General features: G+C 45.8%; 1 protein-coding gene and 1 long non-coding RNA gene across 2 annotated transcripts in view; one reads left to right on the top strand and one right to left on the bottom strand.

The window, feature by feature from the left end:
• Positions 1-15,370: 15,370 nt before the first annotated feature.
• Positions 15,371-112,351, bottom strand: LOC137503783 (uncharacterized). The gene is made up of 2 exons (XR_011019329.1): positions 111,945-112,351; positions 15,371-16,058 (listed from the first exon to the last, which is right to left on the bottom strand). It is a non-coding gene; the product is annotated as an uncharacterized lncRNA (long non-coding RNA).
• Positions 112,352-134,089: 21,738 nt separating this feature from the next.
• FOXO3 (forkhead box O3) overlaps positions 134,090-144,179 on the top strand; it is a 91,416-nt gene continuing 81,326 nt past the window's right edge. Inside the window, exon 1 of the mRNA XM_068231265.1 lies at positions 134,090-135,477. Within this exon, the coding sequence (XP_068087366.1) occupies positions 134,914-135,477 (564 nt within the window). The 5' untranslated portion in view covers positions 134,090-134,913. The remainder of the gene's footprint in view (positions 135,478-144,179) is intronic.

Genomic DNA, 144,179 nt, shown 5'->3' on the forward strand with positions numbered 1-144,179 from the left:
TGCCCCTCTTTGTCAAGCTCTTCACTGCCTGCCAATTAACTAAAGGATCCAGTTCAAATGCCTAACCCTAACCTACAAAGCTCTCCACAATCTCTCTCCCCGATACACATCCTCACTAATTTCCAGATACAAACCCAATGGCAATCTCAGATTTGCACATGATCTTCTGTTGTCCTCCTCTAGAATTACCTCCTCACATTCACGTTTACAAGATTTTGCACGCGCTTCACCCCTCCTCTGGAATGCCCTCCCACAACACATCCGTCACTCGCCAGCCTTTGTTACCTTTAAACGCTCTCTAAAAACGAATTTGTTCCGACAAGCATATGCGCTACCTTAGGCCTCTTCCCTTTGTCCTAAGGCCAAATTGCACTCCTACTAGGTATCCTAAAACACACTGCCTCTATATATTTGTTGTATACTACCCCTCCTCTTGTTTCCCCCCCATTCCCTTTAGATTGTAAGCTCGCAAGGGCAGGGCTCTCTCCCCCTTTTGTGTTACTTTTATCACTGTCATTATTAATGCTGTATTTTGTATTCTGTATTATTTTTTTGTATTTTGTCACTAATTATGTATCTTGTATATTGGTGTACACTATTGTCTGTATTCTTATGTACCCTATGTTCGTTTATTACTTTGTACATTGCCACGGAATAGGTTGGCGCTTTATAAATAATATCAAGTATAAGTCCACTCCGACTCATTATACACTGAAATGCCCTAAGTGCCAGTTTCAAGATGCTGATTTGGACTTCCGGTTCCGGCGCCCTGGAGGGAGGAAGCTAGACTCGGAGCTCCCGCATCTGATCCCGTGCTGCGCAGCTTCTACCCCAACTAAAGCGCCACTTTATTCAAAAGGGCTGAAGCCTGCGGACAGGAGAGACGGAGAGACAACCGCAATCCCAGATGGATCGCTATCTCACACGATCCGAAGCCAGAGAAAACGCCGCCGCTACCCCTGCCAAGATGGCGCCGAAGGGAAGAGGGAAGGACTCCCGCCGACAGTCACCCGCTCGTAAGCGCACTACAGCAGGCGCAACAGACTGGTCAGAAACCACCAGTGCACAAGGGTGGGACTCAGACTCGGACGAGGCATCAGAGCGGGGTGAGTCAAATACACAATACGCAAAAATAGCCAAGGCAGTAGTTAGACAGCTCAGGCCTGACCTGGAAACCATGATTCAGACTGCGATCACGCAGTCACTGAAAAAAGTACACAAAGACTTACAAATACATACTACACGCATAACCCAGGCTGAGAAAAGAGTCTCTGTACTGGAAGACGATCAGGCAGAGCAATCAGTATCCATCAAATCACTTTTAAAAGATAATAAAGAAATGCATGATAAACTCCAAGACCTAGAAAACAGATCAAGGCGCAGCAACCTAAGGATAGTGGGATTACCAGAATCGTATACAGCCACAACCCTACATAAGATCTGTGCTGAAAATATCCCTGAACTGCTGGGCCTGGAAGGTCCCTACAAAGTCGAGCGAGCTCACAGGGTGGGACCCCCGCAAGCTGCAGAAAACAAGAAAGGCCCAAGGATAGTAATGGTAAAATACCTAGACTATGCCGAGAAAACAGCTATACTTAGAGCCTTCCGCCAAAATGGCCAACTATTAGAATACGAGGGACACAGGATTAGACTCTTTAATGATTTCTCGCTGGAGGTTTCTAAGATGCGACAAAAGTTCAATGCGGCCTGCTCAGAATGTGTAAGGCGCCAGTGGAAATTTACCCTGCTATACCCAGCAATCTTAAAGGCTACTGACGAAAATGGAGAGACTCATACTTTTAAAACTGCACGCGAAGCCGATGATTATTTTATGAAACTAGCAAACCCTGAAATCCCATCCCAGGCAGATGAGACGGAAACACAGGGAGACACCTGATCGCTACAGACTGCAACCAGGCTCTATACTTAAGGCGCTGCACAACAGTTACATTACCGCCATACCGTTAAACCAATGGCAAACCGTATTTTGATATGTTAGCTAGCTTTATCCCATACAACGAAGCTGAGGCAATGCACGAGACTTGGATCCTGGACTGATTTTTCTGAGCTCCATGCCTTCCACTAGGGGAAGAAGTGAAGTTACTTTGTTTTTTTTTCTGTTCCTTAAAGTTAAGATATTAGTGTGGTTACTACTAAATTTATGTCTTGAACAACATAAACGAGATGTTATAAGGTACAGATTAAGGGGTTGTTACATCTGCACAGTTTGCGGATGCAAGGGGAAGTCACCGTCCTATGGGGATTACAGACTGTATGTTAAAATATGCCTACCTACCATGTTACGAACTCTTATCACCTCTGGCCTACATATTATAAATACTCCAGATGGGACTACATTTTTGTAGCTGGAATGTGAGGGGACTCCGCTCCCCCCACAAGAGAAATATGGTATTGCGGCATCTTAAGAAATTAAAAGTCGAAGTGGCTATGCTGCAAGAAACGCACCTCACAGAGGCACAGTTTACCTTCCTGAAAAAACATTGGGTTGGACAGGCCCTAGGATCGCCTTCTCCTGATAGAAAGGCTGGGGTTATGATGCTCTTCCACAAAAATTTTAAAGGCACAATAATGAACCATCAATCAGACACTAAGGGTAGATGGATAAGAGTTCGTATACAATTGGGTAATGAAATTATAAATGTCTTGAACATATATAGCCCAAATGAAGATAATGACGCATTTTTATCGGAAATCACCACTCTTATTGCAAGTGATGTGTCTACAAATTGGATAGTAGGAGGTGACTTCAATACCATTATGAACATAAGAGAAGATAGATCAGGCACCAGACAACTATCCAATGCTTATCAAAAGAAATCAGTTAGACTAAACTCATTTCTACAGGACGCACATCTGACAGATTCCTGGCGTTTGAACCATCCCTTTGATAGATCTTATACTTTTTTCTCTGCTCCACATGATGTCTGGACTAGATTGGACATGTTCTTAATTTCTAATAGGATTGCCCAGAGATTAATAGACACGGACATTGAAGACATGGTCATCTCAGACCATAGCCCAATAACATTGACTTTAAAAGAGACGGTCCCACGGGGTTCAGACATCATCTGGAGATTTCCAACCCAGCTATATCAAGACGAGAAATTCATAAATCTCCTACAACAATGGTGGCTAGACTTCCAGGAAAATAACAAAGAACACACTGAGCAACCGGCACTATACTGGGAAACAGCTAAGGTAGTCTTAAGGGGAAGAATAATCGCATATATGTCAGGTCAGAGGAAAGAAGCAAATGATAAATATTTCAAGGCAGTTAAAGGAGCCAGAGAAGCCTTGATGAGCTTCCAGGCTCAACCTAACCCAGACAGTAAAATTCAATGGGTTAAAAAGAAGCTGGAGGCTGATCAATGGCTTAAGAACAAAGAAAGACTCAACGGAACCTACAAAGAAATTAGATTTCGGAGATATGGTAATAAGATGAGTAAAATGTTGAGCAATATTGTTAAGGGCTCTAAACCACCAACCAATATCCTTTCCATATTAGACGAAGACGGAACTAGGCAAACAGACCCACAAAAAATTAACGAAAGATTCCAGAGATACTACGCCCACCTATATGGTGAAACAGACAACAAACCGTTGGCCACAAAATATGAATCAATGATTAAACAAGCAAAGCTGCCTTCAATAGCTGAAGCTGATCTAATAACCCTCAACTCAGAAATAACCCAAGCAGAAATAATCGATACTATTAAAAACTTGAAAAACTATAAGGCTCCTGGACCCGATGGGTTTACAGCAGAATTTTTCAAAATGCTAAAACCAGAAATAGTTCCCCCCTTACAAAATATGTTCAATGAGGTTCTTAAAAATGGTAAGATGCCAACATCAGCTAAAATGGCCCATATCAAGCTGATTCCAAAGCAAGGTAGGGACCAATCAGACCCGGCAGCATATAGGCCAATATCTCTTATAAACCAGGACATTAAACTCCTAACCAAGATTATGGCGGATAGGCTGGCGAGTCTGATGCATAAGCTTGTTAGCGCATCTCAAGCGGGATTCATTAGGAATCGTTCAGCTGTTATGAACATACGCAAGGTGGTTACGGTTCTTGATTATGCCAAAGCCTACCCAAACACAGCCAAGAGATTCGCTATTCTACTACTTGACGCAGAAAAAGCGTTTGATAATGTTCGGTGGCCATGGCTAAATCAGGTCCTAAAGCAAATGAAAATTACTGGCCCCTTTCTTAATTTGATTAACGCACTCCATAATGAGCCAACAGCTCAAGTATACACCCCTGGCTTCCTGTCTAAAAAAATACAGTTACAAAAGGGCACCCGCCAAGGCTGCCCTTTATCGCCCCTGTTATTTAATTTAGCCCTGGAACCCATGCTACGCATTCTGAAAACTCAAATCACTGGCATCTCAATAGGCAATACAATAGTCTCACAAGCCATCTTTGCAGATGACATGCTATTATTCATGTCTAAGCCACATGAACAATTAAAAGAAGCCTTGAATACCATTAAAGAGATAGGTAACGGCAGTGGTTTCAAAGTAAATCTAGACAAAAGTGAACTGCTATATTTATCTACTCGCTCTGATCTACCTACTCTCCTACCCATAACCCCAGTCCCAGTTAGACAACAAGTCAAATATCTAGGCATTAAAATATCAAATGACCCACACTCCCTCTATGATCTTAATTATAAACCACTGATCAAAGATATAGTCCAATTCTTACAGCGATGGGAAAACCTCCCTTTAAACTTGATGGGCAGGGCAACAGTTATCAAGTCAGTTTGCTTTGGCAAACTGCTGTTCCCTCTTCAAACGATACCACTGTTACTCAAACACAGTGATATCAAAATGGTGGAAAGAGCCTTTAATAAATTTCTCTGGAAAGGCCGCAAGGTCAGAATAGCATACGCGAAATTACAACTACCCAAAGATCAAGGAGGCCTGAGTCTCCCAAATATACGCTCATATAACTTGGCATGTCTATTTCGACATGTCAGAGATTGGGAATGTCAAACAAGCTTTTACTCTAATTACGATCTTGAGAAATCATTCATGGAACCTTGGACCCCAATGGCAGTTTTGCACACTACGTATAACCAGATTCCGTTGAAGCTTAAAAATAGTAGGATGGTTAGAGACACATGGGCAACATGGAAAGCACTACGAATAAGTTTCAAACAACCCATTACAGCTTCGAAATATATGCCCCTTTGGGGACACCCAGGTTTCCCACCTAGCATACTACACAAAGGATTCCTTGAATGGGAAAGCAAAGGCATAACAAAAATAGGTAACCTTTGGTACTTTAGAAAGAACAGATGGTATACATTTCTAGAATTGAGAGCGATATATGGAATCCCTAAAACACATTTTTTGTACTATGCACAACTAAAATCATACTTAGGAAAACTTGTAGATGACATGGCTGGAGTAATGAACCTGAATGACTTTGATCATTTTCTCAACCCACACAGACTTAAAATATCCCTCTCAGAAATTCAACAAAACATAACCAATAGAAACATAGAAGGTAAAGCAAAGGCCAATTTCACCCCATGGCTCAAAGATATACCCATAGAAAACCTGAGCAAAAACATCATAGAAGGTAACATGATATTTCGTTCTTTAATCATAGATGAGACTTGGCGGGAATCACATTTCAAAATGATACACAGGGCTAAGTATGCCTTCAATATCAAATACAAAGAAAAACCTCCCCATTACCAACCACATTGCCCCAAGTGCTCTCTACCAAATGCCTCTATGTATCATTGCCTATGGGAATGCCCACCCATTAAAATTTATTGGGGTAAGGTCCAGAGATATATCTTCTCTCTTTGTAGACAGGACATCGCTTTGGACCCACAATTATGCCTCTTCAATTATAATCCACAAACCGATCTCCCGCAGGAAGGGCAAAGATATATTATCAACCAAATCCCACACCTGGCTCATATGGTCTTAATAGCTTCCCGGAAAGTCATATACAATAAATGGATCTACGCAAGTTTGCCCTCTCTGTGGGACGTCAAACAAGAACTCCTGCATATATTTCACTTAGACAATATGGAAACCCTAATGCACAAAGAGAAATCCACTTCAAGATTTTTCAAAACCTGGAAAAGCTTCATTCTACATTTCTTTAAGAGGTCTGAGATAGTGGATTTAATGAAACCCTATCAATATACTGAATGGTATGCTAAGAAAGATTTATTGGGGGAACTGGGGCAGTTGAAAATATAGATACGTACATGACCAGGAAACTATATACAGCCAGACAACTCAAGCAGGCAGCAGAGTTAGGAGGTAAAAACACTCTAAAGCATTAGGACGGTGACGGAGGGGGGAGGGAGGGGAGGGGTGAAGTATGGGGTGGAGGAGGGGTTGGAGAAGGGTGGGAGGGAGTGCTCAGGGAGGGGGGAGGAGGAGAGGAGTATTCCTTCTGAAAGGAGCCAAATGACTTTCTAATTATCTGTGGCTCTGTGAGCAAAGTTAATACTTGTGCAAACGATATTTTTGGACTCCAAAAGGAGGAATGTTAAACTGGAAAATTAATAAAATTTATTATAAAAAAAAAAAAAGATGCTGATTTGTATCATTGTTTGTGGGAATGCAAGGTCATTAAGGAATTCTGGAAGAAAGTTCAGCGTTATATTTTACATATTTGCGATATTACTATTGATTTAACTCGCGGTGTCTACTGACGATACTATTGTAAATGCTCCAAATAGAAAGACCAACCAGCCTTCGAGGCTATCTCACCTTATACTCATCAGAGCGCGGGGAGTGATTTATAACAAATGGATCTACCCCAGCAAACCTACGGTGTGGGATGTTAAAGAGGAACTGCTACATCTTTTCAATCACGACAATCTAGAATCCAAACTACACAAAGAACGATCCACCCCAAACTTTTTTTCAATCTAGGAACACTTTATTAAAGCAACCTTTTCAAATTAGGAAATACGTAATTTGATGGATCCTTACAAGTATACCTCCTGGTATGCAGTTAAAGACCTACAGGGCACCTTGGGTAAACTCAAAGTTTAAGATATAATGCATCGAGTTAGCGACTGAGGAGATCTGCAGTTCTTAAAAAGTCGGTGATCTTATTGTTTTTCTTCTCTAAGCCAGGTTAAAGGTTTTATCAGGAGAAACAGTGGCTGGGGAAGGGGGGGGGGGGGGAGGGGTTAGTATGGTCTTGTGGGAAGGGGGGAGGGCTAGTTGAATGAGGTGTTTGTGTTCACATTTGAGAGTCTTTAAGCGAATTCCAAGTGTCAGATGCTGATTTGTATTCTGATTTTGAATAATGGTGTAATCACTTTGTTCAATGTTTGGGAGAAAATATTGTAAAATCAATAAAACATTTTTCAAAATAAAAGATGTAAGAAATCTTTTAGAGCAAAGTAGAAATGCTGACTTTCAGACCACTTTAAAGTTTAACTTTTTAAAGGATGCAAAGAATCACTGCAATCAAAAAGAGCAACGGCCCTATGTGAGCGTCCTAGCGTTAATTATTGTTTTATCAAACAATGACTAAAGGTGCGTACACACATGCGACTATAGTCGTTTGAAACGATTGTTACCCGATCGTTTCAAACGACGATCGTTTAAAAAAAAGCAGCCAAAGACCATTAAGTCTAACGACAGACGAGCTAGATCGTTAAAAACGAACGATCTAGCTTGGCGGATTTTTTCCAACGACGATCGTTTGCAAAAGTAGTACATCGTTGGAAACGGTTGTTCGTACTAGGCTTGACATGCGCATTTCACTATTTCTCCATGGAAGTTTTCATTTTTATGCGCAGGCGCAATAGTTGCTTTTACGTGATGTAACGTTCGTTCTAACGATCAGATCGTTACACACCTTTTAAAACTAACTTTACTTAGGTCGTTCTTTCATCAATTAAAAGTTCGTTCGTCGTTGACAACGAACGATCGTTGTCGCATGTGTGTACGTAGCTTAAGGCTGTGTGAAATAAATGTCAATGGTTGGACAAATTGATTTTTTTTTTATAACCACTTGAGGACCACAGTGTTAAACCCCCTAAAGACCAGACTTTTTTTTTGTAAAATTGGCCACAGCAGCTTTAAGGTGATTCTCCCCCCCCCCCCCCCCCCCCCCTCTGTTGGTGGGGTCTGATTGCACCCCAGATGTGGTTTTTTTATAAATATTTGTTATCAAAATCGTGTATTTTTTTTTATTTTCCCTGCAGCGGCCACTCCCTCCCCCCGCCAGTCTATCACTGTGATCGGCTGTCATAGGCTTCAGCCTATGACAGCCTATCACTTCTGGGCCAATGGAGGGGAGAGCCGTGTCACACAGCTGTCCCCAGTACAGCGCTGCACCAGATCGCAGCGCTGTACAAGCTTTATAGACAGCGATTTCGCTGTCTAACAGTCTCCTGAATGGCGATTGCCGCTCAGAGACTGAAGGCGGGATGGAGATCCACCCCCCAAGCAGGAGATGCGCGCGCGATCTCCTGCATTAGCTGGCCCCAAGACTTCATGCCGATCGGCATTAGGCGGTCCTGGGGCTGCCGCCGCAGCCACGCCCATCGGTGTGATGCGGTCGGCAGGAGGTTAAAGAATGCAAAGAACTGCTGCAATCAAAAACGTGAGGGCTTAATGTGACAGGAACACGTCAGCCTGTGTCATTGTTTGCACTGACAAAACAATTATTAACACTTTGACTGACCTGCACACTCAATACAGGCAACTGCACGTAGATATAGCTGGCTTCAATGTATGGGAATATGCACAGTGTTAATTCAGGGCCGGGCCAAGGCATAGGCTGGAGAGGCTCCAGCCTCAGGGCGCAGTGTAGGAGGGGGCGCACAATTCATTCAGCTGTCATTCCTAATTGTGTTTGAAGCAGAAAGAAATAAGAAAAGGGGATACATAGCAGTGACTGCAAGCCAGATAACTAGATATTAACCCATTCAGGTTCCGTCGTTTTCACGTGAGAAATGTTAACCTCCCATTCATTAGCCTATAACTTTATCATTACTTATCACAATGCACTGATCTATATCTTGTTTTTTCCGCCACCAATTAGGCTTTCTTTGGGGGGTACATTTTGCTAAGAGCCACTTTACTGTAAATGCATTTAAACAGGAAGAATAAGAAAAAAATGGAAAAATTCATTATTTCTCAGTTTTCAGCCATTATAGTTTTAAAATGATACATGCCTCCATAATTAAAACTCACGTATTGTATTTGCCCATATGTCCCGGTTATTACACCGTTAAAATTATGTCCCTATCACAATGTATGGCGACAATATTTTATTTGGAAATAAAGGTGCATTTTTTCCATTTTGCATCTATCACTATTTACAAGTTTAAAATAAAAAAAAATATATAAATATTTCATCTTTACATTGATATTTAAAAAGTTTAGACCCTTAGGTAAATATTTACATGTTTTTTTTTATTATTGTAATGGATTTTTTTTTTATAGTAAACATTTTGTTTGGGTACTTTTGGGAGGGTGGGAGGTAAACAATAGATGTATAATGTAAATGTGTGTTAATTCTTTTTTTTTTTTTTTTTTTCAGGTGTAGTATTACTTTTTGGCCACAAGATGGCGGCCATGAGTTTGTTTACATGACGTCACTCTAAGCGTAGCACGCACTTAGAGTGACACATCGGGAAGGGAACGGCCAGAAAAGGCGCAGCTTCCGAGAGAAGCTGTCGCTTTTTCAGCGGGGGAGAGGAATCAGTGATCAGGCTCCATAGCCCGATACATTGATTCCTTGGCTACCGAATCCGCGGCCGGGAGTGCGCGTGCACGCGCACGATCGGCCGCGGGAGCGCGCATGGTTCCTGGACGTAGAAACTACGTCCAGGAACCAAAATAGGTTAAGGTGTTGGGGAGGTTGTGGGCCCTGTGGCACCTCTTAGTCTAATAGCAATCAGTGTGTGGCGGCTGGGTGGCAGGGATGGAGGGGCGCACTTTGGTGTCTTAGCCTTGGGTGCTGGAGGACCTTGTCCCGCCTCTGAGTGTTATGGATGAACCGTAAAGAATGCAATCACAATCTGTTTTCTGCACTGATTGTGATTCATGTTACAATTCAGATTATATGTGTAGGGGGCAAAAGGCCTGGCTATTGAAGCTAGATAACAAAGATTCTATTCTAAGAAGCAATGTGGCATTGCTATTCTGGGAGATAGCGTCCCCCCAGCTAACAACTAGGTGTGAGCAAGCCATTTGGTGAAGTTACAATGCTGCTATCAAGCCTGGGTCCCAGCTGAGAGGAGCCACCCAGATCTGGCTATGAACAAATTGAAAATAACTGTACTTTTTTATTTTGCCTTTTTAATAGATGCTGTACTTGTAACCTATATGAAAAATGTATCGTTTGATTGCTAGTAACTTGATGAACATTTTCATATCTCTTTGCAGCCTCGTTTATTCCTCTTCTCAGTAACAGAATGTTCTACACTGTCCATGATTGGTATTAATATGACATATTCTTTGGAGAGAATTTGCTATTATTATTTGGGTACAGTGAATATTGCCTGAGATATAGACAATTCCTATATTTGGGGCTTAATTTTCCCCCAAAAAGTAAGGGAATGCCCAGCATTCAACAGCAGGAAAGAGCCTGAGTTCTGCCCTCAAAACAGGATCCTACATAAGGAACTGGCTGAAAATTAATCTCAGTACTCCATTTTCTTTGTAACATCACTGAAGCTAGTGAGAGAACCCAAGGCTAGCTTCCATTTTGACTGAATTCTGAAACAAAGGAATGCACATTCCCTCCTGGCCTGTCTGCCCAATTCCAGCAGTTTCGGCGCATTCATTGCATCCTCAAGATTAGAGGGTCTGTGGGTTGAAGTAGATTTGGTAGCATTGAACGGTCTGGCCAGCAGGAGGCATGTGACACACAGCAATGTCAGTGCAATAAATCCAATTTGCCTTAATATTAGAAAAGCCAGTTCTTAGTGGTAGTAGGCGTAGGCAGGCACAGTCTGTCAGCGAAGGCAATGTGTAATCAATCAGTAACACAAGCACATCGGCTAAAAGTTCAATTGTGCAAATATCCCTACTGTCAAAACACAAACAATTGCACAATCACTTCTACCTATACAATAACCCTAACCTTCGCTAACTGCCCCTGCAATATTATGGAATAAGAATTGAGAGCAGGCAGTTTGCTCTCACCTTAATGAGAGGGACCAGATCTTGCAAATTTTACCAAAAGGTAGAAGATGAGGTGATAAAAGTTGATTCTGGATGTGACTTGGCTAAATGCATAGGATTCTCCATATCCTAGGGGTTCGACCAGCAAGGATGATCTACCTACACTTCTATAAGGCCTTGTTCTTATTATAAATCACCAGTGCAATTGCTACAGCTGATCGCTTTTGTGAGCGCTTTTTAAAGCGCTTTTCCCTGCATTTTTAGAGCGACTTGCGCTTTAAGCGCCTTTCAAAGCGCTTTTGTCCAGCGATTTTCTTTTTTTTTTTTTTTTCTTTTGTTCCTGATGACACTGAGGAAGTGAACTCTTTGACCTGGAACAGAATAAATACAATGTATTTATTCTTAAAAGTGCTGGGGAAATAATTTTCCAAAATGCTTCTTCAAGCGCTTTGCGATTGCCCTATACTTTGTATTGAAGCGTAAACTCTCAGGAAATGGTGCAGGAGCCGCGGTTGTGATTGTAAAGAAAGCTCATCGCTCATGTGAGAATACTCACATAGAGCAACATTGCAGAAGCGCTTTTAAAGCGATTTTTGAAATCGCCAGCGCTTAAAAGACATTGAAAACTCTCAGTGTAAACGAGCCCTTAAAGGATCCCTGAAGTGACATGTGACATGATGAGATAGACATGTGTATGTACAGTGCCAAGCATAGAAATAACTATGTTGTGTTCCTTTTTTTCTTTCTCTGTCTGAAAGAGTTAAATATCAGGTGGGTAAGTGGTTGACTCAGTCCTGACGCAGACAGGAAGTGACTACAGTGTGACCCTCAATGATAAGAAATTCCCCTTTTTATCTCTTTCTTGCCGTCAGAAGCCATTTTCTGCTAGGAAAATGTTTTATAGTTGGAATTTCTCATCAGTGAGGGTCACACTGTAGTAACTTCCTGTCAGGACTGAGTCAGCCACTTACATACCTGATATTTAACTCTTTCAGACAGAGAAAGAAAAAAAGGAACACAGCATAGTTATTTGTGTGCTAGGCACTGTACATACACATGTCTGTCTCATCATGTCACATGTCACTTCGGTATTCTTTTAATGTTAATGCTTTTGTATTTGTGCTGCTTCTTTTTATTGTCTATGGATTCCACTTTGAGATGACCACATTTAGCACTGTGCACGTCAGTATAAGCTGGCAGATGGCATGGGCATCTTTATATGTTGTGTACATGTTATTTCTGAGCTTTGTGGCCAGGCCCGTTTCTTGGGCCATGCGGGGCGTGCCGCCGCCCGGGGCGCTGTTGGGAGGGGGTGCTATGATGGAGGGGGGAGCCAGAGCCGCGGGGAGGGCAGCCCGACCTCTCCCTTCCTCTCCTCTCCCGGGCCGCCCTCCGTGCTCCCCCCTCAGATGCAGAGTAATGCGTAGGGAGCGCTGTATACAACATACCTCCCTGCGTTCCAAGCGCTGCTCTCTCGCTGCCGGTCTCTTCCTCTCTGCCTATACGATGATATACACGCTGCTTCCTGCTAAACAGGAAGCAGTGTGTATATCATCGTATAGGCAGAGAGAGGAAGAGACCAGCGGCGAGAGAGCAGCGCTTGGAACGCAGGGAGGTATGTTGTATACAGCGCTCCCTGCGCATTACTCTGCATCTGAGGTGGGAGCACGGAGGGCGGCCCGGGAGAGGAGAGGAGAGGGAGAGGTCGGGCTGCCCTCCCCGCAGCTCCGGCTCCCCCCTCCATTATAGGGGGGCAGCTACCTATCTAACCTATGCTGGGGGGCACCTACCTAATCTAAATTACGCTGGGGGGGGCAGCTACCTAATCTAAGCTAAGCTGGGGGGCAGCTACCTAATCTAACCTACGCTGGGGGGCAGCTACCTATCTAACCTACACTGGGGGGCACCTACCTAATCTAACCTACGCTGGAGGGCACCTACCTAATCTAACCTACGCTGGAGGGCACCTACCTAATCTAACCTACGCTGGGGGGCAGCTACCTATCTAACCTACGCTGGGGGGCACCTACCTAATCTAACCTACGCTGGGGGGCAGCTACCTATCTAACCTACGCTGGGGGGCACCTACCTAATCTAACCTACGCTGGGGGCAGCTACCTATCTAACCTACGCTGGGGGGCACCTACCTAATCTAACCTACGCTGGGGGGCAGCTACCTATCTAACCTATGCTGGGGGGCAGCTACCTATCTAACATATGCTGGGGGGCAGCTACCTAATCTAACCTATACTGGGGGGCACCTACCTAATCTAACCTACACTGGGGGGCAGCTACCTATCTAACCTATACTGGGGGGCAGCTACCTATCTAACCTATACTGGGTGGCAGCTACCTATCTAACCTATACTGGGGGCACTTATCTTACCTGTATTGGGGGCACCTACCTAATCTAACCTACACTGGGGGGCAGCTATCTATCTAACCTATACTGGGGGCACTTATCTTACCTGTATTGGGGGCACCTACCTAATCTAACCTACACTGGGGGGCAGCTACCTATCTAACCTATACTGGGGGGCAGCTACCTATCTAACCTATACTGGGTGGCAGCTACCTATCTAACCTATACTGGGGGCACTTATCTTACCTGTATTGGGGGCACCTACCTAGCTAGCCTATACAGGTGGCAACTATACTGGCTACCTATATTGCAGGCACCTACTTAAATAACCTATACTGGGGGCACCTACCTATCTAACCTATGCTGGGGGCTACTATTCTGGCTACCTATATTAGAGGCACCCACCTAGCTAACCTGTACTGGGGCACCTACCTATCTAACTTATACCGGGGGCGCCTGCCTATCTAACCTATACTGGGGGCAACTATACTGGCTACCTATACTGGAGGCACCTACCTGGCTGACCTATAGCGGGGGCAACTATACTGGCTCACCTATGCCTGGCTACCTATACTGGGGTACCTATTCTTGGCTACCTATACTGGGGGGACCTATACTAAGTGCAACTAGACCTGGCTAACCTATACTGCGGGCACCCATACCTTGCTCGGGGGGGGGGGGCAATTTTTACACCCTCGCCCTGGGTGCATTTTAACCTAGAAACTGCACTGTTTGTGGCCCTTCTCGTCTTTATACTCATTGGCCCAGGGAATACATATCATGCAATAGTACAAAAAAAAAGAAAGGAAATGAGTATTGAATCATTTCCTTTCTTTTTTTTTTGGTGCAGTTTTACATTTTGTTTCCCTCCTGCTTGCTTGTTGTTACTGTGAAACACAGGCCATGTAAGAGCATGCTATAGGATCTCCAGTCACTAGGAGACCTGTTGGTGTTCAGGTACTGCAATGTGGTTTGTAAGGTAAGTTCTGATTCTCCAAGCGCCTATGGTTATAGCATGAGCAGCTGCACACAGGGATTCACAGAAAGGAAGTAATGCATTGGGAGGCTTGTGCCATTGTACTGGATTTTGTGGCTGATCTAGCTTCATTAAGCCTTGATGAGCTGGTTCCTAGAGGATGATTTCAAATTAAGTTTTGCATGAATATTTAAATGAATGAGGGGGTATCCTAGAGGTGAAATATGCAATGAGGTGCCTGAAGTTCCCTATCAGTTCCATGCGTCTTAGCTACTGGTGATATTATTTACAGTACAGTTATCCTGTCAGTGGTGATCTAATGTGCACAACATTCTTCTGCTTACAATCTCCTGGAGGCAGATGTATGTGTTTGTGTTACCAATGGTAAACAGTCTTGTTAACATTGCCCCAGAATGCCTGCATCAGTCGACGGGGGCTTGTTACGAATGGTCAACAAGATTGGATAAGTTCTGTGTTAATGCAGGATTATGCAAATTTTTTCGCAATTGGAAAATGGATCAGTTGGCTTTCACCTTGGCTTTTGGCTTATTTTCAAGCTGCATAGAAAATCTGCATAGTATTAGAACTAATGAGCATCCCTAGTGCATATGTTATTGTCCAGCGCTGGAAAATCTTTGTGCTGGATAAGGCTGAGAGGGCAATCCTCACTGATTAGGTTGAGCAGTGAAGCAATCTCTGTTGTTAAAGGGACCGTCAGCAGACACAGTGGGTATGTATATAAGTATACCCACGAAACAGTATGTAGCAAGCACCTATGGAGGACCGAGGACAACTTGAGACGTGCTCTCCACTCCAGTCACCTGTGCACTGCAGGTATCTTCTCAAGTAGACGTTTCCAATGAGTCAGCACCGTCTTCCATAAAAAAGCTCTTTATTGGTATCAAAGCATAAAAGCAAGGAGATCAAGCAATCAGCGACAGCTCCGCTGTTTCGGGCAATCTGCCCTTTCTCAAGCTGTTAAAGCATGTACTCCACGCCTAAAGATGACCTGGTGTTCATTTATATAACACTCCAAAAGAGTCAGGTGACCATGTTGCGACCAATCCCTCGCGTGGGGCCACCGGCGGACCTGATGGGAAACTGTCAGCCTAATATTTAAATTACATACTCTCCCCACCCCTAATGGTATCAATATTCAGGTTGCCGCCCCCCGCTATATCTCAGCGAATCAAAAACAGCAGCCGCTTACGCTGCCATCGGCGCCATGGAAGGGCGGGCGCAGTGAGTCTCTCCGTCCCCCTCCTACTTACCAATAACAACACACGTGACCTACCACGCGTACTGTGACGCGACGCCGCTTGCCTCCACTCACAGCGGCAGTCGCGTCATCCTGTCTCTAGGCAACCGGACGCTCCGCTCTAGCAGGGAATATACACCCGGCCCACCTGCAGAACTCCGGCTGTCAGATAATAGTAATAATATAGGCAGAGGGACATTGAGTCACTCCCCGCACTCACCCACCACAGCATCGATAGACAGCGGTCCCAGGGACAAGGGGATTATGCCAGAGATCCCACACGCCAGATCATCGCACATGTCCACCTGTAATTACACAAATAGACATATATGTCTATATCACGAGAATAACAACAATGCATCTAGATACACGGTAGCAGGTCATATTCTTTGTTTAGACCCCCCTCCCCATCGTACCCAATTTTTTAATCCACATAGCCTCCTTTTTAAGGAGTAATTTATGCCGGTCCCCCCTACGCAAGCGCAGAGGTGCATGGTCAATTACCTGCACCTTCAACTGTGAAACGCCATGTCTGCATTCCTTAAAGTGACAGGCCACAGATTGATCCCTACTCTCACCCCTAATGGACGACTTATGTGAAGAAATTCTATCCCTGAGGGGCTGCGTGGTCTTTCCCACGTACCCTAACCCACAGGGACACTTAATAGAATATACAACATACGTGGAGTCACACGAGAAGTGACCTTTAATTTGAAACCTACGTCCACTAGAGGGATGTGTAAAGGTGTCCCCCCTTTTCACACTATTACACATGTGACAATGTTCCATTCCTACCAACCACCATATTTTCCTTTCCATAGGTATAGACAACTTTATCCCTGATGGTCGGGGGCCTGCGAAAAGACAAAACGGCGGGTATCTAAATTCCTGTACCTGAGGAAAAGATTCAGCAAGAATCCTCCAATGTTTACGTATAATTTGGCCAATTTGTTGGCTCTGACTATTATAGGTACTCACAAACGGGATTCTAGGTCCACTAATTTTCTTACTAGGAAGATTCCCCTTGCTTCTCTTTCTCTCTAGTAATCTCTCGGGGTACCCTCTTTTCTTGAATTTAATTCTCATCTGTTCTACCCTTTGTTCACACATTAGGGGATCAGCCACTATTCTCTCTACCCTCGCTTCCTGCCCAGAAGGGATGTTATCTTTGATATGTTGCGGATGGAAACTCTTAAACTCCAAAATCGAATTACGGTCAGTTGGCTTGGTGTACAGGTCTGTGAGCAAACGCTCCCCAGACCTGTACACCATGGTATCCAAAAATGGGACTCTCACAGGATCAACATGGGCCGTCAGCACAATAACCGGACACTTGTCTCTCAGTTCCTGAATGAACGCATATAATGCCGAACGTGGCCCCGCCCATATGCAAAAGATATCTATATAACGAAACCAGCATTTTGCATGCTGGTGAAAAAGGGCACTAGTATAAACAAAACTCTCCTTATACTGTCCCATAAATAAATTTGCATAGGACGGGGCCACGTTCGATCCCATAGCTGTTCCCCTTCGCTGCGCATAGAAGCGTCCTTCAAATAAGAAGTAATTTTTATGTAGAATAATCTGTAAAAGTGAGATAACAAATTTTCTCTGTGGGATGGTCAAGTCAGAATAAACCATAAGAAACCAGTCTACAGCCTCTACACCCCCATCGTGTGGGATGGAGGTGTAGAGGCTCTCAACATCCAAAGTAACCAACAGACAATCTGGCTCCAATGCTGGCAAACCCTTTAATTTTTCTAAGAATACATTAGTGTCTCGTAGGTAAGAGCCCAAAGAATGAACCAGGGGTTGTAGTATTCTATCAACAAACTGGGCCAGCGGGACAAACACTGAGTCTACCCCAGAAACGATAGGCCTCCCTGGGGATGCCTCTAAGCTTTTGTGGATTTTCGGTAGCGTATACAGGATGGGGGTTACAGGATGCTGTTTTGTAAGAAATCTACTACACTCTTCATCTATGATTTTCCTCTCCAAGGCATCATCAACAACTTTCTTAATAATTCCCTGAATATCAAACAGGGGATCCCTATCCAATCTAGTGTAAACTTTCTCATTAGATAATTGTTGTAGGATTTCTGAACGGTAGTAGTTGCTATTTAACACCACCACTGCTCCCCCCTTATCCGCTGGACGGATTGTAATCTCATCATTTCCCTGGAGAGTCTTGAGTGCTTCCCTCTCCCCCTTAGAAAGATTTGAAGTTATCTGAGGAGAGTCTCTTGAGCATCTGTCCTCCAGATGAAATAAGTCCTCCTTCATGGAGCGTCCGGTTGCCTAGAGACAGGATGACGCGACTGCCGCTGTGAGTGGAGGCAAGCGGCGTCGCGTCACAGTACGCGTGGTAGGTCACGTGTGTTGTTATTGGTAAGTAGGAGGGGGACGGAGAGACTCACTGCGCCCGCCCTTCCATGGCGCCGATGGCAGCGTAAGCGGCTGCTGTTTTTGATTCGCTGAGATATAGCGGGGGGCGGCAACCTGAATATTGATACCATTAGGGGTGGGGAGAGTATGTAATTTAAATATTAGGCTGACAGTTTCCCATCAGGTCCGCCGGTGGCCCCACGCGAGGGATTGGTCGCAACATGGTCACCTGACTCTTTTGGAGTGTTATATAAATGAACACCAGGTCATCTTTAGGTGTGGAGTACATGCTTTAACAGCTTGAGAAAGGGCAGATTGCCCGAAACAGCGGAGCTGTCGCTGATTGCTTGATCTCCTTGCTTTTATGCTTTGATACCAATAAAGAGCTTTTTTATGGAAGACGGTGCTGACTCATTGGAAACGTCTATAAGTATACCCACGTCTATTCGGTAAGAGGAATCTGTGGAATATGAAGCCTGTGGATCCTCTCTGTACATGCGCAGGCTTCTTCCTCCCCTCCACGCGTGAACTGCAATATAACCCTCTACAGAGGGAGGGGAGAGAAGCCGTGAAGACTGCGCATGCACAGATGACCCGCCGGCTTCCTATTCTGGGTCACAGCTTGACTTTGTCAAAGTCACCGATCCAATGTAATTGATAGTGGCCAGCAGTGGTATCCTCTGTGGTATCCTCCCATGAACTCTATTCTTCTTTAGTGTTTTACATATCGTAGATTAGCTAACATGGATGTTAGCATATGCCAGAGACTTTTGTCTTTAGCTGACACTCAAGGATTCTTCTTCACCTCATTGAGCATTCTGCGCTGTGCTCTTGCAGTCATCTTTACAGGACGGCCACTCCTAGGGAGAGTAGCAGCAGTGCTGAACTTCCTCCATGTATAGACAATTTGTCTTACCATAGACTGATGAACTGCAAGGATTTTGGAGATACTTTTATAACCCTTTCCAGATTTAAGCAAGTCAAAAATTCTTAATTGTAGAACTTCTGAGAGCTTTTTTTGTGGGAGGCATCATTCACAACAGTCAATGCTTCTTGGGAAAAGCAAACCCAAAACTGGCGTGTGTTTTTTATAGAGCAGGGCAGCTGTAACCAACACCTCCAATCTCATCTCATTGATTGGACTCCAGCTGGCTGACATCTCACTCCTATTAGCTCTTGAAGATGCAATTAGTCTAGGGGTTCACACACTTTTCCACCTGCACTGTGAATGGTTACATGGTGTGTTCAATAAAAACATGGAAACATTTAATTATTTGTGTGTTATTAGTTTAAGCAGACTATGCTTGACTATTGTTGTGACTTAGATGAAGATCAGATTACATTTTATGACCAATATGTGCAGAAATCCATATAATTTCAAAGGGTTCACATACTTTTTCTTGCTATTGTATATACATAGCCGCGGTGTCTGCTCGGGGTCTCTTTAAAGGATATCTGAAGTTAGATTTAAAAAAACAAAATATAGATGCCTTAGAGAGGGAAGCCTGTAGCTAATCTTCTTCCATCCCTCTGTTCCTGCACTGAGACCCACAGGCTAGGAGCACACTAGGCAGAATTGTTAGCACTGCAGAAAACACATGCATTTTTGCCCATAGTTCAAGTCCATGGGCCTCATAAAAACGCATATACCTGCATTATACAATGTGCATTTTTAAAAACGCACAACTAGCTGTATATTTCTCAAAAATGCATGTAAAACGCTCATAAGGTATTTTAATAGAGACACAGAGAACAGCATTTTTATTATTGGGCATTTCCCAGCTGCACCGCTACAATGTAACTTTTTACATGTAAAAATAATATTTTTTTTCCCCCTGCCTTCACACACCGACTTTTTCACTGGGTTTTCTACAATAACACATCAATGCAATGGAAGGAAGAACACTGATCAATCTTCAATGCTACTGACTGTAAGGGCAGGGCAGGATATCACGAGCGCTGTAATAACAGCACAGGAGATATGGGCGCAGCTGGCGCCACCATAGACTGTAGAAATTACGGCTATAGCGGCGCTCAGTGAGTAGCTTCGGCGCCGTCAGAAGACGGAGGTGAAGTTACTTTTAAAACGCTGTAAGGCCAGAAACGCACTCGGAGCGATTTCTAATCTCTAGTGATTTAAAAAAGCTCTTGCTAATGCAATGCTATGGGGATTTTTATGAAATCACATCGCTCAAGTGGGATCACACCAACAGCATTACATTAGCAAAAGCTTTTCAAATCGCAAAGCGCTCAGAAAATCTCTCCTAGTGGGTTTCTGGCCTAATTCAGCCTCCAGCAATAGCTGGAAGCTGAATTACATCATTCCCTACCATCCACGTGGACCTGGAGGGGGAATACTAATTAATGCCACCAGGACTTGTGCAGCAGCAGGATAAGCCATATACCAGCTGTATACTGCGCCCAAGTCTCCTGGCGGCGATTTCATACTTATGCGGGTATCAGGTCACCAGACCTGCAGAAATGCTATCAAGCTGGAAAAGTTATCTACAGCAATAGCACCAGAACAAAAAGAATGTGCCAGAATGTATTAAATTCCTAGATTGTAATGGTCCTTTCACACTGAATCTGTTGAGTTCCAATGACAATATAATCACAGCCCAAGGAAATGCAATGATATTTCTATGGTACATTCATATCGGATGCAATGTAGCGGGACCCATCAGAGTAATGCACAGCAATGTGTATGGTTTACAGTGGCAGTGTAACATACTTTCATTGTACTGTGTGCTTACTTTCATTGTACTGTATGCTTCACTGTATGGTTGCATCGCACATCTATCATGCAATGCGACTTTTCGGGTCCGTTGGAGTGTGATCCAATTGCAATGCAAAGGGCATAGTGTGAAAAGAACCTAAAAGTTGATCCATGGACCTGTGTAACACTTTCTGTTTGTCCCTCTTGAATGCCCAACCAGGAGACCACCCGATCGTTGAAGTCGCATCTTAACGAGAAGGGCTGTATTCACCTGAGCTCGATGCACGATACAGTATAATATGGTAGGATATCATGCTGGGTACGCGTAATGCAATTGATCAGGAACAGTTTGGATATAGATAATGAGGACGGCCGACATTGGTAGAAAGTGAAGCATTCACAGAGTAGGGCACAGAGCTGTGCTCACATTGCTGGCTCCGTTGAGTTCCCCAGCGCTGCTCCATGCTCTGTACACACGCTGCTGCTACATCCAAAGTCAACTGTAGCAGGGAAAGAAAGGGGGCGGTGCGGTGAGTTGCAGGATGCCTGCAGATATTCTGGTGTCTCAACTTCTACCTGTCCCCAGACACTGCACCGATCTTGGTCTGAGGGGGGATTCTGGGCAGCTGTAATCCCCCCTGCGTTTGCCTATGCAAGTATACATCTTATATTGATTCCATTTACATCATTCGTTTCTCTGATGCAATCTTTAAAATAACCAGTAGGTGGCTCTCCAATACTATTTTGTAGGGCTGTTTCTACTCATTCATATGTCTGTATATCTAAAAGTATATACTGTATAATAATACAGTAATAGTGCTATATTTTTACAGTGCTTTTCTCCATGGGGACTCAAACTGCTGTTACCCTGCGTTCTGCAGTCTCAAGGGCTTGGGAAAAGAGGTGGGTTTTTAGCCTTTTCTTAAAGCTGTCCAGAAATGGGGCCTCTTACACTGATTGAGGAAGTGAGTTCTATAGGGTAGGGGCTGCATAGGAAAAGGCCCGAGCACCAAATAGTTTTAAGCGGCACGCTGTGATCTTTAGAGCCTCATACCACCGCCAGGCCCTCATCGCAGTGATCTGACTTTAAAGAGGAACTGTAACGACAAAACGGCCCCTGGGGGGTACTCACCTCGGGTGGGGGAAGCCTCAGGATCCTAATGAGGCTTCCCACGCCGTCCTGCGTCCCTCGGGGGTCTCGCTGTAGCCCTCCGTACAGCGGTGACGCAATATTTACCTTCCTGGCTCCTGCGCAGGCGCTCTGATGGCTGTCGGCGCCGAAGTAGGCGGAAATACCCGATCGCCGTCGGGTCTGCTCTACTGCACAGGCGCAAGTTTCCGGCGCCTGCGCAGTAGAGCGGACCCGACGGAGATCGGGTATTTCCGTCTATTTCCGTGCCGAAAGTCGCCACAGCGCCCCCGCTGGAGCCAGCAAAGGTAAATATTGAACTGACAGTCGGCACAGTCGCCGGCTGTTCGGAGGGCTGCGGCGAGACCCCCGTGGGACAGAGGACGGCGTGGGAAGCCTCATTAGGATCCTGAGGCTTCCCCCACCCGAGGTGAGTACCCCCCAGGGGATGTTTTTCATGTTACAGAGTCTCTTTAATGTTAAAGAAGTCTTTGGGTCTCATCTGAACGCTTCAGAAGTACTTGGATCTTTGAGAACCTCCGAAGATGAGCGGCTTGCGCAAGCACAGTATGGAGCCATTTGTTTTCGGAAGTACTCTGAGACTCGAAGACTTCTGAAGCCTTCCGAGGAGACATAGTGGGAAATTTGAACGGGGCAGCAGGAAAAGGAGGAGACCAAGAGAGGTCCGGGAAGGCTCTATAGGATATAGAGCCTTCCCTCTTCTTAAAGTGGACCCAAATTAAAAATACAAGATTTCAGAAATAAAATCTATTTTCTAAATTATAATAATAAATAGCAGCCTTTTTTCAGCTGCATGTTGAAAAATCTAAAATAATTTACATTTATAGGAGGAACCCCTCCCTTCCTTTCATATTGCCGGAACAGAATCCGGCAAACTGGTGGAGTAGATGGTGTCCAGCAAAGGAGGAATTGCTAATGGCTGCCACCTGTATACCCCTAGTTATGAAAAGAGAAGGGTGAAAAGCATGCACTGAACTCCTCAAAAGGCTTGAAGGAGTGTTTATTTATCTTTGTATGTGTCAGAGTGGTGCAACTAAATATTTTGAATGAAAAAAATGTTTGGTTTGGGTCCGCTTTAAGTGAGTATGCAGCTTTTTATAATTTAAGTAGCTACAGGCAGGGCAGGCCTAATCTATACTGGAGCCCCAGTGCAAAATTACCCTAGGGAGGCCCTGACACCCCCAGCTCTCCCCCTGCTTCAAGAATGTCCTCCTCGGGGCCCCTGCAAAGTTGGTCCATCCATGCTTGCGTCTTCATCCATCGTTCTTTACTGGCTGCATCTTCTCAGTGACCCGGCGCATGTTATTACACAATAACATGTGCGGGGTCAATGAGAAGCGGCAGCCAGCGAGGATGGGAGATGGGAGCACGGGCAGACCAGTGCGGGACAGGTGACTTGATATTGCTGACATGCTTGAAGCAGGGGGAGAGCTGGGAGGGCCCGGCAGCACTTGGGGGCCTTGGGGTAATTGTCCCCCTTGCCTCAATGGGAATGCCAGTCCTGGCTAAAGGTATCCTTTAAACAATCACATTTAAAAACATTTGTAAGACGTGTTGCTATCTGCTTCATCAGTAGATGTTATTTTAGCAGTCTTTAGTATTTTGCAGGGGAAACGAGCGCATTCCATCCTCAGTCTGTAATATTCATAAGGCTTTTTCTACATAGTTGTGTATGCTACAGGTGAAATGCATACGCCTTCTTCCATAGCTAACTACACGATGCTGCCTGTACTTATGCTCTTTACTGAAAATTCAATGCATGTAAAAGATAAAAAAAATACAGATATGTAAAATAAAGATACATGTAACAGTTGTTTGCAAAGGACATGCCCCTGATATTAATCTACAATATCAGATCATATTGTACACACTGAACGCATCCGCAGGATATACCATATCTGCATGCTGATTAAAATACGGCATGATATATTTCATTGGCATTAATAGCAGATCTGAAGATGAGGTCATTTTACAAATGTACTATTTTCTTGAGGTCACCTTAGCCATCTGACAATGTGCTGAGCGTAAATTAAAGGAAACATAATAGAAGGAAATTGGGCTCATTAACAGTAATGATCTTTTAGGCTCTTAGGCCAACTATCATTATAATTTTGCATGTTATTGCATGTCACTCAAAAAATGAGTATTCAAAAAAGCCAGAAGCATTTATATATCAGCTTCGCTATCTGCAATCAAAGGCACCATTCATTAGGAAGTACACAGACAATGCTGGGAAATGGAAGAGGATATACTGAAATATAAGACTTTTTAATTGTGTTCTTGATTAATAATACTGCATATAAACATTTAGTTAACATACTTTGGCCTTTTGTGTCATTGGGATAATACCTGCAATGGAAATTAATTCTGCATTAAAAAGCCTTACTATATTTAATGTAACACCTCAACGATGATAAGGCTTGGAGTTCCCAGCAGTTATCATAAGACTGCTCTCGCTAGAAGGTTTGGTGGGGAAGATAATCTGCACACCAGAAGCTGTGGATTTCTGCTTTCCAGCAGTGTTTCATGCAGTGGAGATGGGTCAAAATAAAAAAAAAAGAACACTCTGATTAGGAAAGTAGACCTCACATAAACAGAGGGGAATCAAATAAACCACTTCAAAGCCTAACTCTTATCTACATAGCTTTCTACATTCTTTCTGCCTGTTAATTTCCTTACTGGTTTCCAGATATCACCCCAAGCACAACCTCTGTTTTTACACAACCTTCTTCTGTCCTCCACTAGAAGCAACTCTTCATATTTGCATACACAAAACTTCTCGAGAGCCTCTCAGTTCCTCAGGGATTTCCTTCCAAAACACATTAATCATTCGCAAACCCTTTGTAATGCTGGGGCTCATACTTTCTGACCACCCAGCACTAGCGTCGTGACGGGAGTGCGGGGGATGCGACCTGCACCAGGTGGGGTGACCCCAGCCGCCCTAGAGGGGGTGCGCTCAGGGCATGGGCGTCCGCACTTTATGGCAAAAATTGGCGGCTGCCTCCTCCTGGCCGCCCTCTGCCCCCCCCCCCCCCCCCCCGGCCGGCGCTGCCCCCCCTCTTCCCTTCCACCCACGTCCAGACCTCGATCAGGTGGCGACCAATAGTGTGGGCGCTAGGACCTAGCACACCGCACTGATATGCGGAAGCGTCATCTTACTGGTTGGGTCGCCCGCTGATTGAGGTTTGACTGATGCTACAAGGTAGGTGGGGGGAGCGGCGGCTAGAGGGGGGGTCCCTGTCACTCACTACCTAAATGGGGGTCCCTGTCACTCACTAGCTAAACGGGGCTCCTTGTCACTCACTAGCTAAACGGGGGTCCCTGTCACTCACTAGCTATACGGGGGTCCCTGTCACTCACTAGCTAAATGGGGGTCCCTGTCACTCACTAGCTAAATGGGGGTCCCTGTCACTCACTAGCTAAATGGGGGTCCCTGTCACTCACTATCTAACGGGGGGTCCCTGTTACTAGCTAAATGGGGGTCCCTGTCACTCACTAGCTAAACGGGGTCCCTGTCACTCACTAGCTAAACGGGGGTCCCTGTCACTCACTAGCTAAATGGAGGCCCCGTCACTCACTACCTAAATGGAGGGCCCGTCACTCACTACCTAAATGGGGGGCCCGTCACTACCTAAATGGGAGACCCTGTCACTCACTACCTAAATGGGGGGCCCGTCACTCACTAACTAAATAGGAGGCCCTGTCACTCACTACCTAAATGGGGGGCCCTGTCACTCACTACCTAAATTGGGGGCGCCTGTCACTCACTACCTAAATTGGGGGCGCCTGTCACTCACTACCTAAATTGGGGGGATTCCTGGCACTACCTAAACTATCCAGGCCAGCCAGCCCAGCATCACTGTCAAAAAGGCCACAGCATCAGCACCAGTCAGGCCAGCATTACCGCCAGCCAGGTCACAGCATCACTGCCAACCAAAGCTAAAATATCCGCACCGGGTGTCAAACATTCCAGCTACGCCACTGCCACCCAGCACAACAAGGCTAAGAGCTGGATAATGGAAGAGGTTACACAGGCTGCCCAGAGCAACTGCAGCTCTGGGCTTCCGATATCGCTACAAATAAAACACAATGGCAGCGCAGTGCGGTGTGCGCTGCCTTAGTTCGCACTGTACTGCCTTAGCGATAGCAAGTATTCAGACAGGTACAAGACCGGACTATAGATTGGAGTGTAACTAGTAGCAGCCGTAGCTCACAGTCACGTCCACGGAAGCAGAGCAAGCTGGCTAGCAACATTCACCAGCAAGCATCCACCCAGGCAAGACTACAGGATAGAACGTAACTAATAGCAACTGCAGCCTATAGTTACGTTTCCAGAAACTAGAGTAGCAGAAATACTACCAGTCACCAACGTGGTGATGGCAGAATCCAAGCTATCTGAATAATGGACTTCACTGATCCACTGTGGATGCAGCGAACGGCCATCAAGCATGGAACTAGGCAATACACAATAAACAAATAAAATAATAAATAAGAAAGATAACAAACAGCTCAACTAACGAATACATATATATTAGCAAGTCTGCATATATATTTATCAAGAACTAGCTAAAGCACAAGTAATAAGGTCGCATAGAACTACAATAACAGAACTATACAGAGTAACAAGGTGCCCAGTAGATCAGTGTACTGACCACTATGACGGGCGGGGTATAAAATGGGAGGCAGACTTTTATGCTGGCATCAGCCAATGGACGCAGGTATGCAAATCTCCACACAGCTGAATGGTAATCACTCAATCCTGAATCTGGCTTGATTACCATTTGCTAGCTGGCTGTGAATGCAAAGGACCCCCATAAGAAATACATGCAGAATTATGTAACAACATGCATGCAGGAAATCCAGGGCTACCTGGCTGCAGCTCAGCTGCAACAAGCAATTGGTGGAATGATGACAGCATCCTGAGCTGCCCAGAACTGCAGAGCGATTGCAAATGACAATGAGACCCATTGCAAATGCACAAGCGAATGCAAGCAGATAAGCCAGCACTGTCCGTTTGCAGCTCCACTGCAACGGACAGAATACGCTACAGGAGGGATCCTTACAGTACCCCCTCCTTTAAAGGCGGATTCCAGACGCCTATAGAAACTGGCATAATTCTCCTGAACCACTCAAACCAGAAAATCAGATGTAGAAAATCCAGCAAACTGATCTGACTGATAACTCATGAAGGTCGGGACAGCCCGACAAGAGCAAATTCCAGAATCAGGCACACCGAGACTGAACCAATCGGAACCAGAACCTCCAGAACCATGCCCATCAGCACTATAAGCCCCAGTGTGATACCCATCAGAACTGTGATTTTCAGGAAAAAGCCCCCTGAAACTCTGAGCGTATCACCTTCCAGGGACTGTCCAAAAATGCCAAACCTTTTAATGCAATGCCCACCGGAACTGTCCTTTCCAACGCAGTACCCACTGTCGAACCAGTCCAAGGCACCAGGACAAGTTTCCTCAGAAAAAAAAAACAAGGAGCAGAGGTGCCTGGCTCTTCTACTGACCACATATGCTATTGCTCCGTTGTTATTGCCTGATGAAGCGGGATCAAACCTGCGAAACGCGTTGCATATTTGGAGTTCATAAATAAAATATATTGACTGTGTTTACTACAGTCGTCGTGTGTCTACTTGGAGGAGGTAAGTCCACCACTACCTCCTCTATTTACCAAGAATTTGGTTTTTAAGCTCATTTAGCTTCCTTTTATCCTTTTGGCGCCTCTGTTCTCCTGCATAAAGTTTCCTCAGAAATCTCCCAGAACACTTTGAAGGTCCATAGAGATCCCAAGAGGTTAACGCCCTTTAGGCTCACATGGAGAACTATCAAGAACCCCTATGGAACCTAGGGCAATACCAGAGTCAGGGTTACAAAGACAAACATCGAGATTCAGGGCTTTTAGGGACCAAAACCATCCCTGGGCATGCAGGCAGACTGGCAAAATCAGAACATATCACCACTAAGGAAGCACCTGAGTACGCTGACACATAAGACACACTTGAGCATTCTGGCACACAGAGCACATCTGGGCACACGGGCACAAGAGAAACTACTGGGCACGTCAAGGAACTGCGGACCTCAGAGTCAGTCACGATAGGACTGAAACCAGGACTAGCCAAAAAATTATCATGATTAGACTTTTCAGCTACTGGACTCTCACTAAAGAATACAGAATCAGACTTAGGGGTTACTGATTCCACCAAGGTTATTAACAAGTCATGTTCAGGGGCATTAACAGGACAGGACAAATCTTGTGATGTATGCACTGAACTAGATAGAGTCTCCACAACTTCCTCTGAACTGGACAGAGACTCATCGCCAACTACACTGGATTGGAGCTCCAAAAGAGCTGCAAAAGAAGTCAGTATTGCAGCAACCCCCACTGAACTGGGCAAGACTGAGAAACTCACTGGACAGGAAGGGGACTCTGGAACCCCTGCTACACTGGACAGAGAACCAGAATTTTCCAAGATACTAGGCATGATTTCAGGAACACTCACGGAAGCAGAGCAAGCTGGCTAACAGTCACCAGCAAGCATCCACCCAGGCAAGACTACAAGATAGAACGTAACTAATAGCAACTGCAGCCTATAGTTACGTTCCCAGAAACTAGAGTAGCAGAAATACTACCAGTCACCAACGTGGTGATGGCAGAATCCAAGCTATCTGGATAATCAACTTCACTGACCCACCGCGGATGCAGCGAACGTCCATCAAGCATAGAACTAGGCAATACACAATGATAAGAAAAATAACAGCTCAACTAACGGATAAATATATATTAGCAAGTCTGCATATATATTTATCAAGAACTAGCTAAAGCACAAGTAATAAGGTCGCATAGAACTACAATAACAGAACTATACAGAGTAACAAGGTGCTCAGTAGATCAGCGTACTGACCATTATGACGGGCGGGGTATAAAATGGGAGGCAGACTTTTATGCTGGCATCAGCCAATGGACGCAGGTATACAATCTCCACACAGCTGAATCACTCAATCCTGATCTGGCTTGATTACCATTTGCTAGCTGGCTGTGAATGCAAATGACCCCCATAAGAAATACATGCAGAATTATGTAACAACATGCATGCAGGAAATCCAGGGTTATCTGGCCCCGGCTCAGCTGCAACAAGCAATTGGTAGAATGATGACAGCATCCTGAGCTTCCCAGAACTGCAGAGTGATTGCAAATGACAATGAGACCCATTGCAAATGCACAACCCGAATGCAAGCAAATAAGCCAGAACTGTCCGTTTGCAGCTCCACTGCAATGGACAGAATACGCTACAGAAGGGATCCTTACACCCTTGCAACCTTAAAGGGCACGCTTAAAATTCACCTTTCCAGAAAAGCACATCATCTAACCCAGGTCATTCTACTTCAGCCTCTGGCTAGCTCTGCTTCTTGCAGAATATGACCCATCACACACAACTCATATCTCTTATTTCTTTAAATTGTAAGGATACATCGGCAGGATTGTATCCCTTTTGTTTCTTTTCAACTTGCTGTAGATTTTGTTAGTCACAGTATATTACCAGTAGTCACTGTGACATTTATGTTGTCTACCGACTGTATTATGTACTAATGCATGTATTTGTATTATGTATGAATGCATGTATTTTTATGTTCCATTTTTGTTTCCTAAGCCTTGGACCCACTCGCAGCTATAAAAAAAAAATCACAATCTTCAAGTGGGATGACACACATAGCCAGGGCCTTTTTAGGTATAGGCCAATCAGGCATATGCCTAGGGGTGACACCAAAAGGAGAGGGCACCACAGAGTTATTCTTAGTGCAGAGTTTTCTTATCTTATACACAACTGCTGGGTCCATTAAGAAAGTGATGAATGAAATCTTAAAGAGACTCTGTAACTTAAAAAAAAATAAAAAAAAACTGACTTGTACGATTTGAACTATAAACCCATAATTTCCAGACTAAAGAGAGACTTATCACTATGGAACCTTTCGGCTGTCTCTTGGACTGGTAGAGTGCAGGCAGTCTGTATGAATCTTCTTCCTCGTATTCTATATCTCTTCTGTATCCTCCCAGTCATGTCATGGTCACACAGAAAACATTGAAAGATTTACAAACAGCAATTTTTAAATTTATTAGCAATAATAAAAAAAGTTGCATAGCGCGCACGATTATGCACTGGAACAGAACAAGAGATGGCTTGGGAGTGCCCAACCTTCTAAAGTACTACAAGGCTGCTCAAATAGCACAGTTAGCTCAAATGCATTCTAAATGTAATCCTCCCTTATGGGCACAGCTGGAAACTGACCTATTAGTTCCACATACTCTCCCTGCTTTACAATGGTCCTTAGCTCACCTACCACCCTCAGTGAAACTCACTTCCCCCTTATCAGCACACTCATTGTCCATATGGCGGTCCCTCAGGTTCAAAAAGAATTTGCAAACTAAAGTCCCATTGCTCCTTCCACTTTATGGCAAGCCTATGTTTTTCCCAGGATTAGACCTATCCTCCTTCAGATGGTGAAAGACCAAGGGATTTACACATTTACACATTAGTCCCAAGAATACTCCTGTTCCACAACGTACATCCACAACGAAGCATGGTGCGATCGCTGACCATTAGAGGGAGGCCTAGTTTCATTATTATACTCCACCCTCTCACAACCTTTGGAGTTTCATAAACTAAAACCTATACTAGCTTGGGAAGTAGACCTTGGAGTAACTCTTACGCCGGAAAGATGGTGAAAGTGTTGTATCACCCTCACAAAGGGCAGTAACTACTTTTCTTATATTGAGACTAATTATAAGCTTCTCCATAGAACATATATCACTCCTTTTAAATTGCACAATATTGACCCTACTAAACCAGAACTATGCTTTCGAAATTGTGGAAGAGTAGGAGACATATCCCACATCTGGTGGTTCTGCCCAGTAGCACAAAACTTCTGGGCTGACATAACTTTGTTAATTAACACAGCACTGGAGACCTCTTTAGGCCCCGATCCTTGTTTGCTTCTACTTGGCGATAAGCCTCCCGGGTGGAGACACCCACATCACCGCTTAGCCCAACACATAGCCAAGGCCGCCAGATCACATATAGCCAGACAATGGCTACAACCTACATTATCCTACCTGATAACATTATTCTTGATATTATGATTTCCGAAAGATTACTCGCAATCACTAACAATACTTTTGACACTTTTATAAAAACTTGGCAGCCTTGGCTATCTGCAAGTAATCTACTAGGTCTCTGCTCCTGTGCCTTCACACAATAATTCTTGAGTTGTCTATTATATATATAAATATTGATTATGCTGACCTCGCTTGTCCATCAAGTTACAAAATGCAGTATTATATTGGATGCGACTGCTTTCCTGGTACCCCTGTTTTGTTATGTTTTCTGTACTACATTGTTTTCATAGCATAGTCCCCCTGGGGACGATATATTTGCTGTATTGTTATCCTTTGATTCAATTCATTTAATAAAACTCTTTTGAAAATTAAAAAAAAACAACCTCTGGGGGGTACTTACCTCTGGAGAGGGAAGCCTCAGGGTCCCATTGAGACTTCCCTGACCTCTAAAGACAGCAGGAATCCGGTGCTGGCTCCCCCGAATCTCTCCACCCCCCCTTCCTCTTACCGACAAGCATGACAAGCCAAGATTTTATTACTTCTCGTTCTCCGGAATCCAGCGCAGGCGCAGTAGCGGCTCTTCATTTGGGAAAGGTGGAAATAGCTGAACCCGATCGTATCAGCTCTACTGCGCAGGCGCAAAGGACACGGTCCTGTGCAGTAGAGCGGATCCGTTCCAGTTCGGCTATTTCCGCCTTAACCTGAACAGAAAGCCACTAGTGTGCCTGCATAGGATCGCGGTAGGTAAATATTTACCTCGCCGCAGTTCGGGGGACCCGTGCAATTGAACGGAGTGAAGGAGAAGGACGGAGGAAGCCTCATTAGGATCCAGAGGCTTCCCCCTCCCGAGGTAAGTATCCCCCAGAGTGTTTTTTTTCCATTATGCTGGGAATACACGGTTCACTTTTGTAGTAGATAGATAGGTTCGATACATAATTTCCGACATGTCCAACCACCGTTCAATCATTGTGCCGCTCGATTTGTCATTGAAGTGAATGAAAAAAGATAAGAAAAAAGAGTGGAAGATAAGAGAATCGAGTGGGGGGTCGAGCGGCAAAATCGATTGAGCGGAGAATCGAGCGGAAAAAACAACCGCATGTATGCTAAGCATTACAGTACCTCTTTAACACCTAAATGGATACTGCAGATTAGCATAGCAAGAGCGGTCTGAATAGCATAACAGTGATATAGCAGGTACTATTAAAGTGCTAATTAAGCAGTAATTGTATTAGATGGTCTATATTGATTAAGGTAACTCTTCTTCATTTCTAGAACAATATTTTGTCTTGTAAAGACTCAGGCTGTACACAGACAATATGTGTTTTTTTTATAAAGTACATGCAAACTCCTCACAACAGTAATAGACAGGGTTTATGTGGGTATCTTTGAGGCTGCATTCACAGTGGGACATTGCGGAGCTGCGTTATAAAGTCTTATAACTCAGCTTACTGCACTGCAATACTAATCCTATGGGACGTTCACAGTGTGACGTAAGCGCCGCATTGTACTGCATAGCGTTATGGTAACGAACTGCTTGCAGTGTGTTACTTCTACAGTAAAAGCACATGTTACCAGGTACAGGAAAGCATACTTTCATTGCCTGTAGGCTTTACAGTATCTACTGTATGCAATGGTAAGGAATCGTTAATCTGCGTTACCACCTTTTTTTTGCGTTGCGTTGTAATGCTGTGTTGTGACTTTAACGTCGCACTACAACGCAAGTCCCACTGTGAATGCAGCCTTAATGCACATTCTTCCTTGTGGGTGTAGGGAAGGAGGGGGGCACAAAACATGATTTGTCTAAGGCACCAAAATACCAAGAAACATACCAGCACATAGCATTACATTAGTAAGAGCTTTTCAAATCACAAGCACTTAGAAAAACATTGGTTGTGGGTCCCAGGGCTAACTCTGTACAGCACCCCTGAAGATGATGGCGCCATATAAATCAATCATAATATACTGGGAAATACCCAAGGGATTGAATAAGTCATTATATATTACTCTGTGGGGAAAAAAATTGGAGCAGTTTTTCTAGATTGCAAAATTGCAAATTACAGTGCACATGTAGACTATTGATGTAATGAAAGTCCTAGTGTGAATCATCATGAATGCACTACAGATGTCCTGGAAATGTTTATCTTATGTGTCATGGATTACACCAAAGATTTTCATAATGTGAGCTGCAAAGAGGTTATAAAAGCATTTGCATATTCATGGGAAAGTTTTTATGTGCACATCAACATAGCCATCATTGTTCAAATGAAGGCCATGCTGACCCTGGAATTTTATGCTTACATATTCAAAAGCTAGCAATGGTAGTAAGTTCACAATGAAAGTGATATTTCTCCATCTGCATTGCCTCTGAAGTGCTGTGGCTTTTTTCACATCAGGAAACGCATGCTGGAGCCAATCTCCTGCGCGCATTGAATGGCCTGCAGCGTTGATTAGAGGTGGTAGTTATAATTCACCCGATGAGAAAACGTTTGCTCCCGACTATTAAAAGTTCCCAGGTGCGTCGAGCCGCAACGCACCAAAACGCAACGTCAGATGTGAAAGGTAAAATGAAAGTCTATGGACTTTCTTTTTATCTTGGTTAACGCAAAGTATTAACTTTGCGTCAAAAACTCAAAAAATGAGCTCCGGTGTGAAAGAGCCCTGTGAGGTAAATCTACTAGCAGACTTCACTGAAAGACTTGCTGACTACTGTGGATCTCATGAGAGTCACGTGACTGGCTTAGCAGTCACCTGAAACATTCATGGGGAGGGGGAAAGGGCTTACAGAAGAACTGTAGTGAAAATAGCACAATGAATAAAATTTCTTATCTTTTGACAATTTCCATCTAAAAAGTATTTAGTCAGTGCTTGCCCAATGTAAAATCGTTCCTCTCCCTGATTTACATTCTGAAATGTATCACAGGTGGTGACATCATAAAGGGGTAGATATAGTAACATGCACAGGACAGCCACGTTGTCTCACTGAGGGAGTGCAATTGCCAAAGCAGAAGTAGAATTTCCAAAAGGCAGAAGAAAGGGCCTTGCACATCCCTTATAAAACTTCACTTTTATTTGTATCAAGTAAAAAAGACATACTTTACATATCCAAGAAATTCAATCAAGAGAGGTACAGGCAGGTAGGGAGGTCGACAGCCGTTTCGCGCCAGTTAAATGCAGTGGCGCATCATCAGGACAACCCCCCTTGTGTAAAATCTCCCCTTATATAGACACTTACCCCTGCAAATGTGGAGCAGCTGTTCCCAATTGCCCAGAATCGCGTCCTCCGCCTATGGAGCGCACGCTGCAATACAGACAGGCACCATACCCTGGTGCTTCCGCCTGGTGGGACGCACAGCCCGTAAACGTCACTTCCGGCAAGCCTCTCATAGCCATACCATGGTGATTCCGCTTAGTGGAACGCATAACCCGTACGCGTCACTTCCGACAAGCTCCTCATAGCGTGTTACGTCAAACTAATGCGACCGTAATGGCGCATCAGCCTAAAAACCGCATGCCCTCCCGAGAATATCCACCAGAGGGCAAAAAGTGTTACTGGCTGGGGTTTAGGCAAAAGGACATCTGCTGCCATCAAGTGGCCAAATATTTAAAGGCTTCAAATTTGTATATAACCATTTCATAGGCAGATGGACAATTTTGACACAACTGCTCCACCTACATGCCGCAGTATTACATAAGATAGTGAACAGATTAGTTACACTATCAATAACAATCAATTAATTAGTTAAATTTTAATATTCAGCTATAGTCCATCCCCATGGGGGAGAGCAATCTCATTTTATATAAATCTTCATTGAGATACCGTTTCATTGTATACTCACCACCCAGAGGGACGGACTCACTAGCAGAAATCTGGCATGTATCTGCAGGGGCAAATTCAACAGTGAGTACATTAAAAACCTTCCTATAGGGAGATAACAAAAGTCAGGATACTAAAATCATTTAAAATAAAATAAAAATAGAAATCTCAGATGAATACGGCTAAATTATTCTTTTCATTTAAGCCTAAAGGTCCTACCGCATCAAAATATGAAATCCAATGGCTTTCCCTCTGCAAAAGCTTGCGATGCCAATCCCCACCCCTCCTGTCACGTCTCACCTGTTCTAAGCCCAAGAATCTCAACTTTGTTACATCACTGTTGTGAACCTCGCGCATATGCTCAATCACCCTTGGGCACCCTTCCCCGCTATGTACGGACCTGCAATGGGCCTGGTAACGATCCTTGAGCATATTCGTGGTTTCACCCACATAAATACGCTGACAGGGGCAAACTAGTGCATATACCAGGCCTCGGGTACGACAGTTAATGAACTGTCTGATCCTGCACGTCCGTCCAAAGCGAGAGAAGGTATCGCCCAATTCCACCAATTTTTTCTAATTGATTGTTTAATAGATTGGAACATTGGTGAATATGAAAAATGCATATAAAATCTCTCTTGGGGATTGGTCTGGCCACTTTTTCTCTTATGTTTTAATAATAAGGCTCTATCCTTTCCAGCTGCCCTTGCAAATGCTTGCCGGATCATTTTTAATTGATATCCTCTTTGCTGTAATCTAACTACAAGGTCCTCAGACTGTACAAGGAAGTCTTCCCATGAACTTGCATTCCTCCGAAGTCTGAGGAACTGTCCATAGGGGACCCCCCTGAGAGTAGAGGCAGGGTGATAGCTTGTTGCACTTAATAAGGAATTAACCGCCGTCTGCTTCCTATAGGTTTTAGTTAGTATCACCCCCTCCCTCACCTCTATATCTAGATCTAAGAATTGTAAACGTTGGTCACCCCAAGAATGAGTGAACTGCATGTTAACATCGTTAGACCCAAGGTATTCCATGAATTCATCAAATTGCTCTCGTTGCCCCTCCCACACGATCAAAATATCATCAATATAGCGGATCCAGAGTTTGATCCGCTCCAGGAACCCATTCCTCGATGAATAAATATGATCCGCCTCCCAGTGGCCCATGAAGAGGCCGGCATAGGTGGGGGCCACCGGGCTCCCCATTGCCGTGCCGACCTCCTGATGGTACCACTGTCGGTCAAAGAGGAATGAGTTCCTGGTGAGGACAAACTCCAGACCCGCCAACACAAACCACTGTAGAGCATCCTCCTCTATCAATTCAGGTATAAAGGTCTTGATGGCTCTTAGACCATCTACATGGCAAATACGACTATATAGCGAAACCACATCTATTGATACCAGATGATATCCTGGTTGCCATTCAAAAGTTCCCAAGACGTTCAAGACCTCTGTGGTATCCCCTACATATGATGGTAAAGATCTCAATAGGGGTCTTAACTGGAAATCTACAAACTGAGATAGTGACTCCGTCAGTGATCCAATGGCTGAAACGATAGGTCGGCCCGGTGGGTTATCCAAGGTCTTATGTATTTTCGGAATACAGTACCACACCGGGCTGCGGGGATATTGAGGAAGCAGTTTGTTTGCCACAGTTCTGTCTATAGCACCATCCATGACACCTTTAAGGAGAAGCTTTTTCAACTCATTAGTGTATTGTAATGTAGGATCACTAGGTAATTTAGAATATGTGGATCTATCCTCTAGTTGACGCAAACATTCTCTTTGATATTGCTCGGTTGACATTATTACTACCCCTCCCCCCTTATCTGCTTCCTTAATGGTTAGATCTGTCCTGGACTGCAGCCATCTCAAAGCTTCCCTCTCTTGGCCAGACAGATTAACAGCATCTTTAGGGTAACTTAATGATTTACAGGTGGTGACATCTTTAGTCCTGCCATGCGATCTTTGTATAATGTTCATTTCTGATGCTAGGTACACACGATTGTGTTTTTTCAGTTGATTTTCCGTGCGATCGATTTCCGATTCGATTCTCTTCTCTTTTCTTATCTATTTCCATTCACTTATATGAGAAAACGATCTACAATAAGATCCGACATGTCAGAAATTATCTATCGAACCATCTAACACAAAGTTGTATGGCGTGTACCTAGTATCAGAGTTCTATGCACAGAGATATTGCTTGCTTGGCAGTTGGAAACACCGGTTATTTCCCACAATGCAACAAGGTTCACATGCAAGATACTGTCACATCACACTGTGGGAGGGGTTTCACAACAAATCAGCTATAAATATGTCCCTGATGATCTATTTGAGAAAATGAATATTTCTTGTGGGAAAGGGGGTTGAGATGCTCATTGATTTCAGGAGGCAGAGCACCACCCCTCGTCCGATCTATATAGACGGGTCTGAAGTTCAAAGAGTATCCAGTGTCAGCCTCCTGGGCACAACGATCTCCGAGGACCTGAGCTGGAAAGCGAAACACTATCTTAACCCAAAAAAGGCCCAGCAGAGACTTTTCTTCTTGCGTCAATTAAAGAAGTTCAGCATGGCCCAAGAACTTCTTAAGTCCTTCTACTCTGCCACTATCGAGTTAGTCCTCTGCTCCTCAATCCTGGTCTGGTACTCCGGAGCCTCTGCCAATGACAGATACAAATTACAGAGGGTCATCAGAACAGCAGAGAAAATAATTGGGAAACCCCTTCCCCCACTGGAGCTCATTCACAATTTTCAGGATGGGGTCCAGAACAAAGAAGATTGCCAATGATCCGTCGTATCCAGGCCATCAATTCTTCAGTCGCCCCTACATCAGGCCGTAGCTTCCGGGCTATCCACACCAAGAAATCGAGGCACAAAGTTCCTCCCCCCCCCCCCATAAAGATGCACCTACTTCTTTAGATGCCACACCATGTCACTGAGAGTGTTACTTTTTGCCACTACTGTTTTGTTTCTGTTTGTGTTGTTGCTTTCTTTTTGCACTTTCAATGTATCAATGGAAATGTTTTTATCACTCTCTTGCATTGTCTTTTTCTCACTGTCAGTCTCTGATGCTGCTGTAACTTATCTTCTTGTTGTCAGTGTGTTATTGACAATCATTGTTCATCACCTAAGTGCCTGTTTGTTGCTAAAACCAATTCCGGGCATAACCCAGTTATGTTTGGTGAAATAAATGGATTTGGATTCGGATCAGCTACTGACTGGGATGAAATTCAATCCTGGGTTAAATTTCCCTTTTAACTCAGAAAGAAGTGGCTGATTAGTTAATCTTTCTATGAAATGAGAAGTGGGTTAGATTTCTCCTGTACTAATGTCCGGACAGTAGGGATGGTCATTATGATGCTAACAATTCTAAGTTGATGCAGATTTTCTGCACATTTGAAGCTCATTTTATGCAGCTTGAAAATGGACCAATCCTATGCAGGAGCCATTACATACATTTTGCATAAAATGTGCATTCACTTGGAATTATTAGCATTTCACTGAATATCCCTACTGGGCCCTTGCTGCTCATATCTAAATAATAACCCCCTCTACAGTATATAGTAAGTCAGCTATGCGTAGTGAAGAATTTTCCTTCTTTGTCCTAACCCTTAGCCTAGCAGTTGTTTTTTTTTAAGAAGCTACAAGCCAGTGGCAGCTGAGTTTGAACTGTTTGTTGTGTTTATTAAGGCGCCTTTTACCATTGACACAACAGTCACAAAATGTTGCACTGCACGATACAATGAGGCATACTTTAGAACTAACATGTCAAACTCCGGCCCGTGGGCCAAATCTGGCCCTCAGAGCCATAAAATTTGGCCCTCAAGTGGTTTCCTCACTTTGCATTATGTTTGGCCCACTATTGGCCCACTAGGGAGGCTTTAGTGGAAGTGAAGCCTTAAAACACCAGAGAATCCATATGGGGGAGGTAGGGGAAAGCACTGAACACCAGGGAACTGTAAAGGGGAGAGTGGGGGTCTCTAGACACCAGGGAACTGTAAAGGGGAAGGAGGACCACTAGACACCAGGGAACTGTAAAGGGGAAGGAGGACCACTAGACACCAGGGAACTGTATAGGGGTTGGAGTGGGGCCATTAGACACCTGGTAACTTTATAAGGGAGAGAGGTGGCTAGTAGACATTGAGGTCGGCCCGTGACTTGGTCCCAGTGTACAATTTCAGCCCACTTTATATTTGAGTTTAACACCCCCGCTTTAAGGTGGCCATACACTGATAGATTTGCAGCAGATCCAACCATCAGATAGTTTTCTGTCAGGTCGAATCTGACAGGAATCTATCTGATGTGTACCACATACTAGGAACAGATTTCCAATAGATTTCAGGATAAAATCTATTGAAAATCGATCTAAAGGCATTATTCCACCATTTGATCCAATGCAACTCTATGGGCCATCGATCTGCTGCCAGCAGCAGATCGACCTAGATCTTCCATCCTGTCAGATAGATCAAATCGATTGAAATCGGCCACAAATTGATCGATCGGCCAATCGATCAGCAATCGATTTCCAGTCGATCGATTTGATCGAATCGATCGGTCGATCGAAGGCTGAAATCGACCAGTGTATGGGCCCCTTTAGAATGAAAAAAGTTTTCCTCACGACACAGTGCAGCTCTTGCTTTGGCACAACAAGGACCTGCCGCAACGCAATCAATGTGATGGCCCCATTGACTATCACTGCTTCTGCGACAGGATGCGGCATTTTTGAGTGATGTGACGAAACGGTGTAAGTGTTAAAGGGGCCTAAATGTCTTACTTAAGTCTCAAACGTCTGTCTGGTTCGTACGTGTGTACAAACGACTTTTAATCGCTTGTCCAACTAATAGACGTTCAAACATACAGTCGTTTGATCAGTCGTTTAAGCTAGTCCATTGTTCTATCCAGTCCATTGTCCATTATCAAGTTGGTTAAAAGACTTAAAAATTAGGATATCATCCGCTTTGTTGGTCAGTGTGTACAGGCCGTTTGAACGATTTTTGGTTTGCACTTCAAGTCGTTCAAACAACCAGTTTAAACCACAATCAGGCGTAAAGTTGGACGTGTGTACACACCTTCAGGGTTAATATATGATGTGGCTGGTTTATTTTAAATTCAAAACAAACACTTTCCAGTGGCTTTACATACTTACTGTTTTACAGCTGGACAGGGCCACCGTCAGACTCTATAAAAAGGTACACTTTAGGGTCCCTATTGTGCCCCATGCAAGGTCAACTGATGGCTCTACCACCTTGAGCCCCATACTTGGGTCCTGTATATTTCTTGTGGAGTTCTGTGTGACAGTAAAAGAACAGAGATTTCTGAGGTCAATGTGTTAGAGATACAATAAAAGGTTGTTGTTTTTTTCAACTATTCTTTTTCAAAGCTCCTTAGGGTACATACAATCGATCGGTGGCACCTGTCAGCATCGACCTTGATCCTTTGAGGGACACTGCAGTGTACGAGTTCTGTACAGATTCATCCCGCAGCTGTAGAAGGGGGATGTGTCTGTTTCTATGGAGAAGGTAGAAGCAGGGGCGGACTGATCATTAGGGCACTCGGGCACGGACCGAGGGCCCGTGGTCAGGGGGGGCCCGCCAGAGAGCCCTGAGCACGAGGGGAGACAGCCAGCGAAGGAGGGCAATGGGCAGAGCAGCGGAGAAGGGGGAAGTTCCCCCCCCTTCTCTCACCTTGGGGCCCCCCTTCCTGGCTCTTCCCTCCAGAATCGGTAAAGTGTCGGCGCAGCGGCTGACAGCGGGCGGAGACTCGCTTTTCAGCCACCGGAGGGAGCGCTGATCTGTGTGCCACTAGTCTGGGCTTCTCAAGCCCAGACTAGTGGCACACAGATCAGCGCTCCCTCCGGTGGCTGAACAGCGGTAAGTCTCCGCCCGCTGTCAGCCGCTACCCGCTGCACCGACACTTTACCGATTCTGGAGGGGAGAGCCAGGAAGGGGGGCCCCAAGGTGAGAGAAGGGGGGGGAATTCCCCCCTTCTCCGCTGCTATGCAAATCGCCCTCCTTCGCTGGCTGTCTCCCCTCCTGGAGACACTACAAGCCTGGCTGCATATACTGGGGGCACCTATACGCCTGGCTATACCAGGGAGACCTATACACCTGGCTGCATATACCGGGGAGACCTATACACCTGGCTGCATATACTGGGGGCACATATACACCTGGCTGCATATACTCAGTGGGGGCACGTATACACCTGACTACATATACTGGGGGCACTTATAGACCTAGCTACATATACTGGGGGCACCTATAGACCTGGCTATACTGGGGACACCTATACACCTGGCTGCATATACTGGGGAGACCTATATACCTGGCTGCATATACTGGGGGCACTTATAGACCTAGCTACATAAACTGAGGGCACCTATAGACCTGGCTATACTGGGGAGACCTATACACCTGGTTGCATATACTGTGGAGGCCTATACACCTGGCTGCATATACTGGGGGCACTTATACACCTGACTACATATACTGGGAGCACTTATAGACCTACTTACATATACTGGGGGCACCTGTAGACCTGGCTATACTGGGGACACCTATACACCTGGCTGCATATACTGGGGGGACCTATACACCTGGCTGCATATACTGGGGGCACTTATATACCTGACTACATATACTGGGGGCACCTATAGACCTGGCTGTATATACTGGGGGCACCTACAGACCTGGCTATACTGGGGACACCTATACACCTGGCTACATATACTGGGGACACCTAAAGACCTGGCTATCTATACAGGAGACACCTATAGACCTGGCTATCTATACAGGAGACACCTGTAGACCTGGCTATCTGTACTGGGGACACCTATAGACCTGGCTATCTGTACTGGGGACACCTATAGGCCTGGCTACCTATTCTGGAGACACCTGTAGATCTGGCTACCTATACTGGGGACACCTATAGACCTGGCTATCTTAACTGGGGACATCTATAGACCTGGCTATCTTACATGGGGACATCTATAGACCTGGCTATCTTACATGGGGACATCTATAGACTAGGCTACTTATACTGGGGACACCTATAGACCTGGATACCTGCACTGGTAAAACCTATAGACCTGGTTACTTCCACTGGGGATACCTTTTGACCTGGTTACCTATACTGGGGTCACCTATTTTGGGGGAACTGCTGCCAGAGTAACTATTTTTGGGGAACTGCTGCTGCCAGATTAAGTGTATTTTGAGAAACAGCTGCCAGATTATGTGTATTTTTGGGGAACCGCTGCCAGATTGTGTATAATGGGGGAACTGCTGCTTCCAGATTCTGTGTATTTTGGGGGAACCTCTGCTGCTACATGTATTTTCGGTGATCCGCTGCCAAATTATGCATATTTTGGGGAGTCGCTGCCAAATTATGTGTATTTGGGGGAACCGCTGCTGCCAGATAACGTCTATTTTGGGGGAACAACTGCCATATTATCTGTATTTTGGAAGAACCTCTGCCAAATTGCATGGATTTTCGGTGAAATGCTGTCAGATTACATGTATTTTGCGGGGAAACACTATGGCAGAGTTCAAACTTCCCCGGCAGACCTTTTACACCACTGCTAAGGTCATGTATATTTTGTCCCACCCATATTCTGTTGTGTGACCACACCCATTTTTTTGGCGCGCCGCGCGTAGCGCAGGAGTTTTTATCAGTATAAAATATAACATATTTACTGTTGTCAGTAAATTATTTTATCTTAGTCTGTAAAACTATAACGTGAAAGGTGGGAAACACTGGTATGGGGGCCCCAAAATCTCCTATTGCCCGGGGGCCCGATGGGTTGTCAGTCCGCCCCTGGGTAGAAGGGATGATGGCATGATGGAGGATGGAGTGGCTTCCAGCAGGTGAGGTAAGAAAGGAAACAATAGGCCAAATCTGTCCTAATCGGGTCATCTAGCATGCTCATGGCTATATTGGTGCTTTAGGCCTCTTTTCCACAGGCAGTTGATAGGCAGTGAAATGCCTCTCAAACTCTCACAACTGCTTGCTGCTGCCTGGCAACCGCTTGCTAAGCACACAGTTCAACTGCCCGTGGAAATGAGGCTTTAAAGGAGTTATCAGGGCTAAATGAAGAAAATAAGCGCTACTTACCCAGGGCTTCCTCCAGCCCCAAGCTCCCAGCATGTCCCTCGCTGCAGCTCTGCACGCAGCCATTCACTGCAGCTCCGTCCCGGTCCCCGGCGATGATGTCAGGCCGACCTGGCGCCTGTACGAGCGGTGCTCTCAATCACCGCCACATAGACCGGAGCGGACTGAGCAGGCGAAGTAGTTCTGCGCCTGCGCAGTCCGCTCCGGTCCACGTGGTGGTGATTGACAGCGCCACTCGCGCAGGTGCTGTCAATCGGGTGAGTAGCGCTTATTTTCTTCATTTAGCCTGATAACGCCTTTAAAAGCACTTCTCAAGCATTTAGGAAGCGTGTTTGAGGGTAGGAACACACGAGGCAGAATCGCATATGTGTTTTTCCACTATGTGCTATTGAAAAACACATATGCGATTCTGCCTAGTGTGGTCCTACCCTGAAAGCTAGCAAATGCTAATTATGGAAAGAGCTGAATGCTTGAAAAGCATGGCTTGACTCTGCAGTGATTTGATGTTCATGTTATGATTTCTTTAATAAAAATGTATTGAAATAAATGGCTTGTGTGGTTTCAAAATTTCTGCTGAAGTCAGTGAGAGTAAACAGCCTGTCAGAGGACAAGGAACATTAATTAATGCAACATTTATTAAACTCAGAAAGGCTAACGTTTCAGATGAACACCTGAGTGAACAATGTAGGATGTTCACTGAGGGTTTAGTCAGTCTTTGTGGATTCCAATATTAAGAAGATCTAAAAGGGAAGCCCAGTGCACACCAAAACCGCTAGCAGATCGTCAAAACGCTAGCGGTTTTTGGAGCTGATTTCAGAGCGATTCTAGGCATGTTTAGAGAGGTTTTCTAAACATGCCTAGTGTTTTTGGGAGCGTTTTTGTGTAGCAGATTATTAATATTGTTACAGTAACAGCTGTTACTGAACAGCTTCTGTAACAAAAACGCCTGGAAAACTGCTCTGATGTAGCGTTTTCCAGAGCGGTTTGCGTTTTTCCTTTACTTTACATTGAGGCACAAAACGCTTCTGCAAACTGCAAACGTGCATCAGGAGGCACGTTTGCGGTTTGCTAAAAACCTCAAACCGCTGGGGTGCACCATCCCAATGAGATACATTAGCCAAGCGTTTTCACAGGCGGATGTGGCTGGTGGATCGCTGCTAAAACCGCTTGGTGTGCACTGGGCCTCACATATGCAGATGACTCCAGCAACCTACAACATGGAGATGATTCACTGCTACACAGGGACGTTCGAGAGAATATCAAACTGCAAAACTGAAATTGGTAAAATCAAGCTTCCTGTGAACCAGTGGCGGCGCCAGGATTTTTTTTTGGGGGGGGGGGTGCTATGTAGGTGCTGGACCAACTTCTGGGGGAGCTGATGACCCAATAAATGGGCGTCGCTATAGCCCAAAAAAATAGCGTGGCCATGACCGGATGGGGCTGCGCTAACTGTAATTTAAAGTGAACCCAAGGTGAGAGTGATATGGAGGCTGCCATATTTATTTCCTTTTAAACAATACTAGTTGCCTCGCGGCCCTGCTGATCTATTTGGTTGCAGTAGTGAACTGAATTACACCAGAAACAAGCATGCAGCTAATCTTGTCAGTTCTGCAGGCTTGCTCAGGGACTATGGTTGAAAGAATTAGAGGCAGAGGACCGGCACAGCAGCCAGGCAACTGGTATTGCTTAAAAGGCAATAAATATGGCCGCCTCAATATTATTTTCACCTCCGGTTCTCTTTAAAAGTGCAACACAAAGACAGTGGGCCCAAGCTTTGGTGACCCTTTCCCCAGAAAATCGGGAAAATGGCACCCGAAGCCCTGCACTGCAGACTCGAAGTCTCCAGAGCAGGGCTTCGGACGCCATTTTACCATAGCCCTGCTCTGCCGCTGCCGGAGCTGCGGGCTGCTGCTGGCGGTGAACTTACGCGCCGTCTATTAGACGCCGAAAGTCAGATTACGCTGGGGGGTGCTAATAGGGTGCTTGGACAATTTTAGCGGGTTCTAAAGCACCCCCCCCCCCCCCCCTGGCGCTGCCACTGCTGTAAACTATAAGTCTACACCAGGATGTACAGTAGAACAGGCCCCACAAACCCATAACAAGCAGGAAACACAGGACATGTGTATCTGTTACAGTGGCTTGCAAAAGTATTCGGCCCCCTTGAAGTTTTCCACATTTTGTCATATTACTGCCACGAACATGAATCAATGTTAGTGGAATTCCACGTGATAGACCAATACAAAGTGGTGTACACGTAAGAAGTGGAATGAAAATCATACATGATTCCAAACATTTTTTACAAATCAATAACTGCAAAGTGGGGTGTGCGTAATTATTCAGCCCCCTTTGGTCTGAGTGCAGTCAGTTGCCCGTAGACATTGCCTGATGAGTGCTAATGACTCAATAGAGTGCACCTGTGTGTAATCTAATGTCAGTACAAATACAGCTGCTCTGTGATGGCCTCAGAGGTTGTCTAAGAGAATATTGGGAGCAACAACACCATGAAGTCCAAAGAACACACCAGACAGGTCAGGGATAAAGTTATTGAGAAATTTAAAGCAGGCTTAGTCTACAAAAATATTTCCAAAGCCTTGAACATCCCATGGAGCACTGTTCAAGCAATCATTCAGAAATGGAAGGAGTATGGCACAACTGTAAACCTACCAAGACAAGGCTGTCCACCTAAACTCACAGGCCGAAGAAGGAGAGCGCTGATCAGAAATGCAGTCAAGAGGCCCATGGTGACTCTGGACGAGCTGCAGAGATCTACAGCTCAGGTGGAGGAATCTGTTCATAGGACAACTATTAGTCGTGCACTGCACAAAGTTGGCCTTTATGGAAGAGTAGCAAGAAGAAAGCCATTGTTAACAGAAAAGCATAACAAGTCCCGTTTGCAGTTTGCCACAAGCCATGTGGGGGACACAGTAAACATGTGGAAGAAGGTGCTCTGGTCAGATGAGACCAAAATGGAACTTTTTGGCCAAAATGCAAAACGCTATGTGTGGCGGAAAACGAACACTGCACTCTGAACACACCATCCCCACTGTCAAGTATGGTGGTGGCAGCATCATTCTCTGGGGGTGCTTCTCTTCAGCAGGGACATGGAAGCTGGTCAGAGTTGATGGGAAGATGGATGGAGCCAAATACAGGGCAATCTTGGAAGAAAACCTCTTGGAGTCTGCAAAAGACTTGAGACTGGGGCGGAGGTTCACCTTCCAGCAAGACAACGACCCTAAACATAAAGCCAGGACAACAATGGAATGGTTTAACCAGCTGAGCGGTCTGGACGAGCTCAGCTCGTCCAACACCGCCAGCGGCTGCCGCTCAGGCCCTGCTGGGCCGATTTTAATGAAATAAAAAGCAGCACACGCAGCCGGCACTTTGCCAGCCGCGTGTGCTGCCTGATCGCCGCCGCTCTGCGGCGATTCGCCGCGAGCAGCGGCGAAAGAGGGTCCCCCCAGCCGCCTGAGCCCAGCGTAGCCGGAACAAAAAGTTCCGGCCAGCGCTAAGGGCTGGATCGGAGGCGGCTGACGTCAGGACGTCGGCTGACGTCGATGACGTCACTCCGCTCGTCGCTATGGCGACGATATAAGCAAAACAAGGAAGGCCGCTCATTGCGGCCTTCCTTGTTTATTCTGGGCGCCGGAGGCGATCGGAAGATCGCCTCCGGAGCGCCCTCTAGTGGGCTTTCATGCAGCCAACTTTCAGTTGGCTGCATGAAATAGTTTTTTTTTTATTTAAAAAAAACCCTCCCGCAGCCACCCTGGCGATTTAATCAGAACGCCAGGGTGGTTAAAACAAAACATATCCATGTGTTAGAATGGCCCAATCAAAGTCCAGAGCTAAATCCAATCGAGAATCTGTGGCAAGATGTGAAAACTGCTGTTCACAAACGCTGTCCAGCTAATCTATTTTGAGTTGAGACCAAACTTATCAGGTTCTGAGCAACAAAAGGTGACGTTTATTAAGACTTTATTATCCGGGGACTCGCAGACCTGGGCATACGGTCTGTCACCCCGAGATACGGCTTTGACTTCAGTTGAGGAATTTTTCAAGGCAATGTCTATAATTTATGATGACCCGGATGCTTCGATTACTGCTGAGAGGAAGCTCAAAACTCTCAAGCAGGGTCGAGATTCGGTTGAAGTTTATGCAGCCGAATTCAGAATGTGGGCTGTGTCATCTAGGTGGGGATCCTACGCCTTATTAGACTGCTTCCTCTCAGGCCTGTCAGACGCAGTCTCTGAATTAATGTTAGGACACCTGGAACCAAAGTCCGTCGATGACGCCATTTCTTTAGCGGTGCGTGCGGACCGCAGATTGCGCTATCAGCGTCAATCGAGAGGCAGGAATGCAGTAAGAGCTCTCTCTTATGCATCCTCGTCACCTACCCCTCCTACTGACGAGCCGATGCAAATCGGACATTCTCGATTGACTTGGGCCGAGAAAGAGCGTAGAAGGGCAGAAAATCTTTGTTTATATTGCGCAGAGCAGGGTCATATTGCTCAAAATTGCCCCAGGAAATCGGGAAACGCTGCCATCTAGGTGTAGTTAGAGGTAATACCCTAGACGCACAGAACTTACCTCTGAATCAGAATAATCGGTTACTCCTCCCGTGTTCCATTTCCTGGGGGAATTTTACTGTTTGCACTGAAGCTTTCATGGACTCTGGGTCCGCGGCTAATTTTATAGATTACGAGTTTGTGAAAGGACTGGGTGTTCCCTTACAGCTTTTAGACTGACAAGTAGTCGTCACCGCAGTGGATGATTCTCCTTTACAGTCTAGACAACCTCTCTCTCAGACCCCGAGGCTGTCATGCACGATAGGGGTTCTACATAAGGAGAGTCTACAGTTTCTTGTTTTACGCATGGCAACCTCCACCGTAATTCTCGGTATGCCCTGGTTACATTTCCATTCCCCACAGATAGATTGGGCATCAGGTCAGCTACTCAGTTGGTCGCCTTATTGCCATACTCATTGTTTGGGGAAGGTTGCCATTTGTGCTGCCAAGATAGAGGTTAAGGGGGTGCCAGCACAATACGCTGAGTTTGCGGATGTGTTCTGTCCTAGGTCCGCTGATAAACTCCCACCACATCGGAGTTTCGACTGCCCTATCGACTTAAGATCTGGTTGTATGCCTCCTAGGAGTCATCTCTATAATCTTTCCGGACCGGAAAAACTGGCAATGCGGGATTACATTACTGATAACCTGGCAAAGGGGTTCATCCGCCCTTCCCGATCACCGGCCGGGGCAGGGTTTTTCTTCGTTCAAAAGAAAGATGGTGGTCTTAGACCTTTTATTGACTACCGAGGTCTAAACAAGATCACCATAAAGAATCGCTATCCCTTGCCTCTGGTAGACGATCTCTTTGCCCAGATTACCAATGCCAGTATTTTCTCAAAATTGGACCTACGTGGGGCATACAACCTGGTGCGCGTTAGGGCTGGTGACGAGTGGAAGACGGCCTTCAATACGCCCGATGGGCGTTACGAGTACCTAGTTATGCCCTTCGGGTTGTGTAACGCCCCGACCGTCTTCCAAGAGTTAATTAACGAGGTCTTCAGGGAGGTGTTGGGGAGGTTTGTCTTGGTATACCTTGATGACATACTGATTTTCTCTCCAAACCTCGTAGAGCATCGTAAGCATGTCAAGTATATATTGAAGATGTTGAGACAGAATTTATTGTATGCAAAACTAGAGATGTGCCTCTTCGAGGTCACTCAAATTCCTTTTCTGGGGTACATTATTTCAACGTCAGGGCTCTCTATGGATCCCGAAAAAGTTTCGGCTGTCTTAGGGTGGCCACAACCGGTAGGCTTGAAGGCACTTCAAAGATTCCTTGGTTTTGCTAACTACTACCGGAGATTTATCAATGGATTCTCTTCGGTAGTAGCCCCTCTGACTCGTCTTACCAAGAAAGGGGTTGACCCTTACCATTGGTCACCAGAGGCCCAGTCAGCCTTCAATACCCTTAAAAAATTGTTTTGCTCTGCACCGATACCAAGACATGTCGATGTCACCCTTCCCTTCATGGTGGAGGTGGATGCCTCGGAGATTGGGGTGGGGGCGGTCCTGTCTCAACGTTCAGGTGTGCAAGGCAAGACACATCCCTGTGCCTACTTTTCACGTAGATTCTCCCCTGCTGAAAGAAACTATGATGTAGGCAACAGGGAACTCCTTGCTATCAAGCTAGCCTTTCAGGAATGGCGTCATTGGCTTGAGGGTGCAGAACATACTATTGTTGTATATACCGACCATAAGAACCTGGAGTACATTGAGGGTGCCAAAAGGCTTACTCCCAGACAGACCTACTGGTCTTTGTTCTTTACACGCTTCAGATTTGTCATCACGTACACTCCAGGTTCTAGGAATGTCAAAGCAGACGCCCTCTCCAGATGTTTCGAGCCCGAGACAGCCCAGTCAACATCTCCCGAGGGTATTCTGCCTCCCAAGGTGGTGCTAGCTGCCGTTAAGACCTGGGAGGATTGGGCAGCCACACTAGCTGAATATCAGTTAGATACCCCGGAAAGGAAACCGGAAGGGGTTCTCTTCGTGCCACTTCCTTTCCGATTACAAATCATGCAGCTGTTCCATGCCCATAAGAATGCAGGTCACCCTGGAGTCACTCGCACTCTAGATCTGCTCACTAGGTGTGTATGGTGGCCTTCATTAGCCTCAGATTGCAGGGAATTTGTCAGAGAGTGTGTTATCTGCGCCAGGAACAAACCTTGTCTCCTGGCTCCGGTGGGCACCTTACAATCCTTGCCAGTGCCAAGTGAACCGTGGACCCATTTGTCCATGGACTTCATTGGCGAGCTCCCCAGGTCCGAAGGCATGACAGTCATCTGGGTAATTGTAGACAGGTTCAGCAAGATGGCCCATTTTGTTCCGCTTAAAGGGTTTCCGATCTTTTTATACAACACGTCTTCCGGTTACACGGAATCCCGGATGATGTGGTTTCTGATAGGGGAGTCCAGTTCGTGGCAAAGTTTTGGAGGGCCTTTTGCCATGTGTTGGGTATGAACCTGTCCTTTTCTTCAGGGTATCACCCACAGACCAACGGGCAGACCGAAAGGGTTAATCAGGCCCTGGAGCAGTTCCTGAGATGCTATGTGGCAGACGCGCAAACCGAATGGGTTAAGTTTTTGCCCTTTGCCAAGTTTGCGCACAACAACCTGAAGAGTTCGTCAACAGGGTTGTCCCCTTTTCAGGTTGTGTCAGGTAAATCCCCTAAGTTTTCCCCATTGCCTGTGTGTTCTTCTCCCTTTCCTGCCCTGGAGGATTGGCAGAGGGCTTTGAGGGAGCGTTGGGGACAGGTGAAAAGAAATTTAGGTATAGCCTTTCAGAGACAAAAGAAACAGGCCGATAAGAGACGGTCTGCTGAGTGGCACTTTGTTCCAGGAGACAAGGTGTGGGCAGGGCCGGGCGGAGGCAGAGGCAGGAGAGGCTCCAGCCTCAGGGCGCTGTGTAGGAGGGGGCGCACAACTCACTCAGCTATCATTCCCGTAAGGTGTTTGTAGCAGAGAGAAATAAGAAAAGGGGATACATGGCAGTGACTGCAAGCCAGAGAACTAGAGATTAAGGTGTTGGGGGCCCTGGGACACCTCTTACTCTAATAGTAATCAGTGTGTGATGAATGGGGGGGGGCACTTTGGTGTCTCAGCCTTGGGTGCTGGAGGACCTTGTCCCGGCACTGGGTGTGGGTGTCAACAAAACATTTGGCACTCAGACGACCATCCACCAAGTTGGATCCTAGGTTCATAGGGCCTTATCCGGTGGTCAAAAGGATCAATGATGTTTCTTATGTTATTGATCTTCCAGCCAGCATGAGATGTGGGAGATCGTTCCACGCCTCCTTACTGAAACCGGCAGTGTATATGGATTCCCCCCCCCCCCCCCAGTCGTGGTAGAGGGCCAGACAGAGTTTGAGGTTGAAAAGATTTTGGATTCTCGTCTAGTGCAGAATTCACTCCAGTATCTGGTCCATTGGAAGGGGTATGGTGTGGAAGACAGGTCATGGGTTCCAGAGGATCGCATGCATGCTGAAAGATTGAGGAAGAGATTTCATCAGTTACATCCTGAGAAACCGTGTAGGAAGTGTCCGGAGTCCACTCCTCAAAGGGGGAGTACTGTGAGAATCCACAGAGACGCCGCCGCGCGGGGCAACATGGCGGCGGTCTCCGCTTCCCAGCCAGCGAGTTCCGCTTCCCACGCGGAACTGCTGGCACGGGTTGGTGGGGACACCGCCGCTGTGGCCGGCGACATGGCGGCGGGTCCGGTGGTGCAGCCGGCGGACTTCGGTACGCGTTCGCGCGCGGACCCTGGGCCTGGCCTCTCTGGTGCACAGAGGCAGAGGGTCGCGCGCGCGAGGAGGCAGGATTTTTACCTCCTACGTAGGAGGGTCAGCTGACTCTCCAGTCAGCTGATAGCAGGAGGCCTTTTGATTGGCGCTGCAGATGCGCTCCCAGCATAAAAGGAGCTTATTTTCAGTTGCTCCTTGTCTGCTGTCGTGAATACACTGCTGTGTTAGCGCTCAGACCTTAGTTCAGTGCCCTGGTGTTGATGCTAAGGATTTCACACCTTAGTTAGGATTGTATTTGATATTGTACCTGTGTTTGACTCCGGCTATCCTTGACTACTCTCTCTCTCTACGCTATTGTACCTCTGCCTATCTGATCATTGTTGCCGACCTCTGCTTGATTACCGATTACTCTTCTGCCTTCCGTTCCTGTACTGCTGCCATCATCTCTGTTGCCGAACCCTTGCCTGTCTGACCTTTCTCCCTTCAGTGAAACGTCTCCCACTGGAGGGTTATCTCTGAGGCTTGCCTCTCCGAGACGCCTGCCCCAAGCAGACGATTACTGCTAGGGGTCGAGATTCCTCACTTTGTCTGGTTAGAGGATCTTACTCACGAGGTTCCCATTCAGAGGTAACCACACCTCTGAGGAATTGCCGTGTGGTGGATATTTCCACAGTTCTGTGATATATTACTGTCTTTATTGTATTTCTTGTGCTAGGTGTCCAGAGGTTAGCAATATATCTGTATTATCGGTGATTCTGCAGATCATCAATAATCAGGTATACAGTGGTGTGAAAAACTATTTGCCCCCTTCCTGATTTCTTATTCTTTTGCATGTTTGTCACACTTAAATGTTTCTGCTGATCAAAAACCGTTAACTATTAGTCAAAGATAACATCATTGAACACAAAATGCAGTTTTAAATGATGGTTTTTTATTATTTAGTGAGAAAAAAACCTTGAAAATCTACATGGCCCTGTGTGAAAAAGTGATTGCCCCCCTTTTTAAAAAATTTACTTAACTGTGGTTTATCACACCTGAGATCAATGTCTGTAGTTACCCCCAGGCCTGATTACTGCCACACCTGTTTCAATCAAGAAATCACTTAAATAGGAGCTATCTGACACAGAGAAGTAGACCAAAAGACAAGACAAGACAAATAACATTTATATTGCGCTTTTCTCCTTGCGGACTCAAAGCGCCAGAGCAGAGCAGTAGCCACTAGGGCGCGCTCTATTGGCAGTAGCAGTGTAAGGGAGACTTGCCAAAGTTCTCCTACTGAATTAGTGCTGGCTTACTGAACAGGCAGAGCCGAGATTCGAACCCTGGTCTCCTGTGTCAGAGGCAGAGCCCTTAACCATTACACCATCAGCCAAAAGCACCTCAAACGCTAGACATCATGCCAAGATCCAAAGAAATTCAGGAACCAATGGGAACAAAAGTACTGTAATTGAGATCTATCAGTCTGGTAAAGGTTATAAAGCCATTTCTAAAGCTTTGGGACTCCAGCGAACCACAGTGAGAGCCATTATCCACAAATGGCAAAAACATGGAACAGTGATGAACCTTCCCAGGATTGGCCGGCCGACCACAATTACCCCAAGAGCGCAGAGAAAACTCATCCGAGAGGTCACAAAAGACCCCAGGACAACATCTAAAGAACTGCAGGCCTCACTTGCCTCAATTAAGGTCAGTGTTCACGACTCCACCATAAGAAAGAGACTGGGCAAAATCGGCCTGCATGGCAGATATCCAAGGCGCAAACTACTTTTAAGCAAAAAGAACATTAAGGCTCGTCTCAATTTTGCTAAAAAACATCTCAATGATTGCCAAGACTTTTGAGAAAATACCTTGTGGACCGACAAGACAAAAGTTGCAGTTTTTGGAAGGTGCGTGCGCCGTTACATCTGGCGTAGAAGTAACACAGCATTTCAGCAAAAAAACATCATACCAACAGTAAAATATGGTGGCGGTAGTGTGATGGTCTGGGGTTGTTTTGCTGCTTCAGGACCTGGAAGGCTTGCTGTGATAGATGGAACCATGAATTCTACTGTCTACCAAAAAATCCTGAAGGAGAATGTCCGGCCATCTGTTTGTCAACTCAAGCTGAAGCGATCTTGGGTGCTGCAGCAGGACAATGACCCAAAACACACCAGCAAATCCACCTCTGAATGGCGGAAGAAAAACGAAAATGAAGACTTTGGAGTGGCCTAGTCAAAGTCCTGACCTGAACCTATTGAGATGTTGTGGCATGACCTTAAAAAGGTGGTTCATGCTAGAAAACACTCAAATTAAGCTGAATTACAACAATTCTTCAAAGATGAGTTGGCCAAAATTCCTCCAGAGCGCTGTAAAAGACTCGTTGCAAGTTATCGCAAACGCTTGATTGCAGTTATTGCTGCTAAGGGTGGCCCAACCAGTTATTAGGTTCAGGGGGCAATTTCTTTTGCACACAGGGCCATGTAGGTTTTGAGTTTTTTTTCTCACTAAATAATAAAAACCATCATTTAAAACTGCATTTTGTGTTCAATTATGTTAATGGTTTTTGATGAGCAGAAACATTTAAGTGTGACAAACATGCAAAAGAATAAGAAATCAGGAAGGGGGCAAATAGTTTTTCACACCACTGTATATCTGCATTCTTGGTGATACTGCAGATCACCAATAATCAGATTCTCTCTGCGTTCTGACACCGATCGTTACATACAGCTGATGTTTTTATTGATACATTAGCCTACCCTAATATTGACGTGTGGTTAACTAGTGATTGGTTTTAAAAAAGCATTAATTATATGCTAAGAATTAGGCAGGACGTCATGACGGTATACCGGTACTTTTATAGTAAGGTATATTAATTGATTATGGAATATGACTTGAAAGTGTACCTAAGGAGACATGACATAACATTATGCTAGAGAGGAAAGCCTCTGGATCCAGGAGAGGCTTCCCCAGTCCTCCACCAGCCCGTTCCATTGCTTGTACCCCTCCCCCCCCAAAAAAAATCACTTGTCTATGCTCAGCAACATCTCGTGCATATGCACCAGCGGGAAAAGCTGAGCTCGATCAGGTACATGCTACTGTGAGATGTGATATTGTGTGAGCCGCCTGTGCAGTGGCACAGATCTGATCTAGCTCAGCGTTCTCCGATTGAACCTGTGGAGGTACATGCTACTGTACAGGCGCAGTGCGGCTGTGGTTCAGGGGTCCCAGAGCTGGATCGAGCCGAGGTAGAGGACGGGGAAGCCTTTCCAGGATCCAGAGGCTTCCCCCTCTAGATTTGCAGTAAGTACCTCTTACAGTAAGTATCCATTTTCTTGCCTTGCTAACCTACCAGGTTTGCTTTAAACATTCAGGTATGCAAATAACAGTTTCAGGACCTAGTCAGACTATAGCATAGCCCTCACTGATAAGAAATTATAGTCATAAAACGCTTTCCTGGCACTGCTGAAGATCACTTCAAATTTCAACATACTTTTAAATATTGACCTTGTACTTGTAGTCCTAAAAACTGTGCTTCAGGGGTATACACAACACAAGAAGCATGTAGAAAAGATAGATCTGCTATATAGAGAATTGGACTGCCAGCCAGAATGTTTCTGAATCCACATATCCAGAAAAGTTATAGCTAAACGAAGAATATGCGATTTCATGGACTAGTGTTCAATGTTTGTAAAAACTGATATAATAAGACCTCTCTACCTGTCCACAAAATTAAAATATTGTCAATGTATCTGTGCTATAACAACGCATGATGTGGGTAGATCGTCACTCGTCGTGTACTGTAGCAGTACTACAGCAGTGTACAAACAGTTCTTTCCCATCTTCCCAGATATAATCTTACAACACTGCTGGTGCAAGGCAGAAAAGAGGTACAGTACAACAACAATGAATCGTGTACACTCTGGGTACAAATAACCAGCTAACATTGAATGAGAAAAAAAACGAGACAGGTCATGCAGCATGAATAGGCATTTGAACATTGTATAGTAAAGTCCGATGTATAGGTAACCAGGGGGGCGATACAGGAGGGAGGCATATGCTACAAGAAGGAAATCTAGAGGGCATGAAATGATGGGATTACCTCTCAATCCACCTTTCCCAGATTAAATGTAATTTAGGGAGAGCTTTTCTATAGAGGTATAACAGTTTTTTATATGGAGGAGCTTGGTCAAATCTCAACATCCATACCTGGTAGGTTTGCACTTATTAATTTTCTGTATTTATTGTATTTATAAAGCGCCAACATATTACGCAGCGCTGGGCATTAGTTAAAGTTACAGACAATATTTAGGGGTGACATACAGCAATAAGACAATACAGGAATACAAGAAAAACCAGATCACGCGACACACTATGAGTACAAGGTAATGATTAGTCAGTCACTGGAGGGGAGCATGGAGATTAGGCAAGTCGAGTTCACGCAAATGCATATCATGGGTGCACAGTAATGGAGGCGTGTGATCAGGTAGGACACACAAGGAGGAGGACCGTGCCAAAGGCTTACAATCAGTGCATAACTATTTGTGGGCTATTTCCTGTCTAGCGAGGAATAGGGTTTGAGACATAAGGAGTTTCGTATTTTTATGCAGCGATTCATCAGTTATAAGTCCCAGAAGACAAAGCACGGGATCCACCATCACAGGGCAGCCTATTTAATCATGCAGAAATTGCACTACCTGCTTCCAATAGACCATGATGGGTGGACATTCCCAAATTAAGTGACAGAAAGTTGGGGTGGAGGATAGACATTTGGTGCAATCTGTGGGTCAAATTTAGACATTTTGTAAGGCTTGAGGTAAGATTGATGAATAATAACTAGCTGCGTAAGTCCTTCACCCCTCTGACTGCCTGTAATATATCATCCCAATCTTCATCGTCTAAAGTGAGGTCACACTCCAAGCTTTTTGTTTTTGGAGGGTGCGGTATATATATGTCAGCTTTATGTTGTATGAGAAGGGAATAGATGTGCTTGTACTGACATTCTTTTATGGCTTCTATAATGCAACTCATACATGTGTACTCATTCATCATCATTATTGCATGATTCTAGGGCAATATAATCTATTTGGCTTAAATCAGTTAGGTTATCCATCGTCTAAACACTCAATTTCTGCCTGGTTAGCCCTAATAAACACCAGTACGCCTAGCTAGACATATGGTCTGATTTAGTTATTACAGCTGCTAGTGTTAGGGGTAATAATGGTCAATGGCCCGAAAAGTTCGCCCGGCAGATAGTCCATGCAGATATCAGCTACCCGCGCCCGCGGCGGGTAGCGAATACATAGCGTGTTCGACCCACCTCCTTTACCTTATCATTGGGCTAAACTTTGACCCTCTCCCATCACAGTCAGCTGACACATGGCAGCCAATCAGGCTGCACTCACTCACCCTCAAACCCCCGCCCCCCCTTCCCCTATAAAAACGTCACAGCGTCGGCCATGTTCTCAGTCTCCTGATGCTGTAGTGAGAGGAAGGGAGAGACATTTGGAGCTTGGGAAAGCGTTAGTTAGGCTGTTTTTTAGCTTGCTCCTCGCTGAATTTTGTTGCTGAAAGCACCCCAAAACAGCTCTTTTAGGAGCTAATATTCTTCTAAAGTGTTTTTTTTTGTGTGTGACACAGACAGGCATAGAAACAGCCCTGTCTGTCCCAGCTGGTCCTAGTTGCTGTACTGTGCCAGGCCCAGCACACTCTGTATTACCATTGCATATCTTTCTGCCCTTTAGGCTGGTTTCACAGTGGGACGTTAAAGTCCCACGTTACAGAAGCCAGTAACGCAGCCTAACTCACAGCACTGTAAAATCAATGTGCTGTTCACAGTGCACACGTTGCGTTACATAGTAACACAGCACGTTTAAACAAAGTGCTGCATGCTGTACGTTATACTCGGTTAAGCCACGTTAGACTGTTTGCACATGCTCAGTAATGTTGGAGGAGGAGGTCTCCCCTCCTCCTCCGTGGCCAGCCACATGGCTAATTAATATTCACTGCACTGTGGTGACTCGTGGTGGGACTGTAGTGTTGTCCGGATCATAAATGAATCGTTTATTTGATCCGGATCTTTTTTGTGAGTCGAATCATCCAGATCACCACAATGAAAGAAGAAACAGGAACATACAGAATGTACAGTTCAGGGAAAGTCCTGTCCTGCTAGTCATTTCACTCAGTCTGCTTCCCTAGTAAAATGATTAAAATGATTTGGTTCAAAGATCGGGATCTTTTCAATGATCCGATTCAAATCATCCGAATCCTTTAAAAGATCCGGACTTCCTATCACTAACCTAGAGCGGCTGCTTTGAGAGCTGCATAACGCAGCTCAATCTGACGTCCAACTTCAACACCACCATGCGTTGCGTTAGGGGCACGTAATGCGACCATAAGGTCCCCTTAAACACAACGTCTTGGTGGGAAAGTAGCCTTAGGGATTATAACCCTGCTCTGTGTCAAATACGTCATTTTCCCAGGGACTTTCGGCATGTATCCCACTCCGGCATGCCACAGTCCAGGTGTTAGACCCCTTGAAACAACTTTTCCATCACTTTTGAGGCCAGAAAAAGTCTTTGTAGTTTTTAAAGTTCGCCTGCCCATTGAAGTCTATGGCGGTCCGCCCGGTTCGAGCAAACTCGGACTTTTGCGGCAGTTCGTGTCCGCGGTCCACAGACCCAAAATCTGAGGTTCTAGCCATCTCTAGTTTTCATTGTTATTATTTATTATATTTTTTATTATATTTATAAAGCGCCCACGGGCGTCCCTACGTAGGGCAAATTGGGGCATCTGCCCGGCCCTGGCCGCCCGCTGCCCCCCCCTGGCCGCGTGCCCATGCGGCCAGCAGGAGGGGAGCGGCGCAGAGAAGAGGTAGAGCTATGGGCATGGTGGGGAAGGGCGGACGTCTCCCCCCCCTTCCCTCACCTTAGGGGGCTCTACCTCCCTCGCTCGCTCTCCCCTCCGGAGTCCGGAACCAAGTGTGCAGCAGCTGGGCAGCGGGCGGAACTTACCTCGTCTCGCTCCTGCGCCGGAAGTTCTGGTGCCGCACTCTGGTCTGGATCAGACCAGAGTAGCGGCTAATCCATCCGGCGCCTGCGACGAGACGAGGTAAGTTCCGCCCGCTGCCCAGCCGCTGCACACTTCGCTCCGGACTCTGGAGGGGAGAGCGAGTGAGGGAGGTAGAGCCCCCTAAGGTGAGGGGGGGGGGGGGGAGACGTCCGCCCTTCCCCACCATGCCCATAGCTCTACCTCTTCTCTGCGCTGCTCCCCTCCTGCTGGGGCACACCTGGCTACCTATTCTGGGGACATATACACCTGCCTACATATACTGGGACATATACACCTGCCTACATATACTGGGACATATACACCTGCCTACATATACTGGGACATTTACCCCTGCCTACATATACTGGGACATATACCCCTGCCTACATATACTGGGGACATATACCTCTGGCTACATATACTGGGGATATATACCCCTGGCTACATATTCTGGGGATATATACACCTGCCTACATATACTGGGACAGATACACCTGCCTACATATACTGGGACATATACACCTGCCTACATATACTGGGACATATACACCTGCCTACATATACTGGGGACATATACACCTGCCTACATATACTGGGGACATATACACCTGCCTACATGTACTGGGACATATACACCTGCCTACATATACTGGGACATATACCCCTGCCTACATATACTGGGACATATACCCCTGGCTACCTATTCTGGGGATATATACACCTGCCTACATATACTGGGACATATACACCTGCCTACATATACTGGGACATATACCCCTGCCTACATATACTGGGACATATACCCCTGCCTACATATACTGGGACATATACCCCTGCCTACATATACCCCTGGCTACCTATTCTGGGGATATATACACCTGCCTACATATACTGGGACATATACCCCTGGCTACCTATTCTGGGGATATATACACCTGCCTACATGTACTGGGACATATACACCTGCCTACATATACTGGGACATATACACCTGCCTACATATACTGGGACATATACACCTGCCTGCATATACTGGGGACATATACACCTGCCTACATATACTGGGGACATATACACCTGCCTACATATACTGGGCCATATACCCCTGCCTACATATACTGGGACATATACCCCTGCCTACATATACTTTGGACATATACCCCCTGGCTACATATACTGGGGACATATACCCCCTGGCTACATATACTGGGGACATATACCCCCTGGCTACATATACTGGGGACATATACCCCCTGGCTACATATACTGGGGACATATACCCCCTGGCTACATATACTGGGGACATATACCCCCTGGCTACATATACTGGGGACATATACCCCCTGGCTACATATACTGGGGACATATACCCCTGCCTACATATACTGGGCACATATACCCCTGGCTACCTGTTCTGGGGACATCTCTACCACTGGCCACCTATTCTGGGGACATCTATACCACTGGCCACCTATTCTGGGGACACCTATAAACCTGGGGCTACCTATTTTTGGGGAACCACTGCTGTCAGATTGAGTGTATTTTGGGGAACTGCTGCCAGGTGAGAGGTGTCTACCATGTTAAGGGGGCATTCTGCCTATTTATGTGAAATGCTGTCTATTTATGTGCCTCATGACTGCTGAATTTGTCTTGTTGGGGGCCTCATGATTTGTTGGGGGCCTCAAGATCGCTGAATTTGTCTTGTTGGGGGCCTCATAATTGCTGAATTTGTCTTGTTGGGGGCCTCATGATTTGTTGGGGGCCTCAAGATCGCTGAATTTGTCTTGTTGGGGTGGGGGCCTCATGATTGCTGAATTTGTCTCGTTGGGGGCCTCATGATTGCTGAATTTGTCTTGTTGGGGGGGCCTCATAATTGCTGAATTTGTCTTGTTGGGGGTCACATGATTGGTAACTGCGAGACTATGGAAAAAGATGAATCATGATCATATGAGACAATAGCATAAAGCCTACTTTTTCAGCTTTTTAAAACAGAAAATGAAACTGGGAGGTTCTAAAAAAAATGAATACATTTTTCAGGAGTCGGATGGATGAAATTGTTTATCTTCACAGTTTATTTTCAACTTGAATTTTCCATAATGTTCATGTATGAGTTAAAACGTTTGTATTTAGTTTAAATTGCTGTTGGCACTTTGTGATAGTAAAGTGACTTTGCAGTTTGGGCACTCGACCTCCAAAAGGTTCGCCACCACTGTCCTAATCTAATGTCCCACCATTGCTAAGTTCATGTAAACTTGTCTCCACCCACGACCACACCCACATTCTGGTTCATGACCACACCCATTTGAGTTCAGCTGTGGGTTTAGAGCAATTGTGAGGGGTGGTAGGCCAGAGTGAAAAGGTGAGTTTTGAGGGCCTTCTTGAAGGTGTTGAAGGAGGGGGCTGCCCTAATGGGTGGAGGTAGGGAGTTCCATAGTGTTGGAGCGGCTCTTGAGAAGTCTTGGAGGCGTGCATGGGACTGGGTGATGCGGGGGACGGTCAGGCGAAGTTCATTGGTGGAGCGGAGTGAGCGGCTTGGTGTGTATCTCTGAGTAAGATCAGAAATGTAGGTTGGACAGGTTTTGTGAACGGATTTGTAGGTCAGACACAATATCTTGAATCTGATTCTGGACTGGATAGAAAGCCAGTGGAGGGATTCAAGGAGGGGAGCCGCCCTGGTGGAGCGATGGGAGCTGTGGATAATTCTGGCTGCCGCATTCATGATGGACTGCAGTGGGGCTATTCGGGTCATAGGGAGACCAGACAAGAGGGCATTGCAGTAGTCGAGGCGGGAAATTATGAGGGCATGGATGAGGAGTTTGGTGGTGGCAGAGGTCAGAAAAGGGCGAATCTTACAGATGTTACGAAGGTGGAAGTTGCAGGACTTTGTGGGGTTTTGGATTGTTCTTCTGAATAAGTTACTGAATTTAGATGTTAGAGGCATTGTTAAAATATAAAATAAAGCCAGATGAGTGTCAAACTTATCAGTAGCAATGAGCAAGAATAGTTTTATTCATTTTAAAGTAAATCTTTGCTGGAATGGTGAGGAGTAAAGGTGGCCACACACTCGTTAGATTAGCAGCAGATAGATCATCAGATAGATTTCTGATCTATCTGATGTGTTTAGGAACATTTTTTACTAGGAACAGATTTCCAATAGATTTCAGTATGAAATCTATTGAAAATCGATCTGATGGCATTTTTTTGCCATCAGATTTCCATTAGGTCCAATGCAAACTGATAAGACATCTCAACAGATCGACCTAGATTTTCCAGCCTGTCAGATCAATTGAAATCGATCGATCGACGCTAATCTGCTGAGTGTATGGGCCCCTTAAGAAGATAATGGAAGCCTTTGGACTACCCAAAGGCTTACCTCTATTGAGGTAAGTACCTTTCTATCTCTATAATGCTTGAGGGGTACTTTAACCCTTAGGCAGGGGTTGGTCACACTTATTAGAATGGCATGCGTTTTGCCACAGAGTGGAAACCCAAGTGTAAGTCTATGGGCACACAAAAACCACACTGGCATGTGCTTTTCAGTGCATTTTTATGTGCAGGAAAAAACACTCACCAAGTTCATTCTTTCTGCATACTTTTTTCCAAACGCAAGGTTTTTACATGCATTGGCTTCCTATGGGAAATAAAAAACACATGTGTTTTGCATGCATTTTTTTGCAAAAAAAAAAAAAAAAAAGTAAATTATTTTTGTACTTGTTAATTATGAAGAATTATTAAAAAATGAAAACGCAATAAAAATGCACCTGAGAAAAACGCAAGCACAGAAAAAAAACACATGGCAGAAAACTGATGCTTTACTACATGGGCAAGAGTGACCCCTGCCTTACAGTGAGAAAAAAAAAAGGGAAACACAGGCTAGTTGTATGTATGCTTGGGACTGTACAGTACAATCATGTTTATCTCATCTTAGTGAATTCAGATATCCTTAAAGGACTTCTGATGTAAAAAACCTAATTTATTTTTTTACTCACCTGGGGCTTCTTCCAGCCCCTCGCAGTCATCTCAGTCCCTCACCACAGCCCCGATCCTCCGCGTTGTCATGCTGGCCGCTCGTAATGATTGCGACCCTGCCGGCTGGTTAGGTCTTCTGTGCCTGTGTGGGCATTCGTGCCCGTGTGTCCACGTCAACGGCGTGTACTGCACCTGTGCACAACTACTGTCGCGATCATTATGGGCCCCCCCCCCCCCCCACCCGCGGGACAACACAGAAAACCGGGGCTGCGGCGAGGGACTGAAACTGCTCCGAGGGGCTGGAAGAAGCCCCAGACGAGTAAAAAATAGATTAAGTATTTGACAGCGGGAGTGCATTAAGTCAATCCCTAAGCCACATGTTGATAGTGGCTATAAATCTTAGACTATAAATGCCAGATGAATCACTCACTAGATCACACATTAATTTCTGTGCTAATTATGCAAGTATGTTAGTTTATGTGCATAATTCAATACAAAACTACGCTCACACGATAGAATTTGAACATAGAGTGCAAGCAGCAAAATTGTTAAAACAGGAAGCCAAAAACTGTTACTGAATAAAGCCCAATGTGCCTTAATTTTTACCTTACAAAAAAAGAATTACCATAGTTTTTATGAGACTTTTTAGAGCTGTATCAAAGTGGATACCGTAGGATTACTTTTTGTTCAAGAAGTGTTGATTGAATGCCAGTTGTTGTGTTGTTGTGTAGCGGCTTCTACGCTGTATAAATAAATGTAAAGAATTTATGTTTTTAGAAATAAGTGGGCTTTCCTTCTATAGCACATTCTGGCTGCTGAGAATGCGTCAAGGAGAGAAGGGAGGGAGCAGTGACAGGATCTACCCCTGTACAATATTTACACCATCACACTGTCATCAGCGACAGCCTTGTTAAAGGACACCTGAAGTGAGAGGGATATGGAGGCTGTCATATTTATCTCCTTTAAAAAAATACCAGTTGCCTGGCGTCCTACTGATCTAGTTGGATGCAGTAGTGTCTGAATAACACCAGAAACAAGCATGCAGCTAATCCAATTAGTTCTGACAATAATGTCAGAAACACCTGATCTGCTGCATGCTTGTTCAGTGTCTATGGCAAAAAGTATTAAGTCTCACCTACACGGTACAATTTTCTATCAGATCGACCAGTGATCTAATAAGAAATTGCATTGTGTGTAGACTTCCAAATTGTTTCTGATCGATTTTGCATTGATAAGTACCCAAAATCAATAGCAAAATCGATCATAATCCTATCGGACCGGTTGGAAATTATCTAATAGATCTGTTGATCTGATGGAAAATTGTACCATGTAGATGGGGCTTAAAAGGGAATAAATATGGCAGCCTACACATACCTCTCGCTTTAAATATTTTTATACATAAGGTGCCCAGTGCACTTTAACCACTTAACGACCAGCCAACGCTGATAGGCGGCGGCTGCCCGCAGTGGTGTTCCTGTCAGTTCACGGAGGGCGTCTCCGTGAACAGCCTGCAAGCCTCCGATCGCGGCTCACAGGCGAAATGTAAACACCCGCTAGGCACAGCAACCCGGCGGCGATCAGCCCCCCCCCCCCCCCCAGCAGGACATCCCCCTAGTGGGGAAAAAAGGGGGGGGGGGGGAGTCTGATTGCCCTGCCTGCCACATGATCTGTGCTGGGGGCTGAAGAGCTCACCCAGCACAGATCACTGAAAATTCCCGTGGTCCTTAACCCATTCAGGTTCTGTGGTTTTCACGAGAGAAATGTTCACCTCCCATTCATTAGCCTATAACTTTATCACTACTTATCACAATGAACTGATCTATATCTTGTTTTTTCCGCCACCAATTAGGCTTTCTTTGGGGGGTACATTTTGCTAAGAGCCAGTTTACTGTAAACGCATTTTAACAGGAAGAATAAGAAAAAAAATGGAAAAATTCATTATTTCTCAGTTTTCAGCCATTATAGTTTTAAAATAATACATGCCTCCATAATTAAAACTCACGTATTGTATATGCCCATATGTCCCGGCTATTACACCGTTAAAATTATGTCCCTATCACAATGTATGGCGACAATATTTTATTTGGAAATAAAGGTGCATTTTTTCCATTTTGCATCTATCACTATTAACAAGTTTAAAATAAAAAAAAATAGAAATATTTCATCTTTACATTGATATTTAAAAAGTTTAGACCCTTAGGTAAATATTTACATGTTTTTTTTTTATTGTAATGTTTTTTTTTTTTTTATAGTAAACATTTTATTTGGGTAGTTTTGGGAGGGTGGGGGGTAAACAATAGATTTATAATGTAAATGTGTGTTGATTTTAATTTATTTTTATTTTCAGTTGTAGTATTACTTTTTGGCCACAAGATGGCGGCCATGAGTTTGTTTACATGACGTCACTCTAAGCGTAACACACGCTTAGAGTGGCGCATCGGGAAGGGAACGGCCAGAAAAGGCGCAGCTTCCGAGAGAAGCTGTCGCTTTTTCAGCGGGGGAGAGGAATCAGTGATCGGGCACCATAGCCCGATACATTGATTCCCTGGCTACCGAATCCGCGGCCGGGAGTGCGCGTGCACGCGCGTGATCGGCCGCGGGGGCGCGCGGTAGCGCACATGGTTCCTGGACGTAGTTTCTACGTCCAGGAACCAAAATAGGTTAAAGAGACACTGAAGCGAAAAAAAATATATGATATAATGAATTGGTTGTGTACTATGAATAATTACTAGAAGATTAGCAGCAAAGAAAATATTCTCATACTTTTATTTTCAGGTATATAGTGTTTTTTTTAACATTGCATTATTCTATAATATGTGCAGATTACACAACACTCAGCATTCAAAATGATTCTTTCAGAGCAGTCTGTGAAGTAATGACATCTCCTCTGGCAGAGGAAAAGTAAATAGTCCAGGAACAGTTGAGATAATAAAAGTCAGATAACAGCCCTCTCCACGACTAGTCGGAGAGCTTAATGGCTTGTTTGCATAGAGATAACAACTGGAGTTTCTCAACTCTTCCTGTACTGGAAACAATTAGACTGATGTATCTGATCTTAATGTTTTATTTCTTAGCTGTACTACACATACAAATCATAATATCATAATTTTTTTTTCGCTTCAGTGTCTCTTTAAGTGGTTAATGTACAAGTCACTGTACTGCCAGGATGCAAGGCTGAGAGCCTGTTGATTTGGCAGTGCTTTAATTAAAAGCAATATATAAAGGGCTGTCACAGGCAGCTGCATGTTCTGACTTCATAGGATGCAGTAAGTTGTCACAGGTTAAACGGAAAGGGCTGCTTGTGCCTACTTCTCTGCAGATATATACTGTATAGAGGAGGATTTCCAGTCACGTGGATTTGGTACTGGACACAGACGCCTATGAGAAAGAAAGGTGCATGGAGTCTATGGCAACAAGCTAATTGGTACTTATTACACAAAAATTATAACTCTTTGGAAGAGATGAACTACGTAAATGCTATTTTAAGGAGCAGTGCCCTCTTTCTAATGTGCTGAAAGTGCCTGTGGTTGATAAGTACATTTTCTGAGAAATGTAGTGCTTCCACCTAAAGTGGAGGATTCTAATTATTGCTCTAATGGGCTGGAGTTATAAATGTAGCATGTTAGGGGACTATTTATAAAGCTGTGCTATGTCACTTCACCATTTTACCATCCCTTTATGCTGCTGGCTTATTTACAAAGATGCAATAAGCTATATCACTAGCAAACTAGTGAATCTGCAGAATAGCATTGCCACCTCCAATACTAGCCACAAACTGTTACATAGCACTGACAAGCTGTATTATGCTGGGAATACACAATGAGTTTCTTCAGCAGATTTACTGGCCGATCGATTTTGCGACCATTTTTCTGATCGGTTTCCAATCGATTTCCATTCACTTCTATGAGAAAATCAATCAGAAAAATGATCGAAATCAGATTGGACCTATTGGAAATTATCTATCTGCCAAAAAAAATCTCATGGTGTATTCCCAGCATTAGACTGCAGATTGTATTAGACTGGCTTATTTTTTAGTTTAGCAAACATCACATTTGTTGATTTCAATCATCTTTGTAAAACATTTTCCACAATATACAATAACATGTAGTAGCCTAAACTAGGTAGGAAGACTATTCCTAAATTTAGACAAGACAAGACAAATAACATTTATATTGCGCTTTTCTCCTTGCGGACTCAAAGCGCCAGAGCAGCAGCCACTAGGGCGCGCTCTGTTGGCAGTAGCAGTGTAAGGGAGACTTAAATTTAACATCTAGTCCTGGGAACTGAAGCTGCATTTATCTTCTAAGGGTCACCTGAAGAAAGAGGGTTTTAAGCATAGACCCTGAAAAAGCATGCGGATCAGGTGCTGTGACTGAAATCTAACTGGATTTGCTGCATGCTTGTTTCAGGGCCCTCAGGGGGTGATTCAGACAATGCTGATGCAGGAAAGATCAGCAGGATGCCAGGTAACTGGTATTGTTTAAAAGAAAATAAATACAGTATGGCAGCTACCATATCTCTCTTAGTTCATGTGCGCTTTGACCACTTAATAACCACAGACTTCCCTCCCCCAGTGACCAGGTTATTTTTTACAATTCAGTGATCTGCAGCTTTAAAAGCTTGCTGCAGAGCATTACAACTTAGCACACAAATGATCCCCCCCCCCCCTCTTTTCTGCCCACCAACAGAGCTTTGTACAGGATGGGACAGATTTCACTACAGCGATTTCCCTAAACGATCTGCCAATGTAAATGGATGGGACAGATTTCACTACAGGCCCAATGGGGTTTAGCAGCCACACTGATTTGGCCTGCTTTCTTGATCCAGAACTAAATCACAATGGCAGTCCTGATCTTCCCCTCTTTTTGGTCACTATTTTTAGCTGGGTCATACTCTTTGCATTTTTTAAAGTAGGTTCTTTAGCCCCGGTTGCCCCCGCTCTCGGGACGTCCCTGGAGGCAGAGGTGTCGCGGTGGGCGGAGCCACCCGGGCCCCCACGAATGTTCCCGCTCTTTACAGTGGGTCTATTCGCGGACTTATGAACGCTTTATTCATGAATTCATTAACTTTTTATGCAAACCATATTGCCCTAGCCTCACTCTATTATTGAACAAAACTTTGGATTTCTGAAATTCCGCTTCTTCTGCATATCCTTTAGTCTCTTAGGTGGTTGCCCTGGGGACGCCAGCCTCCTCATCTTTGGGAATTCACAGACTCGCATAGCCTCTTGTATCTTATCTTAGGATGGTGCTCCAATAAGTCACGTGTCACTTTTCAATTGCACGTCACAACACAGTTGCACCCATTTCTCCCTTCACTGTCCTCTGCTCTTAAGTTCATCATCCATTCTTTTTCCTTATTTTTTGTAGGCAAATCAAACTGTTACCTACATGCCTTTTTGCAGTAAGGAGCAAGGTGCACTCCGTCTTGTGGGTGTCATCGCTGTGCCATCTATTTGGGCTAATGAAGCCTTTTTTTTTTTTTTTTTTTTTTTTTTATACACGTTGATTGGTAGTAAACAATTAACCAAGATCCACATCATCAAATACTAGTAAGATCAAATAGTATACAGAAAAGCTGTAGATGTAGAGACATTTTCACAAGGATATTAATACAGCAATGGCAGTATACAATAAGTTTAAAAGACAGTAGATCTTTTTATATTCAATATACAGAATAAAAATCTTTACTTCACCCAGTATGTATTAAACCATAAGAGCAACTGTATTGTGGCAGGTCCAATAAACCAAACTTAATAAACATTAAAACATACCATGTCACTCTCTCTTAAAGTCTATTACTAAGTAAATACCCCAGCTCCAAACCTAGGACATTCCTCCATATAGTATACCCCATTATCCATATTTCTATATATCAATGGATGTTAGACGTGAATCAACCCAACCACTCCAGACCATAGTAAACTTAGCAGGGCAACCTCTGTGCAAATACACCAATTTATGGTATATATGCATATCATTAATCAATGAGAGCCATTGTTGAAGAGATGAGGAGGATGCTGCCATCCAGTGCAATACTATTGCTTTCCTGGCCATAAATAGCGTTTCCCTTAAGAGTACTTTCTGAAATTTAGTAGCACAATCTTCTGGTATCAAACCTAATATACATAATTTAGGGTCAACAGAGACATCAATCCATACAATAGTGGAGAGAAAGTTAGTAACCTGTACCCAAACATTTTTTATTGGAGGACATTCCCAAAGAAGATGCCAGAAATCTGCATTTATATAATTACATTTGGGGCAGCATTTGGAAACTCCTCTACCAAATTTAGAGAGTATATTGGGAGTAAGATAAGCTTGTTGAATAATGTAAAACTGTATAAGCTTATTTCTAGCTGCAGGAGATACCAATGTTGGCGATAATAAAGCATCCTCCCACGCCTCATTATCAATATCTGTAATGTAAGTGTCCCATCTTAATTTAAGCTCATCTGAATGTGCTTCTGAAAGAGCATGAATTAATGATGTACAGTGGATTGCAAAAGTATTCGGCCCCCTTGAAGTTTTCCACATTTTGTCATATTACTGCCACAAACATGAATCAATTTTATTGAAATTCCACATGAAAGACCAACACAAAGTGGTGTACACGTGAGAAGTGGAACGAAAATCATACATGATTCCAAACAGTTTTTACAAATAAATAACTGCAAAGTGGTGTGTGCATAATTATTCGGCCCCCTTTGATCTGAGTGCAGTCAGTTGCCTATAGACATTGCCTGATGAGTGCTAATGACTAAATAGAATAGACCTGTGTATAATCTAATGTCAGTACAAATACAGCTGCTCTGTGAGGGCCTCAGAGGTTGTCTAAGAGAATATTGGGAGCAACAACACCGTGAAGTCCAAAGAACACACAAGACAGGTCAGGGATCAAGTTATTGAGAAATTTAAAGCAGGCTTAGGCTACAAAAAGATTTCCAAAGCCTTGAACATCCCACGGAGCACTGTTCAAGCGATCATTCAGAAATGGAAGGAATATGGCACAACTGTAAACCTACCAAGACAAGGCCATCCACCTAAACTCACAGGCCGAACAAGGAGAGCGCTGATCAGAAATGCAGTCAAGAGGCCCATGGTGACTCTGGACGAGCTGCAGAGATCTACAGCTCAGGTGGGAGACTCTGTCTATAGGACAACTATTAGTCATGCACTGTACAAAGTTGGCCTTTATGTTAGAGTGGCAAGAAGAAAGGCATTGTTAACAGAAAGCATAAGAAGTCCCGTTTGCAGTTTGCCACAAGCCATGTGGGGGACACAGCAACCATGTGGAAGAAGGTGCTCTGGTCAGATGAGACCAAAATGGAACTTTTTGGCCAAAATGCAAAACGCTATGTGTGGCAGAAAACTAACACTGCACATCTCTCTGAACACACCATCCCCACTGTCAAATATGGTGGTGGCAGCATCATGCTCGGGGTGCATCTCTTCAGCAGGGACAGGGAAGCTGGTCAGAGTTGATAGAAAGATCGATGGAGCCAAATACAGGGCAATCTTGGAAGAAAACCTCTTAGAGACTGCAAAAGACTTGAGACTGGGGCGAAGGTTCACCTTCCAGCAGGACAATGACCCTAAACATAAATTCAGGGCAACAATGGAATGGTTTAAAACAAAACATATCTATGTGTTAGAATGGCCCAGTCAAAGTCCAGATCTAAATCCAATCGAGAATCTGTGGCAAGATCTGAAAACTGCTGTTCACAAACGCTGTCCATCTAATCTGACTGAGCTGGAGCTGTTTTGCATTGAAGAATGGGCAAGGATTTCAGTCTCTAGATGTGCAAAGCTGGTAGAGACATACCCTAAAAGACTGGCAGCTGTAATTGCAGCAGAAGGTGGTTCTACAAAGTATTGACTCAGAGAGCCGAATAATTACGCACACCCCACTTTGAAGTTATTGATTTGTAAAAAATGTTTGGAATGATGTATGATTTTCGATCCACTTCTCACATGTACACCACTTTGTATTGGTCTTAAACGTGGAATTCCAATAAAATTGATGCATGTTAGTGGCAGTAATGTGACAAAATGTGGAAAACTTCAAGGGGGCCGAATACTTTTGCAACCCACTGTATATAGTGCTGAGATTAAACCCTGCATACCTTGTGTTCTTAGTACACCAATAAGCGGATGGTCTGAGAGATTCACAGGAAGTCCAGAAAATTGCACACGTATACAATGACGCAGTTGAAGGTATCTAAAGTAGCAATGCTGTGGTAAATCAAAGGTTAATTTAAGGTTGTCAAACTCTCTAAAGGTGCCATTTTGAAATATATGACATAGTTGAACTACCCCCTTATTTTCCCAGTCTCCTGACCCCATAAAGGAATATAAGTGTTCAAACAGCCTGTTATGCCATATAGATGCAGTACTTTTTGTAAGTTTGTAAACTTTAAAGTAGTATTAGTAGCATTCCAGACTTTAACAGCCAAAGCATGGAATAATGAAGCCTTTTTGAGAATATTTCTCTACAATGACCATAATTATACGATCAAAGATGGCAAAGTTTGGACACAGACTACGAGAATTCATCAATTTCATAACTGTTATAAATCTAATTTTTTGCACCAATGCAAATGTATGCAAGGGCTGATGAAAGATTTCAAATGCAAGACAATTTTCTATGTCATTTTTCACGCGTCTAAAATTACGTATGATGTCATTTTTACGTGTGCAACGTTACGTAGTCTCCAGCAGCGACTCTTCCGGGTTGCGGATTGAGAGGGCAGATCTGCATCACTGCACGCCCGATGTCATGGTGTCAGCTGACGTCTTCCCAGTGCAGAGACGGGCTGGCATCTCTCGAGGCCGTCCTATAGGCTTAGACGGCAGAAATCTTAGTGCCAGCTGAACGCTCTCTATCAGCTGACACTTAGGTAGGAAGTTTGTGTGATTGGCGCTGTCTGCTGTGGCCGTCCACTGATTGGATGAGTGGGGTATTTAAACCCATGCTGTATGATATTCATTGCCCGTGATAGCGTTTCACTTTGGCAACTGCTGGATTATCCTTTTTCTGTGGATTGTTTTGCCTGGACTTTGACCCTTTGCTAGTGACCCGGATTTCCCTTAATTGCTGCCTGAACTGGCCATTGCTTGAACTGACCTCTCCTGATTGCTGCCTGGATTTTGACCTTGGATTGTACCTGACCCTGATTCTGCCTAATCCCTTGTACTGCATCCCTCTGATCCCTGTGTATGACCTGAAACTGTACCCGACCGTGAGTTAGCATGCTGATTGAACTAGTCAGTTGCGGTTCTGGTTGTACCTCTGCTTTTCCGGCCTCAGTTGCTATACTTTGCACGCTAAGTCCTGGGGGTAACCGAAGTCGGGTAGACGCATCTAGTCTCCTGTTTAAGCAAGGACTTGTCTACAGGTGAAGACGTGGGCCGGGCTCAAAGTCACGGCACTAGATTGGGGCATAGTGACTGAAGAAAAGCGGGGGATCGGCCAGGCCTAACACCCACACCCCCTCCATCTTAAAGTATCATCCTGAATGTCAATTGTTTGAATAAGAATTTAACTTTTTTTGACAAGAATTGGATGCAAGTGCATCAGCAATAAATCAACGTTAGCAGTGCTATGCTTTTCACTGTCTTTTGTTGTTGCTAACCCCCTGCAGCGGCCCTATACCTGCAATGTCATCCTCCGGTCCCCGTTTCGTTCAGTGGCCAGTCGATGGCCACTGCGCCTGTGCAGCCCTGGCCAAGCACATCCTCAATCACGCTCCTGTCGCCGCGAGCATCCTCCACATGCACAGTATGAGATTTTCTTGTTCTGCGCATGTAAAGGGCCGTTTCATTTGAATTTCTTTCCACATAGAGCAGGGAGAAGCAGCGCAGAAGGAGAATGGCTGAGGGAAGAGGAGGCAAATGTCAGCAGCAGCAGCACAGGCAGACACAGTCCTGCAGCTGTGCGATGAGCAGCCAGGCAGGTGGAGAAGAGGAAACAAGAAAGGGAAGATCAGTTTTGGTGTAGCGTTTTTTATTTTTTGTTACAGTAGAGCTGTAACTGAACAGCTTCTGTAACAAAAACGCTTGGAAAATCGCTCTGATCTAGTGCTTTTCAGAATGATTTTCCACTTTCCTATACTTAACACCGAGGCTGAATCACCTCAGAAATCAGCAAAAATGCTGCAGGACCCGCGTTTGCGTTTGGGAAGCTTTTTGAAGCGCAAGCATTTTAAAAAAGCGCTCAGAAGCGCTCTGGGGGCTTGATTCACAAAGCCGTGATAACTCATAGCTAGTGTTTTGCGCACACTATAGTGCTCGTAAAGGTTTACGCGCGCAAATGCGAATCTTCGCAGGGAAACGGTCAGTTTCACACGAAAATTTGCGATTGCACGCAAAAACCATTATGCGCGTTATAGCACGTGCAAATGCTAGCGCAACCGGGATATTAGCTATCACGGCTTTGTGAATCAAGCCCCTGGTGTGCACCAGCCCTGAGTGAGTGTGTGTGTGTCTCTTATATTTATTTCTGTATGTGTCTGTGCAAGTCTGTATGTGTGGTTGTGTCAGTTGCGTCACTGGGGGGGGAGTAGTTGCAGACCGCACCAGGTGTCACCAGCAGAGGGGGTGACACCAAGCTCCAAGCTAAGGGACAGTGGAGTAGGGCTATGTAAATGTAGACCAGGCTATTGCCCAAATGCTCTCTCCCCTATAGCAAATGGGCCCAGTATAACCCCTTCCCAAACCAATTCTCAACAAATGTAACAAGTAACGATACTACAAAAAGTATTTTTGGTTTTGTTTACCTAGGTGAGGTTGGAGGTTCACAGGGTAAGAGAGGGGTGACTCCATGAGTTTCTGGCCCGGGTGACACCAACCCTTGTGATGCCCCTGGGTTGTGTGATCTGGATATGTGGCTGTGTGACCTGTTTGCCACTACACGGATCCCTTGGTGCACATGTATAGATGTTTCTATAAAGTGTTCTTTTTTACAGGTTTAATAACTCACAGTATTTTGCTCTGTATGTCAGCACAGATTAACCATCAACATATTTTGTATTGCCTAGCACCTCAATGGTATGTTTTTGGTTGCACGTTAATATTTGTAATCTGGACATTGAGTGTGGTAGTTTATATCTTTACATCTGTCATTTTCACTTAGTATCCTCATCAGGGAGTCAATTCAATTATTATGTAAGTCCATTTCATTGTTATACTCATAGGCATGAGTTTTTTCATGTTTTTGAATGAGTTGTTTGTCTATGTACTTCTTCAGTGCTTCAATAAAGTTTACATTGTGCAGGACCTGACAGCTCTTGTCTTTGTCCTTCATGTTGCGTACGAGAGGAATCGGCGCGGGAGACTTGGGCGCAGGATACATCCGGTATATGGCTGATCCTGCTACTGCACAAGTCCCCGGCCGTGTTAAATACTATTCCCCCTCCAGGCCGCCATAGATGGTGGGGAATGAAATAATTTGGCTTTCAGCAATTGCTGGAAGACGAATTATTGTGTTTTAAAAGTAACTTCAGCTCCGTCTTCTGACACCGAAGTTACTCCCTGTGCGCCCAAGTGTAACGATTGTGGAACTTTCTCCGTGTGCAGCGCACAACGCGTGCGCTGACACGGCGGAAATCCTCCACAAGCGTATAATTGCAGGCACCCAGCAAAAGGTGCTACGCACCCGTAGAGGGAAATTCCTGTCAGCAGATGGCGCTGGGGAGTGCAGAGGAACCAATCCTCTGTACCTCCACAAATGCCAGACAGGAATTGTACGAAGCGCAGAACGCAATCGCAAGAGAAGCGATTGCGAATGAGAACGAGCAAAGGGACAGGTTGTATGTGTGTGCGCCAATCTAGTCGCCACCCCACGACCGCGCACACACAACAGCAGATACGAAACAGAAACGCAACCGCAAGAAAGGCGATTGCCAGAAGTGACACAAGGCAGATCAGAACAGAATGCGAGGATAGCAAAGGCACAGCAAATCATACAATGAGGAGATGCGGAAAATAACAAACGCTGGCTAACCGCGAACACCGCACTCATTCGCAACAGTGCACGCGGTTATGCGTGGTCTCCGCGTGATAAGCACAATAGAGACAAGCACGCCTAACTAACCATCGACAAACATGAAACAGAGGACGCGAAAGCTTGCTTAACGGTTACCTCACTGAGCCTCCAGCAAGCGGTCGTAGCAGACAAGACAGACACACGAAAACAGGGACAAGCGAGAGATAGGATCCACAGCACTAGCGAAAGTGACTAGCGCGATCCAGGAAGACAGAACAGAAGGATCCACAGCACTAGCGCGAAGCGAGTGCGATCCAGGTACAGAGTAGCAGAACAGAAGGATGCACAGCACTAGCGAAAGTGACTAGCGCGATCCAGGTACAGAGTAGCAGAACAGAAGGATCCACAGCACTAGCGAAAGTGACTAGCGCGATCCAAGGAGACAGAACAGAAGAGATAGCTGGTAGCAACCGCTGCACCAGCTATACTCCAAGAACAGAGATCAGAAAGATTTCCTATCGACCACGGTTGGGACAGGACAATCGCAACAGACAAACAAAACAGATAAACAATCCTAACTGCACTAGGGAACCTGCCTAGCACAGTTTCCAGGAATTACTCTAAGCTGATCTTCAAACAAAGAGCATGGCTGACACTCTCCAGAGTGTTTCACAGGAAGACTCCTTATGAACAGCGAAGCATTGTGGGAAACACATAGTACTTATAGTACACGCCTCCAATGAATGTGGCCAGGCAATTTGCATGACAACGTATGCAAATTCCTCAGCAAGCACAAGCTGCAAAACTGACAGAAGCTCTTCTTTCCAGAGTCCTGCAGCATGCAAACCTACACAATGGTCAAAAAGCTGCCTGCCTGCACAGGCAGCTGAGCAAATCACCACACCAAGTCTCCTGCGCTGGATTCACTGTGTTCGCTTCATATTATACTAATTGAGGCAGGGAGCACGCTTATTAGAATGGCATACATTTTGTCACATAGCGGAAAAAGCATTCTAAAAATTGCATACAATGTAAGTCTATGGGCTACACAAAACTTGCGTTGGTGTGCGTTTTAAATCACAATGTTAGTTTCTTCCTCCTGCACACTGTATGCCAACTGCATGTGATTTGCATGCAATGTTTTCCTATGGCTAATCAAAAAAGCTGGAAGCCGAATTACATCATTCCCCCCCATCCACGTTGACCTAGAGGGGGAATAGTAATTTACTTGTGCAGCAGCAGGATAAGCCATATACCGGCTGTATCCTGCACCCAAGTCTCCCGGCGGCGAATCCTCTCGTTGCCTCTCTCACCCTTTTGTGTCTTGCAACATTTTATTCATTAGGTTACTTTTGTAACGGCAAGTACCAATTGTGTATTTTGTACCACTGCCGATATTTGGCGTACACCATTGTCTGTATTGTTATGTATCCCATGTTTGTTTCTAATTTTGAACAGCACCACGGACTAGGTTGGCGCTTTATAAATCAATATAATGATAAAGTGTTTGCCTATTGTAAAATCTTTCCTCACTCTAAATTTACAACCCTGGGTCTCCCAGAGTGCACTGGGGAAGACAAACTACTTCAAAGATAGCCTAGGCGAAACATCACTGGGAGGGCGGAGCTACATACCAATATACAGCAATAAATAGATATGGTAGGCATTTCTGATGCGTATACCACGATAATTAACATGAAGGTGGGTATCCAGAATCATTTACTACATTCTACTATAAGTCACTGGATATTTTCTTTAATTAACTGCAATAATTTGTGATGAAAACACTGTTTTTCTAAAGGTGCCCATATACTAGAACGAATATGGGCAGATTGGATCTCAAGGAACCCTTGCAAACAATTTTTTGGTCTCGAAGAAACCCCTGCATTTATTTTTCAGGAGGCATGGTCTTTAACAGTAGGCGAAGCTGTTAATTTCATTACCTCCTATTACACTGACACTCATTTTACTGTGCTCATTATTATTCATACCCTCAATTTTGTGCTTTTTTTTTACAGTACCCCCTATAATAATGTGCTCTATGCTTCCCCCACGATGGGGTAAAATGCCAAGGAACCCTTGCAAAGTCCTCAAGGAACTCTGGGGTTCCAGGGTACCCTGGTTGAGAAAGCCTGCCACAGCAGGGGCGTAGCAATAGGGGGTGCAGAGGTAGCGACCGCATCGGGGCCCTTGGGCCCCGAAGGGCCCTCCCTCAACTACAGTATTAGCTTTCTGTTGGTCTTGTGCTCATAATAATCACTTCTATAGATGCTATGAATAAGTGGTAATCATTAACACACTGTTCCCTATCTCCTTCTTGCACCTCTGACACTGTAGTTGCCATTGGCAGGTTTTGGTGTGCCGAATCAATTGTTATGTATAGAGTGCTTGGGGTGCCCCATTGTAAAACTTGCATCGGGGCCCATAGCTCCTTAGCTACGCCACTGTGCCACAGACATTATAATGTGTGTGTGAACTGCAATGGACACTGTTCACGTTATACAGCAAGATGGCGCTAGGAGGCTGCCTCGGCACACAGGGCTCTCCTGTATTTTTCTTCGTTTTTATCTTTTTAGTTGTAGTTCTGTTAGTTTAGTTGTAGTTCTGTTTTGTTTGTGAAACTAGTTGTAGCACAACACAAGTAGTCAGGCAGTAGGTGTTTTTTAACAGCCCGGTGACTTCCTAGGCTAAGGCTGCAGGGGACAGGCGGACGGGCTGTGTGCCCTCTCACTTGGGGCTGAGCGCTCCTCTGCCAGCCGTTCACTGACTCCCGGAGGCGTCCCCCGCATCCCCCTGAGAGTGTCGCTGGGGTTGCGGCTACCTGCATCCTCGACTGGTGGAGGATGGACTGACAGGAACCCACAATCCAGGATCCCCGAACGGACACCGCAGAAATACCTCCTCTCCCCGGAGCCTTGCTCCCGCTGCCTGCCATAGACCTCCTGGTCCTCGGACATCGCCGTGGAGACGACCGGCCTGACCCCTCTGCTGCTGTATCAGGCCTCCGCCGCGGACAAAGGCGAACCACCTCTGCTACCCACGGAGCAGCCGGGTCCTGCTCCCTCTGCAGCGGCCAGGGCGAACCACGTGGTAGGCCGTGCGCAGGCCATCAGCGGCCCTATACCGCCGCTCAGAGGATCGCCGGCAGCTTATCCCTGCCCCACCGCTCGGAGACACGCAGAGCCCGGCACCGCACAGCAGGAAACCCTCGGCCTGCGGAGGACGCCGGGCAGCACAGGGGTCTGGCTGATCAAGCCCCACGTGGACGGCCGTCAGACACGCTGGTCCCGGCACCGCACAGCAGAGGACGCCCTTGGCAGCGCACAGGTCTGGCTAAATCAAGCCCCACGTGGACGGCCGTCAGCACAAGCCACGTGGCCGGCCCCTACTACATCTCCCCAGAACATCCGCACTGGAACCCTGCACGGCTGCTGCGGACAGGCCCTACAATTCACAGCAGCCCACAGAGGCAAGGGACCACAGCTGAGGACCCAGCTCCCATCGCAACACATACTGCTTGATGACCCCAGCCAAGCCCAACAGACTACCCAGCTGGCTTCCTCCACTCTGGATCTGGTAAGAGTGCACACAATCACTAAATTGCCTTTGCCACTGCCACAGCCAGAACAGTGCCCATTAGACATGGGACAGCTGCCACCACAGATAGTGCGCAGCTTTGCACTGCCCCACGGTCACGCTTGCTGACTCTGGCCCATGGACTGGCCCATGCACTTGTTACTTGAACGGACTGTTCTGCACTGTTACTTGCGATATGCACCGACTGACCTTGATCTGTTCTGCTACGCTGCTGCTGGTGTGGGCGGATTATAGACTGTTATGCACTGTTACTGCTATGATTTAGTAAGTGCATTGTTACTGCTAAGATTTATTAAGTCACTGATTCATGGACTGTTCTGCAATGTTTATTAGTGATTAGTAATGATTTATGGACTGTTCTGCAATGATATTGAATGTGATGCACAGACTTATGGACTGTTCTGCACTGTGTCTGCTGGATCACTGCTGTTGCACTGGCGCGCAAGCCTAGCCCTGCGCTGCAGCCATGTCTCCCATAACACCCCTATCCGCACGTACCACCTACACCAGGTCACAGCTACTCAAGTGGGAGCATGTCACTGCCCTGCACCCGGAGGACAGGCTCCTGGCTGACTCCGTTTGGAGCCATGTTCGGAAAATGATGGCCCCTACGACAGAGCCACACGCATGGAAGCGACGGAGGGGCTGCCGGGCGGGTGCCCGCGTGAAGTTGCAGAGGAAAGGCTTGAGGTCAGCTATACCAGCAATCCTACTGGCGAACGTCCGCTCCCTCCCCAACAAGCTAGAGGAACTGCGGCTCCTGGGTGATAAGAGGGATCTCGGCAGCAACACCCCAGTCTTCTGTTTCACAGAAACGTGGCTCCACGACAACATCCCGGACAGTGCTCTACACCTCCCAGGCTACAACCTCATCCGAGCAGATCGCGACAGCACCCTCTCTGGGAAAAAGAAGGGGGGCGGCATCTGTTTCTACATCAACCCCACCTGGTGCTCTAACACCTCTGTCCTGGCCAGAAAATGCTCACCAGAGCTAGAACTCCTACTGATTAACTGCAGGCCCTTTTACTCTCCCAGAGAGTTCTCATCCTACGTCCTTGTCGGTGTGTACATCCCACCCGATGCAGATGTCAAAACCGCCCTGCGCAATCTCAGCGACACTGTCACGCAATGGGAGTCCACCCTGCCAGACTCATTGTTCATCATCCTAGGAGATTTTAACAGGGCCAACCTCCGCCAAGAGCTCCCACGCTTCTACCAACACATCACCTGCCCCACGAGGAACGCAAATACTCTTGACCACTGCTACACGGTCTTGAGGGACGCTTACAAAGCCACCTCAGGGGCAGCACTAGGCGCATCCGACCACTGCCTCATCCACCTAATTCCCACCTACAGGAGGCGCCTTGAATCTGCAAAACCGGTCCTGAGATCAACCAAAGTGTGGTCAAACGAGGCCAAGCTCCAACTTCAGGCATGCTTTGACTGCACAGACTGGAAGGCCCTGGAATCACCAAACCTGGATGAGTGGGCAGACAACGTGAGCTCGTACATCAGGTTCTGCGAGGACTCCTGTATACAGACAAAAACTCACAAAGTCTACCCAAACGACAAGCCATGGTTCTCCAAGAAACTTCGGCAACTGCGCAGAAGCAAAGAAGCCGCACACAAGTCCGGGAACCAGGAGGAATACAGGAGGGCTAGAAACTTGCTTGACAGGGAACTGAGAAGTGCAAAGAAAGGATACGCAGATAAGCTGAAGGAGGACCTCTCTTCAAACGACTCACAAGCTGTTTGGCGAGGGCTTAAAGCTGCCACCAATTACAAGCCTCCCCCCCAAAGCGCACCTCTAAGCATTGAGCTGGCGGAAAACCTCAGCGACTTCTACTGCAGGTTCGAGGAGAATGAGGCTCCTGCAAGGCTTCCGAAGCTACAGGCTCCCTACACTTCACCCCATACCGCAGTATCACCATGCCAAAACTTGCCTTCCCCGGCTGTAAATGAGTCGGATGTAGCGTGCCACCTGTCCAGGCTTAAGGCCAGGAAAGCCTCAGGCCCTGACGGAGTGTCGCCAGCCTGCCTGAAAACATGCGCACAGCAGCTCGCTCCTATTCTTTCCTCTGTCTTCAACAAGTCCCTACAGTGTGGCAAAGTACCGGCATGCTTCAAGAGGTCCACCATCATCCCTATTCCCAAAAAGCAGGGCGCGTCCGACCTCAATAATTTCAGGCCTGTCGCCCTCACATCGGTCATAATGAAAACTTTCGAAAAGGCAGTCCTGCCCCTCCTTAAACACAAAACAGAAACCCAGCTAGACTCGTACCAATTTGCTTACAGGGCAAATAGGTCGACTGACGATGCCATCAACATCTGTCTGGAGCTTGTCAACAATCACCTTGACACACCAAATTCATATGCCAGGGTTCTCCTCCTCGACTTCAGCTCGGCATTTAACACCATTAGCCCTCAAATACTACAAGAGAATCTGGCTGAGCTTGGGGTCCACCCCACACTCCAACTGTGGATAAATGACTTCCTAACAAACAGATCCCAAGTGGTAAAGCTGGGCCCCACCTCCTCGCAACCAAGGACCACCAACACAGGGGCCCCACAAGGCTGCGTCTTGTCTCCATTCCTGTTCTCCCTGTACACGAACAATTGCAGATCCACGGCAAGCTCTGTCAAGGTAATCAAATTTGCAGACGAAACCACCATAGTCGGCTTGATCTCCAACAATGACGAGCAGGCATACCGCCATCAGGTAGAAAGGATTTGCCACTGGTGCAAGGAGAATAAACTGGTCCTCAACAATGCAAAAACCGTGGAGATTATCATTGACTTTAGGAAACATGCCTCCACCCCACCTCCACTGCACATTGGAGGGATGTTGGTGGAAAAAGTGCCCTGTGTCCGCCTCCTGGGCACCACCATCTCCAACACCCTGAAGTGGAAGGAAAACACTGTCTCCACCCAGAGGAAAGCCCAGCAGAGGCTTTACTTCCTTCGCCAACTGAAGAAGTTCGGCATGACACAGAAACTCCTGACGAACTTCTATACAGCAACAGTCGAATCCGTCCTCTGCTCTTCCATCCTTGTCTGGTATGCTGGCTCCACAGAAGGCGACAGACGCAAACTTCAGAGGGTCATCAGGTCAGCGGAAAGGATCATTGGGAACACACTCCCTGCCCTAGACTTCCTCTATAATGCCAGACTACGCTCCAGAGCACTGAAGATTGCCAAGGATCCCTCCCACCCTGGCCACCAATTTTTCAATCAGCTCCCCCTGGGGCGGAGGTATCTGAGGTACCGGTCCATCGCCGCAAAGACCACGAGACACAAAAACAGCTTCTTCCCCTCAGCTGTAACTTCGCTGAACTCTATATACTCTACCCATGCTCTCCCCCCGTAGGCTGCCCCCCACCCCTCCAATGTTGACTTGTTGCCGGTAAACCACATGGCAGCTGTGGTTGGAAATGTGTTATGTATATGTTTTGTGATGAAGTGATGTCTATGTTCTATGCTCTGTTGCCTCTTACGTTTCTATGTGTATGCCCTGTATTCATGTGCCAAGCCCAATTCCGGGCACGACCCCTGTCGTGCTTGGCAAAATAAAAGCGATTCTGATTCTTCTGATTCTGATACATGTTAATTCAAAGCTTGAATGCAGTGAATTAAAATAACGTAATCTTTACCACACAGAGATGTCCCTCCTTTTTTTTTTTTAAATGTGATTTTTTTTTTATTATCAGTAATTACACAAATTAAAGGTAATGTGGTGACATCAAGAGCCCATACATGAATGTAAAAAAATCCACAATTGTTCAAGTGAACATTAACCAATGCATAGAAATATGTGCCAACAGTGCACCAGCTTCCAATTGCAACTATGCAAAATCCTTGTAAATGTAACAGCTGCCACAAGAGGATGCTTATACAAATGTAGCAATTTTACTTATTTAACATTTCCTAACTAACGGTCGGCTATAGAATTTGCAAGCAGCAACAGACCATATAACACTGTGCATTTCTCCTCAACAGCACAAATGAAGGCAACCCTTTACAGCTATGTTCCAGGTAGAGACTAACCAGCAAGCTCATGGTGACCCAGAACTCATCCAGGTAGAGACAGGAATATTTTGCACTGCAGCTTTCATATAGCAGATGAACAGGCGTGTACGATGACGTCACGTGAAATCCTTCCCGCCCCTCCCCCCAAAAACAAACAAGACCGCATTTTCTACTATCAATCACTACAGCACACTCAATAGCATGTGCATTATTAGGTGGGGCAAAACAGATGACGCAGTGGCGTGTATAAGTTAATTCACAAAGAGAGATGTGCTGCTATACAAAGCACGGCTAATGCGCAGGTAGTCAGCTAGCTTCGCACAACACATGCCTGAGCTCCACAAAGCATTGTGCTAACTGCGTAACCAAGGCATGCAGCCTCTGCATACGAGGCCCCACCCCCTCCCCATTACATCACTACCCAAGCCGCACCCGCTGACAGTTCCACGCAGCACACGGATTGCTCTTCATTACTACTAGATTGTTTATTATTTGGGAGGCGCGGCTTTGTCCACTCCACCAATCGCAGATATCCCTGTCTACTGATAGACAGGCGATGTCAGCCAATAAACAAACACCCAAGGGTCCCGCCGGTCACGGGGTTATTAATAGAATGACATCATCTGTTTGGAAGCGTCAGCCTAACTTTGTTTATAAGAGGAGGGAGAATGGAGGGACAAGGGCCCGTTGGGCTGTTGATGTCATAAGACTGGCAGCTCAGAGTGAGAGAGAATGTTGTGACTTTAAAGGTGTAACGTCTGTTAGTACAGCACATACTGTTCTTGCTGCACTTACAAGGGTTGGTAGGTAATATACATTGCAAGGCTTACATCCTTATCCCAGCAATTATTATCAGTATTTTTACACTAAACCCCTCCTGTTCTGCTTGTCAGATAAGCAGCCCGTGCTTCTGCATGTGTACCAGGGGCGTAACTAGAAATCACTGGGCCCCCCTGCGAATATTTGGATGGGGCCCCCCCCATAGGTGCCAAATAATCGTAATGGGGCAGCGTTTCACTGTAAATTAATTGTAAAGTGGGCAGCATTTTACCAGACAATCGTAATGTGGGCCAGAAAATCGTAATGTGGGCAGAGTTCACCAGAAAATCGTAATGTGGGCCTTTAGAAAATCATAATGTGGGCAGAGTTCACCAGAAAATCGTAATGTGGGCACCAGTCACCAGAAAATAGTAACGTGAGCAGCAGTCACCAGAAAATTGTAACGTGGGCAGCATTCACCAGACAATCGTAATGTGGGCAGCGTTCACCAGAATATCGTAATGTGGGCCAGAAAATCGTAATGTGGGCAGAGTTCACCAGAAAATTGTAACATGGACAGCATTCACCAGACAATCGTAACTTGGGCAGTGTTCACCAGAAAATCGTAATGTGGGCCAGAAAATCGTAATGTGGGCAGCGTTCACCAGAAAATCGTAACGTGGACAGCATTCACCAGACAATCGTAACGTGGGCAGTGTTCACCAGAAAATCGTAATGTGGGCCAGAAAATCGTAATGTGGGCAGAGTTCACCAGAAAATCGCAATGTGGGCAGCAGTCACCAGAAAATCGCCATGTGGGCAGCAGTCACCAGAAAATTGCAATGTGGGCATCAGTCACCAGAAAATCCTAATGTGGGCAGCAGTCACCAGAATATCGTAATGTGGGCAGCAGTCACCAGAAAATCCTAATGTGGGCAGCAGTCAGTCACCAGAATGTCGTAATGTGGGCAGCAGACACCAGAAAATCCTAATGTGGGCAGCAGTCACCAGAAAATCCTTATGTGGGCAGCAGTCACCAGAAAAATCGCAATGTGGGCAGCAGTCACCAGAAAATCGCAATGTGGGCAGCAGTCACCAGAAAATCCTAATGTGGGCAGCATACACCTGAAAATCGTAATGTGGGCAGCAGACACCTGAAAATCGTAATGAGGGCAGCAGACACCTGAAAATCGCAATGTGGGCAGCAGTGACCAGAAAATCACAATGTGGGCAGCAGACACCTGAAAATCACAATGTGGGCAGCAGACACCTGAAAATCGCAATGTGGGCAGCAGACACCAGAAAATCGCAATGTGGGCAGCAGACACCAGAAAATCGCAATGTGGGCAGCAGACACCTGAAAATCGTAATGTGGGCAGCAGACACCTGAAAATCGTAATGTGGGCAGCAGACACCTGAAAATCGTAATGTGGGCAGCAGACACCAGAAAATCGTAATGTGGGCAGCAGACACCAGAAAATTGCAATGTGGGCAGCAGTGACCAGAAAATCGCAATGTGGGCAGCAGTGACCAGAAAATCGTAATGTGGGCAGCAGACACCAGAAAATCGCAATGTGGGCAGCAGACACCAGAAAATCGCAATGTGGGCAGCAGACACCTGAAAATCGTAATGTGGGCAGCAGACACCTGAAAATCACAATGTGGGCAGCAGACACCTGAAAATCGTAATGTGGGCAGCAGACACCAGAAAATCGCAATGTGGGCAGCAGACACCAGAAAATCGTAATGTGGGCAGCAGACACCTGAAAATCGTAATGTGGGCAGCAGACACCAGAAAATCATAATGTGGGCAGCAGTCACCAGAAAATCGTAATGTGGGCAGCAGACACCAGAAAATCATAATGTGGGCAGCAGACACCAGAAAATCGTAATGTGGGCAGCAGTGACCAGAAAATCACAATGTGGGCAGCAGACACTAGAAAAAAAAAATGCACCTGTGAAAAAAAACCAATTCACTTACCTGACAGAAGTCTTCTCCTCTCCCGGCATCTGGCTCGCAGCTCCCCGAGTCCTCCTGCAGCACATCTCCCGCGCTGACAGGCACAGTGCAGGGCTACGGCAAGATGGCTGCCGAAGCCCTGTACTAGAGACACAAATAGTCTCCAGTGTAGGGCTTCTTCGGCGGCCATCTTGCCGTAGCCCTGCTCTGCCTGCCGGAGACTATGCAGGCTGCTGCTGGAGCGGGGCTGCGGGGAATGAACTGGCGCAGCGTCTATTAGACGCTGCGGCCAGTTGAGCACCTTGCTGGGGGGTCCAGAGCAGCGCTCCCCCCACGCACAGTGAGCGGGCCCCAGAGCAGCCCCGGGCGGCCGGCCCCCCTGCGGCTGAGAGAGTCGCATCCCCGGTAGGTACGCCGGTGGTGACAGCCTTTCCTCCTCCGGGCCCCTGACTTGCTAGGGGCCCCCCTGCAACTGCAGGGGCTGCAGGGTCTATTCCTACGCCCCTGATGTGTACATTGTCATAATAAACGGCTCACACAGTCTCTATCAGTATGTCAGGACAGCATTGCAGTTATAGAGACCGATACATCATCAAATTATCAGATGCAGTAAAATACTATGCTGCAAGGCATACGGTACTAACATACAAGAATAGCAAGACTATGGAACATGTTAAAATAATATTATTAAGATTAGTCATGGTGAACTCAAGGTACTGAAATATTCAACATAGACTCATTAGTGCACTTCAGGGGAACTGGGCACTATGCCACTCATCTACATTTACCACCTGCCATAGACCACAAAACTATTTTGCGGCAGTGGGCACTAGAATGGCACGTATAACCTGCTATGCTCGGACAAAACTTGGCTATACTGAATAGTTAATGGCCAATTTTAAGGAGTAAGCAACTGTTGGTTGCAAAATATTGCAAATGAAAGGAGGTAATTATAACCACATGTCAGTGGTTGACACTTTCAATCACAAAAACGCACACCTGTTGGTGGATGCTGCTCCCAATAAGGCCTCCTTTCCACGAACCTGTTGAGCGGTGTTCTCAGCAAGCAGTTACCAGGCAGCAGTAAGCAGTTATCATGCAGTAACAAGCAGTTACCAGGCAGAAGTGAGCAGTTGAGAGAGTTTGAGAGGCATTTTACTGCCTATCAACAGTTCGTGGAAAGGCGGCCTAACAATGTAATCCAGGCAATCGAAAAGAGGGGTCTGCACACGGTCTTGATCAGGAACAACATTTAGCCTTTATTGTTCCAGCACACGTTACAACATCTGACCGTTCCAATGCTGAGACCCCCAAAAAGAGCTTGTTGACAAGTAGACTCACAAGCACTGTCCTGCTCGACTTTATTTGGAAAAATAGGCTGGACGAGAGAGCTGCCTGTGCTGTAGCATGGACCCTGATTGGGCTGTGCTATTTCCGCCGGAGCCTGAGTGGGACAGTGCTAGTGCGCATATGCAAGGAGGACTCTCTTCGGCTGTCCCAGTACTGGAACGGGCTGACCTATGAGGACGGGGTATGCCTCTTTAGGATTCAGAGGCTTCCCTCTCCCAAGGTAAGTATCTGTTTTATACTATTTTAAAAGTCACAGGCTAACTTTAAGTGTAATGCTGTCAGACAGCCATTCGTCTGAAAGAGCACTTAAAGGAAACCAGTGCTGTGGATAAAACAAGATTTGATACTCACCCGTGGCTTCCTCCTGCTGCATAAACATGTCTGTGTCCCACACCATCTTTCCATGGTTTGTTGTTAAGCCGCGATCAGCCCCGGTAACTTGCTCAGTCGCATTGGCTGATCGCGGCTGAACGGCACACTGCGGGAGGATGGATGGGACACAGACTTGTTTATGCAGCAGGAGGAAGCCGCGGGTGAGTGTCAAATCTTCTTTTATCCACAGCTCTGGCAGAGCCGGGACAAGGTCCTCCAGCACCGAAGGCTGAGACACCAAAGTGCGCCCCTCCATCCCTCCTACCCCAGCCGTAATTAGACTAAGAGGCACCCCAGGGCCCCCAACACCTTAATCTCTAATTATCTGGCTTGTAGTCACTTCCATGTATCTCCTTTTCTTATTTGTTTCTGCTTCAAACACAATTAGGAATGACAGCTGAATGAATTGTGCGCCCCCTCCTACACTGCACCCTGAGGCTGGAGCCTCTCCAGCCTATGCCTCGACCCGGCCCTGAGCTCTGGTACGCTTTAATCCTACACTTAAAGGATGGGTGAACGTAATTATCTTATTGCCCTATCAGGCTATCTTATTGCCTTATCAGTGCAGCAGGAGAATTATATTAATTCCTGGATTTGGAATCTGCTCGCACATGCTGCCCACTGCTGTATACAGCTTTCCACTATAGAGTACAAATTAATCTGTGATATAAATAATGCCCTCTCTCCTGTTAATTGGCAGTAGATTAGAGGCGGGACTTGTTGTATGGCAGCCATAAAAAATAATACCTCTGGGTCACAAGTCCTGCCCCAATTATATTGTAATTACTGCAAACTCTGCTCAAATCTGGCACACAGTAGCCACACTGTGAGGGAGAACTGCAGGCCTCAGCATATAGGGGCACTTTGGTAAAACTGGTGCTGTAATGGCATACATGTAAAAACGGTGCCAACCAAGTAATTTGGGGGCAGGGTGAAGCAAAAAATGGCTCACCCTGCTCATGCAAAAGTCCCCCTCCAGGCCGCCATAGACTCAGGGAGTATGATGTAATTCGGCTGCCAGGTATTGCTGGAGGCCGAATTTCACTGTTGTTAAAGTAATTTGGGCTCCATCTTTTGATAGTTCCCAAATTACTCACTGAGCACCAATATAGCTGTAATTTACATTACGGTCTATGGCGGCACATGGTGCACCCAAATTTTCCTGCGCCGGTCTGTGCAGTTTTGATTGCAATGCTAATCACAACTATCTATAGCAGTGCCCAACGGGTAATTTGGGTACCAGCAATAGCTGGAAGCTGAATTATACCTTATCCCAGTGTCAATGACAGCCTGGTGGTGGATATAGTGATTAACGCCACTGGGACTTTTGCAGGAGCAGGGTAAGCCATTTTTCGGCTTTAGCCTATGCTACGATTTCCCGGATGCCTTAATTACATGTATGCAATTTGGGCGCTGGTGGCAAGGACTGTCACTGACCTCTTCTTCAATAATGGGGGCAAATTAATAGATTAAGTTATTCTTGTAAGTTCACCTAAGATTTAAAATGCCCAAGCACAGGCTGATAATATTCATATAAAAAATGTCATTTTTTATAGGAGGTAAAATGTGAACTAAAATGTACATTTTAACCGCAGCATTGTTAACAAACACCTCTGCTGTACATAACAAATACTGAGCTATGCTGATGCTTAAAAGTTACAATAAGTTCTGAATCAGCTGGGTTCTCATGAGTAGCCCGGCTGTGTCCTTGCTTAATATGGCAGGGCTGTGAAAGGCTGCGGCCTTTCAGGCAGGTGGGCTTGAATTCGTCTGATACGAGACTACAGCAAGGTAGTTCTAACTCATCAGCATCTACGTACCTTGTGTTTTTATGTACACCAGAGTTACGCTTTAAAAACAACTGATCAGAGTAAAATCAAAGAGTCTTTATCATATATAGAAAACATGCATTGAAAATATTCTAATTAGTCAAACAACATAGCACCCAAATATCCGTCTTTGGAAACCAAGGTCTAGATTCACGAAACAGGATTAAGATGCTTGCATGCCCGGTATAACAAAGCCACTTGTGCACAACTATTTTCCTCTGTGCAAGAGTGCTTTGTTCTACTGGGCATGTGCAGACCTTACTTGTACATGCCCACTCAGTCAGGATGCACTCGTCCAAGTCCAGGAGCACAGCTGGAGGAAACTTATTCAGCTGGAACGGGTCAAGTAAGATTAGAAGGAACCTTCGCTGGAATGGTGGGATGTAAGAGGGTCCGAGAAGCTTTGGACCATCCAAAGGCTTCCCACTACCGATGTAAACATCAAATTTAAAAAAAAAAAGATACACTATAAGAGTTCTTTAAATTGTAAACAATATTAGACTGTAGCAACATTGCATTTTCCATTTCTGCTATGCATGCAGTTATTGCATGATTTTATTTTAGGTTCAGGTTTGCTTTAATGTGCTACAAACTAGCCACCAGCCTACTGAACTGGAGTACATTTTATTGGAGCTATCATTGGGGTGGAGTTTAGCAATAATATCTGTTTACTGGAGAATGGGGTAGTTAATTTGCTTTGCGATTGTATCTTAAAGTGCACCTGAACCAAGTAAAATTATTTAAAATAAACACATGATGTATGTGTAAATGAATATGACATACTTACCTCGCCATCAGTTGCTCTCAGAAGCTCATCATTTTCTTCTAACAACCATTCCTTTCAGTTCTGACTAGATCTAGTCTAAAGCATACCCCCCCCTCCCCCCCCCCCCCCCCATGGATCATCCCCTCAGTATAAGTAGCCACTGGGGTCCCCGTATAGCTGACCAGAAATAGCTCCCAGTATAGATAGTCAGAAGTAGTCTCCTCTGTATAGGTAGGCAGGGGCCCCCCAGTATAGGTAGCCAGATGTATTTCCCATCTTCCCATTTAGAGTAGCTGCAGCAGAAAATATGAGAGCAGTGACTCGCCTCTCCAGGCTCCATCAACAATCTACCTTCTCCAGGCTCCCCTCTCTATGATTAGTGTGCCCTTTCTCTTCATGTGTAAACAAAGTTACAGAGGCGCCAAAAGTATAAAACAAAATAAAATGTTTAAAAGACAGGGAGGTCGTGGGTGGACTTACCTCCCCGATGTGGACACAAGAAAATGTCGGATTTTTGACAGGAAAAAATTATTTTATTTACATACTCCAATTAAACTGTAACGCGTTTCGCAGGTTTTACCCACTTCATCAGGCTATAGGTAGGAGCAAAAAACACTTGTGAACAGCTTCAGTCAGCTTAGCGCCTCTATGAGACAGTTTTTTTTGCTCCTACCTATAGCCTGATGAAGTGGGTAAAACCTGCGAAACGCGTTACAGTTTAATTGGAGTATGTAAATAAAATAATTTTTTCCTGTCAAAAATCCGACATTTTCTTGTGTCCGCATCGGGGAGGTAAGTCCACCCACGACCTCCCTGTCTTTTAAACATTTTATTTTGTTTTATACTTTTGGCGCCTCTGTAACTTTGTTTACAATCTTGTGTCCACCCCTGGTGGAGGGGAATTGGCCCATTTTTCTCATCTACAGAGAGCGACTTCTTAATCCTGAGTGGGGACAGGTCTAATCTCCCCACCTGCCTATACAGTGGTTACCTGGAAGGTAACTGTGAAGAAACGCGGAAAAGCCGCCGTCTCTCAAGGTGAGGCGGCTGTCTCCGCGTCCAGCATGGCGTCACAACGCGGAAAAACCGCCGCATGCCGCATAGGCAGAGCGGCGGAATCCACATTGGGAACAGCGGAATCCGCATTGGAAACGGCGGAATCCGCATTGGAACTGGATACATTGCAAGACAGTTCTAGTGTGGCTGGGACTGATAGTCCACCAGGATTCAGAGTAACACGCGCGCGCGCACAGAGACAGAGCTTATATAACAGCCAGAAGTGAGTCAGCTGACCAGGCTGGTCAGCTGACATTTTCCACAACTCTCATTGGTCCAGCAATTAGGGAGGTCCTGGAAAGGTCCTTGGGTATATATACTGCTGGCTGTTCACTTGTTCCTTGTCTGGCGTTGCGATCACATACGTGGGAGCACCCAGATCCGTAGTCAGATCCGCAAGTGTGCCGGGCCCAGCTGGAGCTGTAATCCTACACTTAGCTAGATTCTGTTGATAGCTAAAGTACTAGTTTGATTGTGATTATCTGTTATGACCCTTTGCCTGCCTGACTATCCTCCTGAACTCTGATTTTGTACCTCGATATTTCTGATACCCCGTTGCCGATACCCTGCCTGTACTTAGACTCCGCCTTTGCCTCCTGATCTTGTACTTTATCTGTCCGTGTGTGTACGACCTGGCTTGTCCGACCTCGAGAACCGACCTTACTATTGGAGGCGGTTCCCCGTCCTGTCAGTGACACCTCCTCCTGAGTGTCACTTTCAGACCATCCTTCCTACTGTCAGTCTGACTCCTCCCGTCTTGGAGAGCTCAGGTCTGCGGAAGGAATCTGTGCAGTACTCCTTGCTGCACTGAGGCCTAGTCCTCTAAGTGTTACCGTTACACTCTACTCAGGTGAACAGAGGTTAGCGAGTATATCGGATTATCAGTGATACTGCAGATCACTTATAATCTGGTATACATCTGTATTCCCAGTGATACTGCAGATCACCGGTAATCAGATCCTCTCTGTGCTTCACCGATCGTTACAGTAACCCTGACTTGTGAGTATTACTCCACATTCACACACCTACATCTAACTTTCAGTACATACTGCACCATAGCGGGCTCTCGGTGTCTCCCTCCCCCTATTATTTTCTCTTCATGTGGTCAGAGACAGCACTGCAGTTATGCAGTTATGAAGATGGGGACGCTTTGAGACCATACACCGCTAGTGGAGCCTGTAGACGTGAGTCACGTCTCTCATGCTCCCCTGCTGCTACTCTGCACCTCAGAGTGGGTGTCCACGTGGCCCACCACAGACCCACTTAATGGCCACAGACTCCGCCCCCAAAAACAGTCGATATGGCTGCTATAGTGATCCCTATGCCACTGCTTGAAGTGTAAGAATCATGGGCCTTGATTCACCAAACAGCGGTAAGAGGGAGCACTGCCCATTAACCGATTAGTACATGTTGCCATGGTAAAGTCCGCTACATCCCGTGTTACTGTAGTAACATGCTAGTTACCCTGGTAACACACATGGCATTAATGGCGGTGCTCCCCCAGCAATAGTAACGGTAAAATTGCCATGTGCTGCCTGCGGATGGCAATCTTACCACTGTTTGTTGAATCAGGGATATGGATTATTCTATGATTATTCTATGTGTTACGATTCATACTGTATCATCTCCTGCCTGCTGGTGGTGGTATTGAGTTGGACTGCCCTGGACTTCCACTATCCACCAGCAGGTGGCTTATCATTACATTTAAGGACTTGCAGTTCTTTGTATGGCCTGCAGAGGCCTCTAATGTGTCTCTGAGCAATTACCACCAGATGCTTCCTATTACATGGACTATATAAGTCTGCCTCTTCCTGCAAGTCATTGCCAGAACTTCCTTGTTACAGGTCTGAGTCTCTGGTCACCCCTGTTCCTGATACCTGGTTTCTTGTACCCTGCCCTGTGATCTGATTATCTGCTACTGAACCTCTGCTTGTCCTGACTCTGCTTATGCTTACTCCTCTGTACCTTGTATGTATCTGATTACCTGTTGCTGACTTTATTCCGTTTTGACCTGTCTTTGCCTGCTCCTTTTGATACTGCGTTGTTGTATATCATTGCTTGTACATATATATCTCGTGCACACCGTTTGTAAATAGATAGTTAGATAGTTAGGTGTTATATATATATATATATATATATATATATATATATATATATATATATATATATATATATATTTTGTCACTGCTTCCCGGGTTATTTGTGTATATATTGTGTGCTGTGCATATGTGGTATGGTATTTACATTCACGCTTGTATGTATGCTCGCATTATTGCATTTGCAATAAAACATTATTTTTGCACCTTAATTCCTGGTTCCAGTGTCTGTATGCTGCAAACTGTGGTCAAACCCTGTTTCTCCATTCAGGCTCCTGACAGTAAGTTCTGGCCATATATACACTGACCACTGCAGCTATACTGCACACTGATACCTGGCTGTTCTGTCCAAAAATGGATCTGCAACAAATTGATTATTATGCATTGCTTGCTGATGAGGATGAAGCTGAGTGTCGTGCAGATTTTGCTGATTTCTCTAAAGCTGAATTGCAGCAGTTGATTAGCCAGACATATAGTTATGTCAAATTAGGAATAATTCGTACAGAAGATATTGAAAGTTTAGCCAGGATCTGGAATGATCTTGCATACCCCAAAATGACAAATATTTGCATGCAACCTGATTCTGACCAAGGTATAGTCAGTGATTATGATCCACCTTTTGACAATTATGCCATAGAAGCTCTGATTAACTTGTTTGAGGATGACAGGGAATATTTTCTTGATCATTACTCAAACAAAGGTAAACAGACCGTGCAGGCTTGCATAGATTCCCTCCAGTCCCTGATCACTCAGGGAATATGCAAGTATGGGAAAGCCTCCCTTCTGTTAAACGCTTGGCAGAAGATTATCTCTGCAGGTTCCACAACCCTTACCTCACCTGTTGTGAATCCAGTTCAGGTTGATTTTACCTCAGAACAAGTGAACATGTATTTCAATTATTTAAAGAGAGACAAAAATGCCTTTTTTGAATTCTATAAAAGACAAAGCTTTGAGTTTGTAAGGGGGTGTAAATGTGCAGTCGAGAATCTGTTGTCTGACAGAAAATGTAAGCCTGAGTCAGCCCATGCTTTGATCAATGCATATTCAGAAATCTTGTTATTATGCACACCTCCTGTTAACCCTCTGAATGCCACTCACTCCCAGTCCACTGCAGTTAAACAGCTGCAAAGTCAGTCTCCCAGCAAAGAAGAATTTAATTTTATTTTTGACTCTGAACTGATTGATGATTTGTTTGATTTTCTGAGAAAAGATAGAGAAGGATTTATTAAGTATTACTGTGACAAAAGTGAAGGTTTTGTGTCTGCCTGTATACGTGCAACTGAGACATTGATTGCGCATAGGCTTTGCAAGTATGAATCCGCTTCTGCCTTAATTGCTGCCTATTTAGAAGTCCTGCAAGTAATAAATTCTTCAGTTAACCCTCCGAATGTCCGTCACATTCAGTCCACAGCCACTAAACAGCTTAAATGCCAATCACCCATTACAAAACAATTTGATTTCATTTTTAACTCTGATCAGATTAATCACTTATATGGTTATTTAAAGAGACAAACAAGGGTTTTATGAATCTTACTTTGAGAAGGGGGAATTGTATGTGTCTGCCTGTGTTCGTGCAACTGAGTCATCGATGCTGCATAAGCTCTGTAAGCGTGAATTTGCTTCTATGTTGATTACTGCCTGGCGTGAAATCCTTTCTTCCTGTTTCCACTCTCCTCCTTCTGCTCATTCTCCAGGTATCTCTTCTTGTGTCCAGAACTCAGAACCTGCAATAGTTAAAAAACCTGTAAAATCAGCACCCTTGCAAACCGCTATCAGGTCCACACCCTGGTCCTGGCAGTATCCAGCTACATCTAATAAGCCTGCTGTTGCTCCAGTTTCCAGAGTGATCACCAGGACTAGACGCAAATACTTTCCTACAGCTTCCATTACTCCAGTCATCTCACCTCCTGTGCAGCCTCCAGTCATCTCACCTCCTGTGCAGCCTCCAGTCATCTTACCTCCTGTGCAGCCTCCAGTCATCTCATCTCCTGTGCAGCCTCCAGTCATCTCATCTCCTGTACAGCCTCCAGTCAACTCATCTCCTGTGCAGCCTCCAGTTAACTCACCTCCTGTGCAGCCTCCAGTCATCTTACCTCCTGTGCAGCCTCCAGTCATCTTACCTCCTGTGCAGCCTCCAGTCATCTTACCTCCTGTGCAGCCTCCAGTCATCTTACCTCCTGTGCAGCCTCCAGTCATCTTACCTCCTGTGCAGCCTCCAGTCATCTCACCTCCTGTGCAGCCTCCAGTCATCTCACCTCCTGTGCAGCCTCCATCCAACTCCTGTCTTATGCAGCCTCTGGTTAATGTTTCGGTGACACCTGTTATACAAACTCTTGCCTTCCTCTCACAGCTCTTGCAGACTTGGTATGCTCCAGAATCCAGTCCAGCCGTGTGTTTGTCTACAGAGCCTTACCTCCAGCCTGCAGAGACTTTGCCTCCATCTGCAGAGCCTTGTGCTCAGTCTGCAGAACCTCACTTCCAACCTACAGAGACTTCAAAACAGCCTGCAGAATCCTGCTCACAGTCTGCAGAGCTTTGCATCCAGTCTGCAGAACTATGTTCCCAGTCTGCAGAATATTGCCTCCAGTCTGCAGAGACTTCTAGTCAACCTGCAGAATCCTGCTCACAGTCTGGAGAGTTTTGCATCCAGTCTGCAGAAAACGGCATACAGCCTACAGAATTTCAATCTAGTATCCTGCCCACTCAGTTTCAGTTCCATCTCGCACAGGCCCAGGCCGCACAGTCTCAGTGCCAACTCGCACAAACTGTATCAGGGTCTCAGCCAAAGGTCCAGTCAAGCGCTCAGCCAACGGTTCAGCCATGCGCTCAGCCAACGGCCCAGCCTCCACAGACTTCTGCTGCTGCCCAGCCTCCACAGACTTCTGCTGCTGCCCAGCCTCCACAGACTTCTGCTGCTGCCCAGCCTCCACAGACTTCTGCTGCTGCCCAGCCTCCACAGACTTCTGCTGCTGCCCAGCCTCCACAGACTTCTGCTGCTGCCCAGCCTCCACAGACGTCTGCTGCTGCCCAGCTTCCACAGACGTCTGCTGCTGCCCAGCTTCCACAGACGTCTGCTGCTGCCCAGCTTCCACAGACGTCTGCTGCTGCCCAGCTTCCACAGACGTCTGCTGCTGCCCAGCTTCCACAGATGTCTGCTGCTGCCCAGCTTCCACAGATGTCTGCTGCTGCCCAGCTTCCACAGATGTCTGCTGCTGCCCAGCTTCCACAGATGTCTGCTGCTGCCCAGCCTCCACAGATGTCTGCTGCTGCCCAGCCTCCACAGATGTCTGCTGCTGCCCAGCCTCCACAGATGTCTGCTGCTGCCCAGCCTCCACAGATGTCTGCTGCTGCCCAGCCTCCACAGATGTCTGCTGCTGCCCAGCCTCCACAGATGTCTGCTGCTGCCCAGCCTCCACAGATGTCTGCTGCTGCCCAGCCTCCACAGATGTCTGCTGCTGCCCAGCCTCCACAGATGTCTGCTGCTGCCCAGCCTCCACAGATGTCTGCTGCTGCCCAGCCTCCACAGATTTCTGCTGCTGCCCAGCCTCCACAGATTTCTGCTGCTGCCCAGCCTCCACAGATTTCTGCTGCTGCCCAGCCTCCACAGATTTCTGCTGCTGCCCAGCCTCCACAGATTTCTGCTGCTGCCCAGCCTCCACAGATTTCTGCTGCTGCCCAGCCTCCACAGATTTCTGCTGCTGCCCAGCCTCCACAGATTTCTGCTGCGGCCCAGCCTCCACAGATTTCTGCTGCGGCCCAGCCTTCACAGACTTTTGCTGTTGCCCAACCACTAGAGACTCCTGTTATCAACGCTCCTGATGCTTCCAAGACTGCTGTCTGCCCTGTTGGTTCCAAGACTGCTGTCTGCCCTGTTGGTACCAAGCCTGCTGCAGCGCCTGATGTCTGCCAGTTTCCTGCTCTGTCTGAGACCTGCCAACCTGTTGTCCACTCTGATCCTGTCCAGTCTCCTCCTCAGCCTGATGATGCATGCCAGTTTCCTGCCAAGCCTGTTGGTGCCTACCAGTCTCCTGTTCAGCCTGATCTTGCTCATTTTCCTGCCAAGACTGATGATCCTGTCCAGTCTGCTGTTCAGCCTGTTTCTGTCCAGTTTCCTGCTCAGCCTGATGATGCCTGCCAGTCTCCTGCCAAGCCTGTTGGTGCCTGCCAGTTTCCCGTTCAGCCTGATCCTGTCCAGCCTTCTGCTCAGCCTGATGATCCTGTCCAGCCTTCTGCTCAGCCTGATGATCCTGTCCAGCCTTCTGCTCAGCCTGATGATCCTGTCCAGCCTTCTGCTCAGCCTGATGATCCTGTCCAGCCTTCTGCTCAGTCTGATGATCCTGTCCAGCCTTCTGCTCAGTCTGATGATCCTGTCCAGCCTTCTGCTCAGTCTGATGATCCTGTCCAGCCTTCTGCTCAGTCTGAAGATCCTGTCCAGTCACCTGCTCAGTCTGAAGATCCTGTCAAGCCTGATGATACCTGTCAGTCTCCTGCTCAGCCTAATGGTCCTGTCCAGTCTCCTGCCAAGCCTTATGCCTGCCAGTCTCCGGTCCAGCCTGATACCTTGTCTGATATCCTCCAGTTTCCTGAGATCCTGTTTTCTACATTTCTCTCTGTCCAAAAGATGCTGGTCTGGATTTGGTTGGCATTATTTCCCTCCCTGCCCACCCAGGTTTGCCTTTTACTGCCTCCTGTATTTGTTGCTGCTTTTTGGGTCCTGCCTGATGTTGTACAGTCTTTTATCCAACTTGCCATCCTGCCTGGACGTTTACAGCTTATGTTACAACATCCAAAGACCAAGTTTTTAAAGTGTTTTCCCTCCCTGCCCTCCCAAGCTTGGCCTCTGCGACCCACTTGGCCAATGTTTGGGTTGTCTGCCCTCTTGTGGGACCCTGGTGGACATTTTCTAAAGACACTGTGGAGCGTCCTGAGGCCGCTCCTTCGGAGGGGGGGGGGGGGTACTGTTACGATTCATACTGTATCATCTTCTGCCTGCTGGTGGTGGTATTGAGTTGGACTGCCCTGGACTTCCACTATCCACCAGCAGGTGGCTTATCATTACATTTAAGGACTTGCAGTTCTTTGTATGGCCTGCAGAGGCCTCTAATGTGTCTCTGAGCAATTACCACCAGATGCTTCCTATTACATGGACTATATAAGTCTGCCTCTTCCTGCAAGTCATTGCCAGAACTTCCTTGTTACAGGTCTGAGTCTCTGGTCACCCCTGTTCCTGATACCTGGTTTCTTGTACCCTGCCCTGTGATCTGATTATCTGCTACTGAACCTCTGCTTGTCCTGACTCTGCTTATGCTTACTCCTCTGTACCTTGTATGTATCTGATTACCTGTTGCTGACTTTATTCCGTTTTGACCTGTCTTTGCCTGCTCCTTTTGATACCGCGTTGTTGTATATCATTGCTTGTACATATATATCTCGTGCACACCGTTTGTAAATAGATAGTTAGATAGTTAGGTGATATATATATATATATATATATATATATATATATATATATATATATATATATATATATATATTTTGTCACTGCTTCCCGGGTTATTTGTGTATATATTGTGTGCTGTGCATATGTGGTATGGTATTTACATTCACGCTTGTATGTATGCTCGCATTATTGCATTTGCAATAAAACATTATTTTTGCACCTTAATTCCTGGTTCCAGTGTCTGTATACTGCAAACTGTGGTCAAACCCTGTTTCTCCATTCAGGCTCCTGACACTATGGTAAATATGCTAGTGACTTAACTGTAATGCTTATCATTTGACTGTATTTTGTGTATCACTCCTGGAACAAATATGAAGCCAGAGGAATTGGAGTGATCTGTGTAACGATTCAGGATTAATGATTCTGAAAGTAACAAAAACAAAAGGTGAAAACAACCAAATAAATAGTATATATTGAAAGTCAGCAATGTCCCTGTTTACATTCTTCTGACCTGATATCATTATGATTATGTTTAATACATGACATGCTGATATTGGAAAAGGTTCAAGGTCCTTTCTTGAAAAATGAACACATTTGTAGAGATATAATAAATCTATGTGGTTATAGTATACTTCAGTGGCATACAGTACAGAAAGCACGTAGGCATATACTGTACATATATGCATTTTTGTGTGCCTGTTAAATGAGCTCAATAAACTCTTTGTTCCAAAGAATTACAAGATTCATTTCATGAAAGGACTGAAGCATCCATTAGATATGTGTGGGTTCTCTAACCTCCAAGTGCTATTAACAATGCACTGACTGGATAAATATCTGTCATATTGTATTTCAATTCATTCTGTGCTTTGCGGATGCTCAATATATGGAAATGTCATTCTTAGGAATAATTTACTTCATATGCAAAAACACTGCCTCAAATCACAATTCTTTAATTCCCTAGAAAGCAGCTTAGTACTTCATGACCTACTTATCTGGGCATTGACTCAAGAGCACCACCTCTGAAAGCCTTCCCCTACTGAACATGAAATATGAATGAGATTGGTGGAATATACGGCATGTTCTATGACAGCTAGTTATCCTTGCTTTCAGAACACATCAAAATAATACATTTTATTAATTTGAAAACTGCTGCACGCAGAAAGCCATATATGCATGTGCCATAGTACAAACAACTAGTTACAGTAATATAAAATTATTTGCTTTGCCTCTTGGGGATCTATACATATAATGGTATGCATAAATATTGTGAGAGTGTTCCCACTGATGTGGAGCTAGGGTTTGTATACACACTAGATGGTTCTTAGCTGAGGCAGCTGCTCAGGGCCGCCTCTGCCAACAATCTGTCTTAAGATCGGACACCCATGGTGTTTTTGATGGTTGCTGGACCATGTGGCAATAGTACATCCAATTATCCCAAAAAAGTATCCCACACCACACTTTAAGGTACTGCGTTTTGGTTCAATCACCAATAAACAACCAACCGTATCACCAGCAATCATTTTGGGGCCGCACAGGGTCCCCTTTATCAAGGTTGTTTATTGGTGATGGAGCAATAAAGGTGGTTCCTTAAAGTGTGGTGTGCAGACCTTGCTTGAATAGTTGCATCTGCCACGAACCTGCCAAGAGATCTAGAGTACCAGATCGTCTCAGTCGAGAGCATTGGCTACCTAACATTGATGTCTGGGGACCTTATATGGCTGCCTGATACTGATGTCTGGGGCACATAACCGTACTTAATTCCTGTATGGGGGGGGGGGGGGGGATCTGGCTACTTAATTTTGAATCTTGAGGCACATGGCTACTTAATGGTTGTATCGGAAGGCTCAAAGCTAATAAATCTTTGTATCTAGGGCACCTAGATACCTAATTCTTGTATCTGGGGGCACAATAGCTATTTAATTCTGGTATTTGGAGGCACATTGCTACATCATTCTTGTATCTAGAGGCACATTCTTACATATTCCTTCTATTAAGAGGCACCTGGCTACTTAATTATTTTATCTGGGATGTGATAGCTACTTAATTCTGATATCTGGGGGCACTTGGCTATCTAAATCTTGTATCTGGAGGCTTATGGCTACATAATTTTGGTGTCTGTGAAGCCTACCATTCATTATCCTAGTACTGGGAGCCAAACAGCTGTCTAATAAAAGACAAATTGCTTATGTGGCATTATAATGCACAGTACTCTCCTGTCTAGAGTCCCCAGCATGTCTGAGCACCCTTTCAATTGATAAAGTGGGAGGCAGGGGAGTGGGTTATTTCAGTCCCTGGTGGCAGTAAACTACAGAAAATACATATTCTCACATGCAACAAATATTTTTATTTTACTTTTTAAAAACACACATATACACACAGTGTATAAATGCATACAGTATATACACACTTTATATCCTGTATTAAATAAACACAGTCTCTTACTTTATTTATAGTAGAAACATGGTAGCGTTTGTAATTTTCATAAAATACTGATACAATGATCATGGGACACACTACACTGTATTTTGAATCTAAAGACTCTCTGCTTTTTTTATTCTAAATTATAGAAATCTTTAATAAACATTTAGCCTGCAATGCATGTTTTTTGGTGCATGAGAACAAATAGTAATATGTCTAACTACAAGATGTGCAATTCTGAAGTCAGAGTTGGAAGGGGTGGTAAAATATCTTACATTGGCTAACACTGCAGGGTGGCCCCTTGACCACACCCTTAGTTGCTGCAGCTCTTGAACGCTTTGAGTCCAACAGGAGAAAAGCGCTATACAAATGTTAGGTTTATTATTATTGGTAAGATTATTGGTGTTATGTTAACTATAATACTACACTTTCTAAGAGCAAGGCCACCACCAGGGGGTGCAGGTATACTCCAGTATAAGGTCCCATTTAGGGATGATCAATGAGATGAAAATATTTCCAAAGTTCATGCAGGGTTATGTCAATGTTTATGCAACTATATGCAGATTGAAAATGGACCAATCGAGTCCCATCCAGGTTTAAATTGATCGGTCCATTTTCAAGCTGCATGTATTTGCATAAAAATGTATAAACTTGGAAATATTTGAATTTCACTGATCATCCCTACCAGGCAAGAGTGTTAAATTACAAGGCGAGCCTGTTTCTAGAGTTAGGCCACTTAGTCATGTGCCTTGGGTTCAACCTAGTATTCTAGGGCGTCCCTTATACTGAAGCTGCTGCTGCCTGCATATTGTACAAGCTAAATAACAATCAGGGATGTACTGAGGACACAGGAAACCACAAAATTGAAAAAAATGCTTTTTCTTTTTAATTTGCAAAAACGTGCAGAACTTTGTATACAAGAATCACGTAAAAAAGTGCATATGGTTGATTGACAAAAGGCAACAACATCGATTTGTTTCGGGTTGGTAACCCTTCTTCAGGCTTTTAAATATACAGTGAATATCTGCACAGTTGGAATATAAGCTAGAATCTCATCTGGACAAACATAAAGCCAGGACAGACCACCACCAGTGATGTTGTTGCCTTTTGTCAATCAACCATATGCACTTTTTTACGTGATTCTTGTATACAAAGTTCTGCACGTTTTTGCAAATTAAAAAGAAAAAGCATTTTTTCAATTTTGTGGTTTCCTGTGTCCTCAGTACATCCCTGATTGTTATTTACGGTAGATTTTGCTTGGTGTTTGTGGTGCACCTGCAGGGATTTATTTTTTGTTTTGTTTCTCCCAAATACATTAACTACTGCATATTGTACAAGAGCTGAGTTGGACAGATGTGTGTAGAAGAGACTCTGCCCACTTTCTCTGCATTTTCTTGAACACTGCAAGAGCAGCTAAGCAGAAGGAAGTCTATCCATCTCCTCTCCCTGATTGATACTTCTACTGATAATGAGGATCCTGGCTGCACTGCAATGAGGGTGTGAGGAGGGTTGGGGTTCAGAGCAGAGCAGTGTGTGGAGAGGAAATGAATTAGATGTATTCTGGCAGCTAAAGGCCCATACACACGTCGGATTTTAGCGAACGACCGTCGTTTGAACGTTCCGTCGTTCGGACGTTTCGGCGTCAAATCCGACGTGTGTACAGACGTGTTCGCCCGGCGGATCGTTGGTAACCAGTCTTATCACCCGAACGATAGTCTGTACACATGTCGGATTTGACGCGGAAACGTCCGAACGACGGAACGTTCAAACGACGGGTCGTTCGCTAAAATCCGACGTGTGTATGGGCCTTATGATGCTGCCTGCAGTGTTCTATATGCTGGTGCAGTGTGCTTGTTTGTGGATACCAGGGGCGTAGCAATAGGGGGTGCAGAGGTAGCGACCGCATCGGGGCCCTTGGGCCAGAGGGGCCCCGAAGGGCTCTCCCTCAACTACATTATTAGCTCTCTATTGGTCCTGTGCTCATAATAATCACTTCTGTAGATGCTTTGAATAGTATTAATCACTAACACACTGTTCCCCATCCCCTTCTTGCACCTCTGACACTGTAGTTGCCATTGTCAGGTTTTGTTGCGCCGTATCAATTGTTATGTATAGAGTGCTTGGGGGGGCACCAATGTAAAACTTGCATCGGGGCCCACAGCTCCTTAGCTACGCCACTGGTGGATACATAACTATATTAGCTTATGTATATGTGCATATGCACATATATGCATGAATGCCGATGTGTAGGCAGATGAGAATGTCTATTGAGTCTTTTTGCATCTGTATGTAGAGATGGCCCGAACGGTTCGCTGGTGAACGGTTCCCGGCAAACTTCCGTGGTTCGCGATCGCGGAGAACTGCAAACTTTTCCGGAAGTTCAGTTCGCCCCCATAATGCACCATTAGGGTTAACTTTGACCCTCTACATCACAGTCAGCAGGCACATTGTAGCCAATCAGGCTACACTCCCTCCTGGAGCCACTCCCCCCCCCCCCCCCTTATAAAAGGCAGGCACCGCCGGCCACTATACTCACTCGTGTGCCTGCAGTAAATAGAGAAGGGACAGCTGCTGTAGACTCTCTCATAGGGAAAGATTAGTTAGGCTCTTGTAGGCTTGTTAGCTTGCTCCTTGCTGATTCTTATTGCTAAAATAGCACCCCACAACAGCTCTTTTAAGAGCTAATCTTGTAATCTATTTTAATCTATTCACCCTTGATAATTCATACTATGTGTGTGTGCCACTGCCAGGGCCAGCACATTCAGTGACTACCTGTCTGTGTGACAGGTGCACATTACCCATCACTGCATATACCTACCTGTTGGTTACTGTGCACCCACCCACCCACGTGAGCGCCGCAGTGTCACTGTGCCTGCCTGCTACCTGTCTGTGTGTGACAGGTGCACATTGTAATACCCAGTACTGCATATACCTACCTACCTACCCATTGTTCACTGTGCACCCACCCACCTACATGAGCGCACGCAGTGTCACTGTGCCTGCCCGCTACCTGTCTGTGTGTGACAGGTGCACATTGTAATACCCAGTACTGTATATACCTACCTACCTACCTGTTGTTCACTGTGCACCCACCCACCTACATGAGCGCACGCAGTGTCACTGTGCCTGTCTGCTACCTGTCTGTATGTGACAGGTGCACATTGTAATACCCAGTACTGCATATACCTACCTACCTGTTGTTCACTGTGCACCCACCCACCTACATGAGCGCATGCAGTGTCACTGTGCCTGTCCGCTACCTGTCTGTGTGTGACAGGTGCACATTGTAATACCCACTGCATATACCTACCTGTTGTTCACTGTGTACCCACCCACCTATGTGAGCGCATGCAGTGTCACTGTGCCTGTCCGCTACCTGTCTGTGTGTGACAGGTGCGCACTGTAATACCCAGTACTCCATATACCTACCTATCTACCTGTTGTTCACTGTGCACCCCCCCCCCACCTACGTGAGCGCACGCAGTGTCACTGTGCCTGTCCGCTACCTGTCTGTGTGTGACAAGTGCACATTGTAATACCCAGTACTGCATATACCTATCTACCTGTTGTTCACTGTGCGCCCACCCACCTACGTGAGCGCACACAGTGTCACTGTGCCTGTCCGGTACCTGGTGTCTTTCATGCTGTCCAGCCTGTTGAGGGACCCCCATATAAAAAACTCAAGGGGAATGAGCTGTACTGGGTAGCCACGATACTAGAACCTCGGTATAGGCACAATGTGGCGGACATGTTACCAACTCACCAGAAGGCAAAAAGGATGCAGCACATGCAGAACAAGCTGTCGACTATGCTTTAAAATGCGTTTAAGGGTGATGTCACAGCACAATGCATTAAAGGTACCACTGCCAGTAATCCTCCTCCTATGTCCACGCAGGCAAGGACAGGATGCTCCAGCGATCTCATGGTGATGTCGGACATGCAGACATTCTTTAGTCCAACGCCTCGACTTAGCACTTCTGGATCCACCCTCCACCAACGCCTTTCACTTGAATGGGTGGCAGACTTGCCCTCCATAACAGATTCTCGTTAAAGGATTTAAAGTTGATTCATCTCATATACAGCAGGGCCTCGAAAGTCCTCCTGTATTGTTATTTTTGGTCACTACCTCGGGACGTGCATGCCATGCCTGCTGCCTTCCTTGGATGTGTGTGTTAGCCGTTCCTGCTCCTATGCCCAAAGCGTGCCTGCTGCCTTCCTTGGATGTGTGGTAGCCGTTCCTGCTCCTTTGCCCACAGTGTGCCTGCTGCCTTCCTTGGATGTGTGGTGGGAGTAGCAGTTTCTTACGCTCCTACTCCGGACCGGAATCGAACCAGGATTCCCAGCCATTACCCATGGTCACTCGCAATGGCAGATTTGCCCTCCATAACAGATTCTCGTTACAGGCAGTGAACAGCCAGCAGAAAAAAGTAATTTAAAAAAATAGATGTAAGCTTTAACTATGTTAGAGAAAGAACCATTGAAAGTTGATAAGGCAGTCAGACATTACCTGACATCACTGAGCGAGGAAGAGCAATCTGGCCACGGTGCGCACCAGTCCAGCACGGCCGTCACTATGCAAACAGCTGTTTGCGGTGCGTTACACAGTGAGTTTGGTGTGTCAGTGTAAAGCAGTACTCTAATTACACTCCCTGACTGATGTATACACATGCAAGATGTTTTAAAGCACTTTAGGCCTGCAATTTAGCATTCAATGTGATTTCTGCCCTTAAAACGCTGCTTTGCGTAAAATCCAGATTTTTTCCTGGGACTTTTGGCATGTATCCCACTCCCCCATGCAAAAACTCAGATATTAGACTCCTTGAAATATCTTTTCCTTCACTTTTGTGGCCAGCATAAATGTTTCTAATTTTCGAAGTTCGCCTCCCCATTGAAGTCTATTGCGGAAGTTCGCATGAACCAAACTTTTTGCGGAAGTTCCCGAACCGAAAATCGGAGGTTCGGGCCATCTCTATCTGTATGTGTATGCATGTGTGCCAACGTGTATAGGCACATGTAAATGTGTGTGGTTGTGTGTGTTTATGTATGGAACTTTAAAGGTGCATGTACGTATTTGATATATTCATGTATGTATTTGTTTCTGCAGTGACGTAGTTCCATTTTAATAGTGGCTAAACCATGTGATATACCTTGCATGTAGTAATCAAGAAGTGCTATTGGTTATTGTGTTGACAAATACCCGTCCAACTGCATTTTTCATCTTCTCCATTGGAATTCATGGGTGTTTAGTAGATCTCAAATAGAAAACAATACTGTATATAGTGAGTGTCTTATTAAAGGGAAGGTTCAGGGAGGGTGGGTAAAAAATAAAAATCCATTTTCACTTACCTGGGGCTTCCTCCAGCCCGTGGAAGGCAGGAGGTGCCCTCGCCGCCGCTCCGCAGGCTCCCGGTGGTCTCCGGTGGCCGACCCGACCTGGCCAGGCCGGCTGCCAGGTCGGGCTCTTCTGCGCTCCAAGGCCCGGAACTTCTGCGTCCCACGCCGGCGCGCTGACGTCATCGGACGTCCGCCGGGCTGTGCTGTGCTACAGCCCGGAGGACGTCCGATGACGTCAGCGCGCCGCCGTGGGACGCAGAAGTTCCGGGCCTTGGAGCGCAGAAGAGCCCGACCTGGCAGCCGGCCTGGCCAGGTCGGGTCGGCCACTGGAGACCACCGGGAGCCTGCGGAGCGGCGGCGAGGGCACCTCCTGCCTGCCACGGGCTGGAGGAAGCCCCAGGTAAGTGGAAATTGATTTTTATTTTTTACCCACCCTCCCTGAACCTTCCCTTTAAGGGTTGCTCCTGTAATATGTAGATTTACAGTATATACTTGAATACAAGTCGACCTCGTGTATAAGTCAACTCCAATATTTGACCATCTTAAGCTGGAATTTCTTATTGACTCAAGTATAAGTCTACCCAGCAAAGTTAATGGCTGCACTTGGGGACCAGGAGAGGTTAATGACTGCACTGTATACAATATTGCAGCCATTATCCCTCCTGCCCCTCAGTGCAGCCAATACTTCCTCCAGGCCCCAAGTGCTGCAATTATTCACTTCCCTTCCTGTAGCCCAGTATTTCCCCCCTGCCACTTTCCTTGTTAAATTGTTGTGGCCAGGACTTCAAGACCAGTGCTTTCTTGGCATTTCCTTTATTAGGAAAGTGTCACTTACCACTGGGTAAATTGCTGCAACTGGGAATGTCACTAATAGTACACACATTACTCAGTGTTGATCATAAAAATATGTTCATGATTATTAATATTTTATTTTGGAGCATAATAAAGTATACCTGAAGTGGGAAGTAGTGAAAAAGCTCAGCGCATGGTCCCTCTTCATCTTCTGGCTGTGCTCCCAGGCATGGACGAGCACATCTGGACTGGACATGTGTGAGCATGGTCTGTGCATGTGTGAGCATGGTCTGTGCATGTGCAGTAGAATGAAGCCACTCATCGAGCTCCTCTGGATGGGAAGGCGGTGTGCTGTCGTTTTATTGCTTACAATGATGCACATTTGAAGCTCTTACGTGAAGGAGAGGATAGAAATGGGCACAAGTTGTCTGACAGACAGTAGAGGAGTAGCAAGTGCAATGGCTGTGCCTCCAGAGTATAGATTCCAAACACAGACAGGAGAATAGAGAAGATCCAGGCACCAACCTTTGTATCCCAAATGTCACCTTTATTTCCTGCTCACACTACCATGCAGTGCATTAAAAAAGGCCTAACAGCCATTTCACACAGGAACCCTGCTTAGTCAGAGGCAAACAATTACTATAGTATGTAATTGTTTGCCTCTGACTAAGCAGGGTTCCCCTGTGAAATAGCTGTTAGGCCTTTTTTTAATGCATTACATGTCGGGTGGTGTGAGCAGGAAAAAAAGGTGACATTTGAGATACAAAGGTTGGTGCCCAGATCTTCTCTATTCCCCCGTCTACATTTGAAGCTCTGGAGGGCCACATAAAATGGCAAGGAGGGTCGCATTTGGCTCATGAGTCTTGTGTTTGGCACCTGTGATCTAGAGACTTCCCACTACTCTAGGCTAGTGACGTGTTCTTTTGCTATTCAGGGTGGGAGGGATGAAGGGCTGACTGAGCGGCAGGTGAGTGATGTCACACAGTGGGCTAGGTGAGTAAGGAGAACAATGCTCTTGGCCAGTGATCAGCGGATCTCTGACCAAGGCATTGGGGACCGCTGAACACATGCTAGAGGTGGCTATTTGTGGCTGCCTTTGCCAAGTTTCATCTAACATGTGTATGGGGCTTTACAAAGATTGGTGAGCAATATTGAACAGTAGAGATTGTATGTGATCCAGCAAACTTAGGCTAAGTTAAAAATTGTTTGCTATTAGGTTTCAGTTATGTGCAGCACCTGCAATATAAAATGTTTGTAATATCCAGGTTGTCCTGGATTTATTACAAAAAGTTCTAACTGCAGGTGAGTTAAAGGACAACTGAAGTGAGAAGAATATGGAGGCTGCCATATTTATTTCCTTTTCAGCAATACCAGTTGCCTGGCTGTCCTGCTGATCCTGCCTCTAATACGTTCAGTCATAAACCCTGAACAAGCATGCAACATATCAGGTGTTTCTGACATTATTGTCAGATCTGATAAGATTAGCTGCATGCTTGTTTCTGGTGTTATTCAAACACTACTGTAGCTAAATAGATCAACAGGGCTGCTAGGCAACTAGTATTATTTAAAAGGAAATAGATATGGCAGCCTCCATATTCTTCTCAATTCAGTTGTCCTTCAAGGTACTACAACTGCATGCTTGCTATTTCACTTATCTTTTAGCAATTCTCACTATGGTCTGATAGGGCACAGGCAAAGGTTGCAAAGTTTGCCACCCAATAGCAAACAATTTATCAAAGAATTCAGTCCAGGTTTGCTGGATCTCCACTGTTCTCCATATTTATAGATTACACAAATGCACAAAACAGTTCTTAATGATTGATTAAAGTTACAGCTTAAACAATGATAACTGAACAAACATGCTTCTAGGCTACCTACCAATCAGCCTGTTTTGTTCTATGGAAAAGGGATGTGATGAAGAGCAGGAGATCCCCCTGTAGGGTCAACAGTAGCCTAATAACAGTGGCTGATCTGACTTCATGCATCACTTATGATTGCAATGGCATACCTGTACTGATTCTAGATTTCTATGTGAGACAATCAAAATATGTCATCTCAAGCAATGAAAATCTACCGTGTGTCTGCAAACCTTAAAGAGAATCTGTACTCTAATATTCTTACAATAAAAAGCATACCATTCTATTCCTTATGTTCCCCTGGGCCCCTCTGTGCTGTTTCTGTCACTCCCTGCTGCAACTCTGGCTTGTAATTAACAGTTTTAGGCAGTGTTTACAAACAAATGACTGGCTTCTAACCAGAGTATCATAGGCTGAGAACAGCTTACTGTGTGGATTCATGCAGAGCTTGGAGGGGGTGTGTAAAGCTTCTGCCAATGACAAGCTGTGCTGCACATTCCACACATTCCAGCCTCTTGCCGACAGACACGACAGAGGAAAGAAGATAAGATGTATTACAGAGACAGTGCAACTAGAAAAGGTTGCAGTAAGACAGACCACATCAGAACAGGTATAGGAACTTATAGAATAGAAAAAATAAGGCTCAAAATTTTGTTACAGAGTCTCTTTAAGGAAATCATGGCCAAAGTATGAAGATTTTCTAGGCTGGCAATGCTCATGAGGCTGATTTATGTAAGCTGGCAAAATATGAGAATAAAAGCTGAAAGGCGATCTGCAAGTAATCAGGTTTCCTCTTTCATTTTAAGGGAAAATGAAAGATGAATTCTGACTGATTGCTACAGACAACATGCCAGCTTTTGTTCTCATTTTGCTTTGCCAGTTTTTCTCATTGAGACCTAGCCACATCTCATAAGAGCTAGCTGCCAGCGTTTTGGTCTGCGTGAGTATCTACGGAACATTCAAAGCATATCTTGCAAACATTTTCCTATATTTAATACAGTATACTAGCATACAAATAGTATTTTTAGGAACATCCTACCTTAACAATTCTTTTTTGAGCCAGATTATGTTTTCACAGGTAAAAGATCTACACAATGCAAAAAAGCAGTAACCAATCCCATTCCTGGGTTGAAACATAAAGGTGGCCATACTTCTAGCGACTTGCGGCCTGATCGACCATTCGATCTGATAATGTTATCGAATTGGATGAAAATCTGTGCCGCAACAAGCAGGACCTGATTTGTACATTTTACCGCCCAAGGCCCACTATGCCCAGTTGCCCCCTTAACAAAAGCAACCCCAAACCCACATACACAGACTTTTATTGGTCCCAGTAATCCATGTATTTAAAGGTGCCTATTAACTATGCCATATCACTGAACGATCAACCCTCAGATTGATTAGATTGGATAGTGTCACGCATGGTGCGATGTAACAAGTTTTCCAGACCCTCCACAACTCTGATAGGTTGGAGCTGGGTAAAGGGCAGAGTCTGACTCGAAGAGCGTCCAGCAGTGGTGGTGAGTGACAGCTCAGGTCACAGACAGTAAGCTGCCATCATTTGCCATCCTTTCATCCCCCAACTGCCCGCCCCTTTGCTTCCTGGTGCCCTAGACCATGGCCTTGGTGGCCTTGCCTGAAATCCGGCCAACAAGCATGCCTAATCAATGATTCAATCAAATCTGGTCTGAAATCGGTTGAATATATCGATTGAGCAAGCTGGAGAATCTTGAGCCAACAAGGTCGATCGGGTGCATGCTGGTAGCTGCGTGCAATATCGGACGAGCAACAAACATGATGGAACCCCTGGCTGCTTTCCTCCCAAACGTTTATGTGCCCCCCGTGGCCCATGCATTAAAATCTCTCTCCTCATAGTTGACTGGCACAGACATCACAAACTTAAACAATGGGTTGAAGTAGAACAATACATCTCTAAATATCCATTGATAGGTCTAGCATGGTCCTCCCCTTCTCCACATCGCAGCTGGACCGAGTCTCCAATAATACTTAATACCCTTAGAGTGCTCTCCACTGTAAGATCCGGAGATGACATCTCACCATGGCCCCCTCCTTGTGTACCAGGTTTTGGCAATCCAGAATTTAAACTAGGATGCCTCAAAAACCATTTCAAAGAATGGAAAACAGCTGGCATAATTATTGCAGATACACTTTGGAGTCAGGGAAAATGGCTCACGCTCAATGAGCTGAAAACCAAGTTTGTTAACCACAACTTAGATTGGCTAAGTCTAGCACAATTCCGTTCATTCCTCAGGGCAATAGGTGTATACCCGAACCTCTCCAAATCACAAACTAGCTTTGAATTACTCTGCAAAACTAGTGGACCCTCTCAAAAAACTCTATCAGTACTCATTACTAATTTCCCAACCCCTTAGCACACTTTCATATCTCAATAAATGGGAAAGAGACCTCCAATGTACATTCTCTGAAAACCAAAGATCCAAAATATGCATATTTGCTCACAAATCCTCTATTGCGGTCAGAATCCAAGAGATAAACTACAAGATATTATCACAATGGTATTATACCCTGCAGAAGCTACAATGCATTTTCCCTAGCAGAGACTTTCTCTGTTGGAGAGGATGCACACTACCGAGCTCCTTACTCCACCTTCTATGGGAATGCCCTCTACTTATTCCTTTCTGGAAAAAATTGGACCATGTAATCAGGGAAATGACAGCAAGAGAGGTCTCTTTCAACCCACAATTTTTTCTTCTTCATCTCAATAATTGGAGCATGAAAGCATATTAACACTCCATAGTGAGACATATCCTAAATGCAGCAAAATCTCAGATAGTTCGTAAATGAGGATCCTGTAATATACCCACATTAAAAGAATTAGACCATGAACTTGGCTATATTCGTGATATGGAAAATACGGTAATGACCTTACAAGACCGCTCTGATCAATATTCCAAAACGTGGAGATTCTGGTCTTTCTATAGGGAATCGGAAGAATTCAAAAATCTACTGACACAACCATGATCCTCTGGTAGAGAGGCTCCTCCCTCTCCCCCCTCTTCCTGGGGTTAAATAATAACACCACCATACACTTCCGAATCAAAATAATGTTAGTGGCCTAAAACCCGGACCGTGCCAGTTATGTTAGCTTATTTCTCTAACTCATTCTTCTCTCTTTTTTCTCTTCTTTAAGCTACTGTTGTAGCTCTGTTTTTTCTTCTAATCTTTCTCTCCATTCCTTATCTATATCATAACACTGTCATACTGCATTATATATAATGTGATATTGTAATATAAATAGATATGGCATTGACCCTGAGTACTACTCCCCATGGATTGTAAAGAACCGACTCATTACCGTATTTTTTGGACCATAAGACGCACTTAGGTTTAGAGGACAAAAACCAGGGAAAAAATATATATTTACTAAACCTGGTGTGTCTATGGTGCATTGGCATCTTCAGTATCTTCTCCCCCCAAATATTATGTCCCTGTGTCCCCTTGTCCCTTTTGTGTCCTTATATGTGCCCCTCTTTGTCTTCTGTCCTCCTCTGTCTTGAGTCCTGTGTGCCCCCTTGTCCTCTGTGTTCCCTATCCTGAGTGTCCCCTGGCCTGAGTCTTGTGTGCAGTGATGTGTCTGGGTAATATGGTACCTATGGCAAACACTGAAATGGTGCCTGCCCCTACCCCCACCAGTCAGAGCTCTCTTACTCTTTAAAAACAGCACCTATCCCCACAGCAAGACACCCCTGTCCCTCTACCCCCTAGCTCATGACACCCTGCCCCCTAAAGCAAATAACACCCCTGCCCAGACTGTCCCTCGTCCACTCACCATATGATATGCCCTCCCCAGCACATGACACCTTGCCAGCCAGCAGCACACCCCTTCCCTGTCCCCCCAGCAAGTTATCATCCTTGGGAAAAGCATGTGGCACCCATGGCCCCCGGGTAATGTGCAGCTCAGGAGTGAGGGACACTTTGTACCTGGGCAGAGAGGGAAGCCATCCGGATTACTCAGCTGCAACGATGAAAGCCTGCACCATCACAGCCCGCACCGAGAAGGGGAGACAGCGGCAGAGCATCCCAGCTGACCGAGGAGGAAGGAGAGGTGATCCAGGTCTGACCGCTGCAGCGATCGCAGCCCGCACCATCACAGCCCGCACAGAGAAGGTAAAAGAGCGGCAGAGCTTCCCAGCTGACCGAGGAGGAGGGAAAAGTCATCCGGATCCGACAGCTGCAGCGATCGCAGCCCGCACCATCACAGCCCGCGCAGAGAGAGGGGAGAGAGCAGCAGAGCATCCCAGCTGACGTGCAGACCGGCGGCTTACAGCATAACGGGGCCACAGTGGCGAAATGAGTAGCGGTAACCGTCCACAGAAAAGCCACTGGCTGGTCCGTGCACGCTGCTGAAGCCTATCTCTCATCACTTCCGCATTAGTGACATAAGCGGAAGTGATGAGAGATAGGCTTCAGCAGCGTGCACGGACCAGCCAGCGGCTTTTCTGTGGACGGTTACCGCTACTCATTTCGCCACTGTGGCCCCGTTATGCTGTAAGCCGCCGGTCTGCACGTCAGCTGGGATGCTCTGCCGCTCTCTGCCCTTCTCGGTGCGGGCTGTGATCGGCGCATACTGCGATCGCTTCTCACTCCGCCCAGGTACAACCTGTCCTCACTTTAGTAACATATTACCCCGGGGGCACCTAGAGACACAGGGACATAGCAGGGGACACGGGGCAGCGCACGGGGTACAACAAAGCATATGGGGGACTCAGAACAGGGGACAGGCACTTGGCCAAAATTTCTGCATCCGGACCATAAGACGCAGTGACTTTTTTCCCCCATTTTGGGGGGAGAAAAAGTGCGTCTTATGGTCCGAAAAATACGGTACTTTTGGACTACAAATCGACAAAATGTCGAAATATTCTCTACATACTTGTTATCAGAATGAGAACACTCATCCTCTTGTGCTATCCAAGGACTTATAATATGTCACAGAAATATATTGCCCTTTGGGCCCACGTCTAGATCCTATATACTATGTGTACTACCTGATGTGAAACTATATGTTGAGTACAATGACCATATCTGTATACTTTTTAATGACGGTGTTATGTTTTTCTTCTGTTTTATAAAAAAGTTGTATGTTGTATTTTTGGTTAATTCAGTGGAATTGAAAGGCATTGTTCAACAAAAGAAGCAAATTCTGTGCAATATACAACGGTCTGCGACCATTTATTGCACTAATGACCTAAAGTGCATATACAGTGGGTTGAAAAAGTATTCGGCCCCCTTGAAGTTTTCCACATTTTGTCATATTACTGCCACAAACATGAATCAATTTTATTGGAATTCCACATGAAAGACCAACACAAAGTGGTGTACACATGAGAAGTGGAACGAAAATCATACATGATTCCAAACATTTTTTACAAATAAATAACTGCAAAGTGGTGTGTGCATAATTATCCGGCCCCCTTTGATCTGAGTGCAGTCAGTTGCCTATAGACATTGCCTGATGAGTGCTAATGACTAAATAGAGTGCACCTGTGTGTAATCTAATACCAGTACAAATACAGCTGCTCTGTGAAACGCCTCAGAGGTTGTCTAAGAGAATATTGGGAGCAACAACACCGTGAAGTCCAAAGAACACACAAGACAGGTTCAAAACAGGTCAGGGATCAAGTTATTGAGAAATTTAAAGCAGGCTTAGGCTACAAAAAGATTTCCAAAGCCTTGAACATCCCATGGAGCACTGTTCAAGCGATCATTCAGAAATGGAAGGAGTATGGCACAACTGTAAACCTACCAAGACAAGGCCATCCACCTAAACTCACAGGCCGAACAAGGAGAGCGCTGATCAGAAATGCAGTCAAGAGGCCCATGGTGACTCTGGACGAGCTGCAGAGATCTACAGCTCAGGTGGGAGACTCTGTCCATAGGACAACTATTAGTCATGCACTGTACAAAGTTGGCCTTTATGGAAGAGTGGCAAGAAGAAAGGCATTGTTAACAGAAAGCATAAGAAGTCTCGTCTGCAGTTTGCCACAAGCTATGTGGGGGACACAGCAACCATGTGGAAGAAGGTGCTCTGGTCAGATGAGACCAAAATGGAACTTTTTGGCCAAAATGCAAAACGCTATGTGTGGCGGAAAACTAAAACTGCACATCACTCTGAACACACCATCCCCACTGTCAAATATGGTGGTGGCAGCATCATGCTCAGGGGGGGGGGGGCATCTCTTCAGCAGGGACAGGGAAGCTGGTCAGAGTTGATGGGAAGATGAATGGAGCCAAATATAGGGTAAACTTGGAAGAAAACCTCTTGGAGACTGCAAAAGACTTAAGACTGGGGCGGGGGTTCACCTTCCAGCAGGACAATGACCCTAAACATAAAGCCAGGGCAACAATGGAATGGTTTAAAACAAAACATATCTATTGTAACGATCAGTGTAACACAGACAGGATCTGATTATTGGTGATCTGCAGTATCACCAAAATACAGATATATACCTGATTATTGATGATCTGCAGTATCACCGATAATCAGATATATTACTAACCTCTGGACACCTGAGAGATATGAGTGTTTGGTGCAACAGTAATACTTTGAGAACAATACCAGGAAGACAGGTACAAGGCAGTAAGGAATACTGGTAGAGTAAGTACCTTCCAGCAGCCTGAGACTCTCCCGCAGGGAGGAGTCAGACTGGGTGAGGGAAGGACCAGAGCGAGAGTGACACCAATAGAGGATGTCACTGACTGGTCTGTGAACTATCTCTTAACTGGGGAGATAGCTCTCAAGGTCGGACAAGCCAGGTCGGCAACACACGGACATACACAGTACAAAGACAGAGGGCTGATTTGGTAATCCAAAGGCAAGCAGGGATTGGCAACAGAGTATCAGATATAGCGAAGTACCAAATCAGTGAACAGAAGAGTGGTCAGGAAAGCAGAAAGTCATAACAGATAATAAACAATGCCTAGTCTTGGGTGTGAGCTCCGTGATCATCAACACCCTGGAACTAGTCTGAAGTATAACAGAATGGTAACACAAGTCCCTAATCTTGGGTGTGAGGTCCTTGATTATCAACACCCTGGAACTAGTCTGAGGTATAACAGAATGATAACACAAGTCCCTAATTTTGGGTGTGAGGTCCTTGATCATCAACACCCTGGAACTAGTCTGAAATATAACAGAATGAGAACACAGATTCCTAATCTTGGGCGTGAGGTCCTTGATCATCAACACCCTGGAACTAATCTGAAGTATAACAGAATGATAACACAGATTCTGACAATAAGGTCTGAGTGCTTTCACGTAGTGATCGCAACGGCAGACAACCAGCGAATGACCAGCACCCAGTATATATAGCCCAGCGCTCTCCAGCGCCTCCCCTAAGTGCTGGACCAATGGGAACCGGTACAATCGTCAGCTGACCGGCTTGGTCAGCTGACTCCCTTCTGGCTGTCATAAAAGTTCTGCCTCTCAACGCGCGCGCGCATCTGGACGCGTTGGACGCGGAATCAGCCGCCTTGTTCTGAGCGCATGCGGCGGCTTTTCCGCGTTTTCTCACAGTACCTCCCCCCCCCTGAGGAGTGGACTCCGGACAGCTCCTACCCAGTTTCTCAGGATATAGGGCGTGGAACTCCCTCTTCAATTCATCAGCATGCATGCGGCACTCAGGTACCCATGTTCTTTCCTCAATGCCATAACCCTTCCAGTGAACCAAATACTGTACTGAGTTCTGTACAATACGTGAGTCTAAAATCTTTTCCACTTCATACTCAGGTTGGTCGTCCACCATCACAGGGGGAGGAGGAGTGGAATCCACCTGCACTACTGGCTTAAGCAGGGATACATGGAATGATCTCACACCCCGCAAACTGGCAGGAAGATCAATGGCATAAGTAACATTGTTGATTTTCCTGGTTACTGGGAAAGGGCCCACGAATCTGGGTCCTAGCTTGGGTGAAGGCTGTTTTAGGGCCAAATGACGAGTGGACACCCAGACCAAGTCTCCTGGCCGAAACTTCCACTCTATGGAACGTTTGTCAGCTTGTCCTTTCTGACTCTGAAAAGCCTTCTCTAGATTCTTTTTCACCATTCCCCAAATGTTTTTAAATGACTTTTGCCAAGCCTCCAGAGCTGGAAACGGAGTAGAAGCTACTGGCAATGGGGAGAACCTAGGCAACCTTCCTGTTACCACCTGAAATGGAGAGAATCCAGAAGAAGAGCTTTTCAAATTATTGTGTGCAAATTCTGCAAACGGCAAGAACTTGACCCAATCAGTCTGTGCATCCGCCACATAACACCTTAAAAACTGTTCCAGAGATTGATTAATTCTCTCGGTCTGACCATTGGTCTGTGGGTGGTAGCCCGACGAAAACGACAGTTCCATGCACAACTGATGACAGAATGCCCTCAAAATTTAGAAACAAATTAGACTCCACGATCAGACACTATATTTTCCGGAATACCGTGTAGCCGGAAAATATGCAGGATGAAAAGATCGGCCAACTCCTGGGCCGAGGGAGTCCTTTCAGGGGCACGAAATGGGCCATTTTACTGAATCTGTCGACTACCACCCAAATGACCGACATGCCCTCAGACTTCGGGAGTTCGCCCACAAAATCCATGGACAAATGGGTCCAGGGTTCACTCGGCGTGGGTAAAGGCTGCAATGTTCCCACAGGTGCCTGACGGGAGGGTTTACTTCTTGCACATACTGCACATTCTCTCACATACTCCTTGCAGTCAGTTGCCAATGAAGGCCACCATGCACACCTAGCAAAAAGATCCTGTGTTCTGGTGGCACCAGGATGTCCAGCATTCTTGTGGGAGTGGAACACCTGCAAAATCTGGAGGCAGAATGGCAATGGTACAAACATGACCCCTTCAGGCTTTCCCTCCGGGACGTCCTGTTGGAAAGGACTTAAAGTTTCAGTCCAGTTCCTCCAGGTCTCTGCGGCTGCCTGTGAGAAAACGCGGAAAAGCCGCCAATACTGAAGGTGAGGCGGCTGACTCCGCGTTCAACATGGCAGCTGGCGCGCAGACGGAGTGCGGAGAAACCGCCGCATGCTCTAACAACTGGACGGCGGATTCCGCGTTCAATGCGGCAAGTTGCTCGCATAGGCCTGCTCCTCTCAGTAATGCGGAATGCGGAGAAAACGCCGCACGCACTGACAGCGGTGCGGCGGTTTCCGCATCCAACTCAGCAGAAACATTACAACACGACTGGTGTGGCTGGGACTGATAGTCCACACTGGTTTAGGAGGACGTGAGCGCGCGCAGAGAGGCAGGGCCTTTATGGCAGTCAGAAGAGAGTCAGCTGACCAAGCTGGTCAGCTGACAATTTCAGTAACTTCCATTGGTCCAGCACTTAGGGGAGGCGCTGGTGAGCGCTAGTGTATATATACTGGGTGCTGGTCATTCATCTGGTGTCTGCCGTTGCGATCACTACGTGGTAGCACTCAGACCTTGTCAGTATCTGTGTTTATTAGTCAGTTTCGTAGGTGTTTATGATCACGGAGCTCACACATTAGCCTAGGAATTCTGTTATTATCTGTATTGTTATCTAGACCAGATTCCAAGGTGTTGACTGCCACGGAACTTACACCTTAGTCTAGGAATTCTGTACCATCTGTATTATTTGTATTATCTAGTCTAGTTCCTGGAGTGTGAGCATCTTGGAGCTCACACTCAAGTCTAGGCATTGTTGATTACCTGTTATGACTTTCTGCATTCCTGACCATTCTCCTGATCTCTGATTTTGTACCTTTGCCTTTCTGATTCTCTGTTGCCAATACTCGGCTTGTCTCTGGATTCTGTACTTGCCTACTGTCTCTGTACTGTATCTGTCCGTGTGTTAACGACCTGGCTTGTCCGACCTCGAGAACTATCTCTCCTGTTAGGAGATAGTTCACAGATCTGTCAGTGACACTTCTCCTTGGTGTCACTCACGTTCTGTCCTTCCCACTATCTCAGCCTGGCTCCGCCCCTAGGGGAGCATCAGGCCTGTGGAAGGAAGCTGATCCATATCAGATACCCCTACTGTCAAGCACCCATCCCACGGGTGCTTTCCTCAAAGTATTACTGTTGCACCAAACACTCTCATCTCTCAGGTGTCCAGAGGTTAGAAGATATATCTGATTATCGGTGATACTGCAGATCATCAATAATCGGGTATATTCTGCATTCTCGGTGATACTGCAGATCACCGGTAATCAGACCCTCCCTGTGTTACACCGATCGTTACACTGCCAACACCATTTTCTGTGGGAGAATAGTCTCTGGGTCTGAGGGCTGTGCTGTCTCTGGCTCGAAACATCTGGATAAAGCGTCTGCTTTAATGTTTTTACTACCCGGGGTATACGTGATTATAAATCTGAATCTCGAGAAAAACAGTGACCACCGAGCCTGTCGGGGACTCAATCTCTTAGCCCCCTCTAAGTATTCCAAATTTTTGTGATCAGTGTAAACTGTAATCGTATGTTCTGCTCCCTCTAGCCAATGACGCCATTCCTCAAAGGCCAATTTAATGGTTAGGAGCTCCCTGTTGCCTATATCATAGTTTTTCTCTGTGGGTGAAAATCTACGAGAGAAATAGGCACACGGGTGTAACCTTCCCTGCAACCCAGAACGCTGAGACAGCACAGCCCCTACCCCAACCTCTGAGGCATCTACCTCCACAATAAAGGGATAGGAGATGTCAACGTGTCTTAAAATGGGTGCAGTACAAAACAACTCCTTCAGGGTGGAGAAAGCAGCCAGAGCTTCGGAGGACCAGTGGTTAGTATCTGCCCCTTACTTTGTGAGACTGGTAAGGGGTGCGATGACTGTGGAGTACCCCTTTATGAACCTTCTATAGTAGTTAGCGAACCCCAAGAATCTCTGGAGAGCTTTCAGACCCACGGGCTGAGGCCACTCCAGAACAGCAGAGACCTTGGCAGGTCCATTGAAAGGCCTGAGGTAGAAATTATATACCCCAGAAAGGTGACAGATGTTACCTCAAAAATGCATTTCTCCAATTTGGCATATAACATGTTTTGTCTTAGCTTGTGCAACACAAACCTGACATGATCCCTATGCTCTGAGAGATTGGCTGAGAAGATTAGTATATCATCCAAATATACTAGGACAAATTTGCCGAAAACCTCTCTGAACACCTCATTAATGAGTTCCTGAAAGACGACCGGGGCGTTACACAACCCGAAGGGCATCACCAGGTACTCGTAATGCCCATCGGGTGTGTTAAAGGCCGTCTTCCATTAATCGCCCTCTCTGATCCGTACCAGGTTGTATGCACCCTGCAAATCCAATTTTGAGAAGATCTTAGCATTGGTGACCTGAGTAAATAAATCATCTATCAAAGGCAATGGATAGCGATTTTTTACTGTGATTTTATTCAGGCCCCGATAATCAATGCACGGCCGAAGGTCTCCGTCTTTTTTCTTTACAAAAAAGAAACCTGCACCAGCAGGCGACCGGGAAGGGCGAATTAACCTTTTGGCTAAATTTTTACGGATGTATTCCTGCATGGCCAATTTTTCGGGCCCAGATAAATTGTAGAGATGACCTCTAGGGGGCATACAACCAGACCGGAGATCATTAGGACAATCGAAAGGGCAGTGTGGAGGAAGTTTATCGGCCGATTTAGGACAAAACACGTCTGCAAACTCAGAATACTGATCTGGCAATCCTTCCACATGAATCTTGGTCTCACCCAAGGTTACCTTCGCTAAACAATGATGAAAACACTGGGAAGACCAGCTCGTTAGCTGACCAGTGGCCCTAGTTAATCTGAGGTGAGTAAAGTTGTAACCAAGGCATGCCAAGAATGATCGTGGAGGTTGTCATACGTAACACAAAAAAACAAACAAATTTTCCCTATGCAACACCTCGATAGTGACCCCCACTTCTGGAGTCTGTGACAGAGGACTGTTACCCTGCAGAGGGGAATCATCTACTGCAGTAACCTGTATCTGTGGTTCTACCGGGGTGACCGGGATACCCAATTTTTTTGCAAATTCAAAATCCATAAAATTAGCCGCTGAGCCAGAGTCAATGAAGGCTTCAGTGACTTCAGACCTATCTTTCCATGAAATAGTACAGGGAAGAAGCAAACGTTTATCATCTAGGGGTAAAAATTGCATGCCTAGGGTATTACCCCCGACTACACCTAGGCAGTAGCGCTTCCCGACTTCTTAGGGCAATTCTGTACTCTATGGCCCCCCTCTGCACAATAAAGACAGAGACGCTCTGAGATTCTGCGTTTCTGCTCCACTTGAGACAACTTTGACCGACCAATCTGCATTGGCTCTGGTGGAGGTGAAGCGGGTGGAAGTGGAGTCACTGGGGGAGCAGCGTGGAACACCATTCTCACATGGTTTTTACCCCGGGTCTGTCTCGGATATCGCAGCCGGCGATCTATCCTGATGGCCGATGAAATGGCTTCATCGATGGACTTAGGTTCCGGCTGACTTAACATAAGCTCGGAGACCTCGTCTGACAACCCTGATAAAAAACAATCTTAAAGGGCAAATGTGTCCCACCTGGCCGATACTGACCATCTCCTAAATTCAACAGCATAATCTTCAACCGGACTCTTGCCTTGACGTAAAAGTTTGAGCTTCCGCTCAGAAGTCGAGGCAATGTCTGGATCGTCGTAAATTATAGCCATAGCTTTAAAAAATTCCTCTACAGAGGTCAGGGCCTGGTGACTGGTGGGAAGGCTATACGCCCAGGTCTGAGAATCGCCAGATAACAAGGTTTTAATAAAGGTAACCCTTTGGGCCACAGTTCCTGAAGAATTAGGTCTTAACTCAAAGTATGATAACACACTACTGCTAAAATTTCGGAAGTCAGATCTGTGACCAGAAAATTTTTCAGGTACAGGCATACGTATGTCTGTGCTAAGAGGAGATCGCACATCCTTCACTGCCGTCTGGAGGGTTTGTAAAGATCCAGACAAAGCGTCCATTACCATCTGGTGACTGCCCAGCACTATATTGATGTTTTCCACAGAAGTGGTAAGTGTGCCCAGACGGCTGGTGAGTGCGTCCATTTGCATTTTTTGGTCTGCCATTCTGTAACGATCGGTGTAACACAGAGAGGATCTGATTATTGGTGATCTGCAGTATCACCAAAATACAGATATATACCTGATTATTGATGATCTGCAGTATCACCGATAATCAGATATATTACTAACCTCTGGACACCTGAGAGATATGAGTGTTTGGTGCAACAGTAATACTTTGAGAACAATACCAGGAAGACAGGTACAAGGCAGTAAGGAATACTGCTAGAGTAAGTACCTTCCAGCAGCCTGAGACTCTCCCGCAGGGAGGAGTCAGACTGGGTGAGGGAAGGACCAGAGCGAGAGTGACACCAATAGAGGATGTCACTGACTGGTCTGTGAACTATCTCTTAACTGGGGAGATAGCTCTCAAGGTCGGACAAGCCAGGTCGGCAACACACGGACATACACAGTACAAAGACAGAAGGCTGATTTGGTAATCCAAAGGCAAGCAGGGATTGGCAACAGAGTATCAGATATAGCGAAGTACCAAATCAGTGAACAGAAGAGTGGTCAGGAAAGCAGAAAGTCATAACAGATAATAAACAATGCCTAGTCTTGGGTGTGAGCTCCGTGATCATCAACACCCTGGAACTAGTCTGAAGTATAACAGAATGGTAACACAAGTCCCTAATCTTGGGTGTGAGGTCCTTGATCATCAACACCCTGGAACTAGTCTGAGGTATAACAGAATGATAACACAAGTCCCTAATTTTGGGTGTGAGGTCCTTGATCATCAACACCCTGGAACTAGTCTGAAGTATAACAGAATGAGAACACAGATTCCTAATCTTGGGCGTGAGGTCCTTGATCATCAACACCCTGGAACTAATCTGAAGTATAACAGAATGATAACACAGACTCTGACAATAAGGTCTGAGTGCTTCCACGTAGTGATTGCAACGGCAGACAACCAGCGAATGACCAGCACCCAGTATATATAGCCCAGCGCTCTCCAGCGCCTCCCCTAAGTGCTGGACCTATGGGAACCGGTACAATCGTCAGCTGACCGGCTTGGTCAGCTGACTCCCTTCTGGCTGTCATAAAAGTTCTGCCTCTCAACGCGCGCGCGCATCTTTCTGAACCTGTGTGGACTATCAGTCCCAGCCACACCAGACTTGTCCTGCGCTTCCACCCGCCGCGCTGGACGCGGAGCCAGCCGCACCGCTATCAAGGCATGCGGCGGTTTCTTCCGCGTTCAGCCACACTGATAGATGTAGGCCCACGCGTGCAAACCACCGCGTTGGATGCGGAATCAGCCGCCTTGTTCTGAGCGCATGCGGCGGCTTTTCTGCGTTTTCTCACATCTATGTGTTAGAATGGCCCAGTCAAAGTCCAGATCTAAATCCAATCGAGAATCTGTGGCAAGATCTGAAAACTGCTGTTCACAAACGCTGTCCATCTAATCTGACTGAGCTAGAGCTGTTTTGCAAAGAAGAATGGGCAAGGATTTCAGTCTCTAGATGTGCAAAGCTGGTAGAGAAATACCCTAAAAGACTGGCAGCTGTAATTGCAGCAAAAGGTGGTTCTACAAAGTATTGACTCAGGGGGCCGAATAATTACGCACACCCCACTTTGCAGTTATTTATTTGTAAAAAATGTTTGGAGTGATGTATGATTTTCGATACACTTCTCACATGTACACCACTTTGTATTCGTCTTTCACGTGGAATTCCAATAAAATTGAATCATGTTTGTGGCAGTAATATGACAAAATGTGGAAAACTTCAAGGGGGCCGAATACTTTTGCAACCCACTGTATGTGCATTTGACAGGGTATAAAGTAGATAGTGGATGCAGAGTGTCTCTATGAGGCTGGCCACACTACCCACGGTGCGACACAGACTCTGCAGTGCATTGCCAAAGAGTACCACACAGCAGGCAATTGCATTGGAGTCAACAACACCACAACTATCTATTTAGATGGTGGCGGTGTGGAGCGCATGCTCCGTTCAGCTGAAAAACTGTGAAGTAATTCCTGTCCAGCAGGGAGCATGTCTCTGTTCAGGGGATGGAGCTATGCATATCACCCTGTTGGCTCACTCTGCCGCGGGGTAACTTGCAAGGGGAAATGATACGGTGCAATTGTCCTGCCCCGGGCTCTCCTGCCGCAGGGCAATCGCACCACACCCTGGGCTCTATTCACTAAGGTGTGATAACTGCTATCACAGCAGTTATCACGCGAGCTGCCGGGCGCAAAGGTTAGCGCTCGAACAGCGTTGCTTTGCGTAATAAGGGAAGGTTTACGTGCAATCATGTGCGCTTTTCACATGAAAAGCGCAAGTGATCGCGCGCAAACCTTCGTTATCACGAAGTAACGCAAAGGTTAGCGCGCGGCAGCTCGCGTGATAACTGCTGCGATAGCAGTTATTACACTTTAGTGAATCGAGCCCCATATGTGTAACTAGCCTAAATGGTCACAGACCTTTGGATAGTGCATGGATTTTGCTTCTTTTGTTGAACAATTTCAATATCAAAATTCACCTTATCACAAATCCCACTTGCACAAAAACAGTCAGAAGGCTGTCACCACTAGCTTTTGTATTACTCAATGCAGTACAAGTCTATGCGGAAGTCAGTAGCTTGCAGCGCTCTTCCCATGTTGTATAGGTAAAACAATGGACATAGAGAGCTGGGACCAACTAGGGCCTTTTTGGCAGAGTTTTCTGGGATTGCTGACAATTGCTGGGGATTTCCAAAAACAGTTTGCCAATAAAAATGAGTGGTGGGGAACCCACTAGTGCAATTGAGATTAGGGGTAGTCGCAATCGCAGGACATGCAGAATTTTGAACGCTCAATGCTGTGTATACAGGTAGTAGCACTGCATAATCGCTTTGAAAAGGGATTTTGCAGTGATTTGGGGGACCCTGCGATTGAAAATGTAAATAAAGATATTTACCGTATACTTACCGGGTGTCTGTATTTCTGCCTTCCGACTGTAGCCCCGCCCCCTAGAAGAAGAGGTCACAGCTGCTTCTCTGATTGGTCCTAGAGAAGCACCTATGACCTCTTCCTTTAGGGGGCAGTGCTACAGACGGAAGCTGGACACCTGGTAAGTATAATAAGGTTTATTGGGAAGAAAAAAACACACACCGTTAATCTGAAATGCTGTATAGTTGGCAGGGCCGGTTCTAGACTTTTTGCCAAGGCAAACTTGTAATAAAATGCCGCCCCCCCCCCCTCCCCACACTTACAGTACAGTGGGCAGCATTGCAGGAAGTGACGAGAGTTGAAAGCACGCTGGAACGTGGAAGAGGTGAGTCCTCCCTCCCCGCCCGCTGCCTGACAATATACCAGTATGCTCGCTGCTGCATTTAATAGCCGGAGTGGGAGCGCAGATTGGGGGACTCAGGTGTGGGGGGGGTCTGCCCCCCTCCCCGCCACTGTGCCAAATACCCCTTCCTACTTGCTACCCCCTCCTGCTCGGCGCCCCTCCCCCCACCCACGGCCAGGTAGGTGCCGCCCCCCCAAATTAAGCGCCTGAGGAACCTGCCTCACCCCGCCTCATGGGCGGACCAGCCCTGATAGTTGGGAATCACGAGTGCGATCATCCCAGGATTCCTAGGAGGTTCCAGGCCTCAGACATTATAGCTCAATGTGCAATAAATATATTGTTATATACACCAAATTGTGCCCTTCTTTTTAATAGTCTAGTTCTGTTCAATGTTTTTTAACAATTTGAACAAGTAATCTACTAAACACACTGCATACTTTGTGTCTTTCGTTTACAAGGAATAACAGCTTACTTTTCAGTAGATTATTAAACACAGGAATCCAGGAAATTATATATGAAACACAGCTGCTTCCATCAGTGTTTGGCTACTGCACTCCTCATCACTTATATTACATGCTATTTTATCACCTCTATATTTATTTACGTGTGCAAGCCTCATAATGCAATACCACTGCTGGAAAGGACATACAGTATATTTGAGTTGGTTTTGTATCCAGAATAAACTATCACAGTGACATTCTGTGGCGGTGACCTTGTATCACAACCTGTAAATGTGCTCAGACTTGATGGTGTGTCTGGGACATGTCACTACATGTCTGCACAGACAAATGGCATAAGTGCTAACTTGCCTACATACCTTCAGGGTGCATAGCTTTTCAGAAGATATATATAGTGTTTTCTAATAGTGCCCAGCTGCAACATTGCTAAAAAATAAACAATATAAAAATAGAGCCTCATCTGAGCTTGTCTGGAGGTGTTTACTAATACAGCAACCGCTAGGAAAGTATCATTCGATCTGCGGAATGCCTGAAAGGGAATGTGCCACACAGACTTTAAAGCCCTTGTCTAGGCAAACTTTCTATAAGCCTGCTGCCTCCCTATCCCTTCCACTTGTGACATAAAATATCAATTAATCCAGCCTAAAATACCATCATTTCTATTATCAGTTCTTCTTATCAGTGAAAGAGGGCAGCTCTTATTTGCAGACTCTGGGGAGCCATGCAGTCCAGATGTCCAAAGTTCTCTCTCTGCAATATTTTCCCTAATTTACTAAACACAGTGAAAACTGGAGAAGTTTAGACAGCCTATGTTCTCCAGCGATTATGGATTGGATTTAAAGCGGTCCTTAACTTAGAACTTCATATCTGCTCTAAGAGATATACAACAGCATAACAACCTTTAAAAGAAAAACATTTCTTTGTTACAGCAATAAATCTGCAGTGTATCTACTTTCTGCTTTCATGGAAGCAGACATATTGTTAACATCCTGTGCTTTCAAATTAGCCTCTATGACACAGCTGAGAGATCTATCCGGCTGCGTCGGTTTTACCTGAGTCAATAAAATTGGAAGTTTTATATCTTACTATAGACATTGTGCGGGGCCCCTCCTCTTTTGCTAGCTGAGGGATCAAATTATAACTTGTGATTAGACACAGATGAGGGGGAATTAGATAGGCTAAACTCTCTAAATATATACAGGATGCATTTCTCTGTGTTTTCCTTCTGTCCTGTGCAAGAGTTCACGTCCACGCTAAATGACCGTTGGCCATCTGCCTCAGCTGGGAATCTAGAATGTGTACAGGAGCCTCCCCAATAATGCCTGATCAATTTGGGGTGGGGATATCCAGCACCCTGCGGAAAAAAGTAGAAGATTGTCTGATTTTATACTGCAGAAAAAAAGCATAAGTAGTAGTGTAGAGACCGGCACCATCAACAGGTAATTATGCTCTTTATTGGTTAAAAAGACACATTGACATGAAGCACGACGTTTCGGAGGGATGTCCTCCTTTCTCAAGTGGATGTCAGTGTCTAAGTACATCGGCATATGCCGATGTACTATTTAAGTGTTTATTCGCTGTGTTTTTATTTAGACACTGACATCCACTTGAGAAAGGAGGACATCCCTCCGAAACGTCGTGCTTCATGTCAATGTGTCTTTTTAACCAATAAAGAGCATAATTACCTGTTGATGGTGCCGGTCTCTACACTACTACTTTGACTTGAGAGCCAGGAGTGCTGCCTGACTCCTTTTGACCGTGGCACATCATTGAAGCTACATACAGGAAGTGCTGTCCATTCCTACTTTTGGCAGAAAAAAAGCATAAATGGAAAATGCGGCTGTATGCGTTTTGCAGCACTAATACACTAATTGTTCCTAGCTTGCATAGCAGCAGTTTGCAACTCTCATCTGTGTCATATAAAATAATGGTGAAGATTGTGAATTAAAAAATACAAAGACCTGATTAAACTAATACACAAATATAACCTTATTGGAGGAGAGGAAAATGCTAAAACTTAACTTTTAATTGATGTAGGTTAAAATTTCAATTTTTGCTGACTATAGACATGTAATAATTAAAGGTACAGTGGGTAGGAAGTGGGGTCACCCAAGTTGATCCTAGTTTGGTATGTTCTAGAATTCCTCCCAAAACTCACACTGCTACTGCAAAGTATACACTAGCCCATACAAACTCTACATGTTTCACCTCTCAAATGGGGAGCTTTGTCAGGGGTACAAAAGTGCCCAGTGCTTGAGTGCTCAGTGCCAAGGTGCAAATTTACATAAATACAATATTCAATACTTGAATATGTGATACTGTATTGAATGTTCTATTCATGTAAATTTGCACCTTAGCATTGAGCATTCTAGTACTAGTGCAGCCGATTCCTTTGTGCATGCCACTCCCCCGTCAGCCTCATGACATCACGCACGCGCCACTCTGCCATCCCTCTGCCCCTCCGCATAGCAATCTGCAGCCCAGCACAGTGATGTGGCCCAAGGGGATGGGGTCCCGATCCCTGACATCCATCAAAGGTGTATACGCACATTAAGGCTAGCCCATGCCAGTCTTACTTAAAAACAAAGGCCCCCTTAAACACTTCAAAATGGGATGTTTAAATGCCATGTAAAGACCTTACTGTGAAAATTAAGATTACAGTTCCTTCTTCATGTCCTGTTAAACAGGCCTATCACAGCCTCTGTCCAGTATTTTGAAGACCAGAAAATACTTACCGTATATTTTTGGATTTGAAGTTGCATCTTTCCATCTGAAAATTATTTCCACATCATGACAGTCCTAACTCTACTCTTAAATGGCAATCTTATTCAGTGGAAATTTATAGCATGAGGGATATGGATACTTTAATCTTTATTCCCTTCTAAGGAATCTACTTGTCTGGCTGTTATGCTGATCCTTTGTGCCTAATACTTTTTGGGGCAATTAAGCCCGCAAGTCAGGTTTTCGGCTACAGGATCTTCAGGTGATGTCAGAAGGCTCCGGTACGCACTCTAAAATCTTGCCCAAAGCAGTCTTTATCACCCCCCTGGCCAAGGTTGATGTAATTGCGTGAGCCTTGAGGGGATAGAGTGATTTTCTGATGAGTAGGAATGAGTGAGATTACATGGCATGTACAGGGGCCTAGGCCGCAGCACAGAGAGTTAACTTACCTAAATCGCCACCACATCTAGCCACTGCACTACACTGCTGTGAAGGTGGGATATCATGAAGATGAAGAGCAGTGTGAAGCAATGGCTAGAGGCATCCACATAAGCAAGTTAACCCTCTGTGCCATGGCCCATGACCCAGTGCACGCTGGGACGGTTTCACTTCTCCACCCACTGGGGACATTTTAGGCGTTAGGAGTTCTTCACACTTTTAGGTAGGTGAGGTCCCAAAAATATTTCTGTGGATGGGCTTTAATGTTCTATATTAAAATTAATGTAATCACATTAATTTCAATAAATAATAAACGTGACTGAGCAGTTGCTTAGTGGATAGAACTCTTGGTTTACAGTGCTAAGTACCAGATTCAAATCTGGGCCATGAAACTATTTCCATTGCGTTTCAATATTCTCTCTGTGTTTGCATGAGTTTCCTCTAGGCAATCCAGTTTCCTACAACATCTTAAAACATACTGGCAAGTTAACCATTTCCAGACTGCGCTACTTGAAATCTACATTCTGTCTGTGGCCGCTTATTTCTGACAGGATGTCGATTTCAACATCACCGTTGCGCGTTTTTGCCGCTACCACCGATTGCGCCTCTCTGCACCCGTCGCAGCTCACCCGCCCTGCCATCTCTGTGAGCTGGTCAGGAGCCAATTTCATTGGCTCCTGACCCCGTCATCACTGTGAGCAGATCTCATTGGCTCACATTGATCGCAGGGTCAGGAGCCAATGAGCTCCTGACCATCTCACAGAGCTCTGCTGTCATAGAGACAGCAGAGTGGGTGGGCTAAGGCAATAGGTGAGTGGCAGTAGTGGCGATTCTGTGTGGCATGACATTGGCGAGCCGATTTTTCGGTACCAGCAGTCTCTGACCCTTACAGGGCTAAAGACCGCTGGTACTGAAGTGGCTATTTGGCACCCCCAAAATTTGCCTTTTAGACTGTGATGACATATGACTATTGTAGGCCTTGTGATCTCCCCTGAAGGGCAGTAAGTGACAAGACTATATACTGTCCTAAACACTTTGTAAAGTGTTTCAGAATAGGTCAGCTGTCTGCACTATATAAATACCAAATAAATAAAATAAATAAAGGCCTCAATTCATCAAGGCTTATCGAATCAATTACCGACAGCTCGGTAAAATACCAAACTCAATAAACTGTTTTCAGGAATAATCAAATTATCTACAGCTGTTAGCGAGCATTCGGTAATCATTTGGTAATGATGCAATAAAACGGAAGAAAGTGCAATTCATGAGAATTAAAATGGGCGTGGTTTAGCATTAAATTTAGGATTAGTTATCTCCTTCACTGCTCTGTCGTTATTCCTGTCAGATCATTGCTGACAGAGAAGATGGAGCCATTTGAAGTGGTTATGTATCAGCTGAGAGTGATTCAAAGGCGCAGAAGGGCAAGAATAAGGTCTAGAACCATATACATTTGCAAGAGAATGGATTTATTTGCTATACCAGGACATCGGCATTTCTCTTGAATCATCTTGTAAGAGAACATAGGCAGTGCCAGGGTTAACTAAATTGCTACCGGTAGCTGCACTACATTTTTTTTAGAAAAGGCTCCTATCAAGCCGTAGCTGGCAAAATTGTGGGATTGTCCAAAGCCACTTCCAGAATCCTGGTCCAGGTGTTAAGCCCTATTAGGAAGGTTGCTACGTGGTGTTCAAAGGACTGCCTTTTTACCCACAATTTCACAGGAATCTTATGGCCTTGTGTTACATTACAGCTGTAAAATGGAAATATCGACACGTTACAGAATGGTTACCACCTTGTTATCGATATTTTATCGAAATCACACCGAATGCGGAAAAACCTTGATGAATACAAATAGAAATCGATAAACTTTGAATTCGGTAATTTAACGAACTGGAAAAAGTTATCTGAAAGACAATGATGAATCGAGGCCATATGTCAGATATGTCAGTGGACCAGACATTAGGTGGGACCAGACATTAGGCCCTGCTCAAACTATGTCAGATATGTCACTGGACCAGACATTAGCCCGCGCGTGCGCCGGAATCGATACCCGCTCGTCCCTGCGCCGCGCAAGCTTATCTTCCGCTCGATTCCCTGCCATTGTCCCCTTGCGGGGAACGAGCAGGAAATCGGCGGTAGCAAGATCCGACCTGTCGGATCCTATCAATCGAGCCGCATCAGCGGCTCGATTGATAAGCCACATCGCCGCCTCATCTCCGCGTGTAGATGAGGCTTAATGTCTGGTCCACCTAATGTCTGGTCCACTGACATATCTGACATAGTGTGAGCAGGGCCTAATGTCTGGCGTAGGTAAATTAACATCAATAGAAACTACTCCATTTGACGTGAATTAGTTGCAGTTTCCTTGCATTGCGATGCACCCTTTTTTTTTTTACTCAAGTGTGAACTGAGCCTTTTGCCAGCAGAGGGAGCAGGTGGTTGAGGTCAAGTAACGTGCTCAGAGGAACAGTGCAGCTGTTGCCCCCTCGCAGCTTCTCCACGATTACCTCATATGGCTAAGGGCCCATTTCCACTATGCACGCTATGCGTCTTGCGAGTCGTTATGCTGATGTTGGAAATTCAGCTTCCCCACCTATTGTGCCTGGGCAATGTAGTCCTGTGCATGTGCAACCTTAAGTTCTGCTACCCTAAGCAGAGTGTCAGTTAATGTTAGCCAGAGGAGACGGGAGGGTAGTGTTAGGCAGAGGAGAGGGTAGGTTAGTGTTAGGCACAGGAGAGGAGAGGTTAGTGCTAGGCATAAGAGAAGAGGTTAGTATTAGGCATAGGAGAGTAGAGGTTAGTGTTAGGCACAGGAGAGGGGAGGTTAATATTACGCACAGGAGAGGGGAGATTAGTTAGGGACAAGAGAGTAAAGGTTAGTGCTAGGTACAGGAGAGGGGAGGTTAGTGTTAAGCACAGAAAGGGGAGGTTAGTATAAGGTATAAGAGAGGGGAAGTTAGTGTTAGGCGTCAGAAAGGGGAAATTAGTGTTAGCCAGAGAAAGAGGGGAAGTTAGTGCTAGGCATGGAGAGAGGAGGTTAGTGTTAGGCATAGGAGAGGGGAGGTAAGTGTTAGGCATCAAGCATGGAGAGGGGAGGTTAGTGTTAGACATCAGGCAAGGAGAGAGGAGGTTAGTGTTAGGCACAGGAGAGGGGAGGTTAGGCCCGGTTCACATTAGCGTTTTTTGCGGATCGGAACTGGAACGTATACTGTACAATGGAACGGATGTGAATGGATCCAATGTTAACCTATGGTTCCATTCACATGCGTCCGTTGGTACAGATACGTTCCATACGTTCCGGTCCACGGATCTAAAAAATGCTGCAGGCCCTAATTTTCCGGACCATTCTGCCCAGCGGAACGGATCTGGACAAAAAATACTGCAGCATTGGGGCAATGGAAAACGGAACGTTTCTGCACACTAGTGAAGAAACGGACTGTTCCACGGGGGATGGGATGTGCAGCAGCCGGGCGGGTGGGGGAGGGTTTATACATACCTAATTTTCAGTAGTAGCCGGCAGTAGAGGCTTCCATCTTCTTCTGGGTCATGTGACTACATGACGCATCATGTGACTATTCACATGACGCGCTGTGTAGTCACAGCGGAAGAAGAGGAAACCTCTACCACCGGCTATTACTGAAAATTAGGTATGTATTTGCTGAGTGAAACTGATCCGATCAATCATTGATCAGATCCATTTTCACTATGTGAACCGGGCCATGGACTGAGCCATCTGGATCCGGTGAAGCGGAGACCGGATCCGCTCACCGCATCCTTTTGGCTCAGAACGCTAATGTGAACTGGACCTTAGTGTTAGGCATCAGGAAGGAGAGAGGAGGTTAGTGTTAGGCATAGGAGAGGGGAGGTGAGTGTTAGGCATCAGGAAGGAGAGAGGAGGTTAGTGTTAGGCATAGGAGAGGGGAGGTGAGTGTTAGGCATAAGGAAGCAGAGAGGAGGTTAGTGTTAGGCATAGGAGAGGGGAGGTTAGTGTTAGGTATCAGGAAGGAGAGAGGAGGTTAGTGTTAGGCATAGGAGAGGGGAGGTTAGTGTTAGGCATCAGGAAGGAGAGAGGAGGTTAGTGTTAGGCATAGGAGAGGGGAGGTTAGTGTTAGGCATCAGGAAAGAGAGAGGAGGTTAATGTTAGGCATAGGAGAGGGGAGGTTAGTGTTAGGCATCAGGAAGGAGAGAGGAGGTTAGTGTTAGGCATAGGAGAGGGGAGGTTAGTGTTGGGGGTACCAAAAATTTACAGGTAGCAGTTTTTAAATAAATGAGTATTTCTAATTTTTAATAGGTAGAAAAAAACTATTAGTAGCTGAATTTCTATAGAACACAGACACAGCTGTGATGCGAGACGCATCTGAATGGCTCTAGCCCTGCCACGCAAAGCTATAGGGATTCAAATGTGTGATGTGGAAAAATGCAGCATGGCGTCTGAATTTTCCCTCACATGCGATTTGGACAGCAGCCTATTGATTTCCATAGGCTGTGTTGTGTTTCCCAATCCGAATCACATGCAAGGAAATGCTGTTAGTTTTGCGTTTGTTGAAACGCTCCCTTGTAGCAGGATAAGGGAGGAGCCTGAACAGCTTACTGTCCAGTAAAATTGTTACAAGAAGAGAAACTGGGGCTGCTTGACCTCTAACCTTAGTCTTCTTGTAGCATGCTTTCAAGGGTAGTGTGTTTTTATAGGTAGCATCTTTCAATACACCATCCTATAGGATATTCCCCTACTCCTGAAATCCATTTGCCTTTGAAGGCAAGGTTGTTTTCATAGATAGTATCTTCTGATGGAATGGCACAAAATCTGCTGGTTTTCTATCTTCTCCCCAAGTATATTTGGGTTTGTTTCCTAAAATATACTGCTAGGTCAGGGGCGTAACTAGGCCCCACCGGGCCTTCCTGCAGATTTTCAGAGCGGGCCCCTCCCTGGGGCCCGCTCGGGGCCGTTTTGTGGGGGCTGGAGGGATGGCAGCATGAGGGGAAAGCCTTGGCCAGTCGGCAGAGAGAGGGGAAGTTCCCCCCCCTCTCCCTCACCTCGGGGCTCTCCCCTCCAGTTCAAAGAAGTGTCCGTGGGCAGCACAAACAGCGGCGGGCAGCAAATAGATACATACCTTCCATGCGCTCCAGCCAGTGCTTTCCTCTCGCTAGCCTCTGACCCAACTTCCTGTTATACCAGAAGTTGCGTCAGAGGCTAGCGAGAGGAACGCAGGCTGGAGCGCACGGAAGGTATGTATCTGTTTGCTGCTGCCGCTGCCCACGGACACACATTTAAGCTGGAGAGGAGAGCCCCGAGGTGAGGGAGAGGGGGGGGAACTTCCCCTCTCCCCACCGACTGTGGCCACGGCTTTCCCCTCATGCTGCCAACCCTCCAGCCCCCACAAAACGGCTCTGTGCAGGCCCCAGAGGGGGGCCCAGGCCCCCCCGCGGGAGCAGGGGCTTCAGGCCCTATTGTTACGCCAGTGTGCTAGGTTCAATGCCCAAGTGGCGTGTACAGAGGCTGCCCAGAGGCTACCGACACCGCGCAGAGGCTGACACGGGACAGGTAATGTATAATGCACACATGGGCTCACATTTACACATTACAGTGGCAACGGCGGGGGTTTCGTAGTTTCGTCGCTCATTCCAAAATTGGCCGCCATACCGCCGCACACCTGAGCAACCAACTTCGGCCCGACATCTTGCACCAGGCGCAATCAACTAACATCGGCGATCGGGCCTGCATTTGGCGGTCACCGATTTTCAACCAATTCGATGTTATCAAATTGGTTGAACGATCGGCCGCAAAAGTCGCCTGATGTATGGGCATCTTATGAGCCTCGCTGTACAGTAAAGTGACGTAATTCATTGCTTGGTATTTTTTGCTACTAGCTGCATAAATACATAACTACATAAAGAATAACAATCATGGTTGCAAAAACTATGCCTTTACGATGTAAAACCATACGTTTTTATGGTGTTTTGGTGTTTCTAGCACAATCTTGCGTCATTTGGGGGCTAAATACTACTGTAGAAATGTTAAGACAGATGGCTAGAAATGTAAACAGAGACTTTGTTGGAATGAGTACAGCAATGAAGGAGTGTACAATGTGTCTCCTCCCAGCAGATCCTCCTCCCAGTGGGCAGAGCTGCCTTGCTGTTAGGTTGTCTGTACCCTGTGTGTGCCTCTCACTCACTAGTGATATTGTAGCTGCTGGTGGTTGTCAGGAGGAGGAATGTGGAAGTCAGCAGTGGCGTGCAGGGTGTCAAGCTCCTTTCGGATGCGGCATTCCTCTGTTCTTTTCATCTGCTACCCATCCTAAGGAGAAGATCTATCTGCTGGGCACCAGTGTCCGTGCATCGGCTGTGGAAGAAGCGGAGCTAGGCGTTGCATGCTACCTCCTAGTAGCAGCTCCGAGCCTCCTTATCCATTGCAGTGCTGCGTGTGACTGCTGCAGCTCCACCATTGCAACAAGAGAGAACCTGAGTGAGGTGTGGGGAATTGTCAAGATGGCAGCAGCAGGATCGAGGAGGTTATGAGCTGCTTAGTGCTTGATGCCACAGATCTCCGCAGCTCACACTGCGAATATGGGGCTTTCTCCAGCTCTGCATCTGATCTAGTGTGGATGAGGGGTTTCATCGCACGTGACGTTTATTTTGTTTGGTCTCTTTTTAGATGGCTGTGATGCTGCTGTGATGTGATATTAATGTACACAGCGTCAGAGCTTGGGACAAAGAGTGATCATCAGCCTATCCACAGCCAGCTTATCTGCTGAACTGAAGCATGGCAGCCCTGTAGAGCCCCCTCTGCACCCACATCTCACTGGGGGGCCCCTATGTCCCTGACTGAGGAACCCGAGCATCGTCTAGGCTTTACTGATCAGCGGCTTTTCTCTGCAGCGGCGGATAGAACGATGGCCATGCACTAGGAGGCTCCCTGGCTGCAGCCCTATTGACATCTACAGGAGGTGTTCCGTCTATTCCTAGCGCTCTATCTCCTGGCAGCATGGCAGAAGCGGCGCCCCCTGTGTCCTCGCCGCCCAGGGATGAGGAGGATGTGGACATAGACCCGGACTTTGAGCCACAGAGCCGACCCCGCTCCTGCACATGGCCGCTCCAGAGACCAGACTCCCAAGCCAGCCCGGCCAAGCCTGGCATCGCCGGGGACCCGTCCTCCATGATACCGGAGGAAGAGGACGATGACGAGGAGGTGTCCGCCGCCTCAGCTGTGGCAGCCGGCGACTCCGGGGAGAAGGGGACGCTGCTGCTGCTCAGCGGCGGGGACGTGGCCACCATGACCGTGCTAGCTGCCCCGGTCGGCGGAGTGGAGGCGGCGCAGGCTGCGCTCGGAGGGAATGCGGGATCGCTGAGCGGGACTGGCGGGCAGCAGAGGAAGTGCTCGTCCCGCAGGAATGCATGGGGGAACATGTCCTACGCAGACCTCATCACCAAGGCTATCGAGAGCTCTCAGGACAAGAGGCTCACCCTCTCCCAGATCTATGACTGGATGGTGCGCTCCGTGCCCTACTTCAAGGACAAGGGCGACAGCAACAGCTCTGCGGGGTGGAAGGTGAGTGACAGAGCACGGTTCCCCCCCCCCCCCTCTCCTCTCGGTTACTGAGTGTCAGGGTGAGATCATCGCCACACTCCTGGGAGGGGGAGACTCAGCGCTGCTAGCGAGTGATGATAATAATATTGTGTTTATTACAGATGCAGTGCACACTTGTCATATGCCCCAACGTGTGCTCTTTACTACACAGGGCTTCCAGCAGGGCACCCAGTGTGCTCTCATACTACTACCTCCATGTACTGGGAGAGCTTAGCTACACAGTCTGTTCATAGTATTCACAATATGTTGATGAACCTCGTAGTGCATGGAGTAGTAAAATTGGCCAGTCAAGATGTGTGTATGCACATTTTGGACCCCTTTGCACTTGGGGCTCATTCGCTGCAGAATGCATGCACTAGCATAATTTTCGTGTTTGCGTTGCCATCTCACAAAATGCATGTTGTGGCGCACTAAAGTGCAGTTGTCTGCAGTAGAACCCATCGGAAAATGTGTGCGTTGTGCGATAAAATGTTGCCAGACGCGTTACATGGGAACGCACAGCTGTATTGTGATTGGTAACGTTCATGTTGTTGCCATTTGAATCGTACACTTTGTGCTGCGCTGTCAGTTTTGATGCACCGCACATAGTGTGAATGAGCCCTTAGTCTTTTACATTGGACTGCAGTGGACAATATCATCAACACGCGATGCAATGATATTCTTATGGGGCTTTCACATTCGGTGTGCCGGGTTCTGATGCAGTACACTATGCGTTAACCAGGTAATGTGTATGTTTACAACGGCAGTGAGGCTTTCTTTCATTGTACAGTATGCCTCACTGAATGGTTACATCGCAGCAATATTGCCTGGGGCGATTTATTATTATTATTTTTTTTTTGCTCAGTTAAAGAAGTACTGTAGGGGGGTAGGGGAAAAAGAGTTGAACTTACCTGGGGCTTCTAATGGTCCCCCGCAGACATCTTGTGCCCGCACAGCCACTCACGGATGCTCCGGTCCCCGCCTCCAGTTCACTTCTGGAATTCCCGACTTTAAAGTCGGAAAACCACTGCGCCCCCTCGCTCCCGCTGATGTCACCAGGAGTGTATTGTGCAGGCCCAGTACGGTCTGTGGCTGCACAGTACGCTCCTGGTGATGTCAGCGGGAGTGAGGACACGGCCACACAGGCACAGTGGTTTTCCGATTAAATTTTTTTTTTTTTTTAAATTGGAAATTCCAAAAGTTGAACTGGAGGCGGGGACCGAAGCATCGGCGAGTGGCTGCACGGGCACAGGACGTCTACGGGGGACCATTAGAAGCCCCAGGTAAGTTTAACTTTTTTTTTTTTTTCCCCCACTACAGTAGTCCTTTAACTTAGTGCAAAAGAGTCCTTAGGTCTCATTCACACCAATGCAGACCAGTTGCTGCTCGCGTTTCTGCACAGTGTTCACACACTGCATTAATCCGGCAGTTGGAATTGCAATGCAGGTATACAAACTAAAAGGTTAACTCATAACAATGTAAAGTGAGATTCACAAGATTTATGTATTTATTTTCTCTTTTTATAATGCACTTCAGTAAGTGGAGCTCCAGTGGAACTGAAACTTTACAGTGGGCTTATTTGATTTGGAAGGTACCCACTTAAAGGGACTCCGAGCAGTGCAGAAACTATGGAAAGATGCATATCATTTTAAAGCTCTCTTTCTCCTCTTTCCAATGATATATAAACCACCACCCTACGCCTTTTAGTTTTCGCTATTTTCGCGATTGAAATTGCCGCGGCCGCGATTTCGATCGCGAAAATAGAGAAAACTAAAAGGCGTAGGGTGAAGATTTAGGTGTCGTCAGAAAGAGGAGAAAGAGAGCTTTAAAATGATATCCATCTTTCCATAGTTATATTGTATTACACAGGGCGACTTTTTGTCAAAGTCAGCAGCTGCATTCAGCAGAATGGAGCTGCTGACACTGGGGAAAGTGTCGGCCTGTGTAATACAATATAACTATGGCTTGATGGATATCATTTTAAAGCTCTCTTTCTCCTCTTTCTGACGACACCTAAATCGTTGCCCTACACCTTTTAGTTTTCTCTATTTTCGCGATCGAAGTCGCGGCAATTTCAATCGCGAAAATAGCGAAAACTAAAAGACGTAGGGTGGTGGTTTATATATCATTGGAAAGAGGAGAAAGAGAGCTTTAAAATGATATGCATCTTTCCATAGTTTCTGCACTGCTCGGAGTCCCTTTAAAGCTTACTGCAATTAATATATCTATTATGCTGGGCATACATGGCTCGTTTTTGCCGCTCGATTCTCCCGTTCGATCATTTACCCGCTCGATTTCTGAAGTCGATTCTCTTCCGCTTATTTTTCTTATCTTTTTCCATTCACTTCTATCAGGAATTTAGAGGCAAAACAATTGAGCGGGAGATCGGATGTTGGAAATTATCTATCGAGCCATCTAAATGGCTCAAAAACGAGCCGTGTATGCCCACCATAAGGTAGTTAATGATCAGCTTTTTGAACCTTTTAGCTCAGTGTTAAGTTCCAGTTCAGCCCAGGTAATTTCCACTTCTTGTGGAGCAATAAAAATGATTAGTTGGAAATTCTCTCTCCTGTCTTTTATGCTGGGAATACACGTGTGCGCGCGGATCGATTACCGCTCGTCCCCACCGGCGCTTCCTTATTAGCGCTCTATTCCCTGCCATTGTACGCTGGCGGGGGTCGAGCGGCTTGATCGGGCCAGCTGAATATTATCAGCTGGCCGATACACGGTACAGAAACGTACCGTGTATCCCCAGCATATGGGTTCAGACACACTATAAGCGCTTTTCTGAGGGTTTTTTGGCCTCCAGAGCGTTCTGAGAGCTTAAAAAACAAAAACCCGCTCCCATTGACTTGCATTAAAATTGCAATTGCAGTAAAATTGTGCAATTGTATTTAAAGCGGATCAGAGGTGAAAAACTAACTATAACCCGTAACTTGTCTTTATAACTTATCTGAAGTTTAGATAGTTTACACAGTAAAGGTGCCCATACACTCGTCAGATTGGCAGCAGATAGATAAGAAATGCATCTGATGATCTATCTGATGCGTTTTTAGAACATTTTTTTACCAGTATAGAATTCCAATAGATTTCAGTTTGAAATCTATTGAAATTCGATCTGATGGGATTTTTTTGCCATCAGATTTCCATTAAGGCCAATGCAAACTGATAAGCAATCTCATCAGATCGACCTAAATTTTCCACCCTGCCAGTTCGATGAAAATCGATCGAAATCGGCCGTCGGTCGATTGGCCAAGCGATTTGCGATCGATCAGGATCGATCGGTCGGCCAGAAAATCGGCTGAGTGTATGGGTCCCTTAAATCTAGCTGTAAACAGCTTCAACAGCAAATAATTATTTATTTATTCCTCTGATACGAGAGCTGCCATGTTGGGCTTGCTATCATTACTCAGGTAATCAGCTGTGCATCTCCGCCTCTCAGCCTGTGTAAACTCCACTCCCCTCTCCCTCCCCTTGCCTCCGAAATCCCGTGCATGCTCAGTATGAATGTTCTCACAGAGTATGCAATACAATCAGACCTGACTGACAGCAGTGGGTCTTCAGGGGGAAGACCCACTCCTGCCTGCCGATGCAATTTAAATGTAGCCGAATTGCGTGTCAAGTGTTAACACGCAGTGGCATTACTATGCGACAGATGAACACATGTTGGGGGGGGCACCTGTTCAGCGCCGGTAGTGTGCACTAACAAGCTCCTGGCCAGTGCAGGAGAGAAGGTGACAGGTGGTGAAAGGTCCCTAACAGACACCAGGAAAGCGCCAGGCAAATGCCATGCACAATTTTCTGCCTGTGATGCACTGGTTTTTGCACTTTTTATTTTTACTGCGCAACAATGAAACCAAATAAGTCAACTGTAACCACAGCTTCTGAGTGAGTGTTATGGCATTCATTTATCCATCAGGAAAGCAATGGTTCCTTGACAAGAAAACCAGTTGTACCAGCCCATCACTCGAAATATAGACGGCATGGTGTTTGAGGGTTAGGATAGTTTCACACTGTGCCCATTGTGACTTGTGTTCTGAAAGATAGGATTGAAACATTGTTTAAAAGTCACATAATGCATTTCCGATGTGAAGCATGCAGTCCATAGACTTAAGGTAGCCATACACTGATGGAATCTGATCAGAGAGGGATCGTATGACTGCCTTTACTGCAAACAGATTGTGAACCGATTTCAGCCTGAAACCGTTCACAATCTGTGGTGGTGCTGCCGCCGCTCCGCATGCCCGCATACATTACCTGCTCCGGCCGGCGCGACTCCAGTCCCCAGGTCTCCGCTGTCTTCTCCGCTGTCTTCTCTGGTCTGGTCTCCGGGTCCAGCATGCTTTACTTCTTCCTGCTCGGCAGCAAGTTTAAACAATAGAGCACCCTCTACTGTTTAAACTTCCTGCTGGGCTAGAAGAAGTGAAGCATGCTGGACCCGGAGACCAGACCAGAGCGGAGACGGAGCAGCGGTGACCGGGGTGAGTCGCGCCGGCGGAGCAGGTAATGTATTGCCACTCTATTGCGTCAGTCATCGGGCACTCAAACGCCGCTATCGACACGCTCCCTACCCGCGGGCGATTGAGGGGATCGATTTATTTTGTCCCGAAATTTAGCGTGTAGCGTGAACGATGTGACAGCAGATTCGATCCCAGTGATCGAATCTGCTGTCGATCGGCGGGGAATCGGCCTAGTGTATGGCCGGCTTTATGCTGCGTACTCATGCAAGATAAAAGACTTGAAATGAACTATCAACGACCGATCAACTGGTAGTATTTGTTGAGGGGAAAAAAAATGACGAGGTGTGTGTGTGTGTGTGTGTGTGTGTGTGTGTTTTTTTTTTTTTTTTTTTTTTTGTTTTCTTCTTCTTCTTCTTCTTCTGACAATCGTTGTATTCCACAAGGTGTATGTATGAGATCATCAGATATCTCTTAACGTTTGTGAGAGCAGCACAAGCGCAAAGAAGGAATTTAATAGACTACAAAATCATTTTGGTCTTTCGCATGACCTGATCGTTTGCATGTGTACTACATTGCTAGAATGATCCATTCCAAATTTAGCAGGAAGATTTTCCAAAGATTTTTATCTCACGTTTTGTTAGCATCTGTATACTTGGAAGGCATTGGAATATAATTTCAATGCAACAGATGGACTTTTTCTTGCCGATGCGATTGTGATTTCTATCTATTATAATGAATGTTAGTTGCAATGCCTAGAGGATGTACGAGGACAACTGTACTGAAAGGCATATGGAGGTTGTAATTGCAATGCTTTTTCAGGAATTTTGTAGGCAACCATTTATTTAAAAAACAAAAACCATTTATTTCCACAAAAGAAAAAAAAATTGCTCAACTAAGAACACACACAGTGCTTTCAAATCACTAGTGCATAAAAAGCCGTAAGGTAACTTTTCTCTTATAAAAATAGTTTGACATTAGATTTGACTGATACGCAGTGGAACAGCCTGGGATTGAGCAATTTTATTTATTTATTTATTTATTTATTTATTTTAAAGCTTTCTCAGCCCCTGTTGCATGCACCTTTCCGGTGTTCCCCGAAGGGAACCTCCCTCTTTGCCTTCAGCGCAGGGGGCTTTTGGGTCCTCCGTCACCCGACGGAGTGGAGGACCCCAACCTGCCCAGTGGATACCCAAAGGGCCTGGCCATGTGGCCTCCCACATGGTACGGGTGGCTCCCCCAAGAGGGAGCTGGGGTGGGGACCGAAGTCCCCAGGGGACAAGTCCCCCGGTGCCAGCAAGCTGGCCTGGGTTTAAGCAATTAACCTACTGATTCGGTATAATTGGCTACCTACTGTATTGTGAGACCACATAGTTATGTGATTAAAGACCATCTTCTTAAGGGCCTGAGGCTAATGCTGCGTTTTTTCAAGCATTTTTTTAAACATGTTTGAGGCGTTTTAACAAATTTAAAACTGCTTAAAATGCATTTGAAAACGCATGAGTTTTTTTTAATGCATTTTTAAAAAGCAGCAGTGGGCTCAGGCCTGAAGGATACCAGAGCTGAAATTTATAGGAGAAATGGGCGGAGCTAGCATGTATAGTGAGCCCCCCCTCCTTTCTCCTTCCTGCCTCTCTGATACTTTTAATTTCCCCTACAGCACCCTCTTCTGGGTCATCTAAGTCAGACATCACTGCACTTTCGCTGGCAAGGGTGCGCGCGTCCTACAGCGTGCGACTGGGAGAACTCTGTGCAAGCACGTGACATGCGCAGTCGGGACAGCATAGGCGCAGTGATGCCTGACTTTGACAACCTGGAAGAGGGTGCCGAAGGGCTCATCATACATGCCAGCTACCCCCGTTTCTCCTATATATTTCGTCTCTGGTGTCCTTTAAGGTGGCCATACACTGCTTCATATGGCCATCGAGAGAGAGAGCGTGAGAGAGGATCTATCTGCTCGATTGCCACCACACACTGCACACAGATTTGTAATCAATTTCACCATGAAATCTCTGAAAATCTTTGTGCCTGCCAGGTCCCAGCTGCTGAAAGGTGGTGTAAATGAGACTTTACAACGATGAAGACCTGCAGAGCTTCCTTCACATAGATGGCTGAATTGTGTGCTTCATGGGCCGTTGAGCCTCCTGTCTGCTGGCTGAGGGTTTTCCAGTTGCAATTTCATGTAACCAATTGGAGCAGTGGTGGATCAATGGCCACCTAGCTTTCCACTTTATTGAGCAGTACAGAGTTAGCGGAGGTATCAGTTCGGAGTACATTTGAAATTGGCGCCGGTAGACTTGGGCGCAGGATACAGCGCTATAAGGCTGATCCTGCTTCTGCACAAGTCCGGGCCGTTTTAATTACTATTCCCTTTCCAGGCCGCCATGGATAGTGGGGGAATGAAATAATTCGGCTTCCAGGGAGTGCTGGAGGCCGAATTATTCTGTTTTTAAGCAACTTCGGCTCCGTCTTCTGACAGAGCCGACGTTACTCACTGAGCGCCGCTATAGACTGATTCCCATTACAGTCTATGGCGGCGCTGGCTGCGCCCAAATGAAAAGCACTGCTCCGATCAGTTCGATCCCTTCTCAATGGACTTTCTGCTAAAAATCTGATCATCATCAAGCAAGGTAATAGATCGATTGCTGCTACTCCCTGAACATTTGTTTGCTGGATCCAGTCCCCATAGACCCATGTATATCACTTAGCTTTAGACTGTAAGCTGTTTTTATGGCAGGGTACACCTCACTTCCTGTGCTATGTTTTTGTGACTGGATCTAGTCAGTAATCTGCACCCCTTATTTAATAAACAGCTCTGCATAATATTCAGACACTGTATAAATTGTAATAATAATAGCAATAGTAACATTCACATTAAGTTATTTACAACTGGAGGAAGGAAAGTGTGCTGTCATAACAACCATCTGCTGTGATGAATAGAAGTACCGTATTTTTTTTTTTTTTTTTTTCTTCCTCCAGGATTTAGAAATTCACCTTAAACCTTGGCGGTTTGACAGTGTAGTCCAGCCGTGAATCTTTATTCGTGTACAAAACCCAATGCCAAACACCAAGTCGGGAAAAAGTCTTCATATTCAAATATGCAAATGTTAGACATTTCTAAGCTTAGCCTCTAAAATCAGATTGACTGTAGGGGAATGACTGTTAACAGATTATCATGCACCTAAATACGTCTTGATCATCAAGATATAGCTGCAGCTATTAACATGACCAATCACTTTCCACTTCTCGAGAGACTGCTTATGCCAATAGGCTGATCCAGCAATAATCCAGTCAGTTGTGAGGCGTATGATTTACAGTATATGCATAAGCTTCTTTACTGTCTGGCTGTTATTCCAAAGTATTGTTTCTTAAACCTGTTCCACCAGCATTTTGTGTTCAGAGAATGTCAACATTGAAAGCTGACTTGCAGCTATCCCAACTGTTTGTATGTGTGGCTGTGGGTAAGTTATGCACTGATGATTGGATGCAAAGACAGAGTTATGAAAATGCCTCTCAAGATATCCACAGCTATGACACACCACTTTTTTTCTCTTGTTTGTGCAAAATAGCCAATCAATAGCCAATGGCTACTTTCTTGGGCAACCATTTGCTACCTGCATTATCACTGCTGTAGGGCTGGCACTCTATAGAGCATTTTTTTTGAGTGTTTAGGGATCACTTTAAATTGCTAGCGATTTCCCTAAATGCTCTGCCAATGTAAATGGATGGGACGGATTCCACTAAAACTATTGCGATTAGGCAAATCGCTGGACATGCAGCATTTTGGGAGCGTTTCCATTCCAATATATTGTAGAGAAGCAGGGAAGTTGCTCCCAAACTCACTTGCAGTGCTACCAAAAATCGCTAGCGATAGCGCTTTGTAGTGGGCACCAGACCGTACACTGATGAGCAGTCAGTCTCCAACTGCATTTTCTCTGCGATCAGGTAGCCATAGAGATTTTGTCTGAAGGGCCATGGATTGAGCACTGGCGATGGGTGAAGATGATGAAAGGTTAGTAACAGTCAGGGTTAGTCGTCCTTTAGAATTGTTAGAGAAGTTTAAGGTTGGCTTTTTGGAAGGAGGATTATATTTTTACTTTGTGAGGTTAAGGGTCGACACCAGGAAGATTTTTTTTTTTGGACTAGTGGCAAGCGTAAGGCATTAGGAAGGGTAGTTTCATGAAGTGGGAGGTTAGGCATAAATTACTTCTGTAGTGTTATGAAAAA

Source organism: Hyperolius riggenbachi, chromosome 4, assembly GCF_040937935.1.
Source record: "Hyperolius riggenbachi isolate aHypRig1 chromosome 4, aHypRig1.pri, whole genome shotgun sequence".
In the NCBI taxonomy this organism is placed as follows: Eukaryota; Metazoa; Chordata; class Amphibia; order Anura; family Hyperoliidae; genus Hyperolius; species Hyperolius riggenbachi.